We start from the raw sequence: 138442 nt of genomic DNA, 5'->3' as shown, positions 1-138442 counted from the left end.
GATGTGATTAAAAAGCCTAAAAGAAAAGTTGATAGATTCGATGGACTTACTGTGGAAGAAGTTCAAAAGTATACTCTACCTGATTATCTCAAGGAAAATCTTGATATGGTCTTTATCGGTATAAATCCAAGTTTGATGGCAGCCCATCGTGGCAAATATTATGCAGGTCCTGGTAATCATTTTTACAAGCTTTTATATGGATCAGCCTTAATTCCAAAATGTATCAGTTTTGAGGAAGATCACAAGTTATTACAATATGGAATTGGATTAACAAATATAGTCACAAGACCTACTAGATCTTCTGCGGATCTAAAACGAACAGAAATCAAAGAAGGCGCTAAGATTGTTGAAGAAAAATTGAGGCTATTTAAACCAAAGATTGCTATTTTTAATGGAAAGTGTATTTATGAAGTATATTCTAATAAAAATAGTAAATCACCATTTCATTTTGGATTGCAATCAGAACTCATAGGAGATACTGCTGTTTGGGTTGTACCTTCTAGCAGTGCTCGTTGTGCTAATTTTCCTCGAATGATAGACAAATTACATTTTTATTCTGCATTAAAGAAATATTTGAAATTTTTAAAGGGTGAAATCAAAGAGATTGATATAAGTGAATTTTTCTTTGAAAGAAAATGCAAACAATTTATACCAAGTACCTCTAAAATGTGGAGACGTAAAAATATATCAGCTTTCTTGCATGGTGGTAGAATAGCCAATAAAAATACTATTTATTTGGATAATTCAGATGAAAATATAGCAATTGCCTGCAGCACGGAATTTATTGTTAAAGAATTAGAGCAGAAGAAATATAATGATGACAAAAATGAAGAGGAAGAGCAATTGAAAATACATGACTGCCCTTTGAGAGAAAATTTCAAATCAACAATTAATGAAACATTTGATGAAAGTGTTGAAGACAGATTACAGAAGAATATTGAACCTAAATCTGCAAATGTAAAAACTGAAATTAAATGTAACAAAAAACATAAAAAAAATAAAAGACCTTCTCCTAAAAACGTTCATGTAAAAAGATTATCTAAAACAAATGATTCGTTGGATTTTGTCAAATTAATAAAACAGAGACTTTTAGAAAAAGCAAATGATGTTGAAGCTATACAAAAAAAATAGAGATTCTCAAAAATTAAAACTGTAAACTAATAAATATTCGTACGCTTTATATTTATAAACTGCATTTATAATTCTAATCTATTCTTTCCTTCCAATATTTATATGTATACAACGTGTAACACTTAATTCAAGCACTTAAAATATTTATTTTATTTTTGATAATACGAAAAAAAAGAATTTCCAATGCAGAGATATTTTCAGTGCTCAAATTAGGTAATATTTTCTAATTATTCATTTATCTTCTTTATTTTAGATATTAGTTTATTCAGACGCATAAACGTAAATAAATAAATAAATAAATGTTATGGCATGTTATTTTATATTTTTTTTTATTTTTATAAACATGCTAAAATACATTTTGATGTATGAATTTTCCCTAAAAAATAATCTTTTAAATCAATATTTAGTTTTCCCTTGAATCCTTTAAACAATATATAAACTATATAGAAAATAAACAAGTTATTAGCAATTTGGTATAAAAAGCCCTCTTACGCACGACCTTATGTTTTCCTTATATAATGGAAAATGTAACGAACAATTCATATCTTCGAAACTACTATAAGATATCCAACAATTTTTTTTACATAGATTTTTATTTTTCATATAAAAATCTAAACATATTTACTTTACCGTCTCTACTAACGACAATGAATTTACTTAAAATTTATACAAATACTGAAATGAATTGCAACGAAAGAAATGGTAGACATTATTACCATTAGATATGCAACGAAATTTAGAAAATAAAATTTGAAAAAAAAATAAATAACAAACAGATCATGCAAAAATATTGAAAAAATGAGTAGCCATTAACAAACGCTACATCGATCATACGTATTCTAGGTTCTTAGAAATATTGGTTTAATAATGGAATTATAATCATTCGTTCATTCAAATAAAATTGAGATTATAGTTTTGCTTTGTTCATTTCCATAAGTGTTTTGAGCTTTTGGGTTAACATAATATTACCAGTAATTTTTAGTTTTCCTCGCATAAATGCAACTTGTGGATTTACTTTTCCTGTTGCCTGTGAAAAATTATTATCATAAATATAAATATATTTTAATATAGTAAAAAAAAATAAACTTACGATATCCATCATATCCTTGTCTTCTATAGTTAAAGTGGTATCAGCTTTTCCTGATGTAGGTTGTCCTTTATACACATCACCTTTCTTTAAGTCCAAAGCTGTTGAAATATAACATAAAAAATTGTATGAATTTGGTGTATAATGTTAACACTATATAAAAATAATATAGTTAACATAAGATAAGTATTTAAAAAAGTCTAATGGCTTCTTTCTGACATACTCCATTGGGCTTTCGGATTTCCATCCACAGTAATATTGTAAAGAAAGATTGCATTCACTTTCTTCGTTTGGTCAGGATTAGCTTTGACATAGTCCCTCATAGCATTAAAAACTGCGTTACTTTGTAGATCATTATTATTAGCAATTAGATTTGAAGTTGGACTTGCAGTTGGAGTTGCAGTTGGAGTTGTTGGTGTTACTTTGGATTTTACATTGAATAAATCAATATAAGCACCTATAAAAAGGATATTAAGAAATGGATATTACATTTCAATAATAATTATCATAAGTATTTGGTAAGTAAGTAAGAAATATTTTTCTTTGATAACCCAATAACAAGAATGGTTATCTAAGCCTTTTGTCTAATGAATTATGCACGTTTAAAGGAGTTGGTTGAGAAACGAAACAAAAGAAAATATCCTGTCTGAAAATACGCAAAAATTTTAGGAAGTCTGATTCAAACATAGCGGAAGGACTTAAATTGTTATCAACAATCTTTGATGAAAAATAAAGGTGAGCTGTTCTATATGAAAGTGACAAAAAGGATGAATCACCGGCAATCGAAAAAATAATATGAAATACCTTGAGTTTTCCAATAATAGTATTCGAAGGTTTTATTGATGATAATAAACTATATGGATATGGTAAAATAAAACTTTGAAATTGAGGAAATTGATTAACGTTTAAAACCCGAACCTAAAAAAAAAAATGCAGGAGGGCCTGTTTAGGTGATCGATATACAATTCTAATAAATAATCCTATATAAGTATTAAATTGCACGACATGATATTTTCCCAAACCGCTATTGGGTATAATAAAAGTCTCTCTTCAATTTTACTATAACCTTTCTAAACTTACCTACAATAATAGGAGTATTGGTTTCTACAATGGATGTTTGGAAATGTATTCTGTTGCCATTTTGCCACATATCAGTGCGCAATGTTTCCCCTGGAAATACTGGTTTTGCAAATCTGACCTAAAAAAATAATTATATTTTTGATTGTTATAATATACCTTATTACAAAAAAAAAAGTCTAAGTAATTATAAATTAAAAGTTAAGAAGTTTAGAACTGACCTTTATTCTTTTAAACAAACTTGGATCACCATTTGCATAAGTATTTAGAACATGTCTTGTAGAAAATCCAAGAGAGCATAATCCATGTAAAATCGGTCTTTTATATCCAGCCATTGTAGCAAGATTTGAATCAATATGTAAAGGATTCGGATCGCCATTGAGTCTGTACAATGCTGCCTAAAAAATATATTTATATTATTCAATTAAACATACTAAAACAATAATTAATAGCCTCAAAAATGTACGATTTACATCATTTTTATACCTGATCAATAGTAGTCTTTTGAGTAACAGATGCATCTGGATTGCGATTGGGTGGATCAATAATTGGAATAATATGAGGAGATGTAGTCTTGGCTTGCAAATCATTAACACCTACAACATACACTGACATCTGTCCCGTAGATAATTTTTCTTCACTGATAGCATCAAAAGTATCATCTGTAAAAAGTATTTATTACATTAAACAGTTATTAAATTATTTATTATTAAATTAATATTGGAATTTTCAACATTTTTAAATTGAAATAAAATCTATATTCGTCTTTAATTGCATTTCATTAGGAACATACGTTGAACTAGGATCACTATTCCCTTTTTTTTGTCAAGAACATCTAAAACTTTGTAGACTGTCTTTACTTTAGCTTCTCCAGATAGTACTTTATAAATTTCAAAATATTGTTCTCCATGTAACATCTGAAAATAAAAGTAATAAAAATAATTATATACGAGCATTATAAATTTATTGTTATTTATGTTCTCATACATTCATAGGATTTATCTGTAAATCAGGTAGAGAATTAGATATAATTGAACTTCTCATGCACCCCATTACACCGAAAACTATGTAGTAAGTAGGTAAAATTGCAAAATTCTCATGGTTTTCATATAAGTAACGTAAATCGGATGGATTTTCAATAGTTGCTCCAACTGAAATCAAAATTACCATTTATATATATATATACATATGTTTATAAATTACATAAGTTTTTGTTTTTATATATATTTATGTATACAATACCTCCAAGAGCATACAGGATACTATCTCGATTATCGTAATTATTGTATATAACATTATCATCCTAATGAAAAAATTATCAAAAGTATTAATCAAATAAGTAACAATAAATCATTAATAAATAATATGTAAATTGTTCCTTACAATCTTTTTGTTAGAAACGCCATTCTTTAAATTGTCAATAATATTCATCTGATCTTCTACTATTTGCTACAAATTATCAACAAAAAAAAATAATAATTGATGATATAATACTATATTAATTTTCATACATTAATTATCCTATAATTTATATATACCTCTACATTAGCTGCATATTTAGCAGATGTCATATCAACGATATCTGACCAATTTTTTTGTACACTTTCAGGTGTAACAATATCATTTAAATTTGTTCGTAAAACACATCCTGGTGAGCGAACAATATCACCTACAAAATTTTTATAGATACATAATATATAAATGCGAACAATGTTACATTTTTCATGGTATAATTTCTGTAAAATTTATACGCTTACATTTTCTTACCCAACCTATAGCTGATTCAATAACTGACCCAGTTTCATTGCATTTTTCATGACACAACCAAAAAACTATTGGAGCTATTAATTCTGGTTTTAATTCTTTAAATAGATCTAAAAAAAAAAGAATTTAAATATTGCTAATTACATTGTACAAATATTATATAAAATGAAAATTGTATAAAGTAAAAGTTGTAACATAACAAAGTTATTATATTATATTACAAATGAAAATGATTATAATAAATATATAAATCCTTACCAGGAGGAATAATATCTTCTGTAAGTCTGGATGCTGCAGTTGGTACAATGACATTAATACATATATTTTTTTTAGCACCCTCAATTGCCAAAGTTTTTGCAAAACCAACTAAACCCATTTTTGCAGTACTATAATTACTTTGACCAAAATTTCCGCATAATCCACTATTACTCGTGGTAAAAATGACTTTGCCATAATTCTGTTTACAAAAGTATGGCCATGCTGCTTGAGTTGTTTTAAATGCTCCCTTAATATGAACATCTTGTATCAAATCTGTACAAAGTTGATAAAAATAGAGCATATACTTAATATCAAATTTACACTTATAAAATAATTATATACTAACCCCAATCTTTTTCTGACATTTTTGCAAAAGATTTATCCCTCAAAATACCAGCATTATTAACAACTACATCAACACGTCCAAATGTATTAATAGCAGTTTTAATAATCTTAGCGCCATCCACAACTGAATTATAATCAGCCACTGCTTTTCCACCTATGAAAAAAGAAAAAAAGAAAAAAAAAAGAAATAATTATAACTTATATATGATTATATAATTGAAATTAATAAAAATTTGCATATTGTAGAAATTCTAAAAAAGTATATACTTTATTTATAAAGAAACATTTTATATTTTACATAAGATAAAATAAGAAACGTTTAAATATAACATTTGTTATATAAAATGTAATATTTAATTAAAATATTTATCATAAAAATATAATATTTAAATCTTTTTATATGTAATTTATAATATATTATAAGGTATTATTATTTTAGTATTTAATTTAAATTATACGAACTAAAATATAAAAAATGCTAATTATTAAACAGCAAAGGAAATCCTTACCATTTTTTTGTATTTCAGCTACAACATTATCTGCAGCTTGACTACTTTTACCATCACCATGCCGTCCACCTCCTAAATCATTTACTACAATACTAGCACCTCTGGAAGCAAATAATAATGCATATGCACGGCCTAAACCTGTGTACACACAATAATAAATAAAATTTTTATTAGAATAAATTATTTTATACAATAATAAAATATATGATCAATATAATAATCATATTAAAAATAATTATTAAATAACTATTACAAATTTGAATTACCTGCACCAGCTCCTGTCACTACAACTACACGATTATCAAATCGTAGTTCTGTCATTTTTATCTTCTTTTTAATGATTTAAAATAAATGGTTATAGAATTTCAATATTAAAATCGAATCGAGGTTAATAACCGACTTTCTTTATTAATAAAGAATATCGTTAATGATGCAGCAATAAAAAAATTGTTAAATATTTATGTTCTGATTAAAGTCCATCTAGTTCTTTAATTCCCTATATAAAAATTTTACATCATCGATTAATTGTTTATTTAATTCAGAATTTTAATACAACTCAAGAGATAGCAATATTAATAATTACACTTACGATACCATATAACAACATATAATTGATTAGAGTTTAGAAGAGAGAATTTTACATTAATAAATATTAAAAGAATATTCTTTTATTCATTTATGTTCCATTATTGATATTAAATGTGGAACAATATATAGTACTTATTTTATTTTCAGATATAAAAAAAAAGAAACTTTTCCAAGTATAGCCAATAAGAAAAAAGAAATGATTATGGACAAATTGTAAACCAGAACTCTAATAGATGTTGTTTACATATAAATTAATAAAAAGAAACGGTTATAGCTTTTATAACTTTATTACCAAACATTATTATTTATTCGTGATTTCTAATACGTTATCTATTAATGAGTTCTAATACGTTACATTCTTATATTAAGAGTACATCAATTCTGTTAAATGATTGGTTGATACGATATATTCCTATCTAGTCTCATAACCTATCAATCTCATCTATCGTATGCATTTTAACTTTCAACCAATCAGTGTTAAACGTTTAACCAATCACATTCTTGCAACAATGCAGTCAAAATGTTACGTATCATTCGCTATGTGTTGTATATTGGAAACATCACAAGCTACGTATAAAAGAAACGTGGTGTGATATTAAATCGTTTCGAAGAAGCATAAATAACAAAAAGTTCCTTTTCTCTCGAGACGAAGAATTGCATTAATTGGAATATAGTGGCATATCTATTAGACAAACTAATCATGAGCAAATTATTTCTTCGAATAAATAGGCATATTTTGAGCAAAAACCAACGATTCATTCTGTTACATTTTGTATGAAATAAATAAATGCACAGAAATAAATAATAATAAAAATATTTTATATTTTCTTAATGAATGTTCATTACTTTTCTATTGATAGTTATGTTTATTGCCTGCTGTTATCTCGAACGCAATTCCATTTTGTCATGGATTATACGCCCTATATAGAGTAATTTAAAAAAATTTTAATATAAAATAAAAAATCGATCGTAGGTCTCTTATGATAAAAAACAATAATGTAATATATATTTTAGGAACATATGTATAAAATGTTCCTTCCCTTTTTTCCTTTATTAAACGACACTGTTTCGATATTCAACAATATATATAAAAACAATATAAAAATAAGAATTATGAGACTATATTCGAGGATCATACATTGCACAAAGTACCGTTGACCATATTTAATCCGTTTGTTTAAGAACAAAGGTACCTGAAGAAATATGAATGAAAAAATGATGTGTTCAGCAAAAACACATATTTTCACGTAATTTGTTGTTGCACATATATTTCGAAAGAACACAAAAAGAAATATAACGGCTTAATATCGTAACGAAACTATGATAAAAAAAGACAGGATTATGCTTTGTAGATCGATTGAATTATTACATCACAATAAAATCGGGAAGCATCGAGAATAATGGAGGAGCTGAACGAAAGTCATCAAATGATCGGATGCAACTCGATAATACGTTCGGCGTGTATTGAGTTTCAAAGATAAAATATAAGTAAACGTAGCCGAACGGATAAACGCCGAGAAGCAGGGAGAAAACTGAGATAGCTTGGTGGAAGCTTCTCTACAAGGTGAATAAGAAAGCAGCGACAAGGAAGAACGGCGGCGATGGATGTCGCGGTGTGCATTCACAAAGCATGAAGAAGGTAGAAGCAAGAAGAGGGGAGAGGAGAATGAAAGAGAGTGAGAGAGGGAGGGGAATAAGGAGAAAGAGAAAGAAAGAGAAAGAAAGACAGATAGATGGATAGATAGATAGATAGATAGACGGATAGAAAGAGAGAGAGACAGAGAGAGAGAGTGGGAAAGAAAGAAAGACTGAGAGGGGACGGTAGATGCGTGTAGATGGTAAAAGACATCGATAGAGAGCGCGACGAGCGTCCTCGTCGTTTGGGGGCATCGTCGGTAGGGATGGATGAGGGAGGCGGAGGGAGGTCGGTGAACAGAGCTCGTCCAACCGCGAGAAGGAGCTAGTAGCGCTCCTCCGGCGGTATGAGGCGGCGTGGGGCTAGGGACGATGCTTGGGCCGCGACTAGGAGGCACTCGGGAGGCAGGGAGGGCATGCGAAGGAGCACAGTTCAGTAGTCGCCATTGCAAGTCCCCCTGTGCTCTCGTATTCGCGACACTCGTACGCGTGGAGCCGATTTTCCGCTAACCTAAACTCCCCGCGAGGGCCCAAAGTGTGCCCCCCCGATGCAGAGATATTGCACGGAGCTCACCGAAAGATTATTAAAATCCCTTGACAAGGAATACAATGTAAGTAGCGGAGTGAATCCGCGATGCGCCGTCCGTCCGCTCGCGCAAACGGCTATCGGGCCACTCTCGATCCCCCGTGCGCCGTGTGCCTGTACCAGTGGCGTGCGCGAGAGCCGTCGAGAATGTAGTGTAGCGACGGCTCTGCGTGTGAGTGATCCATCTTACGTGCTATCACGTACGTGTGGATATCGCTCCACGAAACATACCCTTTCCCTCCTACCATTACGAGACTGTGTGTGCTCGCTTGCATATCCATCCGTGAGCGCGTTCTCGACAACCTGGAGGCTTAACCTCTCTCTCTCTCTCTCTGTATATCTCTATCCTCTCTCTGTCTCTCTCTCTCTCTCTTCTCACTCTCACTCTCACTCTCTCTCTTTCTCTCTCTCTCTCTCTCTCTCTTTTTCATGCTAAATCATCTACGCATACAATTTTTCTTCTTCTTTCCCTGATATTACGGAAACACGTCTCCAGGATACGCATGACATTCGTTTGACCAGTAGTTCTTGATTTCTGTCAACGAACTTCCCTCTTTTCTTTTCGTCGTTTTGTCTTTTATCTTAATTATAACATCGTGTCGGTTGACGAATATCGTACGTTATATGTACGTAGTTGTGCACAATTGCACATGATTCTAATATATATATATATATATATATATTCACGTATATGTATGTGTGTGTGTATGTATATATATATATATATATATATATATATATGTCTTTCTCTCAGTCGCCTTTTTCTCTTATGGTGTATCTATTCTGTTAGTCGAAACACTAAACAACATAACTTTTGGCTTGTTTCGAAAGTAGAATCGCGTTCGTATGTTATGCGTTCTTAAAAAAAAACAGTTATTTGTTTCATGCGATTGGTTTCTTTTGTCGTTTCACGTTGACATATTGATACGCCAGCTCGTAATGATTCGATCTGATTACGTTTCGTTATTGCTTTGTAAGCCTTACCTGATCGATCTAATAAACATATTTCTACGTACACGTGTCGAACCTTTATATTTAATGTGTTCATTGATTTATCTTTACAGATAGTTCTCTATTTATTGTAATTCTCACTTTCAAATTTAGCCTTTGCATCTAGAATCATATGCTTGCCTCAAGAAAATTTATTTAGTATAACTTTCATTATATTGATATTTGAAATATAATACTGTTATTTAATAATTTTAACAGTGTTGAATATACCCATTCCATTTGTGTTAATTAATTTTACAAAGAAAAAAAAAGGTGATGTAAATTAACTGATAATTATAACATGCAAAGACAAAAATGTTTAATAGGTTGGAATATTTAAAATTAGTATGAACTTGTAAATATATTTAATTACTTTTTATATCACTTTATTGTTGATTCTATTATAACAATTTAATTTTATTTCAGTATATATAACAAATGTCTTCTTCAATAAGAAAGAAAATAATTAAACTATTACATATAATTATGTATTTACATTTAAAGGATGCAAAATATAAACAAAAAGATATATATTTTGTAGGTCGTTGACATGGGAGCTGTTGTTGATGTCATTACGGCCCTGGAAAAGACGACGATCACCAAAGAAGTTCTGGAGGTATATATTTTTAATGTGTATTATATGTAAGGTAAAGAGAAAGAAAAGAAATTTAATCTTTATATAAAAACATCTGTAAACACTGAATTAATTTTAAATAATATAGATTACAAGGCTTGGTAAATATATTAACGAACTACGAAGGAAGACAAATAATGATGCCCTGGCCAAGCGTGCAAAAGATTTGGTACGTCGTTGGAGAGATATGGTTTTACCATCAGCTCATTCAACCCCACAACCGACACCTGCTGATACAGCACCACCTGCCCTTAATGGAGCAAAGCCTCATAGTCCAGCCTTAAGATGTTTCAAACCACAAAGTCCTGCTGTAAGATGCTTGAAGCCTCAAAGTCCTCTATTAAGGGATGCTACTCCTTTAAGAGTGAGTTTTTACATTTAATTACCTATTATCATATTTCTCAAATGAATTTAATTTATAAAAAATTATTTTACATAAATTCATTACTTCCTTTTAATTTTATTTGTTATTTGACATGATGTAAATTAATTTTGATAGGTTATCAGCCCAGCTCTATCTGTGCATAGTGACCATTCACGGTCTCCTAATGCAGCTTCAAATAAGCAGTCAATTACACTTACTAGCAACCACCGGATAAGTTCGGATGTACCTCCCACACATAGCTCTTCGAGTCAGAATCACTTGATAGAAGCAGTGCCACGGACCCACAGTTCCAATAAACGACTTCGAAAAGATGTTTGTAAGGACCAACATAATTACCAGGAACATGAATCAGACTCGATTACAGAATGTGAGCCATTCGTTAAAAGACAGCGTTTGAATGGCGAAAACATAAGTGGTAATTTAAATTCGCAAGTGCCTAGCCCTACATTGAAAGAACGAATTTCCCATCATTTTGTGGAGTCTTCCACTAATCCTGATGATTCAGGTCCAAAAAAACGTGGTAGGAAAAAAGGCAGTAAGTCTATAAAGAAGCAACCATACATAGAGGACCGTGTTAAAGAAAAACTAGCCAGTATTTCAAGAAATCCTAAGTTAAAGACAACACAAGAATTGCTGGCTGATTTACAAGCACGTGGCTCAAATTCTAGCATTAATTCAAATGCTCTACCTAGTCAAAGTGTAGAACCACCAAGTATGGAAGATGTTTTGAGGAGTAATAATGAACAAGTATCCAAGTTCCTGCGTTGTACTCCAAACAATACATCTCACAAAAGTACAGTTTCTGAAACTTCTTTACAAAATCGGTTAAAATCTACAGAAAACTGTTGTGAAATATCATCCAAGTGTCAAGAAACAAGTGCAGTGTACGAAGAAAGTCCAAGTACGCAAAACCAACCACAATCACATCAAGATTTATCGGTTGAGGAGATACTGGCAAAGTTACCACCATTAGATCCAAGTTCGATAGACTGGAGTGATTGTGAAACTGAACCCAATGAAGATCAAAATGGTACAGTGTATCCACCTCAAGAAGTTACTACAGAGGACCTTGAAAGATTACATACGCAGTGCATAGAAGGTCTCAATGGGAATTATCAACCAAAATTATTGTCTCTCGCTAGTAACAATGAAACGTCAGAAAAAGAGGAAGGAGTGTCAGAATTGAATGTAATGAACTGTGAGCATAGCCAAACTGGTGAAGAATTTCGAGAATGGCACCAGATGCTGGCAAGGCCCAGTTGTGATGGCCAAATCCTCCACATATTGCCTTATGTTATTATTGATTAGTAATTTTATTATTCTATTCTATTATTACTCTCTGCAATTTGTGAGAAGAACCCTGCAAAAATTAAATCGATTGATTTATGATCAATCTATTAAAACAATTTCTATTGCAATTTACAATTGCTGTTTATTTCTATTAATGCTGATGTTACTGCCATCCTCATTATCATTATTACTCCTATCATGATCAAAATTTTATCTACCAATTTCACAGAAAAATAACTACTGACTATTGCCCTCGTTATTGTCATAATCATATTTAGCATTTCCAAATATTTCACTATTATTGTTATTAACTTCATTTCATGATCGGTATCATTATTGTTGTAATTATCACCACTGTTGTCATTGTCATTGTCATTATCATTGTCATCATCATTTTGATTATTATTATTATTATTATTATTATTATTTTATTATTATTATTATTATTATTATTATTATTATTATTATTATTATTATATTATTAATATTATTACTTTTTGTCTTTATTATTACCATTACTATTACTACTACTACTACTACTACTACTACCACTACTACTACTACTACTACTACTACTACTACTACTATTACTACTACTACAACTACCACCACACTACTACTACTACAATTATTACTACTATTACTATTGTTGTCACTAGCATTATCATTATATTATTGCTACAGTACAGCTACAAAAAGGTCGATAAATGAATATAAAATGAGCCACACACAAAACGGGGGCATTGTCAAATTGCTGTAAATGGAAATATTTAATTTCATGTATGCTTGTAAATGTCTTTCGTAATATTGCCTTAATTAACGTGGTATAAGTTGCTAGGTATGAAATACATATTAATTCTAAAGAATTTTATTATTTATGTTTGAAATGTGTAAGGGGGGATTCAGTTTTTCCAGTAGAGATAATAATAATTCTTAAAATTTGGATTTAAGTTTGTGTCAGACAATACAAAGTTGATCGCTTTTATAAATTATAAAAATAATTTTATTTCAATAATAAACGTGAGGCATACTAATTACATAGTATACCTTGGCTTATCTATAAGAAGAAATATTATTTTGGTAATTATATCCATAAGAACAGTATTTTATGAATAATTTCATTAACGTTTTAAAACATTACATTGAAGTAAAGCCAAAATACGTGAGAGTTCATAATCATGAGAGTAAATAAACAGAAACAACATAAGCTTTACAATTATCAAATGAGAAATTTCAAAGCTTTGAGTAATTCGAATAAACAGAGAAAAAAACAATAAGAATACAGTCTCATCTTATGTTCTCTTAACTTTGCTAAGGTATACTGCAAAATAATATAAAGTTATAGCAAGAAAATAATTATATAGAATCAATGGTGCAAAGTAACAATTACAAAAAAGCAAATAAAATTAATGTATTTGAAATTGATTTATCTTAATTTTACAAATAAAAGATGTTTCCGTTAGTATAGGACAGTTGGATATAATAAGCAAAATAATTTTCTTTATTTTATACGTGGAAAGGATAGCCGAGCTGAATACACTGGGGCCTTAATTAAAATTAAAAAATGAAAAAATATTTGTCTAATATAGTATTATGTTGCACATACTTATAGCAATCATATGAATTGAAGTACTTTGTAAATTTTTTACTTTGAAAGAGTATAAGCTATCAAAAACAAAACAAAAAAATATATATATACAGGATTGTGTATAATCATTGTAAAATTAAGTTTATCAGAAAATTTTGACATTTTTCTTCTATTATAAATTATAGGTGCAATATATAAAGAAATTCCAATGAATGGGCACGTTAATTTTTGGAAAGATCATAAAATCAGGGAAAATGACATTTCTGTTTTAAAATGTAAATATTCGTTATAGTTGTGTAGATCAGCACCAGAAATATATCAAAAATGTGTGTAACATCCAAGTGAGATCACACTTTCTTGTTATTTTGAAAGGAATGAAACTTTACCTATTATATTATTATATTATGTGTATTGAAAACCTTTGTCAAACCTTATAAATTAGAAAAAAAATCTCTTGTTTTTAATACGTTTATAATTTTTAAAAATCATACTGACCTTATTGTGTATTTCTTTTTAAAGTTTCCATTCAACGATTCCTAAGATAAAAAATTTCATTTTTAATGAAACTAAAGCAAAAATAATTTTAATATTATATTAGTATTACAAATGGAAGCATATTGTAAACCGATGTCAAATTTTGGACTGAATATTGATTAAAATATCTATTACTTTTTATTCATTAAATAGAAAATGAACATGTCATACAAGTTGTAGTTTTCTGTAACACTCAAATGAGAAACATAATACAAATAATTATATTTAAAAATATAAAACGATATAATTTGATTATATTCGTTGTTACATTTAATTTGAATAGATTATCATTTCTTAGTATCGAATTTTCGTTTGTGATGTATAAAAGTTGTTCTGTTCGTAAAAATATATATTCTTATATAATTTAGACTATGATTTTTAATCTCAAATTCATACTGCGAATATACTTGTACCAACAATTTTCTAATGTTCTAATGGGGAAGAAAAAAAAGAAAAAAAAAAAAAGAAAAAAAAAAAGAAAAAAAAATGAAAATGAAAATTATCAAAATCATACCAACTTCGAACTTTATTTTTATGTGAATTATTACAAGACTGACAGGTGCCCCTATACTATAAATTATAATATACAAATTACTATATCAGTTTTAAGGGAATAAAATGATTCATTTCACCGGCAGTAGCAAAACTCTTCGCAATCGTTTTAAAATAAATAATGCATGTATATAAGTCCTAGAAAAAAAAAAGAAGAAGAAAAGAAAAAACACAATAGTAACAACAACAATAGCAACAACAGCATTGCGAGTGCGCCTACATTATAATTTTGAAAATATAAAAGCAAAGGCAACTCGGTCTGGCTCATTAATTATTTAAGTTCGAAAATAATTTCTTTTACTAAAAAAGAATTTCAAAATCACTAGCGCTTTGGCGCCAAAACTTACTGTCTTATCGTTGGTGAATAGACGTACATATTATATAAAATTATTTTCTATTTGAAGTACTTGTATGTGCATATAATATTTCCTTAGAAAAAAAGAGAGAGAAAGAGAGAAAAAGAGAGAGAGAGAGAGAGAGAGAGAGAGAACAAAAGAAATAAAGAAGGAGATGTTTAAGAAGAGATTAAGAACGTTTATGGATGTAACAGATTTTTGGTACATGCTTTGGTACGACTAAAGCAGGATACATACATACATCCTTTAAACATGAATCCCGTGCCTTCTGTGCCTCTGCATTATATCACGATTTCACATTACATTGAAAAAAAGAATGATGTGAAAAGTGAAATAAATAAGACATAAAGATACGATAATGGATGATGGAATAAGAAATATAAAAGAAGTATCGAAATTTATTTAATCAACGATCGTTCCAATGATCGTCGTTCAATGAAGCACGGAATGACAATCGGTTAAAAGAAAAAAGAAAAAAAAAAAAGAAAAAAGAAAAAAAAAAGAAAATAACAGATCGTGCTATCGAAGACGTTCAATAAAAAAATAAATTACAAGACACCTCCTCCCTTCCCTCATTAAAATTATTTATAATTCAAACGCACTCTTTTGCGTTTATTATAGTTATGTGAATGGAAAGAAGAAAAAAAAAGACAAAAACACATACAAAAAATAAATAAATAAATAAGCAGTGTTTTAATAATTTTTAATTTCTTAAGTGCGCCTTTCAATTATTTTATTAATCGGCTATCGTAATTATGAATACGAATACGAGTTTGTGTATTGTAAAAAATTTGTGAATTTAGTTATCTATATGCGTTTAACATAATATGTTCTAATGTTCTCACTGCGATGTCATTGTGCTTGTTATATAAATGCTTGTTACATAATTGTTCACAGAAAACATTATACGGCCATTAAGATGAGAATATGATATTACTTATGCGGTTTAACAATGTATTTACATGTGCACTGATACAAATTACTCTTTTTATTTTGTTTCGAAACTACAGCTAAATATCGATACATGTTAACCAGCATATGTGATATATGTCTCTATGTGCATATTTATAGTAAGTATGTGTATAATATAGTTAAGTACATGTGAAATATTTTCTTTCCTCTCTTGGAATCAATCGAAGATAATATATTGTTTTTTCCTTGCGTTTTTAGAAAACCACGAATTTTGCTTTTGACAAAAAAGCAGCTCTGCGATGTACAAAAATGCCAATATCAATATAACATATATACATAATGCAACACAAAACTATATTACTAATAATAAATATTCAAATATGTTTGCTCTCCTGTAATATTGATCCATTTTTAACTTTCGATAGTTTTTTTTTTATTTTTTTATTTTTAAAGTATATAATTTCGAAAACAAAGAACGCACATATAGCTATATATATATATATATATATATATATATATATATATATATATATAAAAAGAAGAACTGTTAACTGTAACATTGTGCATCCAATTAATTAATTTCCTTTCGATAATGCCGAAGATTTTTTATACGTTTATATCGACTCTCGTAATTCAATCTTTTCAAATTAAATATCGCGCCAATTTACTATGTACATCGCATTACGTACTTATTATTTTACAAATTTCATTTATTTGACAGAAAAATCGATATTCAGTATTTACTCATAAAATATGTATTAGAATAATTTTTATATTAGACATTGCAAACTATAAAATCATTATAAAATACGATTTATTTATTTATAAATTAACCAACAAAATATCGTCGAATGTAAGTAAATACATCTTCTTAAAATTCAGTTTATGACTTATAATAATGATTAATAATACGTTGATATTGAAACACTTCAATGACTCTACGTAGAAATTTATCAACGACGTTTTGTAGATTTTAACGTTGCTAAAGGAGCCATTTGATTGGTCGGTCGGTTTGCGAACAAACTGTTTTCTGATTCGTCAGACGCTTCACACACATTTGTAATTGGATAATACAAAATCGATTGTTTTTTCTGTTAAGAGAATTATAACGTTAAGTAAAAAGATATAATCAGTATTATTATGATTTTTTTTATTGTGAGATAAGCTATATAATATCGTTTCAAAAATATAAAAAAAAAGAGAACAAAAATGGCGACATATGTATGACTGTATTTTCGTTTAAATTTTTTTAAGATTATTTATCGATGATGATTTAAAGGATATACGATATGATAGTGCTGTATATTTTATCGATGGGAAAAATATTTTTTATTATCGAAAATTATTACGAAATACAAAGATTATTTGATTTTAATGGTAACGTAATCGCGACTGCGCAATCAACCAAAATAGCATAATCCTCTGTGCGTAGGATGTTATACTCCTACTGCCCTTTGTATTAACCTCACAACAACACACACGTATATATACACATATTCTCATCCAGAAAAAGTGGTTGAGCTCCAGAGGCGGCCTTAACGAGGTTGCTTTAAAGAATCTTAGCTAAGGAGATTCGCAGTAAACGTTGTGCTTGGTTTTCAGTCAAACGACGCCTTTGGTGTGCCTTCTAACGAAAAAAATACTCTTTTTACGCGTTTTGTTTTTATCTCTTTCTCTCTCTTTCTCTCTGTCTCTTTCTCTCTCTCTCTCTCTCTCTCTCTCTCCGTTCAATTTTATACTCATCCCCTCTCAGTCATTCTTTGTCAATTTTCTCTCTCTCTCTCTCTCTCTTGTGGTCTCACACTTCCTCGTATCTAAGCTCGTACCACTGACATTTCATTGTCATACATGTGACAAATTAAACTGCCGTTAAAAATAAATAAAAGAATGTCGAAACCTGGTGACAGACAAAGTTACGCACAGACCTACAAACTCGTTGTTGTGGGTGGTGGTGGTGTTGGAAAATCAGCAATTACAATACAATTCATTCAAGTAAGTACTTTTTATGGTCACTAGCTACGTTACTACAGATCGAGCGTATGAGTGTACGTAGTTGAGTACCAATCAGCTTCGTTCTCCAGGCTACACCATTCATAGATCGTCCAAAATGAAAAGAATTAATGATAACTCGTAAAGAGTGATCTCATGTTGAGTTATTTAGATTTTATTTTTTATTTTATATAGATGATACTTATTTAGAATTTGATGACGTCAAATTTCGTCATAGGTTCTTTTGATAGACGATATCAAATGATACGAACATTCTTTCATTAACGATTATGTCATACGAACGCATGTTATTGTCATATATGGTCATACAAACTTTATCTCAGTAATTGATAAGATTATCAAAATTACAAACTATATTGCTTTCCTCTATATTGCTTTCCTCTATATTGCTTGTTTAATCAATTTAACTATCTTCAATAACAAATATTTCTTATACTTTTCTATTAAGGATTCATTTCTTATAGAGTTATTTTGTGACTGATTATGATCCAACAATTGAAGATTCATATACAAAACAATGTGTCATCGATGATGTTCCAGCAAAACTTGATAGTATGTATAAATCAATATCTAATTTATGATTTATATTAATGATTCTCTTTTTTTTTTATTAAATTAATTTTATATGCTTTAATTTTTAGTATTGGATACTGCGGGACAAGAAGAATTTAGTGCAATGCGTGAACAGTACATGAGAAGTGGGGAAGGTTTCCTACTTGTATTTTCAGTTACAGACCACTCATCATTTGATGAAATTTTAAAATTTCATAGACAAATTCTCAGAGTAAAGGATCGCGATGAGTTTCCTATGCTTATGGTTGGAAATAAAGCTGACTTAGATCACCAAAGAATTGTAAGATATACCACGTAAATTCATAAACGAATGAGCACGAATGCTGATACATAGAAAATCAATTTCTGTAATAAATATCTTTTCATTACAGATATCCGTCGAAGAAGCACAAAATATGGCACGTCAATTAAAAATTCCATATATCGAATGTAGCGCTAAGTTAAGGATGAATGTGGATCAAGCTTTCCACGAATTAGTTAGAATTGTTCGAAAATTTCAATTATCTGAAAGACCACCGCTTAAACCAAACTATAAGAAAAATAAGAAGAAATGTTGCATGCTATAAATATGTTTGGAAGCATTTAAACATTCTTCCGATGCCAAATACCATTGGTGAAACTTTATGGAAAATTATAAAACATCGATTAGTAACAAGGAATATTGTGATTATTTTGATATTACAATTATATCACATGGGGAAAGAAAAAAAAAGAAAAGTATAAGAATACATTTTAATGTACATGAAAATCTCATTAGTTATTAACAAAATTGTTGGAATCATTGATAGATAAAGTTGAATTTAAATTATTTTATTTTAAATTGTTTATATTACGCGAGACTTCTTATAAGAAATAATCAAAAGTTCGAATGTGGTTTTTTTGACCATATATCTTTTTCAACTATTAAAACATTTATAAGTCTGTTTTTCAAAAATAATTGTTTATAACAAAAGTAATTAAAAGTAACAGAATAACACGGATGCTATTTTATAAACAGATTTATATAAAATAATATAATTGCTTGATAAAATTTACTCATAATTTATATATCAGAATTTATATCGTATGTGTGTATATTAACCGATTTTATGACAAATTTTCCATATCGATTCGAATGGAGAATAGTCTTAGAAAATCCAAGGATGCAAAAGCATTGTGTACGATAAAAACAATTTATATACATTTCATTTGTACCTCTTCTCACAGAAATAGTACAATAATCTAATGTTTAAGTAGTATTTTTTAACCAAGTATTCTCTTGTAGATCAAGAGTAATTATTATAAAATTAGATTAAAATTAATCTCATCGTATAAATGCACAAGATTTATTATTAAATTTTTCACAATCTATGTTTGCGTAGGATTTTCTTGGTTTGTTATTTACTAATGAATTAACTTAGCAATAATAATAAACAACGCTATAATTTAAGTTTCAGTGCAAATACAAGAAAAACTGCAATTTGACATATAGTTTAAGGATATTTTCAATATAAAACAAAAATATTAATTAGGTACATAAATTAGTTGAATATATTCAGAGTTAAATAAGTTCGCTAATTTAAATTTTATCTGAAATCTCTAAAAGAAATTAAATATTTGAGAGATATTTCATTTATATTTTCAGTTTAAATAATATAAACAAGAAACAAGTTAACAATATGTGCCTATAATAATATGCGATATTTGATGTGCATGTATTATTATTATTAATATATCTCGATGTTTATGAAGAATTATTTATTTATTGATCTATACTCGTTTTGTCATTAGGATAAGAAAATAATGAATAATACAGAAGTGAAAACATTAACATAATATGGGGCCAATAACAAATGTAACGCACAATTCATTCTTCTAACTACCAGTTCTCCCAATCTATGTAACGAAATAGATACTAACAATCAATGTATTACACATGGTATTTTTTATAACAATATAATGTATTTGATATAATCTTACAAATATTTAAACAGCAGTAAGAAACCTGTAATTTGTCACGTTTTGTCAAAAGTATATTTTGTACTTAACTTAAATCATCGCCTACCAATACCACGTCAAATGTGCTCTATAATACATTATAAACATTATTGTCACACTTTTATGTGTCGTATGATCTATGCAATTTAAGACGAAACCATAGATTATATCCTTTTATCCCGTCATTTATTTTAAACGTTCTCCGTAAACTTGCATTTGTAATAAAGAATTCTTTTTTTTTTTGTAATAATCAACGATTATGACAACATTGTTCGTTATAAATATATTTCGTTAAAATATATATATATATATATATATATATATATATATATATAATTGATATAATATATATAATTAATTAAATATATATAATTGAAATGGATACCAGTAAGATAATTCCAATTGAAAAATTGAATTGATAAAACATCTTATTTATGTTTTTTCTTTCGGTCTCGTACCAGCAGATAAGTGAGTTTCTTATTCTCTGTTTTTCAACGCATATTGAATATGTTAATTTTATAGCGATAATTAAAAATAAAAAAAAAACAACTATTAAAAATATAATCCGTCCTTTGTAGACGTCGATTATATTTCGTTTAAAATGAATGCGAATTTTTAAAAATGTCAAAATCTCTTTTCTTTTTTGAAAGAAAAACAAAAGAGAGAAAAATCGTCATTTTAGCATTTTTAAAAATATCTCTTTTAATAATAACGTATAAACGATAATAATTGTAAATATTATTTTCTTTATCATCACGTTTAATGCTTATTATTTCTTTTTTTTTCGTTGTGAAGGACATAAACACGTTGATTGATTAGTTGCAAACGTGTTTGTTTTTTTTTCTTTTTCTTTCCTTGCCAGCTACAACTCTCAAATACTTAAGAGAGAGAGAGAAAAAATTATTTTATTTTATTTTTCCCATGTACAAAATTACTGATTGAAAATGTTATTGAAAAATCTGCTCGTGTTAAAATTACGACAGATTAATATCTTTAGCGTGACATAACATTTAAAGTTGTCTTGCGCGAGATCCATTATCAGTCCAGTCTTGAATCGAGTAACGATTATTCCACCCGGTACGACGGAACATTCACCCTAATTTAGCTGGCGAACGATCGAAGAAGAGCAGCAAGGTGGTCAGACGGGATTCCCATCGTAGCTATTCTTGACCAGACCAGGCTAATATTGAATCCACTCAATTACTTCCAGCTACGTTAGTATATTGAGCACATCGCTATAAGTATAAATATCATCATCGATTTCTCTCTTCCTCTTTTTCTTACTTTTTCTTACATTATCTCGAAAGTAGTCGTAGAGAGGCTGTAGAGAGGCCGATGATCATTTTTATCTCCCCCTCTCTCACTACTTCCCTCCCCATCTATCTCTCTTTCTATAAGAGCGCGCGTATGCATATACATGCATACACATATGCATATATACATACGTATATATTTTTCTCTATCACACTTGCCTAGAATTTTCAGTAAGGACCAAGATTCTATCGTTCGCTCGATTACATCTCCCGCCCCCCGGATATATTATCGTTACGCGATGCGGCCTTCGCCAAGGCCCAAGCTACTAATCCTTTGTTTGCAAAGATATTCTGAGCCAAGAAAACCAGTTCTTCTTTTACTACTGCACTTCAACCATGAAGGCAGCAGTGCAGTGTGCGTGTACACATACGTTATTACTCTTTTTACCAAGAAGACGCACCGTTGTGTGTTGTAAATTGCAAGCGAAAACCGGGAAACGATAAAATCCTCGTAATCACGATTATTACGAGGACTTGGGTAGGCCGTGGATGAGGGTGGAAAGGAAGGAAGGAAGGAAGGAAGGAAGAAAGGAAAAAAAGAAAAGGAGTAAGAGGTGAGAAAAATGCAAAAGAGAAAAAAAGATTAGGTAGGAAGGAGAGGAGAAAAAAAAGGAAGAGGACGGTAGGCGCCGTGTCTCGAAGATGTTAAAAGGGTGGAAGACTTGCTTGCAACGATGTTGCTGCGAGTGCAGATTTATGAACGAGAATATATCCGATTATTTGAACTTGAGAGAATTAGAAAAAGGATAAAAATTATTAGCATGGACCGATTTCACAGCGTTTATTCTCCATGATAGCGAAGTTACAAAAATACGGGAGTGAGAAAAGTCGATAAAAGTTTTCATTAAAAAGAATTTAGAGAGAAGAGAGAGAAAGAGAGAGAGAGAGAGAGAGAGAGAGAGAGAGAGAGAGAGAGAGAGAGAGAAAGAATTAAATAAGACATGTTTATTTATCATTATTTTTCACGTTCATTATTTTATTTACACGCGTGCATAAGTACGTTTATTGTTTAGATGCGATACGTACCGCAACGATCAAGGTCATGTTGCTTTTTATTCGCCCGGAGAAGGAGAGGAACACGAAGAAGACGAAAAGGACGAAGGAGAGAAAGAAGATACGGGGTTAAAAATAGCCTCTCTCGGTGCAAAATAAAAACTAACTGAGATGACCACCGAGCGATGGACGTATAAGAAGAAAAAGAAAAGGAGAAGGAAGAAGGAAAAGAAGAAGAAGAAGAAGAAGAAGAAGACGAAGAGAAGAACGAAGGAGGTGCATGAGTCGGGATAAAAAGAAGAGAATATCAAAAACAAGGACCGTAAGGGGTCCGAGATGGAGGATGGTAAAGAAAAAGAAGTAGAGTGAGAAAGAAAGGGGAGAGAAAATAAGTTTCTCTTGCTATTTTAACTCACTAGGATAATATATCCCTCCTCCCTCCCTATAAATATGGTTATTTTTTTGTTGAACTCGCCATAATAAAAAAGAAGAAAAAAAAGAAAAAAAGAAAAGAGCATATACGAGTTTAGTGGTTGTGTAAAAGTATACCCGAAGGAATCATTTCTCAGCACCCTTCGTTTCTTCTTACTCGTGCTTGTTTCATCAACGATCGCACGAAACGCAAGTAGCCAGTCCTCTTCATCCTCATCGCGTCTATCTACGTTCTTCTCTTCGCGGGATTCCAGAAGCTCTTTAGAATAGATCGTAGGCGCCAGTCGATGAGGACGTTCGTGCACGCGAACACCACGACGAAGAGCACCAACGACGGAGACGGCGATGGTGTTTCTCCGTAAATGAAGAAGAAGAGGAGTATTTTCCTTCTCTCTTCTCTCTTCTTCTTCTTCTTTCCTTCCTTCTATTCTTTTCCTTCTCCTCTTGTTCTTTTTTTTTTCCCCCTTTCTTCGTCTCTGGAGTCAACGTAATGCCTGGACGGCTATGCGACGCTGCTGTTGGCCGAGGTAACGCGGCCGAGGGCAACCTTCGGCCGTTCTCAGACAGGGCCGAGGATTGAAGGAAAAAGAAGAGGGAGCCGCCGGGAGAGTTGGAACGGGTTCTCTCCTCCGGGCCGGGTGCGCAGTCCAGTCGAAGACTCACGATGATAGTGAACGCCCGATGAAGAATCTTCCCCCCGTCCAACAGAACGAAGAGACAGTCCGCGACTGCCCCGTCGAACTCGAGCGCCCCAGGTCAGTGCACGTTCCTCTCTCTTTCTTTCTTTCTCTCTTTCTCTTTCTCTCTCTTTCTCTCTCTCTCTATCTCTCTCTCTTTCTCTTTATCTTTCTCTTATATAAATGATTTTTCTTTAACCCAATCCATCGATCGTGGGACCACCCATTTTTCTCATTTTCTATTTCCTCAAGTATTTTCTTTCTTTCTTTTTTCTTTTTTTTTCCTTTTAGTTTCTTTTCCTTTCTTTATTATCAGTTTAATTTCATTATTTCATTATATGTGATCTCCAACGATTTATTTATTTTTCATACACATTCATTCACTAATCATTTGATAGATCTTTTCTTCGAGCAGAAAAACGTTCTAGCGAAAGAGACCAATTGGCGGGAGCTGCTACCAATCTTCCGGCTTTTCAATCCGCGAAAGTGATCTCCCAAGCTCATTTCGTAACTATGTAATATACTATGATGTTCTCCACTAAAAGCTGCTTGCGTGCAACATTGTCGACTCTTGATCATCCTAGATGAGATTAATACGTCAACGTAGTATATCTTTAAGTTTTTCTTACGGATCGACACTCATTTCTTCTTCTTTTTAACATATTAGTTATTCGTAGTATAGCGTTGGCGACGTGTTTACCGTGTAATTATAGACGTCCGCGGCTACGGTGCCGCCCGGCACGAAGTCCTGTCAAGGGAAAACTTTCATTTTCTACCGAACGATCGGCAAGAGTCATTTGCAAATTAACGTTGTATTTGTTTCATTTATGCATGCTTGAGAGACCGCTTACTACATACATAACATGTTTGCATTGCATACGTGTGTGTATAAACGAAGAATATAGGATCTATATCGTATAGAATGCAATAAAGAGCTCGATTCGTTTGTAGTATCTTTATGTATGATTCGCATCGCAATTAATTCATCGTCGGTTCGTAATTGTATGTTGTAATTACACGATCGATTAAAATGGAACGATCATACGTAGTCCCTTCATTTCCGTTCATTTTATTGTTTCACTCATCTTTCCCATAATTTTTGCTGTTTTTCTTTTTTCAAAATTTAACGTATTAAATCCATCGATTTTAATAAATTTCATCGACGAAAAACGATCGACGATTCATATCGATAAGTATCCCTTTTTCTTTAGCCGATATAATCGATCGATTGACGGATGTAAACTTATTTTCTTTCAAAATAGACTTTATCACGAAACATTTGTTAAAGTTTCATAATTTTTTTTTTTGCACGGAATTTCATTCGTAGAGTCATCATCTTTCGAGTCAAGCCGAGAAGTGCAAAGGCCGTCCTCGAGGCATAATTTAATAACGGACGAACGATAGAAGTGCTTTCGCCGTAACTGTAAACGAAGTTCGCAAGCGAAATAACCGTGTATGCATGTAGGTATATTTATAGACGCAAATATACGTGCGGTCAACTTTGAAATTATTTTCAAACCTGATAATCATAATCGGGCATATGTGTCCTCGAAATAAACAGGAAAAACGTTTAACAGTCCCGTTGCTTTCGCACGAGAGACACGGCCCATTAAAAATGGATTAAATCAGTGGCTTTTTGTTTTATTCATTCATGTTCTTCACGTCCATGCAAATTATCATTATCGAAGATTTTAATATGCCAATATTTATACTGACGCATCGTGTTTAATATATGATACGTAAATTTGTTTTTTACGTGTCGAATGGAGACCTCTCTAATAATAAAAAATGATTATATTTTTAATATCCAACTGGTTGCGAAAAATGAGTCCAGACAAAGTTTCATAGAGATCGACATTGATTTAGTTCCCGTTATAATATATATTACTTCGTTATAATTAAAATTACATTTGCACTTGTAATTCCCAGTCAATACTGACAATTACGGATTCTTATAAGTCGAGTACCGGTTACCCCCATAGTAGTTAAAGCGTTAACGGATTTATCCTTACGCGGCAAAGATTTCTTTTCACTTCGACGAAGGAAAGAAAGAAATAGCAGGCGAACGCGAGTCCCCTCAGGTTCATTGACCCAAGAGTTAAAGATTTTCCAAATGAAAAAGTTGGTCTGTTCGCATAAAAAAAAAAAAGAAGAAAAAGAAAGAAAGAAAAAAAAAGATTGAAAAACTTTCTTTTCTAAAAAAAAACGAGGCTCCGTTTAAACGATATAAACCCCCAATGAAGATCGCGATCGGTGTACATGAGCAGCAGTATATATTCTAAAGAAAATCCTCCGGGGAGAACCAGTTTCATTCTCTCGCGAATAGGAATGGTACTTAAAGGGCTCGCGACAAGTTTAAGGTTTTACCTTATGGCAGACGATAAGAAAAATATACGCGGTTTATAAATATAAATCCGAGAAAATGCACAGTAATTAGCGGGAACATGTTTTTACAAAGAGTCACCATAAATGGTGTCAACGACGTGATATTTAAGTTCCTGGCGCGTCCTTAGAAGGTCCCTATATCCCGCTCAGGTTCTTCTTTTATCCCGTATCCCGTGCGATTACAGGCGTTTCTTTTTTTTTCTTTTTTCTTTTGTATGAAATTTCTTTTCTTCTCTTAATTTATACTATTTTCTCTTAATAATAACAATCTTTACATTTATGAATCTTATTATTATCAGTCACCTTGTATATATATATATATATATATATATATATATATATATATATATATATATATATACATTCACTTGCGCATACGTGATGAAATCATCAAAACAAGTCAATTGACGAGCGGAAAATACGCTGGAAGATTTGCAATATTGTCGGAGAATATTTTTCTTCTTATAGATCTTAAGAGTAGATACGGACCGTTAGAGGCTAAACGTGTCTGCACACAATTCGGTATATTCTACTTGGTTGCTTACTCTCTCGGAGCATTTTTGTTGACTACTCCTCTCTTTGAGATAGGGAAGCCAATAGAGTGAATGTATATGACTGAATGTGAGAGAAAGATAGAGAATAACGCATATAAGAAACGTAGAGCCATTAAAACCGGTGTAGTATATATTACGTTTCTCCCTTTCTGTTCAGTTTACACGAGATGTTAGCGTACTTAAGTATATTCCCACTTGACCGATCGGGGTCCGTGCGTCAATTGCTCTCAGATAATTAAAAGCTCGTGTTCAACGAATTTGCTCATGCACGACTTTAAAATAGCTCATTCGTGCGATTTCGTCGTTCGAACAAAATACGTTGACGATTATGATTATATTTGGTTCGCTTCTTCCGTTCCTTCTCCTTCTCCCTCTTCCTCCCTCTTCCACCTTTCTCATCCTTCTCTTCCTCATTCTTCGATTCACGTCGACCTTACTTGTTAGATCTTCCGTGACCATGTAAGTCATTACGTAAATCGAACATTACCAAATCGGCGTTCTTGGAGGAATCGAATCAGGTCTGCGTATTTGCAGATAGTAGAAAATTATGGAAGATTATAGAAAACGAACGTCATTTTTATTTTGATAGAGATGATCCCTGACATTTTTTTTTGTATCTCTTTTTTTATTCACTTATTTTTTTTTTTTTATTTTTTGTTTTATCTTTACGTTAATACATATTCATTTTTATGAAAGAAGGAAAAAGAAGAAAAAACGAAAAAATATAAAATGGCTCAGTCTTTCTTTCTTTATTTCTTTTCCTCTCTCTCTTTCTCTCTTTCTCTCTTTGCAGAGTATCTTGCATCGAGTTAGCTCCGTTGAGCTAAACAGCTCGATCGAAAGTTTCGTAAGGCTACTAGCGCCTTTTTTCATCGATTTACTCTCACTCTAACCAGAACGCGTATTCCTCTCTCTTTCTTTCTTTCTTCCTTTTTTTCTCGAGCATTCTCCGATCAAGAGAGATCTACTATATCGAGGAGAGATCGAATCGTAGAAAGCAAACAGTTGTAGTATACTTCCCAAACCTTCTTAGTTTATATTTTTTTCATTAAGGGAAAAAGAGAAAGGGAGAGAGAGAGAAAGAGAGAGAGAGAGAGAGAGAGAGAGAGAGAAAGAAAAAGAGAGAGAGAGAGAAAGAAAGAGAAAGAACTCTCGTTTAGTGACATTATCAGGACATAAGAGAATGGATCACTCTTACCAATTTATATTTTATTTTTCTTAAATATATTAAATAGCAATAGCTCGAATCGTAAGGATACAATTTCGTTGAGAAATATGAGATACGCGTTGCATAACTTTTACGTATCCTTCTTCTTTCAATTTTTCCTTCTTTATTTTTTTATTTTATCATCTCAACGTTGTATTTGATTTAATTTCAATCGTTAATAACGTTCGGAATGTTCAGGGGAAGAAAAAAAAAAAAGAAGAAGAATAAAATTCCAACTCATGAAAATTCGAATGAGACACATAAATATGTCATAAAATCATTATTCTACAATAATATTGTATATTCGAAACTATAGTTACAGATAATAAATGTGTGAGAAAAAAAAAGAAAGAAAAAAAATAAAGAAGAGAAAAAGAAAAAGAAATGCAGGAATACGAAGAAAAGTTAATTAATTCACGAGAGTGCATTTTCTGTCTCTCACTATTCCACGTCGTGAATCTACTTTCTTCACGAGCCCTATTCCTCTCCGTGAATCCTTTTCGTATTTGATTCACGCTTCTCGCTTTATATATCGCGAGTCAATATTTTACGGATCACGTGTTTCTCTACGCGTTCATTCCCGTTTAACTTCCTAGCACGTAAATACACAAATAGCGATTTTCTTCTTTCCTCTTTCCTTTGGTAATCGTCGATTATGGTAAACGGAGCACGTTTACGTTACGGTTTCAATGAACGGCGTCTTCTAATGAAAATTACATTTATTCTACACGAACAAACGCGCAAGCCTGATTTCGCATGCGAGAAAAAAAGGATGATCTTCTCGACTAACATCGGAAAGCACGTAATCGTTTGAAACCCTTTATCGAACGATCTTATTATTATTATTATTATTATTATTATTATTATTATTATTATTATTATATTTTTTTATTTCTGTTTTTTTATTATTATTCTTTTTTTAATTTCATCTGTTTTTCTCTGAAAGGGATTGCGCCAAGTTTCAAGGAGTAATTATTTCCTTTAAATAATAATACTCTTATTTTCATTTTTATTTCTCTTGTTCATCTGTATTTCATTTGGAAAACCTTGTCGTGACGGTATACAAGCGATATCCTGATCTACTCGAGTGATCTAATTAGCAGGGACGAATGACGTAATGTCGTTCGATCTTATGATCACTAGGATGTAACTCGAAGATATCTACTTTTTCAATCGATTTTAATTTTAGGTAGGAACGTTGAAATATATAATTGTTAATATCTAAGAAGAATTTTAATATATTTTTATTTTATTTTTTTATTTTTATGAGAAAAATCATATAAAAGAAATAATGATAGACTTTTATGTTATATACACTATTCTCGATCATTCGATTTTCCGTTGATCGAGGACGTCGTTAGGTAATCCGTCACGTTAATATCGATAATAATCTTTCTTTTCTCTCTCTCTCTCTCTCTCTCTCTCTCTCTCTCTCTCTCTATGTATATATATATATATATATATCCTTTCATACATAAATACACCCATAAATTTCTATTATTCTTAGCTGGATTCTGTATGCATAGCATTGATTATTATAATACGTACGTAACGTTTAATCTCTGATTTTCCCTCCCTTTTTCTGTTATTTTCCTACACCCTCTAGTTGGGCGATTTCATTAACGAAACACAGAGTTAGAATCGATCCGATCGATTTCCCGTTATTACGACAACAACAGCAGCAGCAGCAGCAGTAGCAACAACAATGACAACGACTAAGACAACGAGGAATGTTAGCGGCAAAACGAAGATGATACCACCGGACGGGGGGTGGGGTTGGGTCGTATTGACCTCAGCCCTTATTGTCAACTTCCTTATCCCTGGAACCGTCAAATCCTTCGGCGTTCTCTTCGTCGAATTCCTTCACGTTTTCAAGGCATCGCCAACAGCAGCCTCTTGGATGCCGGCTCTCTGTTATTTTCTCTACAACTCTTTGGGTAAGGAGATCGGCTTCTTACTATATTATCGTTATGCTAAACATATCCGTGTAACTCTGAGCGATCCATTTACATGAATTAAAATTCTCTTAGTTTATCTAACATGCCATTCGAATAGAAGTTATACAAATGTGTGTTTATTTATCGTGTACCATCTTTGTAATAGGTCCCTTGTCGAGTGTTCTCTCTACCAAGTATTCTTATAAAACCGTGACATTAATTGGCGGCACCTTTGCCGCTACTGGAATGATGCTCAGCTATTTTGCTAATTCCGTTTCTTATCTCTACGTTAGGTAAGTAATGAAAAAGAAACAATTTTAATATTACCTATAGATGTATATGTATGCATGTATGAATAATAATTAGTAAAATTTCTTTACATATTTTTTTTTCTTCATCTAGTTATGGTCTGATGGTCGGAATCGGCGCTGGTTTATCCTTTCCACCAACGATTTACATCGTCACAGCGTATTTCCAGAGGCTACGTGGTTTTGCCAACGGTCTCTGCATTTCCGGAAGCGCGATTGGAACTATAGTGTTACCACCGCTTCTCCAATATCTTCTTGACTGTTTTGGATATAGGTAACTTGTGAAAGGAGAGGGGAAGAGGATGGCGTTAGAAAGTCGAACGATGCACTTTGAACATCAGAAATAGCACCGATGTAATTGCCCAGTTGCTCGTTTACCATTCACATAAATACGAATATAATTGCCAGTTAGTCATTTAACATTTGTTATTTCTTAGACATCCTAATGGTATAAGTGATGTCATTAAATGTGCGAAAGAGCACATTTGCCGCGTAGATTTGGGGCAAACATTGTGTAAAAGAAATACACTTTTATTTTATTTCTCTTCGTTCTTTCTTTTTCTTTTTTTTTTTTTTAATCACAAAAAAGAAACGTAACATTAACAATCTTTCTTTCGTTATTTCAGAGGTGCGGTACTTATTATGGGTGCTTTAACATTGAACACGCTAGTTTGTGCGTTGCTCTATCATCCGGTCGAACAACATATGATAGCCGTTCCCATAGAGGAAGGAATCGATAACGAAGCTTTAAGCTTGGACGAACCGATCGATGAAAAACGTCAATCGATCGATCCGGCGAAATTGAATTCGATTGTTCAGGACGAGAAGAATGAAAAAATCGAAAGTACGACGAAGCAGGTACAAAATTTAACGGAACTATTGAATTATTCGAAGCTGACTACATCCAAAGAAGAAGGATTTGAAAAATTGACAAAGCCGAATGAAGAAGAGGAGCAAGATCAATGGATCGTCAAGGATCAAGTTATAGAGGATATTGCTAGCGTAGACGATAAGGAAAAAGGGGAGGATCTTCAAGATAAATATGACGAAGAAAACGTTAAAGAGACTTCGAGTACGAGCGATAGAAAGCTAGTTGATAAAAAACAATTCGTCACTAATGAACCGTTCAATTCCCGTCAGATTAGCACAATGTCAGATAACGGATCAAACGTATTAGGAATATCGATAAAAATGCATCTTCAAGAGGACAACGAATCCGTAAAATTGGACAAGCCCGTGCAAGTAGAAATCTCAACGCCAAAGCCATCGAAGTCCGAGACTTCATCGACTAAGGATGAAAGCACGAAGAAAGTATATCTATCTTTTGATTTCAGCATGCTGAAGGATCCGATCTATCTGGTCATTTTGATATCAAACTCGACGTCAGCGATCAGCAATACAAACTTTATGATTCATTTGCCGTCCTACGCAAACTCCCAAGGCTTCGATCAAAATTCATCGGCTCTTTTATTGTCCACTGTTTCAGCTCTTGATCTTATCGGTAGAATAAGTGGTGCTTCTTTATCCGATATAGACTTCGTACCGAAATATTATTATTTCGTCGGTGGCCTTGGAACTAGTGGAATAGCTCTGGCGCTACTACCGATGGCCAATAGTTATGGGATGCTTTCCTTTTTCTGTGCATTATTTGGCCTCTCTTCTGGCATGTACATCGGCATCACGACCGTTATCCTGGCTGACATGCTTGGTACTGATAAACTCAGTTCCTCTTATGGAATCTCGCTCTTTGTTAACGGTGTCCTCCAACTCGTCGGACCGCCGGTTTGCGGTGTCATCTATGAACACGTTGGATCTTATAAACCCATTTTCTTGGCATTCGGTATAATACTTATACTGGGTACCGCTCTCTGGGCCATTGTGCCTCTAATCAAAAGGAACAGTAAAAAAAAGATCGAAGAGGTATAACGGTATAGAAGTGTAATTACAAATTAATCCTCACGAATGAGAAGTATTTTTACTCGTTCGTGTAATTTTTGTGATGACGTCATTCCAAGGAAAGTATACAAAATATTCGTAGATATAAATGCAGGGACTACATAAGCGTATTATTACAATACTTATAGATAACTCATGAGTATCTGAAGTATTTCACTCTCGATTGTAAGAGAAGTGAAAATACTTGTGATCAGTATTTAGCGATTAGGATCACATCACGAATCGTTTTTCGTTAATAATACGATCGATTTTTTTTTTTAACAATCGTTAGAGTCATTGATCATTAAGTGGTAGATTGCCTTCTAAAGTGACAAAAACACTTTTGTAAGACCAATGTTAGTGTATATGTTTTTCCAAATACAAGATTTTATCAGGCGGATCGTCGATGTACTATCGTTTATCGTTCATAATATTATTATGAGATTTTATCATTGAAAATGCGTCGTGTCGATCTCTTGTTCTATACTCTGGCATTAATAGTATCTATATCCGTAGTATATTTACTCTAATTAATTAGTCATATTGTTTTCTTGTATTTTTTTTGTTTTTTTTTTTTTTTGTTTTTTAACAGACACCACTCAAACGTTTCATTAGAAATGAATTTCTTAGCTATAACATAGGTGGCATGAATTTTCATAGCTCATAAAGAATAAATTTCGATCATTGAAACGAGATCGAGAATTTTAATTAAATCAAGCCGATAAGACGTTACTTAAATGAATATTTGATAAAAGGCCGTTAGAAGAAAGAAAAGAAAAAGAAGGGTGTTAAATCTCCAGATTTTAAACGAACCTAGTTCGCGTTAAACGATTTTTGCATTAGCGATTCACACCGATGCTCCGGGTTCTCTGGGTATTCGTATATATCTAGTCACGCCTGTGCGAATGTACAAAATGCACGCGCGAGCCACTAAAAATATTTTTCTTATTATTACAAAATGGGGAAAATAAGAAGAAGAAGAAGAAAAAAGAATTATCGTGATGCGTGAAAACATGTGGGAGAAGCGTTTGTTTAAAGAAGACGTAACGTTCGTAGGCTCGACTCTATGAGTGCTGAAGTTACAAGGGGCGTGTTGTCATAAATAGTTCTTCGCACTTGGATTGCTCGCTTATCCGATAAAAGAGCATCCAAGAAGACATTGTATGTTTATAATAGCGGTGTATGACGAAAGACGAGAGAAAGAGAGAGAGAGAGAGAGAGAGAGAGATTCTGCGTTCGAATAATCTAGTAATTCATTAATTATTCCTTTCTTCACGAAGCGCTTATCTATCTTGCTTTAATTATTATTAGACACGCGGTTGCCATCTCAATTATTAGAAATAGAATAATTTTTCTTTTGTAAGAAAAGAAAGGAAGTGTGTCGAGCTTTAAGAGAAAGAAAGAAAAAGGGAGAAAGTAAGAGAGAAAGTAAGATAGAAAAAGAGAGATAGAGAGAGAGAGAGAGAGAGAGAGAGGAGGAGGATTAAAAAAAGAATGAAAAAACGTTGGTACACATCTGTGAGTCTTATATATGCTGTCTACCTCAAACATTAACTCTTTTCACTTTTCCATTTTTAAGTCCATTTACACGACGCAGAAAAACTGTACGTATTATACATATATAATAATTATAGAACGTTAGTTGACATTTCAAACAGTTTTATCAACGACGATTTGTCAACAAAAGTACATACTACTGTAAGTAGAAAACCATAATTCGGCACATCTGATTATTGCCACCTGTTTTTATTGAGCCTAGTAAATGCCAGTCTGATCACTGTCGGTATTTACTACTTCATAGCATTGGATCCTTTTGATTACATTTCTGACGTCGCTAAAATCAAATTTCTTGAATGAAGATTTACTATAAAATGGAAAAAACACGTATATTATTGGTATTCTTACACAGCTTTACAAAGCTGCATAATCATAATATAAAGATACTTTTTCTTTTATTTTCTGTTTTTTAATGATAGACTTTTTAAATGAAAATTATCTGTTGTATTACGCAAGATCATTCAAGACAACGAAGTTTAATATAATATCATCCTAAGAAGCATATAACTGTACATTTGATACTTGTTGTATTACTTTATGACTCACTTCATTATACTATGTCTACCAGTATTTCTTATGGTATATCTCATTGCTTTCTATAAGCTTAAAAACAATCTATATCTTTTGTATTTTACATACATTATCTACAGATACATTGTGAAACTATATATCCAATTAATAAATAGAGTGATATGAAAATAATTGTATGACGAATAATTTAAAACAAATAGTTTTGTTTCTCTGTGTAAAGTCTTTTTATAAGGGCATAATTATTACAATACGTAATTTAAACGATTATGCTTCTTTAATCGTCAGATTGATTTTTTTATAGATATATTCCGATGTTATCAAACGTTTATCGAGGAACATATCGCGTTATATACATACGCGTATAATTCGAAAGTTCCTGTATGGATTAAATTAAATGATGATATTATCTAAAAGATTTAAAATTTGTTTAACTTACGTGATTACTGATTAGAAATGATATCCGCACTTTCCCAATTTTTTACATGATATTTTCAAATATCACGACAGATTACGAAGTTGCCGTATCTCTGCGCCCAGTGAAAGATACGATTGATCGGATACCCTTTACCGATGTCTGTAAACAATAAATTTAACAAGTATATATTGTTAAATTAAAATGTATACATTAGTGTAGAAGTGGATGGTTTGAAATTTTCAAATCTTCCCTCACCTTCTTCTTCGAACCATTAAGAAAGTCTTTGTACATCTCAGAACGAAGATATCTCGAATAACTATCACTTTTCATGAGATGATAAACATGAGCCTGAGAGGAGAAATTTTTTTTTCTTCTTTTTTTTTTTATATAAAAAATAGAAACAGATAATAAATATTATACAAAAATTATACCGCAGCGACATCGAAACACCAACGATCAGGTTTTTCCAAATTTTTTTTCGTTATTTCGAAGGACCTAGAATCGACGTTAATTGGACAGCTCGCATCTGGACCCAAAAATTCATTCCAAATTTCTTCAACCTTAACGTTAACATCTTTCTGCGAGAAGGTTTTCAATTCCTGTACGGTCTCCCAAAATCTGTACACAGCAGAAAAATCTCGTTTATCTGACATACATTCATTTTTGTAACGAAATACATGTATATAACATTTAGCATTGAAAATATAAGAGACGAATAACACCATGTTAGATCCTTACTTGAGATTTTCACTGCTAAATTCTTTTTCCAAAAATCGTATAAATTGTTCTCTACCGACCGGATCCTGTAACAATTCCTGAAGGCCAAACGCCCATCTCTTCACTCTTCTCGTAGATACTTCTTTCCTATTCGAAAAAAAAAATATGCTTCAGCTTTTTATTCTATTTTATAATTATTTACAAAATAATAACAAAATCTATTTACGCTATTTTCTCTTGCTCCCACATTTCCGGATTATCCGATATCCACGGATTTGTAAATTCAGGTTGAGTAAAAAATGGATCATACTCGGAATACTGTTCAAAGTATCCGATAAGACTGAAATTTGAAATTTAGATAAATTGACAATGTTTTATGAACATTTTATGAACTTTATAATTAAAGAAATGAGATGTTACGCGGACATCGAACTTACGCTTCCGCAACTTTAGAAACTTTGATATTTCTCCTATCCAATCTATCCTTCAACATGTCAATTTCCTTTTGCAACGATTCTATCGTAAACGTTATGTAAGATTCCGAATGGGGAGAAATTCTTCCACCAGCGATCCCAAGTTTCAGATGTTTACTAGATCTCAAGTTTGGTTTTTGACTGCGACATGCTTTCTTGATATCGAGTTCTGTCGTATTTACACAGCCAGGCTGTAATCAGTGTCGTTGTGATAGGGTTTGTAAGATAAATCGAAAAAACATCGTTTAGTCGATGTTACAAGTTTTTTCTTTTATTTTTTTTTTTTTGTATTCCCCGAAAGAAAGAATAAAGCACACATTTTGAGTGAAAAAAAATTCTTATGAAATCTTTTACCATCGGCCGATGCACGTCCCAAAAGGCTCTCTCTTGACTGTCCAATACTTTCCTTTCCAGTTTATCTCGCTTTTTATCGACTTTACTCTGTGCTTCCGCTTGCATAAAAATGAACTCCCACTTTCGAGAGAACATTTTCTGCAATCTAGCTAGATTCTCGGCTTCATAATCAGCCAATTCGAGACGCGTTTTATTTTGCATCGTTCTTTTGCACAGATAAACGGCTACGATTCGAAATATCCGAACGTTATTTTATTTATTGTTTTATATAAATCTAAATAAAACAAAACATGTACAAATATAATTTAAGATTATATTTTATTACCGTAATCGGTATTCTCTGGTTCCCAAGAATTCGATGGCCAAAAATAAGGCGTTTGAAATCTATAGAATGTGTTATCGTTTTTAACGGTAAGACAATGATCATCAATGGGAAAGAAATAACCATGAGATGACATGAGATGTGCCACGTGAAGAGCCTCTATATATTAAAAAGTTATGAGATAATAATTAAAAATTTATTCGGCAATTAATTTGAAAAAGAAACATTGACTCTATATATACATATAGGTATGTTTATATATATATATATATATATATATATATATATATATATATATATATATAGATATCTATATATATATATATATATACCTTGATCATCAATATCCATAGTTTTCATCATCCACGATATCAAATCGGAACCTAAAAATTCGCGTAAATATAAAAAATCATGCGAGTTAGAAATACAAATCTTCGTTCGATCATTTGACATCGACACTACCTGTGAAAACTGATGGAGTTTTTGTCATGAAACTTTTTACTGTTCTTACGGGGACACCTGTAGCTTCCTCCAACATTTTTTCCATTAGAGATTCCATCTGAAAGAACGTAGGTATACTTTTGCCCGTAGATGTTTGATAATTTTCGGATTTAAATTTTCGGCTGTTAAATATTTTTCTCGTACAACGACGTTTCGTATTTAACGTGACAAATAAATTTCATTCATACGTGAACTCTCTTACAAATCGATCAGTTAGAATGATAAAGATATCATGCGAGATACCTTTTTGTAGACGAGATAATTTGGCGTATCTTCAGCGCAACAGGCAGTGACACGGTGCGTGGGTGTATTCTGTTTCTCAACATTCTCCTCGGTTCGATCATTCTCTTCCCTGTCGCCAGTTTGATCCGATGATTCTCTCGTATCATTATTCTCTATTGGCTTTCGGCGGGAGGCCGACTTTTCGGAGCTCATAGTTACCATATTATACGCTTTAAGATCGTAGCAGTATTTCACAATCTATATTACATTGAAAACTTTTAACACGATGAAAACGCAAAGAACATTTATTCTCAAATTATAAGGATAAACAAAAGAAAAATTATTGAAAATCTTTCTCTTTTTTTTTTTTTTTACTTTTTTAATTTCTAACGATTCTCTATTATCGATACTAACGATTCGGGATGTAGAACAACAGAGTGTCCGTCGTCGATTCACCGCGCGCGCATTGCGGTCGTCGAAGGGCTCTTCTCGAGAAAGAGAAGAGAGAGGTTCGACTTTTCTTTTTTTCTTTTTTTATTCCCTTCTCCTTCCTATTCGACGTTAACCGTAGTTTGATAAAACGATATCGATCTTCTAATATGACGAATATTAAAACAACGTATCATCGTTTCTCTTGTAATCCTTGATTTCAACGATCTCATTTTCTCCATTCTTTCTCTCTCTCTGTCTCTCTCTCTCTCTCTCTCTCTCTCTCAGTTTTTTTGTTTTTTTAGCACTTTAATAATAAGATCCTGTTGGTTACGAGGTCACACATTATCGCGAATAATTATCGTAATTTTGTTATATAGAACAAGTAGATTTTTAGATACATCGCACGCGTTCTAAACACGCACATACATACACACGCTCACACACAAGAAACGTAAATCTCGAGTACCTACCAATAAATAACTTTAATAAAACGACCTCTCGATATTTATTTTCCGAAGGACATTGGATCGCATAGGACGTGAATAAACAACGTGCGAGCGCAAACGCGTAGAAAAGAAATAAACACGAGGATGCACAAAATAGACAATTGGCTAACTATGTGTGTGTGGATTGAAAGAGGAGGGAAAATTAAAATAAGAGTATATAACGAGAGCACGGAGTAGTCGATTCTACGAACGTCAAAATCGAACTCCTACATACGTTGGCCTGGTGATCACGAGCACGGTGCTGCGCGTTCACTTTGCGACTGCGTGCTCTCCCTACAAACGACGACGACGAAGCAAAGCTGCTAACATGTAAATGTATAGAAAAAGAAACAGGGGATCCAAGTGGCACAAATATCGGCCCTTTACACTGTCCTCGGGCAACCATGTATCGATCACTTTTAAAAGGCCAAATCATTTTCGAAATCCTTCGAATTATTTCCGTTCTTTTTTTAGATCATCCTCTGTCTTATTATCTTCGCTGTCTAATATAAAATTTTTTATATCAAACTCGACTAACTCTAATCAAATTATTTTTAACTTGACAAAATGAAAAGTCGCATATATATTTCAAAGGTCGCTAACAATGAATAGATAATGTTAGATAATGAAAATAAAATATAAAACGGGCTTGTGCCATTAAGTCGCCTTTATTTTTTTGCATCTTTGAATTCAATAAAATTCTTAAACTCAAATTTTCTTTCATTCCCTCTCTCTCTCTCTCTCTCTCGCTTTCATACATTATTTTATATATAATTCTGTTCTTTCATTTATTACTCCGTGCGGTACGATTTCCATTCTAACATTGTTAAATCTTTTATTTGTTATTTTTTTTTATTTCTTTAGCATATATCTCTCGCTCGCTCACGCTCTCTTTCTCTCTTTCTTTCTCTCTCTCTCTCTCTCTCTCTCTCTCTCTCTCTCTCTCTCTCTCTCTCTCTTTCTCTCTTAGTACATACATGTTATTAAATATAAACTTATTCTACATTCATACATACACGCGCACACACGCACACACATACGATAAAAGTAAATACAGAAACCAATGATTAACAATATTGTTCCCAATCGTTTCTTCGAAACGTATTTGTTAAAGCGTTATTTGGAACATTTGCGAACGGACAATAGACATTCCACGAAATTTTTTCTTTCAAAAATATATATACACATATTGTATTCTGAATAATAAATTGTGATCAAAAAGGGACAGATCATTCCACTATTGTATTGTTTCCACTAATCTTTGTATCTGCCTGGTGCGAGATTCATCACAGACATCATAACAAGAGATAGAACTTAAATCTTAGAAATATCGATGCCAACGGATCATTCTATTGTAAACTCATTTTCATTTGTACAATCTCAATCACCTGCTGAATAATATTTGACATTTGCATATATTTATATGTATATATATACATACATATATATATATATATATATGCACATATATATACATATATACACATGCATCCACTATTTCGATAAATACATAACAATGAATACAAGATATATAATTTTAAAGCAAATGTTTTTATATAGTGATGTTATGCAATATTGCATGGATTTCGATATCGTCAGCAAAGTAAAAGAATGTAAAGAAAAATAAAATTGTCGAATATATTCAATAAAATCGTAATAAAAATCTTCGCTTTAAAAAAAATTGTTTAAATATTTTTTTTTTTAAAACATCCATTGATATCGCGACAATCATATTATTGTTGTAAAATCATCGATCGAATCATCAAAATTCCATTTTAGTATAGAATGCACTATTAATATTAAAAAGTAAGAAAGTGTTTATGAATGTGAAACTATAATCTAATCTTACGGAAAGGCCAAGTTTATATTTCTTGATCTAAATCTTGATCCATACATACACTTATCCAATAGATACAGGAGCGTGTTATTTTTCATTAGATCTTTACTTATATACAATAAAACGTATTATGTCAAAGTTAAGATCTTTTTAAAGATAATAAATAAAAATTTTAAGATTTTTAAGCACAATAATATAATAAATTTTTTTTTAACAATATCCTTCATTAACCTTCGTTCCCCTTATAAAAAATTTGACTCGAGTTTTTTTTGTCGATACATTTTCTCCGTTGCACGGAATATATATATATATATGTGTGTGTGTGTCCATAATATGTTTATATATACACACACATATACATACATGACACATGCAAACGTTCATTCATGCATATTCACTTACTTACATACATACATACGTACATACATACATACATACATATTGCGTACATGTTTTTCGTGTAATTCCGGATGACTTTCAGTCAGTTACTTTCCGAATTGCACTTTTCGTCGTTATCACCTATAAATGATCTTTTTTTTTTTACTTTTATTTTTCTTTTCCTTTTTTTTTTCTTTTAAGAGTTTAATTTAAACAACAATACACATTTAGTACATTTATTTAAGTAGTAATTAAAGTCGTCCGCACTGTCTTTTTAACGGTTCGTGAACATCGTAAAATATGTTTAAATACGACGTGAACACAGCGATCGGACATTTAAGTTTAAGTTGCGATTTAGAATGGACCGACTTGTCTTTAAGACTAGATATGATCGTCCATTATCATATACATACTCTGTTGCTCTACGTTGAAAATACGCAGGCGGAAATACGAACAAAATGTGCACTGCACCCTATTTGTTCGTTCATCTATTAAATCTTTCTTTCTTTTTCCTTTTCTTTCTTATAAACGTTCCAACTAAAGATTAGTAAAAATAAGTGTTGCGTGAACATCATTGAGCAACAAAACGTACAGTCCATTCTCCATTTTTTTTTCAACCAACATTTACAATTTCTTCACTATTATAAATTCTTTTAGATGAATATCGCTACCGCAATGTTGTGACCTGCACTTCCTTTTTATCTGGTTAATCCTTTAACCGTTTTTTATTTTGGTCGCGTATGGACATTAAATACATATATATATATTTTTTATCTTTTTTCTTTTTTTTTCCCCTTAAATTCGCCAGTTGACATAACGACGATACTTTGGCTCGAGCTGTTTCTTCGTTTCCTCGAGTTCATTTATCTCATCGTCGTCATCGTCGTCGTCATAAATTGTCTCTTTGTCCTCGTTCTCTTCCTCGTCCTCGTCCTCTTCATCTTCATCCTCCTCTTTGTCCTCTGTGTGGTCCACTTTACTTGGGACTACAATTAATAACGAATTAACATTAACTTTACAAAATACTTTACAAATCAATCACAAGATATCTATGTATACTACTCGCATTGAATCTTCTTTTTTTTTTTGACTTAATTAATTTAAATTTCTTCTCTAACGAGGTCCGGATTATCTGATACAGTAAAGTAAATAAATATTTCACATGATTAATATACAACGACATATTAACATTAAATTCAGTTGATTTTTTATTAAAGCTTAATTTTTTCTATTCACCAGATAAACAAAGAACATAGAAATTAATAAAATATTTATTGTTAATTGTAGAAACCAAAAAGAAAAATCATCGTGATGTAATTATAATTGCATGTGAGTTGAAAGTATAGAATGTAGTTTTAAGGAGTAAAAACACTCGATCATTATTCACTATTATGAAAAAGAAATGCATAAGTTTTATTTTTACTTTACTGTACCAACGATATGATTTTTCTATTAGCTTCGTATAATTTAGTAAATGAAATAAAGTTTTGCTAGGTTTTCATTAATGAAGGATATGTCTGATAAATGATATAAATGATATGAATGATAATGAGGGCCATATTTCCCTTTGTGAAAATAATATATGCGCTCTCGATTAGTTAGGCAAAGACATTACTGTATAAGCATGGCATAATAAAGGATTAATTTGAAATTACAAAAAAATAAGCAAGTATAGTAGTCTTGAAAACGAACGTAGAAAATGATGGAACGCCAGCCAACCCAATTTTCCTTTGGCACAACAGCATATATATCGAGGCACTATTAAAAGAGCAATTGATTCCATAATATGTTCCATCAAAATGTATTTAAATGCAGCAATGAATTGGTCCATCGACGACACACACATTTTGCAGAAATAAAAACATGACTTGCGTATATGATGAATTGCGGCCTAATCAATCGTTGAGTTGCAAAGAAATAAGTATGATGAAGGCATGTTATGCACCGAGTTATTAAATTTTTCATATATATGTGTATATATATATATATATATATATATATTGCAGAGCGCTACATGTATGCATTAGATGTATCGAATCTTTTTTTTATCTGCCTTCATGAATGCAAATAATAACACCGCTTTATATATGATTTATGCATAATTAAAGATTTATGAAAAATCATAAAAATATATTGTAAATAATGTCAAAGCTGCAGACAATAATTGATTTGTTATCAACGATATCAAAACTTGCAAAATATTTGTTTCATTTTCATTTGTGCGATGCATTAACGTTAGTATCCACAAGTTAAAGAATAATTCATACAAATGAAAATGCATTGAAAAGCGATTTTACCCCTTAAAACTTTGATATGAATACAAAATTAATCAACTGCATTTATCTTATCTTTATCTTCGATTTTATTCGAATAGAATTATTCCGAAATAAAAAAATGCGCCGAAAAAAATATCGTTAAGATAGACGTGTATATCTCGTTTCCAATTTTCTTTTTTTTTTATTTAATATTTATTTTCAAAGAAAATATTCAAATTGCTTGTTTGAAAATATTATTCCGCCAACATGTATAACTTACCTTGTAACATGAAAAACTACAGGCGGTTCAGCAACTATCCTATCATCTTCTTCAGAATTTGTTCCAACCGCCGCATTATTCGTGATTTCTATTCCACCTATCGAGCACGTAGACGTAACCACTGCGCATTTTACCATTTCAAGATACGAATAATTTACTTCTTTTACAGTATCATTATTTCTCGTTTGTATATGTTCAATGATATCAGATTTGAAATCTGTGAGATCATTAATGCGCTTACGGGGGCATTCAGCGTTGTCATCAACATTGCACGATGTTTTCTTCGGTATTTCGCTTTTAACAGTATCGTCTGTGTTAGGATTAATTTTAACACATACCAATGAACATTCAGATTCAATTCCGGAATCAACGCTTTCCTGGAAACTCTCTTTATGTTGCGGCTGAACGACCTCTGGAATGTTATCTTCTGAAGTTGACAAATTGGATTCCTCGATTCCTGAATCTTGGCTATTCCTATGAATATTTTCTGGCTTTTTAATAAGTAAAGTTGTAGACGAATGAGATGTCTGAGGTAGATCGAAAAATGAAGTTTCTGTTTCTACTGCATTTTGTTGCCATGCATCAGAAACTATATTAGGTAAATGTGTTTCTTCTTTAACAGAGTTTCCATCGTTAGATATATCAGTAATACAAAATATAAGATCTTCAGAGTCTGATTTTTCAAAATCTTGAAGAGTTTTTTTAACAGAGGCAGAAACATTTTCTCTTATCTGTGGTAATATTACAGTTGGAAGTATAGTAAAGTCAGATTCCTTACCAGAAGGCTTCTTTATATTATTTTCTATATAATTGTTAACTTTAACATCTTTAGATACAATTGGACATGCATCAATATTATTTGGTTTGGATAACAATGTCTCTTCTGTAATAAGATCATTTAATGTATCCTCTTTCCATAAAGCAACTGCAGCCTCGTCCGTGCATATATTAGCAGTTGGATGTATCTGTGCATTAACATTATTAAAATCATCAACATTATCTTTAGAAGTAAGACTTAACTCTGATATACATGATTTTATTTTACTATTTACAGTTGTACTCTTTGAATGTGGATCTATATCCACATGGCAAGTATTTGCTCCTACATCCTGACTTAAAGCATCGTTTAAGTCGACCCATCTTTCATTTTCTTTGTTAATATTAACACTACATATTTTGGTAACTTCATTATTAAAATTTTTCTTCTTTTCTACATTAATTTCTAACATATCATGATTTATCATTGAAATATCATTTATACCATGGTTATAATCATCCACATGCATATTTGATGCTACTTCGTCATTCTTACAACAAGTATTAAGAAGCAAAGAATCTGCAACATCTTTTTCAGAAGTAGTCTGCAAATTTACTGGATCATCGAGCATACTTACAATATTTACATTATCTATGACTCTTATATCACATGTCACGTTACAAGATGAAGATATTTCATCACTAGTCAAATTAATACTGTCAGTCGAACTTCTATCACATACTTTTTCTATCTTTACAGAATCTATGTTCCCCAATTCATATCCTATGGTTTCTTTCTCAATAATATTTTCACTTACTTCTAAAACAGAGTATTCAGGTATATCCTTTAACTTAGGTATACATACAGTCATCTTGCTCTCTGGAACATTTATCGATGAAGCACTATTTACAGTTTTAGAGCAAGCTTTTACTACCACGGTTGAGGTAACACTATTTTCTTCTGCTATTAAATCTCTGCTAGCATGCCCGTCATCTTTTAATTGGACAATATCAGGTAACGTTTGAATATTTAAACTAGATACACTAGTTTCCTTTTCTTTATCGCTACTAAAGTTTCTACTATCGTAATGGGATGATTCTACATTATAATGTAATGATTTTTCTTTAAAATCTTTTTCTTTCATTTTTCCTTCGTTATATCCCTGATCTGCATGTTTTATTTGATTGGAGCACTTTTTGGATGACTGTTGTTCTGAGGCATTCGTATTGGTATCCGTTTTAAATGAAGCAAACATACTTGTTAATGTTTGTATACTTGGTAATTGTGTGACATTTAATGACTTTAATGATTTACTTTTAGAAGATAAAGATACAATGTCTGCAAATGTTCCAGAAGTATTAGTTTTACAGTTTGCTTTCCCGTCTTTGAAATACTGATGAAATTTATCACCAAATGCTAACACGCTATTTACACTACCTTGCAATAAATTTCTAAAATCTGTTTGACTAATATTGGGTGATTCTGAAAAAAAATTTCCTTTATGTTGAAATAAACTGGGAAGCTTTTCTAAACCGGAAGTGTGCTTCTGAACTGGAGTACCTTTATTTCCTGATAGCGGAATTTGTGATTTTGCAGACAGTATATCTTCTACCGATTGCTGTATATTTGGTTCTTCTTTATTTAAATTTATAAGATCACCTGTTTCAATATTATCTTTCAAATCAATCTGTGCATCTTTTATAATTTCACTTTTACAATTATCAGTTTTCTTAAATATTAATGCAGAAGTATCTATCGTTTCTTCTTTTAGAGCTTCACTTTGATTGTCTTTAGAATCTTCCTTATGTTCGACAGTATAAACATTTAAGTTATCTTGAGTATTAACTTCGCTAGTATTCTTACTAGCAGTGAAACATTCATTTGTACTCTGTTCATTTGTATTATCAGATATATTCAATGGTTGTATACTATCATGTTTATTAACATTAATTGGAGTCGTGCTAATTTCACTATTTATTGCAATTTGTGCACCTTGTTTCTTTTCGTTATTTGTTTCTGTCTCTGATTTAAATATATTATCTGAATCATCCGAATCCACAGACTCTACTGAATCGACTTTGAAGTTAAAGCCGATGGTAACATTGGATTTAGATGAAGCGAAAACAGACTTAGGTGTAGATGTACAATTTGATGATTCAACGAGTGACACACGAAACCTAGATGTTCCACTTGTGGAAGGAAAGAAACACGTGGACATTGGTCCTAGCGATGTTGGAGTTACAGGAGATGAAGATGCTGAGGAATCTGTGGAACGTAACGATGCTTCTGAAACTCGAGACACAACAAATCGACTTCTAGAAGGACTCGGTATTGGACTTGCGACAGGCGAGGGGATAGGACTAGGAGCCGGGGAACGGAGGCGACCCCCACTAGTACGTTTCGGTTCAAGCGTCGATCGCCCGGTATCCTCGGTGGTTACTGAAGTCATGGGTGATGAAGGACATGGCAGTGTCTGACAAGTAAGCGAGATCTTACGGTTACTCGCGTTAAAGGATCTGCTATGATGTCTTGGACTTTCTGAATCCCCTATATTCTCATTCATTTGTTGATTTTCTTTATTTCGTGCACAATAACTTCTAATTTCTGCCACAACGTCCATATATTGATGTAAAATTCCATCCTAGAATTATTGTGAAAAAATATTTATATAAATTATTAAAACAAAAAAAAAATGCCTTCGAACGTAAAAATACATACTATTTTAATCCGAGGCTTGTCATCTAGATCCAATTGTATAACACTCCTGTTTTTCTGCATAGCTGCACTAAGAGCTTTCATTCCTGTCATCTGTATACTATTATCTCGCAAATCTATCCTCTGTGGAAGTATATATATATATACTTATATTACACATATAAAACTGAATAATATTCAACTGAACATAACATAAAAATATAGTATCGAAAAAATTATTATCAAATATTATTTCCAATTAATTACATGTTACATACCTGTAAAACTTGATTATTTTCAATTACATCAGATAAAGCAATTATTCCATTACATGTCAGATCTGTGGATTGCATTCCCAATTGTAAAAGAATACGATTTTGTTTAAGGGAATCCTTCACAGTGATTAACATTTCACTGGTTAACATATTCTGTCCAATGTTTAATGTTTCCAGTGTCCTTGATAATGACTGAGTAGAAAGAAAACATTTTTTTATGCAAAACAATACATGGAGATATGACTCAAATTAGTTTTAAAAAACAATACAAGTTACTGTTAATACTTTTGATCACACACGCACAGATAGAGGGTGAGACAGCAGACAGACAGACACATACACAGACAGGCGCGCGCGCACACACGCACCATACACGATGTATATGTAATAATATTCTTCAAACGTATATTTAAAAATAATTAAATATATTAAATTACTCACAATAATGCGAGAGAAGTACGGAGATGATTTTTTAGTAAGGCGATTATTCCATAATATGAGTATACTCAATCCTTTGCCATCTTTATCTTCATGAACTTGATTAATAAGTCCTTCTAATAGATCCTGCACACCATTATCTTGAATGTTATTATTACTAAAAGGAAAAACATACATGTTATATTTTTACAATATTTGAGTAATTCATTTTATACAATTTTGCATAATTTTTCAATTTTATCTACCTAATATCAAGTAATTGTAAGTGATTATTGAGCCTTAATAAAGATCCAAGCTGTATAGCATCGTATAAATCGAGTCCATTATCAGCTAAATAAAGTTCTCTTATCCCTGTATTCATTTTCAGAGCTGTAACTGTTATGATAAAAAAATAATTATCTCCATTAATTAAAAGTTTTATATTTTTTATTGCAAAAACTTTATTTTTATCGTTTTCTATTACATATGGATGATTAAATGTTTACTATGAATAAAAAGACTGTTAAGCATGAGAAAAAGCAATTGTACTGAACAATGTTAGAACAGCAAATATAATTAATTAGTAATTAGATTTATAAATATAAAATGAACAATTTTCTATGTGATTGCACTTATAAAAATGAAAGTGCATTCAACATCAATACATGAAATACCACCTTGCAGAAAGAGGTTTTATAATCAGAGTTTTGTATTGAATTAATATAAAATAATATAAAATAAATATTTTATATTTTGCATAAATTTCATTTACTTTTTTAATATGAAAATAAAAATAATATAGAAGATTTTTATACATTTTTTGTATATTGGAATGATATGTGGACCATACAAAAGGCACAAAGAAAAAATGTACCTTATAAAAATCTATCTTATATAATAACAATATGTGATGTATGTTTGTTAGGATTAGAACCCAATCACCTTATAATTTTTATCTGCAAAATAACAGAAATAATAAATTGTGCAATATAATAAATACCTAGTATGACGATAGGTCTTCCTGATAGTCCACAATTTTCTAATTTAAGGACATGTAGATGGTAGACTAATCGTATTGCGCGGCTCAAAATATTCATGTACTGTTCATTAAGCATTACATCCTTAGCTTCAAGCTGTTCTAAACATTGGGTCTAGACAAATAATGATTTCATTAATTAAACACGGAATAATGTATGAAAAAAAAATTAATCATATAATTTCGTAATAATATTTGTAGGTGAAAATTTTTTTTGCTATTTATCTATTACTAAATTTATGGTAATAACAAAACTACATGTATATGCAATTAGAAACTACAAAAAAAATGTTGAAATATACATAATCATATCAACCTTTTTAATCATATGTGAACATGCTTGCCAACCACGAGCACCAATATCTGAATTAGATGAAATGTTCAAATGTTTTGCAGACTCATAATATTCTAGCATATCAAATAATATTACAGAACTCTGTAATGAAAATTTAGAATTAATAATATACAGTATGTCTTTATAAAATACTTGGTAATAAAACTTAGAGAGAGAGAGAGAACTTGTGAATACCTCATCGTTTAAAGATGTAGCTTCCAAGTCAATTTTATTAAATTGAATTCTTTTAAGAATTTCTTCTAGTGTTTCTGAATGATTCAGATCCAAGTTTACTCCTTTTAAATTAAATTCATTATTATATTCTTCAGACAAATCCCAACTCTATTTTAAAAAGTTCAAAATTAATTGTAATTATAAACAAAGACTACTTAAAGGACATAAATATATCGTCATTAAATGTCTTTATTTTTTAATATGATAAAAAAATAATAATTAATATTTATAAATATAGATATTGTTATATATCTAGTATATATCAAATAATTACATTATATAATAGAATATTTTTAAATATGAAGAAATATTTATATTTAATTAATTTTTATTAGATATTGTTTCTTCGTTGTTGATAATATAACAAAGCTGTTGACACTATAAACTAGCTATACCTCTAATTGAGCTAAAACTTTTTCCAATGGCTCAGTGTTGTGCCGTTTGCAGGATTCCTTATACGCTGTGATCAAGTCCTCACGATTCACATTTTCAGCTGTGAACAAGTATTGATATTATGTTGAAACTAAAAAAAGTATTAAATAAGAACATGAGTATTTGACTTAAAAACACTTTTTATCATTAAACATAAAGAAAAAATAAACAAATACAATATGTGGTTGCGTTTTCTTCATATATAAAAATTAATAATATTTTTTTATATTAAGAATCGTATTTCAAATTCAATTATATAAACTCCATCATATAATTAACTTACCATACTTATGATAGTATCTATGAATAGTCATATATAGATCTATATATTTACATCATTAAAAATTATTTTTATTAAATGAAGTTAACTAATAAAATGATCATACAATCGTACTTCTTATAATAGTATTATGTCATCTGAATTAGATATATAAATTATAAATATAATCTTAAGTACTACGAAAATACTTATTGAATTTGATACTGCAATATATGGCAACTTTCTATAACTTGAACTCCTTCTAGATCAAATTTAAATGTACTTAACTAAGTATAATAGACATACTTTAACTCTGCATCAAACTTATAATTAGTACATCGTTCAGATTGTGAAATCCTAAACATCCTTCTCTTGGCACAGTCTATAAAAAAAGTCTGATAGCTTAGTGACAAAGCATAAATATATAACCAAAGAGGTAATTAAGAACTACATAAAAAAAAAAAATTAATAAATATACATAATTAATAATAATAAGTATTTTTTTTATTATGTAATATAGGAATTTTATCTTTTTAAAAAATTTAAATATTATAGTTCATTACGCATAAAATATAATCTTTAATTGTAAATAAAACTTCAATTCAACGATCAACAATAAATAATTAATTAAACAATATTTATTAAACTTATTTCTTTTTTTTCATTTTATGTAAGTATTAGTACAACACATAGTAACTTGCACGATTTTTGGGAAAGATACATAGTTTTTAATATATGGATTTTACAAGATACAATCACAATTCAATCTTAATTACTTCATTATTTCAATATATAAAATTAATTTTGTTTTCTAATACTACAATTAGTAATCATTATATATTATATATAATTTATTTTGATATATTTAAATTATTATTGTTTATAGTCAGTAGTTCTTACAACTTTTTTGTAACAATAATAGATGGATGGATGGATGAACGGACAGAAAAGAAATTATTGCATTAAATATATAATTTCTAAGAATCATAATATTAAATAATAACATATAATAAAATGATTGATGATTTAATTTTATAGTACAATATTAAATTGTAGTAATATTTAATAATTAAGTTAAAAATTGTAATTAGAAAAGAGATGAAACAAATTGTATTATAATTTCACATAAATTTTATCAGTTATATCATACAAAATGATTGTCATCTTCAACTATATTAATTAACAAGACAAATAAGAGATAAGACAATTGTCTCAATTTTGTATATGAAAATTGGATCAATACAATAACATACTCATTGAAGAAATCATTATGAAGACAATTTCACATAACGAAACATAAATAAAAAAAAGAAATTAATACTTACTGACTCTTTAATTCAAGATAAATATCATTCTGCTAAGGAATAATAAAAAAAAATGAATATAAATAAGAGAGAATAAATGATTGTCCTCACCGTGTCTCCAAGGATTAGGCGGCTCCAAATATCCCGTAACCAAATTGATGTCATTTGTTGGGAAACTCACTCGTCGGGGAGGCCATTTCTTCGTATATGCTAAAGCGCTCCGTATTTGTCTACCATCAATCCATATGTATGGGGATTTTGGAACATCGCCTGTACCAAATCGTGGCCTTCTACCAGTGTATGTTGTCGTGGTAGTCGTTGCCTTCGTCTCCGCCGTCGTCTCCGTCGTCCTCTTTGTCGTTCCCGTAGTCGTCGTTGATAGAGGCACATTAGGTTTGTCCTCAGTGTTCAAGGTCGTAAGCGAATTCTCGCAAATACGCGTACTCGAATCCGCTCCTTCGCTCATACTTCAAAAAGTCTCTAACATATTTTTTCGATCGAAATTACACTTTATGCACAAAACACACACCGTTAGCGATCCTTTACTCACTTACGAATGCCCGAGGACTTGTCAACTTACGTTACAGAAGACGAATACTAACTGCTCGCATTGAAATCGCCATCTTTGTTGCCATTTAGCAAGTCGACAACCATAGAAATTTTACTTACCCCGAGTACATGCGAACGAACTATCTATTCCGAAGTTCGCGCGCCATCGAACTATCGAATTTCTCTCTTTTCTTTATAATCACTTTAAACTGACCAATAGTATTGTTAATGATAGAAAAACGACAAATACTGATTGGAGGAAATACAATCAATATTTTGACGATTCAAAGTTTATAAAAAAAACGAAATTCATATTTTTTACGTATATATATATATATATATATATATATAATTAAAGATTATATAAATGTATAATAAATGTATGTATTACTTTGAATTGATGAACACACTATATTTTTAAAGAGGTCACCTCATTGATGCTTCCTTTCTATTAGAAACAGTGATTGGTTAAATACATTGATTTATCTATACTATAGATATCGATCAAACTATACTTAAAAAAAAACAAAAATTTAGTCAATGACATCATACGAATATTCTTTACGTCATTTCATTTCTTGTATTGAAGTGTGAAGTGATTCTTAATGACAGCGTCTATTTGAAATATGTCTATATAAGGTATAGCAAACTATACTTAATAAAATTTGTTAAAAATTGACTTATTTTAAATTTATTATGAAAATATTCTTAATAGAGTATATCCTTTGTTATATGTTTTGTAAATATTTCCTTTGTTTCTATGGATAAAAATTTTAAATTTGTATAATCTTATAATTTATAGATTCTCTGTGGTGCACATTACGAATATAACTTCAACATTTAATTATATAAAAAAAAATGGAGACTATTATACAACAAAAAGTAATTGAAGTTGCAAATACTGTTGAAAAACAATTGGATGCAGAATTAGAGAGACTGGATAATTTAGATATTAATGATATCGAGAAATTAAGAGAAAATCGTTTGCAAGAACTTAAGAAATTACAGAAACAGAAACAAGACTGGCTTTCTTTGGTACTTGTAACATTAACAAGAACTATTTTGTTTTTTCTTCATTATATTAATAATATATTTCTAATTTGTATATATTTTAGGGTCATGGAGAATATACAGAAATACCAGATGAAAAAGAATTCTTTGAAATTTCCAAGAAATCTCAGAATATTGTTTGCTTATTCTATAAAGATGATTCGCCAAGATGTAAAATCGTAGACTATCATTTCAAAATATTAGCTAATAAGCATTTGGAAGCAAAATTTTGTAAATTGAATGTTGAACGTTGTCCATTTCTTACCGGTAAATTAAAACATTTTGAAAATTATAAATATTCCTATTATTTTATTTCAGAGGCAAAGTTAATAACTATATATACTTTCAGAACGTTTGCGCATAAAAATAATTCCTACAATAGCGCTTATAGTAAATGGGAAAACAAAAGACTACATTGTTGGTTTTACTCAATTGGGTAATTGTGATGATTTTTCTACTGAAACATTAGAAATTCGAATTGCTCAATCTAATGCTATTAGTTGTAATGATGATTTTATACATTCTTCTAACAATACTAAAAAGCCATGGTTGTCTCATATAGTAAAACCTAAAACTATTAAAGGACATGATTCTGATGATTCTGATGATGATTAAACATATGATCACTATTAATACATATATTTTTATTTACATTAATAGTTTTAAAGTTTATATTTTTTAAATGCTTATTGTATGCTATAATAAAAATTGTTTGATTATTTTCAATCGAAATCTTAAATAAAAATATTTGATACATTGTGTCATCTATATTTCATATATCTTATGGTATAAAAAATGTATCTTCATTTATGATATATTTTATACTTTATTAATATTACTTTTTGGTAATAACTATATATATTAATCTGCAATTAAAATTTTAATATGCCACATTAACATAGCATATTATTTCTAAGATTATATAACGTATACATATATGTATATATATATGTATATACATATATATCTTAATTAATTATGTAGAACGATCAAAAGTTATAGATATTAGAATTTATATAAAATATTTCTTTTTTATAATGATAGTTAAGGAAATGACTGGAATTTTTAATCAAATGTAATTACTTTTATGAAATATTTCATGGCACACATTTAATGGTGTATGCATTTCCGTGTTGCACTTAATACAATAAGCACATAAGCATTCTAAGTACATATTTAAATTTAATTTAATAATTTATATATATTTTTACTTCATTATATAAATAAAGCAAGAATGTAGGATAATGCATGAAATATATTATGCAAACTATGATATACAGAGAACTACTGAAGAGGAAAAGAAGACATTATTTAAACAAAGTGCACAATTTTATAAAAAATAAGATTATAATGAATTTAAATGTCTTTTAACTATCTATATATGAAATCTTTTTTATAATAAATTTAATAAAAAATATTTTTGTTCAATCAAAAATTAATTTTACTCAGATATTTATAAGTAATTTTGATATTACAAAATTTATGATTATATATATAGATATATATGTGTGTGTGTGTATGTGTATACATATAATTAGAGATAATTATGTGTTATAATAATAATATATATATATATATATATATATATATATATATATATATATATATATTTATATTTATATTTATATATAAACACACATACCACACATATATGCATATGTAACAACTGCACATATAACACGAATGAAAAAAAAGAACTAAACCAAAAGCAATAAGGTATATTTTATAGAATAGAGACTTAACAATTACACTTATCTATATCTTATGCAATATTGATCACAATTATGATACTTATAGATATTTTGTACAGTCACACTGTTAGTAATTTATCTGTTTTATCATTATAAATATAATAGTATTAACTTCTTAAGAAACATAAACAGTATTTAGTTTTGAAAAATTTTAATAATCTACTAACATAGATTGAAATACATCTGCTCAAAATTTCAAAGTATACATCAGATGTATGTAACATACTATTACATTAGATTTTTTTTCAATTAATATGAATCAGTGATATACATGGATAAGAACGTCAGTGTCTTTTAGCGTAAATAATTATTTATTCATGATGTACTGCAAAATTTTTATATATAATTGTATCATACAATTTGCACAATTATCATATTAATTGATTCACAAAAATCTTAAATATCACTTTGGGAACTATTAATCATTGTAATATAACATGTTCAATATAAAAGTATCACTTTTAATAATTGGATGAATATAAATTGAAATTCAATAAATGATGAATTTAGTATTTATATAGTATGTCATTATATGAATACTTGAAAATATATATATTTTTGTAATATATATATGTATACTATAAAGCTTTAAAATTTTTTGATATTATATATCTAGTATTTTAAATTATATAGGCATACACAAGTTAATATAACAACAAAAATATGAAGAAACACGTTCCTCTATAATAATAGAATAAAAATGAATTTTCGTATATCTGAATAACGAAAATATAAACTAACAAATTCTGTAAAATATTTCATATTTTAAATTAAATAATCATTTTTTAAATTGAGCAAGAATGCATGGTTAATATTGTGTTAAACTACCAATTTGTATTACAAAAGATACATAATTGAGAGTTGCTATATATACATAGCCACTGACTGATATACATTTTTTTTACTAAACTGTAAAATAATATAAAATATTTTATAATTAACTGACAAAATAACATTTTTCTATATTTATTATTTATCTACATGTTTAGTGTTGTATCAATTGATTGGTTCTCATTGTAATGAGATGACAGTGGATTAATTAATAAAAATGCCTACATTATAATCAATTAATACAAATGTGCTTTTCTCCAAATAAAAATACTTCTTTTTTCAAAGTAAATTATAAAATTGTTTTCTACTTAATTTAACCCTAAAAATAATGATAAAAGATAATATTTAGACATAATATTATATTCATTCATATATTCACATTATTTTAACAACTTATATATTAATGTTTTCATTTATGAAAACAAATTTGACCAGCCACTTCAAATGCAGTTTACCTCACTGTATATAGTTTGATATCCGAGAGAGTCATAGTATTATATGTCTTCTACCTTTAATACGATTTACCAAATTACAGATCTTAAGAGCAGGTCCAAGCTTTAGTCCCATATATTTCATCATCATATCAGAATTTAAAAGAAGTAAAGCCTTTCCATCGATTTCCTGAAAATAATATTAAATAGTCACTGTTAATGTTTTCTTCTTTATGATATTTTTAATTACAAGTAAAAAAAAGTGGGGAAAAAAAGAAGAAAAAAAAAAGAAAAATTACATGTTTCCTAAACAAATCTGCATGCTGTCCCAATGCAGGATCTGTTAGGGCGATATAATGTATAACATCTTCTATGGTCCATTCAGCAGGTTCTGTGGATAGTGTACGATTTGCTGTATTTTCTGACTGTGTTGTTGATGTTGCAGCTTCCAATTCTAAGCATAATTATAAATTTGAAAACTGTACTTAATTTTATATTAAATATTATTAAATAATTATTTTATGAAATGAATTCTTTATCATTAATTTTAAATAATACTTTTTTCATAACAATATTCTAATAAAATTTTCTTACCAGGAACTGATTTGCGTGGTTGTTTCGCTGGTGTTGGAGATGAAAGTGTTGTATTATTTATACTTTGCACAGGTTGCTGTGCTTGCTGTTGCATACTAGATGAAAGAGTTTGTTGACTTTGAGACGACCATCTTCGTTTTTCAGCACTGTTATTACTTGTTTCTTCACAATTCGTTGATTGTGGCTGTTGAGTATTTGGACATTTATTACAAGGTTCTTTTCTCCTGGATAGCATATGTTCACAAGCACAAAGATCTTCAAGTTGCCGCCTGATATACACATAAAAATCCTCTTCTTCCATAAATAAAGGTAATCTAACAGAAGTAGGTTTACTTTCTAAAATTAAATTGATATTTTCTCCTTCGCCACGTTTTAACAAACTTAACATTTGTCTTGGACTCATTGCTGCCATGAGAAAAGCTTGGAAAATATCTCTTGTGACATTTAATATAGGACCTGTACCAAATTGTGCTGGCATAGCTTTTACTTTACGAGGATCGAAATAAGGACCACATGTACAATTGTGATTCACATAAATAGTAACTGTAACATTATAAAATGTTATTTACATATTATTCTATTAAGAAAATCATTTCTAAATTTATTATTCCTTTAAAATTGTATAAATACCATTGTCAAGAGGATGTGGTTTAGTATTAGCTGTACTAGTATCTGGTTCTGTAGCTGGTTGTGGAGGTGGACTTGAACCAGCTGGACTTACCAAAGCAACTGCTGGTTCTCCACTAGCACCACCACCAGACACTGCCATTACTGGCAAAACATTACTAGTCCTTGACTTAAATCTGTTAGGACCTGTTGCTGTATAAATGAAATGCTTATGTAAATATTATAAAAAGAGAATAGGAAACATTATTAATTTTATTAATCAATTATTATACAATAAATAAAAACATAACTTACATTTTTGTCTTGGCGGTTGTAGTGGATGTCCACTTTTAAAGCACCATCCTGCAGGAAAGATATCTCTAGAATCAAAGCGACACCAATAATCAAATGCTCCACGCCAACCATCAAAGGTTATATGAATCATATCATCTTTCACAGCACCAACAGTAGCAGTACATATAAGTTGTGGATTTTTTTTATCTATAGCTTCCAATTTATGCCCAACTTCAAACATATTAGAACGAGGTGTCTTTGGTTCACGTTTAAATACTTTAGCAGGTGCCATTTCAGCTCCATTTAATGTTTTCAATAGAAACATTGGCCAACTGGAAGCATTCATACGAAAGCCCAAGGGAGGTTGAAGCATACCACCTGATTTTTCGCAGTGTCCAATTGGATGAATTTCATTACTGTCAACTAAACGCCAAAAGTCATTTTTATTATCAGATCCATCAAGTCGTAGTCTTAATCGAGGACCAAGGACACCAACTACTGTTGCAATACAAGTTGATGTTAAATTACGAGGATCTAAAGCCTCCAATTTCATGCCCATTTTAAATTCATTTGTTGGTGGCACTTCGTGCTATGAAATATTTTAAATAATATGTATTATTCATTGACAAAAATAATCTAATTTTTGTTTATATATTACAGCATACCTGTTTAAAGCATTCAACAGGTGCTGCAGAACTATTTGTTTCTTTTAAATAAAGATCCCAATCAAAAGTTTGATATGTCTCATATTGAAATGGACCAGTTGAAGTAGATGGTGGATGAGATACATTTGTATGATTATTTGTATGAGAATAAACTTGTGTTGCAGAAGCTACACTGTTATTATTTGATAAGTTGGATGGAATTGGAGAAGATGCAGGTGATGATTGATCTTTATTACCTGAAAAAACATAATATGTTGCATAATCTTATAATATAAATTATAAAATATTTTCTCTCAATAGTAAATCTCTAAGTAACCAAATTTTATGTTTTCAATATTATTCTATTTGTAGGTAACTAATATTTCAGGTAACTAACTTTTTTTCATTTCAACTTGACTTTCCTTCTTTTGATGTTTATTAAGGCAAAATGATGAACAGAAATCTTTTGTAGGACCATCTTTCTGTTCCAATTTAACTGGTGTACCTCTGATTACATTATCACATTGTACGCAAGCACCACGTACATAGGCTTTACGAAATTCTGACAAACATGTTTCAGAACAAAATTCTTTTTTTCCATGCTGAGTGGGAAGAACATATTTTAATGGCTGTTTAGTTTCTCCACACCAAGTACAAGAATTTTTTGATTTAGGTGGTCTTCCAGGACCTGTAATATTTAATAATATTAAATATTTATAAATATAATATCTCCATTATATTAAAAAGTTAAAAAATAATTTTATATATATAATATTATATATATATAATAGAATTTTCTGATGCATTAATACTACAAAGATATTATATTACAATATATATAATCGTACACCATATAATAAATGTAAACTAATAATTAAATAAATTCTCTCTGAAGTAATGAAAGGTTACTTTTGATAGTTTAACATACCTCGCATTTTACTCTGAGTTGACGACATATTTTCACATAAAAAATTATGATCAACAGTACAGTCAGTACACGACAATGCTAATATATCCTAGTAATTAAGGTCATCTTCATGTCCATTAACGAAATAAATTTTGAAGCACATACACCCAGATTCGATATTTCAAATTCTCTCACTTTTGTATGTAATAAAAAATACACGCTATTGTTATATATGCATATAAGATACTATTTGCTTATAAATATCAATGTTAAGAATAACTTTATATGCACTATTCACAATCTTTTCATTCGAACCAAAATAATACTCTCCGAAATACAAGTTATTGTGCCAATCCGCCATATTGCTTTGATTTGACCGCGCAATCCACGGGCAAGATATTACGTAGATTTGAAATACTAAACATATTTCTTTAATAAGTTTGAAAGTATTAACACTTGTATATTTACCCCATTAGATTAATTTAAAAAATGATTTAAACATTTTTTTCCCCTTAAATTCTAATATTTATTTTACATTATATTTCCGTAATAGATAAGGCATCAATTATTAAAGATAATAGATACCAATTCAGTTCTCGTCATAAAATTTAGATGGCATTAATGTTTCGTTCTATATAGAAATTTATTCATTAAACAGATGAGTCACGATATAAGAAACTCATGTATTCGTAACATAGAATAAATAATAATGTTTTTAACGAATATATTATTAAAGAAAGCAAAAAGCAAGTAAGCATTTCTTATAAATATACTAAAGCTATATAAATAATATTCATAAATTGTTATTATTTTATATTAAAATATATATCGTGCGTGAATAAATCATTTGAAATGAACTATTTCTGATATTAATGCATTTGAGATCATTTATTTTTAATTAATTTATTTTTTGTTTATTTAGATTACTCTTAGTTTTAACAGAAAGTGTAGTAAGTGGCCATACTAAGCATATGATCAGAGAAAGAACTGCTGATAAAATAGAAGTGATAAAATTTGATCCATATAGTAAGTTATAAGTAAAGATCTTTTATAGAATTATTCAATTCTAATAAAGAAATTAAGTAAAATACACATCGGTCTTAATTTGTCAATTATATATATATTTTTTTTTAGTTCAAACAATGGCAATCTATAAAGAAAAGAAAAAAATACGAGGTGTAGGTTGATAAACAAAATATAGAATATTAATATAGATATATTAATCATAATAAATATATAAAATGTAACATATCTCATGTATTTTATTGTATTAATGCTAATATGAAAATAAAGTATATGATATCTGAACACAAATTATAAATATTTATTACATTCTTTTTTACATTGTTCTTTTTTCTTAAGATCAATATAACCAAAAATTAAAAAAAAAATCTTAATTGAAATATTAAATATTATTGTAATTTTTTTTTATTTATTAACTAAACATCTATAATAATATTTTGCAATGTCGTAATTGTAAATACTACATATTAATAATTCGTTAACGTGATAAATGATTCGTTGGAATGATAGGTAATTTTAAAACAAATAAAATCGTTCCTTAAATATGAATTGAATTAAATGAATAAAGAGAAAAAAAAATAATAATAAAAATACATAATATTACACGCAACTAGATTAACATAAAATTATGATTAGATTCGAGTAAATATGATTATAATTGATGAGCTTTCAAACGACATCTACAACGAATTTCGGAACACAGTTTAGATTGTTTTATGAAGGCGACAATCGAAGACTACGAAAGCAAATCTGAAAAAAGAGTTTTGTCAGATAATTAAAAAAAAGAAATTGTCATTTTTAAAGAAAATAATTGTAATATATTAAAAAATATGTCTTTGGCAAAGGTTAGTTGTATCGCTAAAGATAATAACGAAGTATTTATTAAAAATGAATTGTCTTACAATAGATTGAGTTTGCAGTCAACATGACTTGTCAAAAATGTGTTAATACTGTTCGAGAGAGTTTATTAGATTTGAACGGTATTGAGAATTTAGATGTCTCGTTAGAACGTGGTACAGTCGTTGTTGAAACTAATCTTCCATTTACTTTGATACAAGAAAAGATAGAGAAATCTGGAAAGAAAGCTGTTCTTAAAGGATATGGAGGTAAACAAATATATTTATATAAACGTAATCAAAATGCAAAACAATAACAAATAATTAAATTAATTAAATTTTTTCTTTTATAAAATATATTTAATATTACAAATTTTTTGATAAATATTTTGAGATACTATTAAATAATTTTATAGAAAACAATTATAGTGCAGTTTCGTTGTTAGGAGGTAACTCAGGATATAGTGTAAGTAATAATATAAAAGGTGTTATAAGATTTGTGCAAACTGTAGAAGGATGTATAGTAGATGGAACAGTTGATGGACTTGAACCTGGACAACATGGAATACATATACATGAATGTGGAGATATCTCTAAAGGATGTGAAAGGTACTACAGAGTACTTTACAAATATTAAATAATTTCTAAATATATATTTTTTATATAATTTATTTGTCAATAGTGTAGGAGAGCATTTTAACCCATATAATAGCATACATGGTGGACCTGAAGATGATATATCTAAAAAGGTAAAATTATTAAGAAATAATATGTATATTGAAAAATTATTTATTTTATACTTTATAGTATTTCTTATTTTAAATTAATTTTAGTTTCTTTCTTTAAAATTTTTCTTTCTTTATAACAGCACATTGGTGATCTTGGGAATATAGAAGCAGACAATAATGGAAGAGCTTTATTTAGAAAAGTCAATCAATTCCTTACAGTGTCAGATATTATTGGAAGATCGCTTGTTATTACTGATAAACCAGACGATCTTGGCAAAGGCAATGATCAACAATCACAAATAGATGGAAATAGTGGAAAAAGGTAAGAGATATGATATTGTAAATATTTTATCTTTTATCTTATCTTTTATATCTTTATCTTTTTTTTATAGATTGGCATGTGGAATTATTGCTCGTTCATCTAGTTTGTTTCAAAATACAAAACAGATATGTGCATGTGATGGTCTTACTATCTGGGATGAAAGAGAAGGCACACGTTCAAATCAAAAAGAATTAACAAAATACACTGAAACAAGTAATAAAATATGTATAGTATGTTAAAATGAATCATAAACAATAGATAAAGAAATAGAAACTTTATAACAATTTAGTTGCTAGTAAAATGAATTAGAATTATATATAAGTAAATTAAGCTTTGTTTGTTTTTAATAACTAATAATAAAATTTTAAAATTAAATAATTGCTATTTATTTTTCAGCAAGTCTCTAAATACATCTGTGGATCATTCCAATTATTAAAAATGATTATACATTCCATTCGATATAATGATATTGCAAAGTTTTACATGTAAATACGTTTTTAAAGATATGCATTTCTTCATTTTTTGCAATAAAGGAAAATTAGCAATATTTTGCAATTTCAACTGTATTTAAGTTTAAGACAAAACAATAAGAATAGAATAAAAATACTAAGGAAAAAACATTTGGCATTATGTAAATTTCATTTTATGACATAATTTGGCGTGAAATATAAAAGACTCTAAAGAAGAGTAGAGGAAAACAAAAACAAAGGGAGTCAAATATTTTATTATAATCTAAAATAATATAGATTATATCTAAAATAATATAGATTAAATTCAAAAAGGATTCAAAAAGCACTTAAGAAAAGTACTTAAGTGAGTCATATATTACTTGCTATTGATAACATTGCGATAACGCAATTTTTAAGACAGTACTTAAAAATGTACTAAGTAGGATGCAATTAAGTTGGCAACATTGCAGTCATGTTTGTTTTTTTGAACAAAGCTCATACTTAACCGTTTGCGTAACAGAGGATTTTGACAAATATGATCGAAAACGTCAAGGAGCGCGATCGAGCGTCTTCGATTATATATCGAAAAAAGTCGAAGAGCGCGATAGTGCTTGTCATGTTCAATTCGGTAAATAACTGTACATATATATGCAAACATAAAATAAAAAGTTATAAATGAAAAAAAAAATATATATATATATATATTCTATTAATTTAGAATAGGTAACAACAAAATACAAATTGGATTACTGATAGCGATGCGACGTACATGCGTCTGAAAGGCTGAACGCGTTTCGACAAGTTTTGGATGGGCCGTTATTTGTTTGTTTTGGCTAAATCCCCTAGCTTTTTTCGACACAAAATCTGAAGAGCCCGAAAATGGCTCGTGGTACGCACGGTTAAGAATGTATAAAGTGGGATGCAATTAAGTATTTCTCACGTAAGTGATTGGGCCGATAATTTTATATAATAATAAATCAAAAATAATTACTGATAATGTATATAAATACGTCATTAGATCACAGTGACACTTTTCATTAGATGAATACATCCGCTCACAGTAATCTAAAGAGAGGTAGAGTTTATAAATTATTTACACTTTTTAATAATTCGGAAAATACATTTAATGGCAATTAATAAAAAGTCGGAATAATTCGAAATGGGTATACCAGGTTTGACAACTTATATTCTAAATCGTTCTGAACAATTTCTTCAATCATTTGATTTGCATGATACATACTTGGTTATTGATGGCTCTAGTATTGGATGTCAATTGTATACTCACTATACAAAAAGTAATTCTGCATTTGGAGGTGATTATGATAAATATGCTGAATGTGTGCGACATTTCTTCTGGGAACTCAAAAAATGCAATATAATACCATTAGTTCTAATAGATGGTGGTTATGAAAGTAGAAAATCAAAGACTATAATGAAACGTACACGTGACAAAAATCAAGCGGCTGAATCTTTTACTCTATCAAACCAAAATAATGTACATTACTTTCCTATTTTGATGTTTTATGTCTTTAAAAATATTTTGAAAGAAATGAACATTAGACATATTCAATGTTTATTTGAAGCTGATAATGCTATAGCTAGTGTAGCTAAACTTTTAAACTGTCCTTTACTTAGTTCTGATTCTGATTTTTACATTTATGGAGCATTGTATATACCATTTGTAACACTGGAAAATCATGTAAGAAAGTGGAGAAAATATGTAAAGCCCTGTAAAATTTATAAAGTTGAAACTTTATTAAATACTTTTAGTGGATTGACCGAATCACTATTACCCTTAGTTGCTACTTTATTAGGGAATGATTACATACAACATTATGAATTCAAAAATTTTTATGACAATATAAAATTGCCAAAAATTGGACGGGTTAATTGGAATTTACAGCAATGTCGTATAGAAGCTATTTTAAAGTGGTTGAGTAAGCACACATTAAATGAGGCTATATTATTAATAATAAAAACATTGCCACAGGAAAATAAAATACGAACACTCAGAGCAATTGAGATGATCATAAATGAATATACCAGTATATCAATAAATATCTTGGAACTATTGGGTTTTTCCAAAGAAAATGTTGATAAAATTATTTTACAAAATATAAAAAATAATTGCAAGTTTCAAACAGATATAAGTGATCTAATAAAAGATCTATCAAAAGAATTTCAAGATATGAATGAATTTGATTTGGAGACTATAAATGATGCTTTTATTAATAGTTTACCCTCTTGGTTCATTAATGAATATTGTAAAGTTTTGTTACCAAATTATTTTATGAATATATTAATGCATAAATTATATATATGTCCTATACAAATTGAAGATTATCGTCAACCTTCGAGTATATTTATAAGTGAAAAGATTATTAATGTTATACATACATTACTTGAATTAGAATTTGAACAAACAAGTAAATGTTCAGAATACATAACTAGAGGACAAAATAATCAGTTATCTCATTATCCATTAAAATATATTGATAATATTGGTTCTTATAAAATTCCGTCTTTGCACAATCTCAGAAAAACCCCAATGAATATAAGGAAAGAAATTTATGATAATACCTTAGATATACAACATGATCTTATAGTTAAATTTCCTGAAAATTGGAGATTGTATATTGCAACAGCAAAATATTGGATAGATAATTTACCAACATTCAAATCAGATGCTCATATATATGCATTGCTCTTTGCAATGCTGCATCATATTATTGATTCGAAAATTGGTTATTGTAGATCTATACATACATTTAAAAATAAATATAAACAGAAATTGGAAACAATAGAATCTTCGAAAAAACTAGTACACAATAAATATTCTTTATTAGATTGTTTTGCAGAAAAAAGTATTATGGAAGCTCTTAATGAAATTATGGAATTTGATTGCCTAATGTTAGCGCCATTCTTTATATCTAATAGTGATATGAACATTAAACTTCAACAAAATCCAAAAAGCTACAAACGAGGAGTTGTTCATATATTTGCACAATTTCAAAATTGTTTAAAACATAGTACAGATCTAAATGTATTACTAGGTTGTCCATATCAACTTACGAAAGTCTCTGATATGTTTAATGGAACCTTATTATATAATCTATATAATAATTTTATAAAGCGTAAGAAAATAGAAGATTATATATATTGCATACTTCAGTGTTCTCCAAATTTTTGTCGACTATTTCATGTAATTTTAATGGAAGCAAGGTTAATGTTTAAGTTATCTGTTTAAACATTTTTAGTTTTATGAAGAAAAAAGAATAAAATTTATATTTGATACACATGATATAATGTATAGCAAAATATTAATTCATAGTTCCATTATTATTCTAGTTAATAATATTTTACTAATACAAATATATATTTTATCTATACAAATAATTTTTTTAATTTTTGGAAATAAAAAGTTGATTAAAATTATAAAAATTTAATGAATTTTTTAATGTATTATTTTCCATTGTGTTCTTATTAGTTTGGAATCATACACAATAATCATATATATATATATATATAATATATCATATATATATATATCATATATATATATATGTGTGTGTGTGTGTGTGTGTGTTTTCCATTATGTTTTATAAATATTTGTAATAAATTAATTGAATGTATAATCTCCAATGTGTACATTACTGTATATATACTCAAAAAATAATGCTCTTGTAAGTTGTCTATTGTTAACCACAATTGACATTCTATTTGCTCTAAATAATATTAATTACGTATTAATAAAATATAGATTTACTTTCACAATTGTGATTGACATGATTTTTTTTAAATAATCAATGCTCCAATTTATTTATTTAGTATTTTTAAAATAGTAAAATAAAATACTTTTACAAAGAAATAAAAGAAAAATTCTCTTACAGTGTAACAAAAATCTCAAAATGTATTGAATGCCGTCTCCATTGTGTTAGCCTCTTGTAGCAATGTTGGAATACAAAATTGGTCATGTCCACATTTTACTATTAATCCAACGCGTACAGCATATTTCAACTTCGGAATAATTTCTGTTGTAAGTGTTTTATTATCTACTGGATAATGTTTTATTAAATAATCTATTATTAGTTCAGTATTAACAAAAAGCTTTTTCATTTGTATAACTTCTACAGCTTCGCGTATCATTTGTGGTGTTACTGGTATCAACTTTTGATTTACTTTAAAATGATCTAGAAAAAAATAATATTTTTGTTTATATAATATATACATAATCTAAATCCTATGTATTTTTTCATGTGCAATTAAATTCAACCTTGTGTTTTATACATCATTATCGAATTTTTTTTTAGTTATATTGAAAATTTTTGTTATCAACAACCTATGAATTTGACAATACGACATATACTAACACAAATGACACTTATGTTATATAAATATTAGAATCGAAAAAAAAAATATATATATATATACAATATAATTACGATAAAAGTCAATATTTATAAACAGAAATAAACTAATATCTATTTATATGTAATAGTTATTTATTTATAATTATAAGATATATAAATCTCAAATGAATTTGTTTATTTGCATAATAAAGTGATCATATACAACAATAATTCTCTTATACAGATGCAAAAGACAAAATTGAGGAAATACAATATTGAAAACGATAATTCTTGTATTTATATATTAAAACTACTCACAATATTTATAATTATATAATATTTATAGTACTATTATTAATGTATACGATACAAGCATAAATAATTCAGTAATATATAGATAATTTTACGTTATAATTATGATATTCATATTTCCATTTTAATAATAAATCATAATTGAAATTGAAAATAAAAATGTAAATAAATATTTCAGGTACATACACAATATTAATTTTTTTTTAGTAAAGAATCAAAATATATTTATTATATCATATTGATATTTTAACCATTTAAAAAGCGTATTTCATAGGAATGGGGTAAATTCATTTTTTAAATTTAAAACCTATTGCACATGTCCCTTTTTGTTCCATTCATGTACCTTAATTGAACTATAACTATTAAAATTTAATAAAAGTATCTATTAAAAAGAATCTATAGATAAAAAAAGATTTTCAAATATTACGAATATTATACGACCATATATATTTTCGTTGAATTTTAATTAAATAAAACATTCAGTAACATATATTAAGTTTAAAATAGTACGTGTGTTCTTAACAAAAAACGCATGATGTGAATGTTTGTGCAAAAAAAGAATGTAACTTTATCGCTGTAATTTTGAATAAGTAGTGATTCAAGTCAAGAATGTATAAGGAACGTTTTATTATAGAAACTATATTATAAAAAAGATACTATTTCTTTCAATAAACTATTCTTGTCAAATATTATATTTTTATACTTGGATTATTAAATATTGAATTTTGGCATATGATCCAAAATAGTATTAATAAAATATGTTTATAATCCAAGTGTCATATATAAGGAAATATTATGTTAACATTGATTCTGATATATTAGGACCAACTTTCAATTTTCTATAATAATGCTTTTGTTGGAATATCGCTGAACCTTCTATCATCAAGAATCATGTTGATTATATCTTTACAGCTTTTATATTAAATAACAAACACCAAGTAGATTATTAGGCACTGTACTATAAATTATAGAATAGATCAAGTCATTTTTTTATATTTTCAGTCGCAAATAAATTGTAAGAAAACTCTATGGATAATTTACAAAAATGCGATGTTCGTAAAAGCATGTGCATAGATATAAATTTTGTTATAAAAAATATTTTGCTCAAAATATACTTTGTAAATATTGCAAATCAATTGAAGTCAACTTATTGAAATCAATTTATTGAAATGCGAAGATAATGTTTACGTGCATCTTATGTACAAGTTTAAACATGCATTTACTCTTAAAACACTGTTAAATTCATTGATACGAAGTTCTACAATTTAAAGGATGGATATATAATATTATTATACTTCAATAAAGATCAATGAATCAAGTTAGATAGTAGTATAATTTACAATTAACTTTTATAATTTTTAGAGTTTTATATAATATATAGACATCAAGTATGTAATCTGCAAATTTTTTAGAACTGTACTGCAATAATTTCATTATTATGTATGCGTTTTATTTTCGAGTAGTTGCAGTAAAAACTATAGTAACTCAAAAGATTTTTATAACATCTTATATAATATAGTCATTATATACAAGATATTAAGCTCATATTGATTGATAATTCAACAGGCATAAATTATACACCTTTGATGCTATAAGAAAATAATTTTAGGTAAATATGGTACACATTTTTTTTTAACTCATAATTTCATGTAGTTAATGTTATAAAATATTACTGTTGCTGCATTATTACGATTAATTAAGAATATATATATATATATATATATATATATATATATATATATATACACATCTGAAAAATAAAAAGCTGATTTTTTTATTTTACTATATGTAAATAGTTACGTAATATACAGAACACTGTAAAAATTATTTCAACTTGTATTAGGTCCTGTATTCCATATTTTCATGAAGTACTGCACAAGGAAAACAACTACAATAACAAGAATAGTATCCAAAAAACTTTTTAGTACATTTATATGATGTTGTTGTTCTATTTGCGCTCTTTGCCTTACAGCAAGTTGTTCAATTAAGTGTTGAATACGATTAAGTTTTTCACCATATTCTGATAATTGATTATCTATATCTTTTGTAATATCCAATAATCTGTAAATTTATTATTGTATAAAAGTATAATAAAATCTTAAATCCTACATAATAATAATTATTTTAATAGTTAATTAGATAGGTATTTTATAAGATAATAATTATTTTACCTTGTTGTTGCTCGTCTTCTTTTGCCAACAGATTGACTAGAGTCTGAATGTAATTCAGCAGATGAACTACCTGAATCATGTGCAGTTTCTGTAAGAGGTAAATTATTGGACAATTGCCGTTTTGAAGATTTTAATACAGATAGCGATGAACGAGACTCAGCTTGAAGTAATGGCATCTATAAAACAAAATTTACTTTTGTATCGAATTTTATTTATACTTATTGTTTATATTATATATTGTAGCTGTCTCTATTAATTGCTTATATTTATATTAATGATATTTTTGACGAAGTCACTGGAAAATGGTAATGGAGGAATAATCTAATTATAAACATTAATTAAATTAACTTAAAATGATATATAAGTGTCTTTAGAACATATTACTTCGAAGTAAGTGCGCAATATAATATTTGATTAGAACAATTGTACTAAAGAAATTATCGTATCATAAAAATCAATAAATTGAGAACTTGCATTACCATATGGTAAACAAAGAATGTAACAAAGGATATTAATAATACTATACATACTATAAATTGTATTTAACATATCTGTACCTGTGTTTGAGGATCTGTAGAAACAATACTACCAGTACGCATTATCGGTGTTTTATGTCTTGTTTTTGTGCGTATGATAAAATCATGCTCATATTGTATTACATCATTTCTAGGATCCCATGGCCGAGCATCTGCATGTCTATAAACCCAATTACCTGTTATAATATCCTGTTGACAAAAAATATATATTTTGTTGAGAACAGTTCACGAACGGCTTATTAATTATTTTAATTTTTGTGTAAGAATATATAAATATGACCATATGATTACCTGTACAAAATACTTAGGAACCCATTCTTGACCAGTACTTTTGCGTTCTTTCGCTCGTTCTCTTTGAGCTTCCTCTAGTTGAGTTTTTGCTTCGGTAGCAGCAAATTGATCATCTCGATTGATTGCTTGTGTAACAGCAAGCCATAATTTTTCACTTTCCCATGGACCTTGATATTCAAGAGGCACAGTATATTTCTTCAATCTTCTTTTACGTACCTCTGAAGTTGGATTAAAAAATACACTTTCTTGCTGTGAAATAAGATACCATTTAATATTAACAAAATTTGCTGTATTTACTTTTCTAATAATAATAAATTTGGAACTTACTCCAGTTCGTTTATCAGTAATCATAATTTGTCCATCCCAATATCCTGAAATAGTAGCAAGGGTCTCTTTTCCTAAACGTATTCTTCCTACTACTTGATTCATCTGTTCTGCTCCTCCAAGAAACGGCTAATGATACAATACAAAGAAATTTATTCCACGCGTATGAAAATATTTATAATAATTGCATATAAACAAAACATTGAATTATAATATATAATATTAAAGCACAAGAAATTTAATTTATTTAATGCTTTTAACATGGAGTTAAAAGCTCATATATATATATATTTATATATATTATATAATATTATATATACTATATATATATTATATAGTATATATTTATCTACAGTATAAATTTTACCTTAAGTTTAAATTCTAATTCAGTATGGTAACGAGTTTTCTCACATTCAATATCTATTTTTCCACCAAGTTCCATAGATAATGTTCCTACAAGAATACCTTTACAATGTGCATAAGGAATTGTCATTGTATAATCTTCACCTCTGGGTAACATCGTTAATATTGCAACACCATCTAAAATTGCTGATGTTGAATTACCTAAAATATTACAGTGTATGATATTAATAATAATTATATTTTGTTTATAATTTTAAACTTTCTATTAAAAAAATAATTACCATAAAATTTAGATTTAGCAATAATTGTAGCACTAATCGTATATCCATCTTGACGATTTGTTACATAAAATCCTGATATAGGCGGATGATGAGACAACTACAAAAAGATATTGAAAAATTTTAATAAATTGTATATAAATATTGAACCTACGTTACGTTGAAATTGCAATAGATTGCATTACTTAAAACAATAATAGACTGCATTAATAGAATAGTAAAAAGTTACAAAAAATAATGCTTATTACTTGTTCTGCTAAGTAGAATGTTCTTGAACCATTAGGATGTTGCCAATAACAACGAAATGTTTCACCTAAAAGTGGATTGTATGGTTTCTTCAGTCCTTGAGGTTTTTTATAAAAACCAGATAAATACCATTTTACAACTGCTTTCATACGTGTAAATGCATCATCTTCTATTACTGCTCTATAAAAATAAATATATATTATGTAACAAATATAATAAATAATAATATATAGTTGTTTTGTTGAAGTTTTGCTTACTCTGATAAAAGATCAGCATGATAATAAGAGTCAGCTAATTTTTCTAAGAAAGATCGAGGTTCTAATATAAAAGTAGGTAATACTACTTTAGATAGATCCATTCCAGGTCGTGCTTGTTTCATTAAAAACCATATTAATGATTTTTGTTCTTCCTGCAATACTGTTACTACTTCTCCAGCCTGAGATAATTTAAATAAAAATTGAGACAAATCGATTATTTTAATATTAAAGTATCAAAAATAAATACTTAAATACTTACTGATCCAAGAACTTCACTTTCATTAGATACATATGGAGTTTCATTAATTGTGTCCAATGGATCTTCTTTTGCAGAACCCTCAGATTCACTATCCGAAGCACTGATTTCGGCATCGGCTGCGACTCCATTTTCTGGCTGGCTGATATCATCCAGGTCTGTATGTGAGGCGTATACAGGTTCTAGCGTTACTACCTCATGGGTCTTGTATTCTAGGACATGTACAGAAGGAACAGTCATGCGACGAGCAGAGGAAATTGATGGAGCAGGTGCAGAAGCAGAAGATGAAAAACCAGACATGCTAGGATGAGTACCCCCACCATCTGGTTCATCGATAGAAACTGAAGACACAATAATCTCTGGATCTGTAGTAGGTGTAGGAGAGTTATCGCGAAACTGTTTTTCCCAGTATGCAACTGCATGGTAAAGTTGTTGAAACATTGGAGTTGGTGAAGGACAAACACTTTTAGGATGACACGCTATAGCAGGTGAGATTGGCTGTGGACATGACAATAAGCGCCTTTGAGGTGTTGTGGGTGATTTAGGTGCATATTGGCTTAAAGATACTACTGGATTACAAAGCAAGTGTTTTCAATTTGTTTTAAGGTAATGAAAAATAGGAAAGGATAATAATTTAACTGTATTAGTAAAGTTGAATTCTGATCATTAAAAGCTTGTTATTATTAAATTAAGCTTGTAATTTGTGTCTTGTTATAACTTTGAGTACAAATAGAAAAATCAATGTTCTATTAATGAAATAAAATTTAATTTATAAAATAATAATACTTTGACTTATGTTGCATATTTCACAATTTTTAACATTTTTGCATTTATATTTCGTTTAATAATATCGAGTAAAATGTTATACGAATTGTATAATTAAAATTAATAATATTCATGATATTAAGAATAAAAAATAAATTATCTAGATAGAATATTCTGTAAGAATTATTTATAAGAGAATAAATAATTATTTACAGCAATTATTAAAAGCATTTTATTTAACTTCCCAAAGAGTATCTATTATGATTATTTGCATGTTATTAAATACAATATTCAAAACGTAAATTTTTTTTATTTACACACATAAAATACGCATATCATTCATAATAATTCACTTTTTATAATCACGATAGATATATAAACATGCGTAGAATTAATCAATAACAATACTCACCATGTTCATCAAAATGTTTTTCATAATCTGCTTCACTCCATTGAGTTTCATGAGTAGTTGTTGCATCATGATGTAAAGAACGCGGCAATGCACTAGTTGAACGTACAATTAGTGAAGAGCATCTTAAAGAAAGTTCAAGTGCATCCAACCAGCATTTACCAGCAGCTTGTGATGGTGCTCTAAAGATTAAGTAAGAAGTTGGTAAAGGTTGTACCACAGCTCCTACAAAAGAAATAATTTCAGTCTTGATTATCATTATTAAATTAGAAATAATATTAATTTAAAAGTAATAATATACTCATTTACCTATTGCTTCATTTTCTGGTCCTCGAGGAGCCCAAATAGATTGCTCTAAAGGATGAAAAAGTTTAAAACAGAATCCATCCTTTTTACTAGGTCTCTCTATCACTTGACATGTATTCAACAAAACAGTTCCAACCCAATGATTACTCTGCAATATTTATAGTTTTATAATCCCATGTGATTCTGCAGTGTTCTTAATTTATATTTCAACATTTATACTATAAAGATGCAAAATGAAAAGAAATACTGTTTACTTTTATTTTTGGACTTTTATATAATAATAATAAGCCAGGTTTAAGAATACACCATAATTTTGTCCAGCTTTTTAATGTTCCTCTAACTTTAAGCCAGTCACTCATTACAATAACAGTTGGATCTTTAAATGAACTAAGAAGTTCATTTGCAACTCGTTTCTTTTCCATTCGATAATTTTTTCTTTGTGCTTTATAAGATTCTTTCCGGGTCAATTTGCAGGAATCCATTGACTAAAAGCAATACATATAAATGAAATTAACATATTTGTTTATTCATTATTGTAATAAATATCTCAAACATGAAAATAAATATATACCTTATCTGATGTATTATCTGTTTTTTGACTGCTCTCTCCCGTCATAGATAAACCTAAAACAGATTACATATCATATATTATAATCTATTCTGATTTTAATTTCAATAACATTATTAAAACAAAAATAAACTAGTGATTCACACAATATAATCTATTAATTCTGTAGTGTAAGTATTAATACTAATTTTTGAAAATTTACTTAAATGAGATATGTATCAATTATTTTCATTGATATATTAACACAATGTTTGTGTGTTATAAAATGTAGAAGAGGTAAATATTTTCATATTATATAAAAATCTACACTTTCTATTGATATAAACGTATATTTCACACACACGCGCGCACATACACGCACATATATATTATATATATAAATTTATAGTCTCTAGTCTCTATATACACAAAATAAGCAAGTTTTAATTGATAAATAAAGTAGTTGTGATGAAATCACTTATAGACACACTTTTTACATCAAATTGATTACATATGATTTAAGGTACATTGATTATATTTTTGTTATCTAACTTAATATAATATATAATATATAAATAATATTCATAAAGTGCAAAAGTTTTTGTACATCTTGTAATATTAAGTATGATAGAAGACATTAACATATGAGAGTAAAAACATTAATATTGCAGTAAAAAGATGATTGAATTCTACAATATTCATAATTTGATTTACATTTCAAATTTATTACAAAACTTGCTGTATAAATTCTTTTACTGTAATAATTATGTTGTTAATATTCTATAAAATGTCTTCTTAATAATTATGATACATAATTTTATATAATACTGATTATTTATTTTTTTATATGAATATATAAATTTAAAATTTTACACACACACACACACACACTATATGTTATTTTAAGATATTTTTAAATGTAACATTTCAATTGTAAGGCACGTTTATTATCATAAAAATAATATTGTATATCGCATATACTTAAAGTAATATTATGTCCATGAAATAAGAATTTAGTATAAGATATTAATTATCTTTAATACTCTATTAGTTACCTATTAATTACTCATATAGGTAGAAAAAAAATATTTTGTAATAAGCATAAAAAATCCAGCATTTCAATACATGCTTGATATTTTTAATTTATATTTTTAATCAAGCAAAACAAAAGTGTGAACATAAAAACAAACATGTAAATATTTCTTTAAGTATTGCAATGCATTTTTCATACATAAATATAAGTAAATATATATAATAAAAAATATATATATTTATATATGTAAGCACATATCTTGATTAATTAAAATGTTACATAAGACATGCTTATTTTTATAAGCCATATGTTAACTAAAATATCTAATTAGAATATGTTAACTAAAAGAACTAAATAGGTTAATATTAAATAAGAGATTAAAAAGCATTTTATAAATGCTGAATTATTGAAGTATATGATATTATAATATCTACAAAATATCTGTATAGTTATACCTGGAGATACAGGAACTGGGCCAGTTGTAATAGTTACACTTGTTGTAAGTGATTCAGTTGATGGAAGTTTTGTTAAGGGCATTGGTTGTACATGGACACTGCTTGGTCGAAGTTGTTGATCCACTGGTTCTATATATTTAGGTTCTTTCATTTGTAATCAATATACATTAGTAATTTTATACCATTTTACAAATACAAATTTTATATTATACATATAAGTTATTAATTTATGTAAATTTTACAAAACTTTATAATTGATTTGATAAAAATGGTATAGTTTACTTCTAATCTTTTGTAACTACATAAATATAATTATGTTAGTGTTCTAGAAATACAAAACTAATACTAATTACATTACTTATTTCATCCATAAGCAATATATGTAACAACACATAGTTATTTATTATATACTTTTTAAGTCTAACATTAATAAATATTATACATGTTGACAAGCTATCAAATATCGAAATGCACATGCACAAAATACCATGCAAATTATTTTAAAAGCCAAATACCCCAGCATTTCTATTTCTGATATAAAAAGATCACTGCCATTCTTATATAAGGAAGATGAAATAGTAAAAAGTATGCAAGATAGAATAGAAGTCTATAAAAATGTAACAATACTTTCTATAATTACAATTTTATATAATATAATAGATTACAATCAATGTATATAAATTATATATACACAAATAACAATATACATGTAATTCTTACTTTACGAATTTCTACTTTACGAAAGCGGAATCGAAATGAATTAATTCGTAAAGACTTGAACTACACTTATAATGTTCATAGTGAAATAAAATACTTTGTGTTAAATTTTTAATTTTTTCATGGTTACATAAAACTTAAATTACAATAATAATAAATATTTGAGCAATTAGTATGTATTATAACAATTATATATAATACAAAATAGTATAGTGTGTTTTTTGATCAGCAAAAATACAGTATTAATATTTAGTTCTATATTATTAGATATGGTTAATTTTGGTGAAGATAATAATATTTAAGCTAATATGATAGTAATAATATGATATCTAGTAAATATTTTTATTAATTTCGATCTTGCAATGTTCTGATTAACTACAATAAATATTTCATTTGTACTCATGAAGAGATAGATAGACACTACTATATTTGTAATGTCAAGGGTATCTTACAACAAAAGTTTTGCCAATAACTACTACTATGCCCATTCTATAATCCTAACATTGATGTCCATGTAATAAATAATTGATAGACATTTTTAATGTAGTAGAACATAAAAAAAATCCAAGGAAGATATAAAATAAAAGTGTGCCTATATTTGTAAAGTATAGTCTTCAAAAATGATATCAGAAAAAAAATTATTAATTTACTAATGAAATTAATTTTATATAATACATTAGGTAAACTAAATAATTTGGATTGTTTATAAATAATCAAAATCTAGATTCTTTAGATGACTAATAAAAAACATTACATAATCTAGCTTATAGAACAGACTGATGATGCCTAGGATCTCTTGTCATGAACATGCATAATTCAAATGTATGTTATTACTTAGAGAGGGATCAAATGTCAATGAAAGATGAGAAACATCATAGTTAAGAAATATTACATACAGAACGTGCAACTGGTTTGTACTTTCGATTACATAAATATTACAATAACAGATATATTCAAAACTATTCAGAATTTAATACAATATTTACAATAATATTAATACAATATTATTGTTAACATGATCTTAAGCCTAAGAGATCATCTTAAATATATCTATTGTTTAGTAGTATATTTTATATATTTTGATTTAATGATTACTTTCTACCTTGAAATAAATTTTACTAATATTAAAAATTAACACTTACGGTTGCTCAGAGACCGACTAACATTAGGCGGTGTCATAGTCTTAAATGTATCCGAAGTACATCCAGCAGGTACAGAATGAGCATCTGATTGTATTCGATGATCTCCACCAGGTACCACTATTGGTTGCGAACTCATGATTAATCTATAATATAAACTACAAATATTACCTAATAAATATATATACACATGTATTATATATATTGTTATATTTTATATAAAATGTTAAAGTAATAAATATTAAATCAAAGATAATTGTTTCTTTAGAAATATTTTAAATCCAGTTGTGTGAATATCCAAAAGTAAAACTATAATAAAGTAATCACGCACACGAAACCATATTTATAGAGGTGTAAAATATTTTTCAATAATTTATTACAAACACGATCTTTAATATTTTATAAGGTCACAATCTATAACAATTCCGATTGCTAGAAGTATAAAAAGTTAATTAATTAAAATTAAGATGCAAAGGGAAAATACAATTGTAAATATTGATTGATTAAATATTTGTTATATACATCATTCGTATTACATTATATTACAACAACATGCATTAAAAGTGACGATCTTGTATTTATTACGTAAATTGTTAAAGCTTACCTCTCGTTTAAATGATTGTGTCTACATGACAGGCTGGTCCATTAGACAAATTAATTATACCATAAAATCGATATTAAAACACAAGAATAGACGAAAAGAAAATGAAGCTCGTCATTTTCTAGTTATTCTTGTACTATACTTCATTAATTATACAATTTTTTCATTAACATATTAATAAACATTCGAAAAAATAACGAAGTAATATTTATCGAGCACAGAACGTACAACAGCGCGAGCGCGATGTGCGATGTTCCATTGATCACTTGACGTTATAGCTTAGCTACAAACATACGATTGGACTTAGTTATGCGAAAACGCATTGCATATTACCCCTACTAATGCAAAACCTCCTTTACGTGCGATTATGATTGCATAACTATAACTTTAATATAACTATAAATCTTTCATATTACTAACTCTCATTATTATTTACTGATCATTATATATGCCATATGAAACATTTAATTTTTTACTATAAATAGAGAATATAAGATCTTAGTGTTATAAAATATATATATATATATATATATATATATATATATATATATAAATGATAATAGACATATATTATCGTTCAACCTATTCTAACTTCTTTTAGTGAAAGTTCACTTATATAACTAGAACTGCCAGATGACTTAATATTTTCTTCAAATATGTTAATTTTTTCTCCAATCTATTTGTATGTGTGATAAAAGTCACATATATAGATAAAAGTATTTTATAAATGATAAAAATAAACTAAAATGATTATGGGATAAACATAAAAATATACATAATTGTTTAAAATAATGCAAATCAACCATCGGAGCGTTAGAGACGCCGGGTTACAGCGACGCATAGTGACGAGAATTTCTACTATGCTCACCGAATTTCGCCGAGTTACGACGAAGAGCATTGGGCGGTAAATTTGGCGACGTTCGGGTAATCTCGGGTTCGGTCGGAGAGCGCGCCGAGCCGAACGCGAGTCAACGAAACGTGAATCAGTCGGCGTTCCGCAGCGTTCCGCGTTTGTTCTATAGAAGATCTTTTAGTTGATTTTTTGTCGATATTGTCCGAGGAATAATTTACGGGTGGTCTTGAAATCCTGGAATCTTTCGGCGCTTAGTCGCCGGGTGAATGAATAGTTCGTGGATTGTAAGAAGCGCGCGGTATGGCGGCCGCGTGCGTTGGCGATCAGCTTATGTCGAGCGAGTCGTCTTCGGCGTCATTGGACTTAGCAAAAAAGTCAATTAATAACGGCCGGCCAATATGTTGGCAACATAGATTATTCGGCAAGCAACTGACCCGTTGCAATCAGATTAATTCGCAGGACACGAAACCATGTGATGCAAGCGGTTCCCTCATCGATGAAGACGGCGGTACCGCATGCGATGTTATCGGTGTGTACTTCAGTTTTATCAATCCCGGTGCAACCTGCGACGATTTCACGCGTCAGCTGGTCGAACTTTATGCGAGTGTCAACGCGGTGCACGCGGGAACGGATGCTACCTCTGCTGCCGGTGTGTCGACCGAGAATATGAGTAAGGGAAGGGAAAGGAGGAAAAAGTTCGAGGTCGTACACGTGGTGCTTTGGAGTAACGTGGCTGACGTTTTCGACTTCGAGGAGAGCTTTCGTAATCATGTTACGGATTTACCGTGGTTGGCCGTACCTAATCGGGATTACGAGAGGAAAGTGAGTAGAGTTTTTTGTTTAGTATTTCCTCACTTCCACCTTAAATAATTTTTAACATCTTGAGATCTAATAGATAGGAAGAAATGTAAGAGGAGAATAAAAATATGATATGTTCCTTTTAAATAAAATCTTATATTTCATTAAAATTTTTCCTTATATCGTCGAAATCTTTCAAGATTGTCGTCGATTTTTCATCTTTTTAGATTGCTCAAAATATGTTCCACCGAAAAAGAACGTTACGTTCACGCATGACAACGTTTGTGTGTGGGGCACGCCAAAGTATATACGAGTAGTTATATTTTTTTTTATTTTTTATTTTTTTTCTTTCACTTTCCTCGCACTCTTGCCGCGAAACCGCCTACAGGATACGGATATTTTCGGAGCGGTTTTATTAAGTCTCCCCAACGAACGCCACACGCAAAATCATCGTCGAAGGGTTGCTAAAAAGGCCGACCTTCCTCTCTTTCCCTGTCTCTCCTCTTTCTCTCTCTCTCTTTCTCTTTCTCTCTCTCTCTCTCTCTCTCTCTCTCTCTCTCTCTCTCTCTCTCTTTATTCCTACCTTTCACGAAACTCAAGAACGAAGTGCTAGAATCCTTCCACTTTTTTTTGTGAAAAAACATATTCCTTCTAAGAAGAGGCAAAAACGATTTATCCGTTTCCCTTTTTATTCCTTTCTTTTCTTTGTCTTCATCATTCCAGACAGTTTTTCCTTTGGGAAAAATCGTTTGATGAAGCAGCACTCGAGGCCTGGCTATTGGTTCACCTCGATGCATATGTATGCTGCTTCTTCGATCGAAAACGCGAAGAAAGTTAACGGTAATGGTTCGCGCGCAATTAATGTCAAGTAGTCTCCTCCACTCCGCTACTTTTTCCTCCATTTCAAATTATTAGACCGAGAAATAAAGCCAACAGCGATATCTTGTCGTCATCGTCGTCGTCGTCGTCGTCGTCGTCGTCGTCGTTGTCTTCGTCTTCGTCAACGTCCAGTGATATCAGTCGAAGCGATGCGATTCGACAATTGAAATGAAAAGAGGACGAGAGAGAGAGAAAGAGAGAGAGAGAGAGAGAGAGAGAGAGAGAGAGATTACATCTTTCTTTTTTTCTTTCTCATTATAGAAATGAGTGTTCATCTTTATGCACTCCTTTTATCTAGACAATGAAAAAAAGAGAAAGAAAAATAATAATCAAAATATAGAGGATTCGAGAGCAAAAATATCTTCACGACCAATCTCACGAATTTTGTCTTTATTTCGTTGATTTGTTTATTCATCGAAATTTATGTTTATATTTTATTAGGATTTACAATTGCGATCTTCCGAGAATAAGTAAGGAGTTTTCTGATAGTTTATAAATAAAATCGATCAAATTCTATACCATTCACCAATAAACCATCTCGACATATGATCGACTTCGATAGCTTTCGAATTTGAAGAAAACTTTGGGAATTTTTTTGTTAATAAATCTAATTGCATTCACCATCGCCAATTTACTTTTTTTTTTATTTTTTTTTTTTTTTTACGGACGACATAATCAAAAATGAAAACGAAAAACGGAAAACATAAGGCGAGATACGGTTTAATTTATCTCATATGGGCGTCCTCGTCGATTAGTATTCTCCCTCGTTTCCTCTTCTGCTTATCCAAGTCTCCCTATCAAACTAGCTTGCAATGTCGTAGGGCCACCTAGCACGACGTTCGCTTCTTCAACGACGTAATAAGCCCACGCGTTGCTTAGGCTCGTAGTCTTCTTGGCCCTGTAAAACGTTCCGGGAGAATATGTATATGCATATATACATACATTGATACATATGTATGTACATATATACGTTTGCTTTGCATCAACGTTGAGAAAAAGAGTCAGCCAGCGCCAGCAGCAGCAGCAACAGCAGCAACAGCAGCAGTCAGCAACAGCCAACGGCAGTCTTTCCCATTCGGGGTAGCCGACCCATATCTTCCGCAAATAGCTTTCTCATTCGCCCGCCGAGATAAAGAAAGAAATCGAGATGTAGAGAAATAGAGAGAGAGAGAGAGAGAGAGAGAGAGAGAGAGAGAGAGAGAGAGAGAGAGAAATGGCGGTATGTGCAGGTTCTTTACCACGTAAACGACTGAAGCCTTGAGGGGGAAAAAAAGAAAAGATAAAGGACCGTTTGGATTTAGATAGACTTTGAGGTAGTGCCCACACACAAGTTCTGTGTTTTTACCAGCGAAGCATTTTCTCTCTTTCTCTGTTTCTCACTCACTCTTTGCAACCCCTTTTGCCACCATCATTCCCATCCCCTTCTTTCAGACCAACGTTTCCGTCTAGATTACACGCGACCTACTCGGCTTTGGTGGCCAAAGGAAAAGTGGAGTACGCGCGAGATCGCTAGATCGCAAAGAGAGAGACCCCCCCGTAAGCCACGAAGCGCAAGAACTTCTAAAGGAGGAGTACACCGTTTTCGGGCCCGACGCGCGTATATATCAATAATATTACTTTGTGGCAATGTCTTATCAAAGTCATTCCCCCTTTTTTTTTTTTTTTTTTTTAATTTCTTACTTCTCCTTCCTTTGGTTTTCCTTTTTCTTTTTCTTTTTCTACGTTATAACGTCTATTACTCATAGGAAAGAGAATCAAAATCTAATATAACAAAATTATTTTGATAATGTGTAATACACGAAAAATAAAATTTTATTAGAAGATACATTAGATATAATTAGTAAATGAAAATATATAATATAACAAAGTATATTTGGAAGCCAATAGACACCATTATAGTATCGACTATACTACGTACACAAACATTATACTAAACATTATTGGGGAATACGTTCATTGAGAATGCCTTTTCACGTCGGTTCCTTTATCCTGTTCTCTCATCGGCTAAACGCGACTTTCATAATCGCTATCGATCGAAATAGAAAAAGAGGATAAGAAAGACAGGCAAAGAAAGAAAGAGAAAGAGGGAGAGTCGATTGTGGCTGGAATTACGTCGAATGTCCGTCTGAGGAAAGATGGTAGGATGAAAGAGAAGAAAGCGAAGAAGAGCTCGATCAAAGGAGCATCGTTCAGTCGTTTAAATCTTTCTCCGCCCACGTCGTCCATCGGAGACGTCGTCGTCATTGCCATCGTCGCTGTCGTCGTTGTCGTTGTCACTGCCATTGTCATCGTCTTTGTCGTTGCCGTTGTCGTCGCCATCGCTGTCGCCGTCATCGTCGTCGTCGTCGTCCTTATCGTCGTCATCGTTGGTCGACCACGATTCTTGTATACACGAAGGAGACATTTGAACGAGCGTGAACGAGTCAACAGTGATCCGTTTCCCACCCTTCTACCTATACTTCTTTCTTTCTCTCCCTCTCTCTCTCTCTCTCTCTCTCTCTCTCTCTCTCTCTCTCTCTCTCTCTCTCTCTCTTGCTCTATCGTGTCTTGCTGATGTCGCGATGTGACAAATGGCACGAGCAAAAGAGAGAGAAAGAGAAGGAGAGAGGGGAAAAGAGAAGTTATTTGGCGCGTGAGTGTTGGAGTGAAAGAGAGAGAGAGAGAGAGAGAGAGAGAGAGAATTGGAGGGGTAGAAAGGGTGAGAAGAAGAGAAGGGGTGAGCGAGGAGAGAACGTGGTAGGGGACATCCACACTGTCGGGGGAAATAACGATAGCACCGTCGAGCTCGCGGCAGCAACAGCAAGGGAGGACGTACACGTTATCGACCGGCCGAGACGGAGGCGGCAAACCAACTCGTACACGTATATACTCCGGTACGGACAAACGGAGTAGAGCAGCAGCAGTAGCAGTAGCAGTAGCAGCTATGGAAATATACGCGGAGAGAGAAAAGTAATGCCTTCATGGTGTGAGTGTGTTGGAGGGACAGAGAGAGAGAGAGAGAGAGAGAGAGAGAGAGAGAGAGAGAGAGAGAGAGAGAGAGAGAACGAGAGGGTCGCGATAACGTACGCCGTCGCACGTTTGGTGCCTCGAGTTCACCCTCTTGCCGCCTTATATCGGTTCTCTATCTCTCTGTCTCTATTTCTCTCTCTCTCTCTCTCTCTCTCTCTCTCTCTCTCTCTCGCACACACCCTTCTTCTCCTTGCACCCATATCGCCCTAGGAAATTTCGCATATCCTTCCAAGTACGCGAAAGAGCGTAAAGGGAAGAAGAGATCCCAGAGGACGATAGTTGTAAGAGTGATCCCTGAGACTCTGATGATTCTCCCTCGTGACTCTCTCTTTCGCTTTCCCTCTATCTCTCTTTTTCTCCCTGTTATATTTAGTGTTTCTATCATACAGATCAGTAACAGTGAAGCACTAATCTTTTGTGTAATTAAATTAGGAAAATACTCTGATTACATTCTCTTTTTTTTTCTTTTTTTTTTTTTTTTTTGACGCTTTTTCAAAGCATAATGTGCTTAAAAATTAGATTTAAATCGTTTAATTAAACAAATTTTGATGCTCTTTTCAATGAAGTTTTATCCGAAACTTCGGATCAATTCGAAGGAAGTCTGCTAGTTAATATTAAATGCGACTTTCGATCGATTTGCCTGTACTTTAACTTGTTAATATTGCAGATTGAATCGCGTTTACGAAGCTTTATTCCGTCACTACTGCTGCTGCTGCTGTTACTACTGTACTGTTATCTTCTCGAAGCGTACGTAGACCCTTTGGCGTTTTATCCGTCGCTAGCATCGTAGAAGAGCCCTTTCCTTTTTCTTCTCATCCTGGTTATAATCATACGAACTGACAGAAGAGACAGTACTCATTGTCGGCAGACACCGCACCCTCTTTTCTACACTCGTTGCCATCCTTTACTCTACGTACATTCGGGGTTGTTACGTTTTTTTAAGACAACGGATGAGACAAAGTCGAATATTTCCTCTAACTTTCTCTGTCTTTCTTTCTTTTTTTTTTCTTTTATGATTTGTGCATTGTTTGATGCTTATTCGTAATAAGCCTTGCACAGTCGATGAATCTCAACGTATCTCTATGTGTTCTTCAACTCTTCCTGCTTTTTATGTAAGCAGTACAATATAAAACAGATAGATAGATATTGTAGATAAAGAGAGAGGGAGAGAGAGAATTAGGACAAGTTGAACACAATAATGCATTCTTTTTTTCGCGTTTCGTCGAATGCATCTGTCGTATCATCTTCGAGATTTCTTTAAGACATCCATACGATCATTATTTTTCTTCAGATAATTTTCTAGATTTAGAAACTCGCTCTTATTACTCTTCGGAATAAAATACGTCGTAATGAATAGACTGATTTTAAAGAATTTTTGATGTTTGAGTATGCTATTCTATAAAATGTGTCTATTTCGTTAATCTTTGCAATTTGATCGTTTTATCGATAATCGATAATGATGATAGACATCAAATATAAAAATAGAAGGAGACGTTGATTGTATCATTTAATCGAAAAGCATTGAGAATATAACGAAGAAGAAAGAGACTCGTGCGAGATGAATGATCAGCAATGTTTCTTCTAGACCAGGCTGACAAGAAGGTATCGGATAAAGGCAGGAGTGCCCACGTTGATTCTACTCGAGGGTTCAAATGGTTCGGTTGTAACAAGGGGTGGCGTCGAACGAACCATTGCCGATCCTACTGGCGCCGAATTCCCTTGGAAACCACCGCATCCAAAAGCTGCCCTGGAAGATGGACCTTTGCGGTCTTGTGGTGCTCGCGACAGCAACGAACCAATGTTACACGAGGAACTGCGACATTGTTTTAAAGGTGTTTATTTCAGTGCACATTGGGTGAGTAACAAAAAAGAAATACAGTTATTTTAAGACAAATATTATGAATTCAAATTGAAATTATTTATCCCGTGTATTTTTATTCCTGTGTAGAAATATGAACTGAGTCTAATTACTACACAAAGTTAATTATTATAAAACGTATATTCATATGTGAAAGTTTTTAATGATCACTAAGATCATCGAATGATCGGTGATTATTTTTAGGAAAAAAAAAAAAAAACCAATGATACATACGTAAATTTTTTTATTTCTATTTCAGTGTCCTCCTTGTAAAGCATTTACACCACAGCTCGTGGATACTTACCAGCGAATCCGAGAAAGAGGACATGATTTCGAAGTAATTTTCGTGAGTTCCGATAGGTAAAATCATCTTTCTGAGATCCCTTCTTTCCTGCGATTATTTCTTCGTGGATTTGAAATGATTACTTATCTTGTTTCATTCCAGGAGCGAGGAGTCCTACAATGCTTATACAGAAACAATGCCCTGGCTTAGGATACCATTTAGTCAAGAAGAAAGACGTCGAAAATTGGCTAGAGCTTTAGATGTCCAAGCAATACCCACCTTGGTTATTCTTGATCCACGGGATAATATCATCACTCTCGATGGTAGAGCCGAATTATTAGAAGATCCTGAAGGATTGGTAAAAATCTAATAAATCTTGATTTTTTTTGGATAACTCATTTTTTTTAATATGATTCTATCAATCTTTTTTTTTTTTCACTTACTTTTACATCGCAGAACTTTCCATGGACCAGTCGATTGGTCAATATTCTAACGGAGAAATATGCGACGTCGTTGCACGATGCACCAGCGATCATACTCTTCGTTGGTAAGTAAACATGAAATTAAATATAAAATAATGATGTATCTAAATGAAAAAGAATATAAGACAAATTAAATTATACATTCATTTGCAGAGGGCGATGATTGCGAAATACAATTTGCAGAAAGTGTTTTATTACCTGCCGCTGAGACCTATAGAAGAGATCGTCCAGATTATGATCCCAATTATGACGATCCCGATGGCATATTACAATTTTATATAGCCTTAGACGTAAGAATCAAGTGATCGAGTTTTACATATAATTAATACATCTAATTCTTCTTATTTGATTTATTCTACAGTGCGAAACGTCGGATATTCTTCGTGAATTTGTTGGTTTGGACGATGCAGTACCTCTTCTGACGGCTATCGATATACCACGAGGAGTTTATGTGGTAATGGAGGACGGTGCCGAAATTACAGTAGATTCTGTACAACAATTCGTCGATGGATTTCGTAGTGATAAACTACCAAAAAATAAGATAGTGGCGGTACACAAGGCTCCCAAAAATGAAAATGTTTCAGCTTGAAAAACGATCTTCAAACTGATTCCAAAATGTGAATGGTGTCAAAGTGTCTAATTAATGATGTGGTTACCAATCAAGCAATAAGCTCGTAGCTTAATAATATCGAGTTTGGATTCGAAGCTGGCACAAGTTCTAGTCACTCGTTTATCGCATCAATTTCAAAAACTGCGCGGAAACAAACGCATATACACTTTGTGAAATTATAAATCTAAAAGTATTCCCATTTAACAGACTCTTCTACCTATTTGTGCCTAAAAAATGTAAAGAACTTCATTTATATACTTGAACCGGAGAAAATTATTGTCTTGTATCAAAATTGTACACGATGATTTATGAAAAACAAAATAACGAATATTATTCGATTCGTGTATATCACACAACACTTACACCAGTATCATTTTTCTAATACCTTACATGTAAAGATTCTTACAAAAATATGCATGCTTATCCAAGATATATTACATATATGTCTTGTTATATGTTCTTCATATTTACTTGTGCCAGCTATATATAATAATTACAATATTTCAATGATTAAAGTCACAATAAGTTGTAGAATTCTTTTTTTTTTTTTTACTTTTTTTTTTCAAGATAAAACTTTCAGTGTGTTCATTATAATTGATTTTTGATATAGGTAAAATTTTTAATTTGATAAAATTTGTTTATATATGAACGAGCATGCGAGTCTACGAACGTTCAATTATCATATAACCACAATGGAAATTTTTCTCTTCCCTTTTTCACTGTTTATATCCATCTCTGTGATACTGTAGCAGTAGCTCGTTTCATAAGAAAGACCTTGCGTGAAAATTGTGTTTGTAATCACACACTTATAATTATATGGAAATAACCAAAAGACTATGTATTGTATAATAGCCAAAAATAAAACAGGCGGATTGTATTTTTAAGTGCACACGCGCACATGGGATACGTTAATATATAACTATATGTATTACTTAATAAACGCCAAATAGGCATACATTTGTAGACTTTCAAAACATTCTATAATAATTCAGTTTTGATACTTATGAAGAGAACATAAGCATTATTTTATATGTTCAAGCTTTTATTATCTATTGTTTTTTGTTAATAATAAATTGATGTTAGACACAGAAGTATTTTAATTACTCACCTTATTCTTTTTTCTATATAAATATAAATATCTACGGTGCTATTTTCTTTTTTAATTTTTACTTTTACAATAATATTAAAAAAAATAATGTTGTATAAACATACAAAATCTGATTCCAACCTCAATAATATTGTGTTTTTATATGTTAAGTCAATAAAAATTTTTGATCTACAAATTTCGTTCGCATTCATACTAATCACACTAAACACATGTGCCCTCATCATGATTAACAACTGTACAAATGTACATATATATTACAATATCTTAAAGTTATTTATGTTCTTAATGTTAAAATAATATTATGCCGTAGTATTACATAAAGTAGATAAATTATACTAAATGCATCTTATAGTCATATTTTTTAAAATTCGCATGATTTATAACACATTAACAATTACTTTTATCTTATTTTCAAGTAAGAAGTGCTGCCAGAGCATCAAAAAATTTTGGTCTCTCTTCGACCTTCAGTCTTACTACTGCAAAAAAAATTAAAATAATATAAAACATTATGAAACAATAATGCATATATATTAATCAAATAGATCTTACTTGTTGTATCAAAATAATCTGCATTGATATATGAACTTGTATTTTTAGCTGCTTGTTCAAACGCTTTCCCAAATAGACTACAATAAATAAAATATTGCGTTTATATTCTAATCAATAATAATAAAATTATGAAAAATATATTTAGTACCTGCGTGGCTGATCTTCGCATATTGGTGGAATGCCAATGATTAGACATGTACCTTCTTCAGAACTGAATGAAGCTGTTGCAACTAAAGGCCATTCACGTGCACGTCTACTTTTAGATGAATGTACATATGCTTTCAAAATGAATTGAGCTAGCATGATTAATGGATGAGGATGAGCAAATAATCGACTATCTAAAGTACCATCCGGAATAACAATATAAAGAAATGAACCAGTATTTATAATTTGCTTCATTTCTAGTATAATTTGTGCAGTCTTAAAAATGTTGCTAAGCATAAGTTTTGCTTTCTCTATACCGTTTTCTAAAAGTTCCTTTTTTGTACGTGATAAACAATCCAATGCATCCAAGAAACAATGCTGTGGTAATCTTTCTCTTGTCTATAAAATATGAATATAGATAAATACTTAAATTTGCAATTTAATTTAAACAAAAAAAAAACAATAATTACTCACAGTAGATTCCATTAAAGCTAGCATTGCATAAACTATATCAGACGCACAATATTTAAATCGATAACCATATTGTAATGTGAAACTAGTACCAATAATTCTATCAACATTGTATTTTCCAGCTAATTTTTCTACCATTTGCCTAAATTCCTGTCTAAGTGTAAGATCCATAGCAGTGAAACGTTGTCGTGATTGCGCTAAGGGTAATCCCATTTCTGCCAAAAGTTCTTTCAAACGTTGTTCCCCTCTAATAGACCAAAGTCGTAGCGATACTGCAGTTGGTATTGAATGTCTAAGACTTGCTTCAACAGTCCAGTGACGATAAAGTACAAGTCGAAGACTACAGATTCCATAAGAAAAATACTTACTGCACTTTATTTTATTGAACTTAAAATAATAAGCACAAAAGGATACTCTTTATCATAAGTTATTCTAACTACACTCTGTTCTTGTTGTTTATCAGTATTTATACCCTGTTTATGAGTTAATCTTGAAACATGTGCTTGAAGTGTACCTTCTTCGAGTATGCTTGTTTGTGATTCTACTTTGCTAAGAATGGCCTGTTCTGTTGAACCAATAATAGCCCACCATAGCATGTCCAAATTATCTTTAGACATATGCCAAGCCATTTCAAAAATAAGTACTGCACTCTATAAATTGGCAAAAATAAATATTATATCTATATTATATATTTTCTCAATATAATACATACAGATTTTCCATAATAGCTATATTGTGAATAATTAAAAAGAATTGTCGCTCTATTTTCAGCCCATAATCTTTTTTCTTGTCTCTTTATTAAATCTTCTTCATTTAATCTACGTCTTTTTGTCTCTCTGGGTTCACTATTACCATCATCAGAATTATCATTTGAAGCATCTTCATCTTCTGACTAAAAATAATGGATATGATTATATTATTATATCAAATTAAAAAAAATAAATTAATTAATAAATTATATTATTTATAAATTATATTTACCGAATCATCCCTGAACACATCATTATATTCTGGAATGTCATCCTCAGCATCTGGTTTTCCAAGAATACGTATTTGATATTCTGAATATATGTTACACAAATCATATGGTCTATGACTGTCAATTATAAAAAATGAAATAGATTCTGGAGGTTGTAAGAGTTCTACTAGGTCTATTGTACCACCACAATTTATCATAATAATATTTTTTACCTGTAAGAAACATTGTATTATTTTGTTTGTCAAAGGTCAATAAATTACATAAAAATATTATGTTTACCTCTTCACAATTTTCTTCTATTGCCTGAACCATATCTTGTATACCTTGTACAGGTACAAGCGTATATAATATATTATCATTTTTAAATAATTGTTGTAAAATTCTACAGGCACAAATTGCATCTATGTCAAAGTTTACTAATAATAAACATCTCTGCATTAAAAGAAGAATACATAAGTAATTTATTTTAATGTATTAACATTTTATTTTATAAAATTATTTAGACCTTAATATTATATAATATCAAGGAAATTAAGCAAAATTTTTTGTCTTCCATTCTACTTAAACATTACTAGTGACATATTTTCTTATATATGTATACATATATTCTTTTAAATATTCGAAAATATAAACTGAACAATAATATCATAATTTAACCTAAAAGGAAAAGCTAATTCATTATTTTTTACATATTTACTAAAGTAACATTATAACTTACATCTCTTTGTATTACATTGTAAAATTCTTTTTCTAAGTTCGGTACGAACATGTTGCATTGATATCCGGCATCTGTGATATTTTATTTATTTCAACTTACTTTAACTCTTAACAGTTTACCGCGGAAATGGAACAACATCGACGGTGGCGTGCTCTGTGATAAATAAAACAGAAATACATATATTGATTATTCAAATTTCTAGTAAATATTGTGATAAATGACAAAAATTCGATATTTTGTTCTTCTATTATTTACAAATAAACATATTATGTATTTATAAAAATTTTTTTAGTTAATAATTGTACAAATTTGCTCGATATTTTCAAATTTTTTATTAATGATAGCGTATCGATATAAATCGAATTCGATCGATATATATCAATATATCGACCTTATATGTCGATATCAATCGCTTACTTTCCGGACATGTGCGTATGGCGTCCATCGATGTGATTGCGTGCATGCGGCGAGTGATTTGCAGTTTGTCTTTAATCCACTAATTTACTTTATTATCCATATAAAAATGGCAGAAAACGGTAATTTCCATACTTAAATTGGAACTCGAATTGTATTTAATCTAGCTCTATTGTTTGTTTACATTATTCGTGTCATTCTTTAAACATTATATTGTTCAATAAATAACAGCTTCTCGCGCCTTTTATATACCCACGTTTCAGTAAACACGTGTTCTCCGGATGTTCAATTGATTCAATTTATGTTTTTGTTTTAAAAAGATTAATAAATATGTTATCAAATCGTAACTATTATATATATTTCTTTCGTCTATCATTTATCATAACATTAATATGCAAAATTATAAGTTGTAGAAAACGTAGGTTGAAATTGTATAAGAGGTTAAAATCGGCATTTCTATTACAGAGAAAATTAAGAAAAAAGATAAAAAAAAATCTCTTGGAGAGATTCAAACTACTATGGAATGTGAAATTAAACCGTCCACTGAAGAAGTAAAATTAAATTGTGAAGATTGGCCTCTTTTATTTAAGGTTTGTGTTCAACTTCTTGGCTAATTGTTTTATGATGTTTTTATTTTATATTATTGCTGGATATATTCACTTTCTTGTTTGACCTGTAAATAATATTTTCTTTATTACAGAATTTTGACAAAATGCTTACTCGAACAAAACATTTTACTCCTTTAACTAGTGGTTCTACTCCACTTCATCGCTCATTATCTGAATATATAAAATCAGGTTGTATTAATCTCGATAAGCCTTGCAATCCATCGTCACATGAGGTTGTAGCTTGGATAAAAAGAATTTTAAAAGTAGAAAAGACTGGACATTCTGGTACCTTGGATCCTAAAGTATCAGGTTGTTTGATTGTATGTATTGATAGAGCAACAAGATTAGCAAAGTCTCAACAGTCAGCAGGAAAAGAATATGTGGGAGTATTTAAACTCCATTCAGCACCTGAAAGTGTTCAAAAAGTAAATTTACTATTTATTTATAAAAATTCATATACCTATATAACCTTTATAAATATATTAATTACAATATATACGTATCATTATAGGTACATCAAGCATTAGAAAAATTACGTGGTGCATTGTTCCAAAGGCCTCCTCTTATATCTGCAGTTAAACGACAATTGCGTGTTAGAACTGTCTATGATAGCAAATTTTTAGATTATGATGAAGAACGCAATATGGGAGTATTTCATATGAGTTGTGAAGCTGGTACATATATCAGGACTATATGTGTTCATCTTGGGCTTTTCTTGGGTACTGGTTGCCAAATGCAGGATTTACGAAGAAGTCGTTCTGGTATTCAATCTGAAAAAGATAATATGGTGACCATGCATGATATTCTTGATGCCCAATGGTTATATGATAATCATGGAGATGAATCCTATTTAAGAAGAGTAATAAAACCATTGGAAGCACTTCTTGTAAATCATAAAAGGATAATTGTCAAGGACAGTGCTGTATGTATTCATTACTTCTAAAAAAAAAAAAAAAAAAAAAAAAAAAAAAAAATAAAAAACAAATATTTTAATGTTATTATACAAAATACATTAATAGGTAAATGCAATTTGTTATGGAGCCAAAATAATGTTACCAGGCATTCTGATGTATGATGATGGTATTGAACTAAATCAAGAAATTGTAATTGTAACAACGAAAGGCGAAGCTATAGCACTTGGTAAATTTAGTTTCAAAGTAATATAGCAATGCCGTACAGAATATAATATCTTTGTGTTATAAGTAAATCGATCATTATTAGCAATTGTTTCAGCATAATTAATATTTAATTTGTTACTGATATATAGGTATAGCATTAATGACATCGCCCACAATGACTGCTTGTGATCATGGTGTAGCAGCTAAAATTAAACGTGTTATCATGGAAAGAGATGCATATCCAAGGAGATGGGGTTTGGGACCTAAAGCATCGATAAAAAAACGAATGATAATTGAAGGAAAATTAGATAAACATGGTAAACCAAATGAAAATACACCTGCTGATTGGTTACAGAATTATGCTGATTATTCTACTACAGTTGATGTTAAGGTAATTTGCTCTACTTCTAATATACTATATTACCATGGTGATTTGAAAAATAATATAAATATAACGAATATTTAATAACTTACATAATTTTGCAGTCTGAAAATAATGGAGTAACAGAAATTGCTGGTAAAAAAAGAAAATATGAAAGTACAGTAACTGAAGATATAGTTAAAGAGGAAACCGAAGACCACGAAATAACTTCACCAAAAGAAAAAAAGAAGGAAAAAAAAGATAAAAAGAAAAAGAAAAAGGAAAAGGAAAAGGAAAAACAAAGTATAGAAGATGAAGATTCTATAAAAATTGAAGAGAAAGAAGGTGAAACTATGGTAAGGAAGAATTCATTATTAAAATAGTTTCTTAATTGATTAGTGAAATTATTAATAAATAAATCAAATTTGTATTTTAGGATGTATCTGTAAAAGAAGAAAAGAAAAAAAAGAAAAAGAAAAAGGCTAAAGAACAAGAAACTGCACTTTCAAGCTAGTTTAATTTAATTTTTTTTTTTTTTTTTTTTAAATTCCAAGAAATCTTTTGTAATAATATTCATAAAATCCCACAAACAGTATAGAAATACCATTAAGATATCTTTATAACATTTTAGTCTTTTTCAATTTTATTTAAAAGATGTCATCATTTAACACTAATGAGAATAATTTGATATTCAGATTATGATGACATTGAATTTTAAATAAGAGTATAATTATAAAAACAAATATTATCGTGTAAGATAAATTTTTTCACGAAACGAACAACTGTATACAATGCAAAGTTCAATAATACGGAATCAGATTCTCTATGTTTTAATGTATTTGAAGATATGTATATTCTGTGATGTAATATACAAATAGTTTGATTGAGTAACTATAACAGTCCTTTAAAAAGGATTATAAAAAATTAGTATTTTACTGCAATTGTTCCATGTATATACATACAAAATACAATTACTACAAACATTTGTAGGTATCATATTTTTTCAATTTTCATAATTAACCTAATTATTACATTGAAGGTTAATATAATTCAGTAACTATAGTAAATTGAATATTTTTTACACTGAGTAGAACTTTCTAATTATCAATTTGATTTTATTATTTTAGTTTCGTTTTAGTTCAGAGATGTATAAAATTAACTTACAAAGCCAATAGTTCCTTATCTGTACTTTTTTGTTTTTCTTTAGCAAATTTTTACTCCTACCATATTCTTCAATTTTATTGTATTACACTATCCATGCCATGATATTGTTTTGTCTAGAACTGAAGAATTTATATGCATATTGCTGATTTGAATTATAACATCTGGAAAAAATAGAGAAGTAAGTATACTCAAATAGAGACAATAAAATAGCAATAGTGTGAGAATCATTTTTGCTCCAATCAAAAGTTTGTGCAAGTTTCAATATATATGTATTTGTTATGCCTTATTTTCGAAAAATAAGGACTTTGTATGTTTAGCGGGGAATTGTATTATGTTTTTAAAAATAATATTTTGATTATAGTTTATAAAAACAATATTATATAAGAAGTATGGATTAATTGTAAAAATATCTTTACATTAAAATTGTATTATAAATCATAGGAATACAAAATATACTTGTATCTCCATTTAAAAAATTTATTTTAAAGATCATATTTCAATATGTATTTTAAGAAATAGTTATTTGAATACAACTGTATCAAGCATAGCTCCCAAACATTGTACAATATTTGTAGCCATAAGTGTATCAACTTTTTCCTCTAAATGACGTTTTGGATCTTGTTTACCGACATTTTTTATAGCCAATTGCTCGGGTGTCATTTTTTCTTCATCTTCCAATGCCTACAAGTTTAGAAATAATACATTACAATAGTATTTTATATCCTAAATAGAATTGTGTATTAAGAAAACAACAATAGAATATACCTTATTATAATTTTTAGCAAGTTCAAGCATTTCAGAAACAATATTTTCGTTAAGTCTACTATGTTCAGAGTATTCAGCAAGAGTGAGACCATCCATCCAAGTCTTCTTATGTAAATTTAATAACATCTTTTGCTCTAATTCATTTTTACGATAGTTGATACTAATGCTATAATAATGACGGTTTAACCCATGTATTAAGGCTTGGACAGAAGGTTTCTGTAGATGACCTAAATTTGATGTAGTTTGACGAGGTTCTTGTCCTAGAACCTATAAAGATATAAAAATTTTGTAAAATTTATATAAAAATTTTATTATTCTTGAGATAGTTACCATCATATTAGGATTGATTAATCTAAATGCATCAATAACAACTTTTCCTTTCACTGATTGAATAGGATCAATGACAACAGCAACAGCTCTTTCGCTAAGTGCTTCAAATGACTGTTGTGTATTGATATCTACTCCAGATAACCAGCAACCAAATCCTGGGTGAGAATGGTACCAACCTACGACCATTTCTGGTCTACCAGTTTGTTTAAGCATATCCAACATTTTAGCTTGAAACACTGGATCAACCGCTTCTACACTGACTCCCTAAATATTGAAAAAATATATTTAATACTTAACTAAACCTACTGTTAAAAATAAATATACATTAATTATTACCGTTCCCGTTTGTGGCATGGCAAAAACATCGATTACACGCACAGTATAATCGTCTACAAATTCGCCTAACATCAAACCCATAACTTCCATAGGTACTCCAGCTCGGCCATGTTTTAGCATTTTTAAAAGAGCCAGTGATGAAATGTACACCTTGAAATATATAATAAATTATAGGATAATAATGAATTACAAATTACAAAGTGAATTACAATAAAATGTAAATAGAATACTTGTTCTGCAGTATCAACGACAGGTGCATCTGATGGTGGAGGTCCTTGATTCAACGGAGCTGGTAAACCACCACCCAGTCGTAGAAGTCTATCCATTTTTTCTTTATCTTAAACATTTAAATAAAATAAAAAAAAAGCTTGTATAAGTACATAAGAAAAATTTCTTAAATTGTAAGCTAGATTGATACAGTATAATAGAGGTTAACTAATAGTTTGGTTGTATAAATTTTTCTTTTTATATATATATTATATTTTAGCATATTACATACCAAATAATTCAAATTCACGTTAATAAATAATTGATGTATAGTTCTATATTCAACTGCACAAAAGAAAGTATAATCCAATCATTTCTTATAAACTGACAACTCTCAAATGTGCACACTCACCAGCGCGGCGTATTGAATACTTAGAATGGCGGAACTGGAAGGAACTATCTTAAAACTTTACTCATATTTAGCGAATCTGAGAACATTTAAATAATCGAAACAAGAAAGATGTCAGGAATCCTTCCACGGAAGTATGGAACAGGACCGTATGGAATAGGTAGATGTGATAATAGAAATTGTCACATATATTATTCTATTTTAATATATATTTTATAATAAAAATATGAGGTTATCTCTGTATCATATATAATAATTCTTCTTTGTAATAGGTTAATTCTTAATAAAATTTACAAATAAACGGCAAGAAGAAAATTATGTTTTCTATCTTGTAAAAATCTAAACAAATTTACATTTTTTTTTCATTGTATTTTTTTTAATAAGTTTTATTTTTTAAGCTATTAAACATAATAATAATACATTTATATAGGTGATCCTGATGATAATACTTTAAGAAAGGTTGAAATAGATGTACTCATACCACAAGTAATACGAGATAGAACAAGAAAAGAGAAATGTTTGGCACAAGTTGAAGGTAAAATCTGAGTTCAATAAATTTTTTAGTATTCTTAATTATATAATATATGTATTTTACAGAATTCACAAAATGTTGTAAAGAAAATAATTTTATGATGATATTCAAATGTAGACAAGAAAATAATAAATTAAAAGAATGCTTAGAAAAATGGTTTTATGATAAAGATTTTCAGAAGGAATGTAAGGAAATATACCTTCAAGAAAGAACTGAATTTAGAAAAACAAATATACCAAAAAAATCAGAAAATATAACTTAATATAACTAAAGCAAATATTTTTTTAGTAATTCTTCGAGACTAAATAATATTGAATAATATTGTTTAGTCTCAATAATGTAATATAAATAATATTGAATTATTTGTAATTATATAGAAATAAAATTTTAAATAAAAAATATTTCTGTGTAATTATAAACTGGTACTTATTACATTCAATACATTAACATACTTAAAGACTTTTTATAACTTAATAAAGAGTATTAAACGAGTTTATTCATAAGTATAAACATATACAAATTGCATTTTGCTATAAAGTAAAATTTAATTTATAAAAAACAAATGATAGAAATACAGATTTTTATTTTTGTAATCAGATATTTTTAAATAAATTATATATTGACTGCTTTTAACACGAATCTTCATCATCTTCTTCTTCTTCTACAATTATTACATCTTGATTTTGTTTTGGGTTCCATCGCCTCCATAATAATTCTCTCACTGTGAATTCAGATAGCATATGTGGACTGGGAGGGCCAGAATTCAAAGATATTGATGAAGGCCACAAAACTTGTGCAAATAATATTTCCTATTAACAAAATTAGTATTTCTCAATAGAGAAATCAATTATGAATGTTATTAATAACATAATAATCTAAAGTTCATAGTAATAATTTTATAGGTATTCAAACTTTTTTACTCATTACTTATATATATTACCTTAGCAGCACTTTCAGCTAGGCGATCTAATCCAAATAAGTTACTCCAGGTCATCTTTCGAATACATTTACTGGGAATTATAGTCAATAAATCTGCATCCACAACATCTATTATTACTATATAAGAGGCATGATAAAATGGTGGTCCTTGTTTGTACAATACTAAAATGATTAAAATTTTTAGATAATGATTTAAAATATCGAATATATAAAGTTATTTGCCTAAATCATATAAAAAAAAGTAATACTGACAAAAGTCTCCTCCATATTTAAGGCCTGGTTTAACTACCCAACCCTTACTTCGAAAATAATGGTATACAACATATTTTTGTATAAAATTTTTATCCTCCTTGCAAAAATATAACCAAGCACTATTAATATCCATTAAAGTACTATCAAAATGAATTAGTCGCAGACAACCTAAACCAAACATAAGGAAAAAAGTTTCTTCAAAAGTCATATGTAGAGATTCCCTGACTGGAAAGCTTTCAGATTCAATTCTTGGTTTAATATTTTCTAGATAATTTTCTGTTTCGGAATCACTGTCTGGAAGAATTAATAACTTTCCTTGTATATCATTTTTCCCTCTTTCAATATGCATACTTGCTATTACTGAATTACGATTGCCTGGATTATTCAAATCTATATGTTGATCTTCTAAATTTTTTTCATCACTTTCTTTAACAACCGATTTGTCAATGTCTTTTTTAGATTGTTTAATAATTACACATACATCTTCTTCAGAAGAACAAGGAACTATTTCACAGAACTCATTATCATTGATTATTTGTTTGCTGTCTTTATTTTTTGGCATATTAGGTATATTCATATCAATTTCCATGATATCTGGTTCTTCATGTTTTTTTTCATTATTGAATGGTTCTATTATTGAATCAAAGGAATTAATATAAAGTAAAATAATATAGTAGTTATCTTTTCTTTAATGGCTTCTTAATTTAAAAATTTGTATACCTTCTCTTTTCTTTGTATCTGTAGATTGATTTGATACATCACCAACACAATTATCATTTGTCATAGATTTTATAGAGTTTTCATTATGACTATTATCTCTATAGAATTCATTGTCAAGTAATTTAACTTCTTGTAACCACTCTTGTCGACGAACCCATTGCCTATTTCTAATAAGAGGTGGGGCTCCATATCGAGCTTTTCCAAATGATGGATAGCTTCGTGATAGAGAACCCTTACCAAAAAATCCCTAAGTAAAGAAAAGAAAATTAAAAATTGTCTTTATATTTCACAATATATTATTGATCGAATAATATATCATGAAGCATATATATATATATATATATATATTTTATAAGCTTAAAAATAAATTTTCTTTTTTAGAGATAATGACTAACCATGGAATGTACTGCTGTAATTTCATCTGAATCAGTAATGCAAGATCCAATGTCTGTAAGATAAGCTGTATAAACAACCCATTCTGCTTCATTTAATGCAATTGGTAGAGGAGATTTATTTTGTACTCTTGCCTTTTGTTTCTTTTTTGGTTCTCGTAAATTCATATTGTAAGTATATTACTTTCTAACTTTTATGCTAAAAAATACAATCGATGATCAACACATTTAAAAATTGCTCCATTATAAATTAATGAGAAAGTTAATATAATGTATATTTTATGTATGTTTTGTTATTCACGCATTGCACAATGAAATTACAATGGCAATAAGAAAAAATGTGTAATTCTTTCGTTTTGACACGCTCGTATAATAATGTACTTTCCGTGGATAAAAATCATTGCTAATAAATCGAAGCTGATGTATGGAACATTTATGATGCACGATAAGCTCTTCATATCTGAGCGCCCATTTTTCATGAACATATATATATATACATTGTTCAGAGTAAAACATTCAATGTCTAACTGCATATGAGCAATTTTTATGTCACACTAACATTCTAAGTCATATAATATAGATGTATGCCTTCAACAATTGAAATATCTAACATTATGCGAATACCTAACTTGTACTTTCTAAAATATGCCTTTTTTAAATGAGTTAAAGCATAACCATGTTGAATTTTTTGAATATACTTATAATTTTCTAAAATTAGAATATAGTAGATTCCTGTTTTATTGACCGAGAAGAGTTCGATAATAACAGAATCCTGTTTTTTAATTATCTCTTTTCTTTCGTTTCCATGTAATAATATATTTATTGGTAGTTAAAATTATCAATATAAACATTGCAGTTTATCATTATATTAATTATTATTAACTTTCGATTATAACTCAAGAATATAACCTTAAACATTTCTAAGAAATTTTTAAAAATTATTTTGTTAAATCCATTCTCAATCATTTTTAATTAAATCTGTCTTCACCATTTTTTGTTCGTATCATATGTGACTTTAGCGACAAGTATGGACAAAATATGAATTACAAATGTAATATAAGAACACTGCCCTTACCATGTGCCAAAAGACCCCACTTGAGAATTTCACATAATAAATACCTATAAATAAAAATTATCTCGACTACAAGCTTATCCGTTCATACACGCTACTTCTGTATTATATTATATATCCATAATTATTATTATATAACATTTTTTATTTTCTATGTTTTATTGAATTTAGATAATATTAAGAAGCATAACGAGCAATAAAAAATATGCATTGAATTAAAGTAGAATAAATAAACCCGTTACTTTAAATATAAAATAAAATCGTTAATTAGAGTTAATGTTTTTTATATGTTCTTTTAAGAAATTATTTTAGAATTCTATTTCATCTATTTACTTACTGAAGTATGATTAATAATATATAATATAAGTATTTTAAAATTCAGTTGAGATAAAAAAGAAATGATTTTGAAATACACAGCCATTCGCTCGGTAGTACTTGTATTACATGATTTACAATTAGACTTTGCAAGTAATACCGACCTAGGTCTTATCAAATAAAGGTTGCTGCATTTGGAGACCCACGGGATAACGATGCCATATATTCTAGAATCCACTTTCGCGAGATAATCTAATCGAATTTTCAAGCAAATAAAATTAAGTTCCCGATAAGATTTTTAACGCTTGTGCCCACCGACACACGCGTGAGTGTTCTCCCTATTCATCCCATATTTTTACATAAAAAATCAATGATAAATCTATCACTCGATGATTCCTCGATGATCCATGGAAAAAAAGAAGAGAAGAAGAGAAAGGAAAGGAATATGAAATAAAAAAAGAAGTTGGAGAAAGAAAAGAAGTTAATTAAAAAACAGAATATGTTTATATTGCACAAGATCAATCAACCCGAGATAAAAATTTTTTAAGTATTGGAATCTTATATTAAAATTATTTTAAGTTCCTCGCACGTAAAAATTCTTGTGACATTTAATCTTATATTAATCTTCGTGATATAGAAATCAGTAGTGGGTGTACAAACTTCTTCCCTAGTATTGCAAATTTCGAAAGACGCCACAGTACAAAATTTTTTTTACATGAAAAACGTCGAAAACAGTATTTACGCCAACAATGTGAACAGGCGTAATTTTTGACGAATTTTAATGAACAAGGTCTCATTTTAAAGACGAATATTTCGTCTAGGACATATCTTTTTCGAATTTTTGAAAGTTTTTTATTCGTGCAACATTAAACCATTCTGGAAAAATAATATTTTTAACACGATTTTTTTTGAAGAAAATAAAGTTTTTTCAAAAAGTCAAGAAATGTATGTCCTAGATTAAACCTTCGTATTTAAAATGAGATCTTGTTCATCAAAATCGGTTTAGATTTACACTTCTTATTGATAGCGTAAATTTATAAAGCCAAGTAAAATTATAAATCCAGGGATAGTAAATAGCCTTAATAACGGTATTTATTTATCAAATATTTAATATATTATATATTTATATCTTTTATAATAAGAATATATGTGTAATTATAATAAAAAGATATACAGTGCAGAGATATAGTTAGATGTACATTTCTATTTTATTTTTCAATATATTTTAATAAGAAATAATCATGTTAATTCAAAGCGATATTCAACATTTCTGATATATTAATTATTTTTTCTCTTGGCTTTCCCATTTCTTTACCTCTCTGTCTTTCTATTTGATCTATTTTCTCCCAGCCACTATATGATACCGTAGGAATATTCTTTAAATTAAGAACTTTATGAAGACCTTCAGAACCTGGCTTATTTTCTTTAATTGAAAGTTCTTTACTTATGAGTGAAGCAATCTGAAATGCATTAGTCATTGTAGATAATATTACTCCAACAGGTCCAGTAGCAACCCAACCAGCAGCATAAAGATTTTCTTTTACTTTTCCAACACTTTTCACGCAACCTTTTTTATCATCAAATGGTATTGATTTATCTATTTGTACAGATCTGTAACCAATGCTTCGAAAAGCAATACCACATGATATTTGTTCCATTTCATCTGTAGGTCTTGCCTTTTGTGAATTTATGTTATCTCCTTCAAGTTTATTAACTGAAAACTTTATCTTTTCAACATTTTTAAAACCAAGAAATTCTATAGGACTTCTTAGAAATATTGGATGTAGTTCTTTTTTAAATGTGGTACAATTTATAGATTGTTCATTTAGGGATTTCAACATAAGTTCCGTTAATCGTTTTCTTGGTCTTGTTAACATAGGAACAATTTCATTTATGCCATTAAAATCTTCTGCTCGCCAAAATGTTTTACAATTTTCAAGTTTTAAAATTTCTCGTAATTCTGCAATTGTAAATGCAGCTTGCAATGGACCTCTTCTTCCTATTAATCGAACTTTACGCACTTTACTTGTTGAAAGATGTTCCAGTGCATGTGTCGTTATATCTGTACACTTTAAAGAAATCATAAGATAAGAAATGATATAAAATAATTTGTTGAACACACATATATATATAGTTTATAAAAAAGTCCATACCTTAAGATGATCAATAGAAGTCAAAAGAATTCTTGCAATATCTATTGCCACATTACCTTGACCTAATATAACAGCTTCTTCTACATCTAAATTTATATTTAAATTTTTATCTTTTGGTACACCATTATACCATCCTACAAATCGCCGTCCTGATATTACATTACTTAAATCCTCTCCAGGAATATTAAGTAATTTATCCTCTTCTGCTCCATAAGTCTGTAATATCAAATACAATAATACCAACTACATAGAAATATTAATAAAAAATATTGTACAACAATATATATATATATATATATATATATATAAACTAGCCGTATTACTTACAAGTAGCACGGCATGATATATTTCTTGTAATTGATTAACTGTAATATCTCTTCCAACATTAACATTACCAATAAATTGAACGCGTGGATTCATAGCAGTTTTATGAAATGTATTAATAACATTTTTCACTTCTGGATGATCTGGCGCTACACCAAAACGCACTAAACCAAATGGGACTGGTAGTCTTTCTAATATATCAACTCTAATATCTTTTGATGTCTAAAATAAAACTTTAGATATTATAAATCTAGTCTATGTTTTAACAATGTATGGTTATCTATTTTTACCTTCAATAATTGTTGAGCAGCATAAAAACCTGCTGGTCCTGCACCAACAATGCATACTTTTGGTATAATATTTTCAGTAGAAAATGTACGTATATTATTAAATATCGCGTGACACTTCATTATGATTATTAATTCGTATCTAAAAAATATATAAATAGACAATAATGAATATTAATATATATCACTAGTTCTTACATTAAATTAAAAGACTGCCGAGGCTTACACTACTATATATATATTAAAACTATTTTAAACTTATATCTTATGTTTTTCTTCTTATGATAAAAAACTGTTCTTTTTCATGTTTCTCAAGTTTGTTCTAAATGTCCACCTTTCCAAGTATAGAAATGTAGGTCAATGCTTAATACATTAAACATGAAGACGTTCATATATTGTATACATTTTATTTTATTGATGTTAATTAAATCAAACAATTATATTGTTAATATCATATTAATACTTTTATTAATACTGTTTAACATATATTTTTTTATAAAAGCATGTATATAAAACAAGATGATAGGTTCTAAATAGTCTTTATACATAATAAAATAAAAATATACATTTTTAATAAGTACACATTATTATATTTATAATATAAGTGTTTTTTTTTTTTATAAAAATTTATCTAACATTTATTAATCTTTTCCATTGCATTATTTACAAGATAATTAAGATATGTCTTAATAATCCAGTGATTGCATTCCACAATTTTAGGATATGCAGCCCAATCTAAACAAAGAAGAAGATATATTGTCTAATCTATTTTTTTGAAAACGCACAATACATTCATTATAATAATATATCTTACCACATAAACATGATACAGGAATTAAAGACAAAATAGTTTTTCCTTTTGTCCGTAATGCATTTTCGGTAATATTAATTTTCTTCCAAATTTTAAGTATGTTCGCATCATTTTTATAGTTTTTCAAAATTATTAAACATCCTACTTTATCATGACGTTGTAATTCTACTGAATAAAATGTGCAATTCAAAAGATATAGAAGACTAACGTTTAAACGCGTCAATAAAGAATAACCAATCAACACAAGATTGTCTTCATATACAAGCATTTGTAATAGTTGACAAAGTCTTGAAATAATTTTAGAATTACAATAAATATCTGTGTATTGAAAACACAATATTTTGTAATTCGAAGTTGTATGTAATTCTTGTAATAAATTGTGTGTATCTTCATTAGAAGGGAAAAACTTTTTCAAATGCATTTTATCCAAAATATTTTCTAAATCAATTTGTATATTTAGAATTCTTGAATCACAAAATCTTGAATTAAATAATTTGTAGAATGGTTTTCCTGTGCAATACTCTAAAATTATGTGTTCATCAGAAAACTGAAACTACAAAATAAAGAAATATAGAATTTTTCTGATAATTAGAAGGGGTTTGATTCATATACACAAATATATTAATATACAATTAGAAATTATCAATATTAACTTACATTGTATGATTTACTCATTGATATTTCATTGAAGATTTCTTTTGTTACGTCCCAATATTCTATTAAACGTTGCACTGGTGATTTGTTTGCTTTTTCACGACGCTTATTATATGATTCACATAATTGTTTCCTACCTACTTTTATAAAAACTGTATTTCTTGATTCATCTTTCTCCACTATTTCACAGCCAGGTGGTAGTGGCTTCAAGTTGCAATCTTTCAAATATTTTTCTGCAACAAGTTTTTGTATAATCTTTATTTCATCTATGATTTTATCATCAACTTCTTCATTAGATGTAAAAGATATTACATTATTCATTATAACAGATGTTTGTATCTCTTTGAAAAACTGACTGCAGTTTATTATTTTTGTTATAAAATCAGGATGAATATCTTTTCTGCAAAATATTGCTGCACTAGGACCAGATTCATAGTATTTCTGTAATGTTCGTAAATAAGGTGCGATATATTCTGATCCTTTAAAATTCATGCACACAACATAAGTTTCTGAATTTCCTTCTTTACTAGTAGCTGGTTTTGTTATAAATACTTTATAAAAACAACAAGATAATAAATAAAGTAGACATATGGAACTGTGCTCAAAAGTAGTGAATATTTTTATTACAAAGCTTCCTCCTTCATTTAGTAAGTGTAATGCAGCAACTGTTTCACAATAATGCAAGTGAGATACAACTGTTTCTTGTTCACCTGGAACATCCATACAATCTATACTTCCATCAGCAGTAATCAATAATATATTATTATTTACTTTTGCCATTTTTACAAGTTTATTTAAATTCTTCAGATCCATAAGATTTCCAGTGTTGTCTTTGCCAAAACACCAATGATTCAATGTATGTATAATGAAACGGTCATCATTAATCATTTTAGATAATGAATTTCCTTCATAATATGGATTTAGTGACGTAGCTATCCAGTTCCAATTAAATCTAGTATTCGTTTTTAACCAATGGTTTAACGATGTTATGAAAGCTCCAGGAGCTTCACATAAGTGTACAGAAGTAAAACTATTATTGTTTTTTATAATTTCATTTTGTGGCACAACATCAAAAAAACTTAATATTTCATAAAATTTACACCACGCTTGTGTCACTAATTCTGGTTTGATATCTCTTCGTACACGGTATTGTACTTGTCCTGCTTTATTTCTATTACTTGTATGTGCATGCCACTCACCCAAATTAAAACTATTTAAACGATTTTTCACCTCATTTAACTGATCTTTCAAGATCTGTAATTCTTTAACATACCACGGACTTTCTTTAAACATACAATCTGGCCTAGGTAAAGAATAATTTTCTTCCATCGCTATAGGAAAAGTTTTACTAAACAAATTAGTAATACAAGGAACATTTTTATCAATTAAAGAAGTTTGTTCATACATCATTGTATTTGATTCCTTGTTTCTTACTTTTTATCAATAATTTTTATGTATTCTGTCTCTATGATATAGAGATAAAACATGAATAAATAAAATATTCATTTATTATTATTTTAACAAATAATAAATATTTATAAGTATTTTATATAGGATTATATAACATTAGTCATAAGAAATACTATTTTATAGCAGCATAATAAGCTTTACTATATAAAAGATCAAGCACAGATTATTCAATTTTGCTTATATCAACAAAATTTATAAATCGGTTTATCCGATTCTTTTATCTATAAATATACAAAAATAGACACTGTTTAAATGGCACGTTTAAATATTGGTCGTATGCAAATTTGTAATTACTTTACAGGCGAAATGCCTCCGTCATAATCGCATAGTGAGGTTAGAGTATATTGTGTTGCCTCGGCAAATGTCTTTTTTATTCATTTATTTTCATAACATTGATTCTCACCTGTTTGTACGTCATCAATGAATAAAAATTCCTTTAATACAATATCATTTGTGTAAAATAATAGTACATAGGTACAATTATCTCTTTGTCAAGATGATTGGGTTATGTAAATCGATCTTTATATACTTTACTAATTTTTTCTTCTATATCAAAAAATTGCACAACTTGAAATTACCATCGCTATTATATTTTTTAATATTAAATAAAATTTTTTGTTATTTGATTTATGAGGATTCTTAATAAACAAAGTGGAAGAAAGTTCGAACATTAATATAGCAAGTTTACAACTGAGCGTAGATTTTTATTTACAAATTTAATTACCAAAAAAAAAAAAGAAAAAAAAAAAAAGAAAAAAAATTCATTACAACGATCATACAAATCGGAAAATATCAACAAAGATATATTTCATGTTATTTAATTGCTATCATTGAAAATTCCGAGTATAATTTTCATAAATTTCATGAATTTGATTTCATAACCATTGATATATATAAATCGTTTCATTATTATTTTTGATGTTTAAAAACAAGAAATAAAGTTTTTAATATAACCGCCGATATCTCTTCGATCGTTGTTTCAAAAACATTTGTTGCATATGAGATATCAACGAACGAAAAATAGATGGAGAGAGGAGAAGAGAGAGAGGGGAAGAGAAAGAGGGATGAAAGAGCGACAGAGTGGGGCAAAGAATGAGAGAGAGAGAGTGAGAGAGAGAGAGAGGGGAAGAGAACAAAAATTACGTACGACGAACGTTCGATATAAAAGACGTGCACGTGTTCTGTACCTTCAGTGAGACTTAAGCTATTGTTCGTTGTTCGTTGAAAATTAATTTGTTTATATTTAAATTTTATCAATTGTTTTAACTAAAATATCAAAGATTTATTATAATTTTTATAAACCATCAAAGATCTTTGACATGTGAGTACATTGTGTTATTTTTTGATAATTATAGATAGGGACGAAAGGGATACTACGTTTTTTTTTTTATCAATATTGCGCGAAGTATCAAAAGTACATTATTCAACAACTGATATAAAAATGAATCTATTTTTTTTTTCCTCTAAAATAAATCATCTTTGAGAACGATCGATTATCGTATTCTCTCAAATGATTTATTAAAATGAAACACGTTTATACGTTTATATATATATATTTTTCTCTTTTCTTTTTTCCAGAATGATCGCGAATATAATGATGTACAATAAATTATAAATAAAAAGTTGTAAAACAAAAATAGGAAGATAATATATTTTATAATAAATGTATTTACGAAATGCATAACAACGTTATCTCTTTATCGTGTAAATTTCAAATTGTGTCTTGATCGCAAAAATTCAAATTGTGTCGCACGAGAGAGGGGATAATTTATTAGCAATATTCTTTTTGCCGTTGTTATTTTTCTTTATCATTGTCCATGATATTTTTCTTTATTATTTTTTTTTTTTTTTTTTTTTTTGAAAGAAAAAGGAACAAAAAAGAACAGAAAAAAGAAAAACCTGAATATTCTCGAAAACAAGTTTGCCAAGATAAGCACTCATGTTTTATTTTCATTTTATTATTATTTTCGATAATAATAAAGTAACGAGCAAGAAGAATACTTACACGAAAATATTAAATATTAAAAGAAAAACTTCTGCATTTAAAATTATATTACGTTTATAAGACTTGAGAATTCTTAATAGCTTATAATAATATAAAATTAGATCGATAAAATTGAACTTACCTGTCAATATTTTTCAATATATTTTTGACATTAAGTTAGAATGTAATCAAATCTTTTATCGTTCAAAAAAATCAAATTTTTTTTATCTTTCTTCTGCTTTTTTTCTCTCTGTTTCTTTCGTTACATAATGTTGTTTGACGTCTAAGACAACGATATATATATTATATATATGACATATTAGTTAATTTTTCGATTTTTTTGGAAATCTTCCGAATATTTAATTGCATCTGACGATTTCTTTCAATTTTTGTTCTTTTCATTAATAATTTAAAGATTAAATTTTTCCTTAAGATATTTAAAATTTTAAATGGTAGTCCTTGTTGCGCATATTATACGTTGTATATATATATATATATATATATATATATATATATATATATATAATATATAATATATATAAAATATATATAAATATAAAATATATATATATATATTTTTTATATTTTATTGGAGGATATTTACAATCCGTATATCTTCGTCTAATATAAAATGGAATGCAATTAAAAATTTACATAATAAATTATTTAATATTGTTTAATGAAAATTATGTCATGATTTTTTTTTGATAAAGTACTATTTATAAGTAAATAATTTTTTTTATTTGTTATATACTTAATTAATAATTATATATTGTATAAACAAATAAAAAATTAGAGACTTTGACTTAATGAAAATTTTATGTAATTTTTTATTTATAATTTTTAAATTTACTAAGTATAATGTGATAAATTATTAATGGATGTAAAACAATGTCAAGAGTCAACAGTATTCAATAAATATTTATAAAAAGACGATTATTTACATAATCCTCTTTGAATTTTTTTTTTTTCTACTATTTTTTCTATCAAAATAAAAAAAAAAAAGATATAGCTTTTTATATGATTTACATATAAATAAAAACTAAAAAAAAAAAGAAACAAGAAATTAATTAAATGTTGAATGTTGACTTCAAAATATGTAATTTGAATATCAAAATAGCTTTTTCCGGTGCGTTCTATATAATGTTAAATAAAATTGTATAATTAATGAATTAATTATAAAATAAAAAAAGAGTCATATAAGAGGAAATATACTTCTATATGTCATTATGATAATTTGCTAAATTGTCTATATTGAATTTAAATATTTATCATTTCATTTTGAGGTTTTTACTTTGTTTAATAAAACAAAAAGAATGAGAAAAGAAATCCTTGTGGGTTAATTAATTTTTCAATTAACAATATATCAGTTAAAAATTATATCGTATATAATATATTGTGTTTGTGTTTAAACGCATAAATCATTTTAATTAATGAATTATTTTCTTGTTTTTCTTTTTTTCTCTCTCTCTCTTTCTCTCTATCATCAATGTCTCCTTTTCAGGATGTTAGGTGTTTCTTGTACTAGCATTGGAGTAGCACTAGTTCTACTATTGGTAATGATATGCACCCTAAATGAGAGCTTTAGATACAGAGCGAAATTTTTAATTTTTGGATTAGAATCTCTATTCTTCACAATCATTTGTTTACCATTTATGTTCTTCAATATCGGATCTTGGAAAAATGCGTTGTAAGTAATAAAAATAAGATCGATATAAATATATATATTATTGTTTATATTTGTAAAAAAAAAAAAAACAAAAAGAAAAAAAGAAAAAAACGAAAGAACGATATTTCGAAAGAGTCTTTTATATATATATATATTTTTTTAGAATACCTGCTTGGCTTTTGAGTAAATCAACTAATAAAGTATTAGGAATTAAGTTCGAGGTACGTGGGAAAGAAAATATTATTCATGATTCTGGTTGTATTGTTTTGATAAATCATCAGAGTATGTTGGATTTGGGAGGTAAGGTATTAAAAAAAAAAAAAAAAAAAAAAAAAAAAATCTTTTCTCAGAATCGTATTAATTATTCTTATTATTAATTGTATTACAATTGTTCACTAGTATTGGCACAATTGTGGCTAGTTATGGAGAGATGCACCGTTATATCTAAGAAGGAGATTTTATATTTTGGACCATTCGGTCTTGCTGCTTGGCTATGGGGTACAATTTTTATCGATAGACGAAATGTTGAAGAATCTCGTAAGGTTGTAAATTCAACGTGTGAATATATACAAAAATCTAAAGTAATTTTTTCTTTATGATATATACTTATATTTATTCTTAATAATCTATATATCGACTTGATATATTTGTTAATATTTCTTTTTAGATGAAAGTTTTATTCTTCCCAGAAGGAAAACGACATAGCGATAATACATTGTTACCTTTCAAAAAAGGACCTTTTCATTTAGCTATAACATCGCAAGTGCCGATTCTACCGGTTATCGTATCGAAATATTTCTTCTTAAATAGTAAATCAAAGAGATTTGGTTCTGGTACGATGATCTTTCTTTTATTTTCTCTTTCTCTCTCTCTCTCTCTCTCTCTCTCTCTCTCTCTCTCTCTCTCTCTCTCAATATTTCATGTTGTATCAAATATCGTTCATTTGTTTCTATTATTTTTAATCATACGATTTAATAATTTAATGTATCTTATTTTTTTTATATTTTTATACCAGGTACTAGCTATATTACAATTTTACCTCCAATTCCTACGAAAGGCTTGACCAAAGACAATATGCAGGAGTTGATGGATAAATCGTACGAAGCTATGAATACGGTATTTGTACAAACGTCACAAGAAACTCTTACAAAACACATGGAAAGTTTAAAAAATGATTAACATCTATTTCTAATTTTTTATACGTTATATGTACATATCCAGTCGATTGCATAACGGGAACACATCTAAAGGTTCTTCGATATATTAATTCTTAAGTTAATAATCTCTTCTAATTGCGTAAAAGAAATAATAGAATTAATTATAAACAAATCTATTATCGAATAATGTACCTGTACAAGAGACCGTTTGTTCCTTCATTTTTTCTGTTATACAAATTAATTGTTAATAAATTCTTTATTTAGAAAAAAAAAATTTCTATACTATAGGAAACGTGTATTAGAGGTAATTACGATATTAATTTCCATATCTATTGGCAAATTTATAAAATTGTTGAATGAAAAAAATTTGCAGAATATGTTCAAGCTTTTCTGTTTGCAAAGATCGAAACGTTGCTTATCTAAATAATTTTCTCATTGCTTAAGAAATATTAAATAATTTAATTTTGAATTTCATATGTAAAGTTATACGCTTAAAAACGGTTAGCACATTAAAGGGGGAATTTATCTATCGATCCGTCTTCTTTAAATAGACTTATCATATTATGGTGTTATTATTACAATCTATCGGTTAAAGTAGTGAGAGCGTTAATAATATGCCTTGAATATGAATTTTGATATTTATAAAAGATTCTATTATTCGTTTGAAGAATATTTAATATTAGAAGGTATATCGAGTAAGTCTTGAAATATCAATGATGTTTAAAGTAGACAAAAATTAAAAAAAGCGGCTATTTTATACGTCCGTATTAAATATCATTTATTTCGTATATTATACAATTGTCGTCAGTCAGTGTCGCATATTCCTAATGGATTAGCTTTCCAAAATTTCATAATACAACATTTTTTCCTTAGCACGTGTAACGTACATACGTACGTACATGTAATACTATTAATTCAATTGACTATGTACACAATCATACCACTTCGACGCTTTTTTACTTATTTAATGAATCTTATTCGGTAACGCACGACAATTTATTTGGCGTTTTTACTTGTCCTTATATATGTGCTATATATACATACATACATATATATATATATATATATATATATATATATATATATATATATATATGCACGTACAACATACGTACAAACATTCGTCCCCTCCAATACAAAAAAAAAAAACACACATACAGATACAACAGCCGCCACGAATTAATATCAAGATATAACAATAACAAATAAAAAATACATACAAACTGTCAACGTTGTGCGTACTGTAAAAAAAAAAAAAAAAAAAAAAAAAATTAATAAGACTAAAGTTCAAGTATATCTAAAATTAATCTATTATGTATCACACCGCCGTTGAATTTGTTCTAAATTCGTTGTTTCTATACAAATTATCTAAATTATTTTATCTTAATCGAAGCTTAAAAGAATTACTAAAATGGCATCGATACGAAGTTTCAAATTAAATAAATTAGTACGGGATGGAAAAAACGGAAAGAGAGTAGTATTTTCATGGTTGAAGTTCTATTTCGACAATAAATGTGTTTTGGAATGCTGCTGGTGCTCACTTTTCTTCTTTATTTATTATTCTTCGTAGCACCAAAGGAAGAAAATCTTCCTAAAAACACGATTCTAATATCGAGGTAATCGAGGTATAATCGAGTTACTCCTTTCTCTATCTCTATTTCTCTTTTCTCTCTCTCTCTCTCTCTCTTCTCTGTTTCTGTCTCTGTCTCTCTGCATATAGTACTCCTCTTTTTTTTTTGTATATAGGAAGAGAAAGAAGGAAAAAAAAAAGAAGTAAAAAGAAAAAAACCACACATTTTTCTGGACCTATATACATATATATATATATATATATATATATATATATATATATATATATATATATCTCAGGGAAAAGAGAAACATCTGCTGCGAATAAAGAAACACGTTATTGTGATCTTATAGATAAGATACAATATTATTTATAATACCAATATAGTAAGGGGAAAGAAAAAAAAAAACAAAAAGGAAGAAAGAAAAAAAAATCAAACAAACAAAATAGAAATGAAAAAGAAAGTACATATGATTGTCATTTAGGATTATATCATGATATTAAAGAAAGAAATGAGTTACGTTCGATTTATCTTCGATTATTCAACGCTATTAATAATACTGATCGTTCTCCAACGACTCCTGACATTTTCTCCTATCCTTTGGAAATACGTAATAACGAAATCTGTGTTTACAAAAATTCGATGATCTGGAGGAGAGAATAGTAAATACATATTATATAACCTTGATAATAATTTCGTTCACGTATCCATTGGAAGGTGTTAGTTTCATCGTATCTTCTTCATATTTGTCCGTCCACATTTCCTCATCTAACACAGTTCTATCCATTCTTGTTTCGCGATCCATGGGAGAGGATTTGTCCTTCTCTCCTTGAACGCAATTACAACGATGTCCTTTGTTGATGTTGCATTATCTCAGTTTAGTCGGCCGGAATACGGTCTATCAGGAATACGGGGAGGAATATTAGGTACGGGACGCCTACAACATACATATATCATGAATACTTATTCGTTTTCTAATCACTTATAAGCATGATAGAGAGAGAGAAAAGAAAGAAAAAACGATAGATAAAGAGGTAGAATTTATAGTAAATGGTTAAAAGATATCAACAATTTATAAAAGGAAGAAGAATAAAAAAAAAAAAAAATAAAGAAAAAAAAGAAACAAAAAGACTGGTTTGATACAATTTATCAGTGGCGGATTTACGCACAGACGATCGCCTTGAGTCTCATAAAACATGAGTTTTCAGACGGTAATATAAACATTTATATTATATAATAAATTTAACTTAATTAACTTTAATTAATTAAAATTTAACTTTAATTAACTGATAGCCAGTATATATATATATAGAATTTTTATTTTTATATTTTAATGATTATTATCGAATTTAGACAGTGTATTTCTCATTTCATCATTTGCATTAACAGTTGAAATGAAAAATAAATAAATAAATAAATAAATAAATAAATAAATATATATATATATATAAATATTTATTTATTTTAATAAGATCCTAAAAATTTCTAATTTTTTGAGTCTCTTGAAAGCTAAATCCGCCATTGCAATTAAAGCTATAATTCAAGATATCTTTCATACGGACGAATAGAAATTATCGGATTTTGTTCTCTGAATATATCAAATTATTAAGCTTTGAGATAATCGTAAAAGCAGAGATAGCAACATACATTAGTACTATGAGAAGATAAAGAGAAAAATTATATAAGAATAAAAGATTATAATTATATATAATAATAATAATAATAATAATAATAATAATAATAATAATAATAATAATAATAATAATAATAATAATAATAATATAATATATATAAAATAAAAGATTATAAATGATAATGCGTACTAAAGATGATTTAACATAAGGCCATGAATTATTATTGATTTGAAAAGATAGCGCACTTGGTTCAGCTATATGAAATTGAATAGGACTATATTGAATAGGATATATATGAAATTAATGTAAAATTAAATACTTTTAAAACGTAACCATGCGATATTTAAAAACAAACACACAAGCAAGATGAATGCTATTGAAAGGACTTTCGTTTTTTTTTTTGTTAATACAACATCGTTATCAATATAAAAATATGATTTAACGATTAATGAATATGTTAACAAGAGAGTCCTTTCAAATCGACGAAGTTACTACATTCATTGTTAATATTACTTCGCGAACATTATATCCTGGAAGCTTGGAAAGAAATATTCGATAGTTTTAAGTATGAGGTTTTATGACGAAAAAATACACACAGAACGCGAATACGCATCCCTGCATAAGGGAGTAATAAATAATATAGTTAATGTTAAAATAATTTGATTATGATACTTAATGTCGAGTGAAGTTTTAGTTTTATGAGTTTTTGTTTGTTTTTTTTTTTTCTTTTAGTTCCCCAGCAGAAATGCGTGCCTCAACGCTCGCATAAGAATCTTATTTTTTTCTTTCTTAATTCTTATTAATTTTTACAATATATATATATATATATATATATATATATATATATATATATATATATATTTTATAACATCATTTCCTATATACACATTTATATTTCAAAAAAATTGTGTATGTGTTTTTCTTTTATCGCGTGTGTCATAACACGTATACGTACATACATCATTACAGTAGAGTATTTTTATAATGTCTTTTTTCGTTTTTCTTTTTTTTTTATTTTTTTTTTTTTTTTGAGAAATATTAACAAAGTAACCTTTTAACATTCGGTATAATTTATTCGCGAGCAATGTTCCATCTTCTTCTTTTGTCTTTATGTAAGAAAATGTACTTAAGTAAATTATGTTTTATAAGAATCCAAAAAAAAAAAAAAAAAGAAAAGAAAGAAAAAAGAAAGAAAAACAAAACAAATGTCGTTCTTTTTTTCCTCTTTGTTCTTCCATATCCTTTGAAGGTTACTTCGCCGTTTTGTTAATAGAACAATAATAATAATTATCATACAAATCGTATGCAATTGATTTATTGACCTATTTCCATTTTAATTTTTCTCAATTTCAAGATATTATTTCTAATATTATTGCACACGCTTAGCCTACATTCTCTAAAGTATGAGATAACGCGTAGATAAATAATATATGATTAATGATCTATTTTAGTGTATCATTAATTACGTGCCTATCACATTTTTGAATTTAAGCATTTCTATGTAATAGAGGATGTGTAGCAAAGAATTCCTCGCGTCTTTGCAAACGACAACGGTCTTTCTAATTTTTCTTTTATTTTCATATTTTCTAAATATATATGTATATATATACACACACACATATATATATATGTATTTTTTTGTTTTAACGAATGTCTTAATTCGTAATATTATTAATTTTTCTTTATTCGTAAATAATATTTGTAAATCGCAACTATACGATAAAAAAGATAAAATTATATGTAGAAAAAGTAAGATTATCAAAATGTATGAATAATATTTGGATAACATAAGTAAATCGTAAAAATTCATTTATCCCTCTTGTTAGAACAGACTGTCCTCCTGTCCTTAATAAAAAAATAACATATGATTAATTAGCTCAAAGGTATAATATTTAAGTTCCTCGAGGTACTTTCTCTCACGAACTCTTTATTTATTTCAATTGAAAATATTTAAGCTATTAATGTGATATAGAACATTCGTAGATTAATTTTTTCTTACAAGGCAATGAGGCTAAATGTTTTGCTATCGCGTTATCCGTCTAATGATCTTACAAAATGTTTTAATCCGTGCATTAATTTCTCTTTCTCCTTCTCTCTCTCTCTCTCTCTCTCTCTCTCTCTCTCTCTCTCTTTCTTTCTTTCTTAACGATTTTTTATTAATTTGTTTATTAATAATAATGTCCTAACACGAAGATGTAACGTTTAATTAACATTTCCTTTTTTGATTACTAATTATAAGCCAATATATTTCGGCACGATTTGGTATAATGCACAAGAGATATTATAAATCAAGCTTCGTATTAGTATTCTAAAAAAATGGTTTGGTTATTAAATTGCAATGTTAAATGAATTGATTAAATGTAAATATTGAATATTCGAAGGACGTTTCTCGAATCGAGATATCTCTTGTAGATAGAGATTTTTTTTGTTTGTTTTATAATATAAACTATAAATAAGATATACATATATAATATTCGAAGGAAGACAAGTATTGGATTCATATTTTTTAAGAACGTTCCTTTTTCTCGTTCTATAAGATAACTTTTGAATAATTAATTACTAGTTTCACTTATGCATTATTATTAATAATAATAATAATAATAATAATAATAATAATAAACTTTTTGGCCAAAAGTAAAATGTAGAAAATTTTGGCAATTGGACGATGTGTACGAAGTTTAATACATTTTTTTAATTGATGCGAGAATTCTTGCTTTCTTTCTTTCTTTCTTTGTTTTTTTTTTTTTACTTAATTAAAATATAAGTAATTATTGTATAAATCTATTTATTGAAAATTATATTAATAAGCCTTAGCTTATAATTCGTTGATTAAAAAATAAATTAATTGATTCACCGAAATAACATTCTAAAAATGTCTATATAAAATGGATTCTTTTTCTACTTCTCAAGAAATTCTCTTATGTATGATAATTCAACTTAATGGAAGAAAGAGATTTTCGCTGGAACAGAGAATTCCATCAAGCATATATATATATATATATATATATATATATGTGTAATAATAATAAATTAGATAAGAAACTAAATCCAACACGTAAACTAATGATGAACTAATAATGAACTAATGATGAACACGTATTACGTTTAATATTTGATATGTCCAATCGAAATACTATAGTCCATAAAAGACTGATAACTTTATTTCAACGCTTTTTACTTTTTGATCTGTTATACTCTCGTAATGAGGAAAATAGCATAAAAGGAACTTGTTATTTAATTAAAATCATAAAGAAATCTTAAAATATGATTTAAGCGAGCAAATGACTTAGAAAATAGATACTTAAAACGAAATTGATAGCAATAATAATAATAATAATAATAATAATAATAATAATAATAATAATAATAATAATAATAATAATAATAATAATAATAATAATAATAATAATAATAATAATAATAATAATAATAATAATAATAATAATAATAATAACAACAACAGTAAATGACCATATAAATAATGGAGAGTTATTTATCTTAATTAGATCACGAACTATTCACTCTGATGTTTTTTTAATCCTTGGAATGATTAAACCAGTTATTACGTTACACTGTACAAGAGCATTATAATAATAATATTAGTCGTGGTTGCTTTCAAAACAAATATATCAATCTTTGTTTTTTAACGTTCTTCTTTTTCTTTTCTTTGACTCTCTTAAAGATTAATATATACTATATTCACTCAGGTATTAATATTTTGTGTGTGTATGTGTTCGTGTATTGCTCGTAAGGAAGCATTTATATACGAGCAGTTTCAAGCATTAATACATAGAAGCTTATATAATTCCGATGTGCTTCGGCTTATTCATATAATTTTAGGACGCGTGTGTTCAATCAATGCTACGCTATATGTCAAATATCATCTATATATACGTAGATAGACATCATTTATATATTTTTGATATTGAAAAGCGATAAATTTCTTGGTGATCATATACATTATCATTAGGCCTATTAACATTGACACTTGATATATTATTTGCTGCTATTTATTTTTAGCATGGTGATTTGTAAATTGTATCATTATATAAAGTCCAAAAATACTCATAAGAGATAAGATATAACAACGGCCGAAGCACATCACTCTTATGAAAAAGCGAGTGCATGTCCATTATAGAAATATGTGTGATCTTTTTTTTTTCCTTTTTTTTTTTTTATATATATACATATTTCATCAAATCAAAAAATTTCATCATAAAAAAAAAAAAAAACATCGGGGAGCATAAGAAACAACAAATATTTCCAAATACAACATATACAATATTTCCACATACAGCTCCTGAATGCTTGCTATGTGATGCGTGTGCGCATGTGTTTATATATATATATATATATATATATATATATATATATATATATATATATATATATATGTATACATAATATATATACACATACATACGCAAAAAAAAAAAAATATATATATATATCATTAATTACATTATAACGAATATGCTTATTGTATTCTCAATCGAAAATGCGAGCTACTTTATTTATTTATTTACGACTATTCTCAAAGAAAAAAATCCGCGAATCAGGAATTTCATGCAAATTTCTCAAAGCGTTCTACACTATATCACATCCTATGTCTGAGCGACATGTTTTTTTATTTTATTTTATTTTTATTTTTTTTTTTTAATTTTTATCATTTATTATTTGCGATAATAATTTCATATGGATTGATAATTAATCATCGTGTCGTATGTTTACTATACCCAACCATGTATTACATAAAATCAACCGTCCACCCATTAATAAATTTATAACGAATAAAGTGCGGTCAATGTAATAGGAGAAAGAGAGAAAAAAAAAGAGAGATAAAGAGAAAGAAAAAGAGAAGAGAGAGTAAAGAAATTTCATGTATCATAAAGATGATGATTTAGACATTCTATAATATACGATGATTAATCGTAATTCATGGTTTTTTCTTTTTTCCGAAAAATCGATCTTTATAACATATTTAAAAGATATTCAACTCTTTCCAACAGCATGACATTTTCATGAGTACTCTTATAATGAGTTAAACGTGCCTCCTAATTATATATATATATATATATATATATATATATATATATATATATATATATAATTATATATAAAATATATATATATATTTTATATTTCTTTTTCTGTTAAATATTCTAAGATACATTTAACGAGCAATTTATTAGGAGTGCTTTGTATAAGTATTCCATTTTCTTCGGATTAATCGATATTATTATAATATACCATATCGTAATCTGTTTTTGATAAATTTTAGAAGATCTCTCAATAAACAGAATAAATATATATATATATATATATATATATATATATATATACATATTCTAGAATTAGATATGTTTTAAAATGTATTGGAACTATTATTATATCAGAATAAATGAATTTATCATATTGGAAGTATTTCTTGCTTTTCTTTTTTTTTGTGTTTTGTTTTGTTTTGTTTCAATTACATACATGCCTCGGACAAGCAGTTTCATGTACATAATTGTACAATAAATGTTATTGCTCTATAATGCGTGAAGGTATATATATATAATTATTTGCTTCTAGCAATGAGTGAATAATAATCTTCCTTAGGCTTAGATATATAAGTATTGTGAAGAATTGTGTTTAAAAATTAAATGCTTATATACTTAATGCCTTACAAATATACAGACATTACTTTATACAATTATTTTCTACATTATTTGTATGTGTGATAATAAATGAATAAATATGTGGACACGCGTACGTATATAACAATACAATTTAAAAAGGCATCAATTATTAATTTAGTTTATAGTTCCATCACATATCGCGCATGTGTGTGAGTGCGTGCACGTTAAGAGCTTGTTACACGCATATCCATCAAAATTTCCTTTTCTTAAAGCAAACAAAATATGTACGTTTGGATGAATTTCTTCGATTTCATTCTCGTTAAATTTATCGTCTAACAATGCGCAATGTATTAGTAATACAGAATATACCCATGAGGGGGGAGACGTTGTAAATAAGGATAAGTATACTATAAGAAAGCTACAACACAGCGTTTATTTACTTGATCCTGAACGCGTCCATCAGCTCGTTCACAGCGGCATTAGCAGCGGCCTGAGTCGCAGCCTGTGTCACTCTCTGTTGAAGGCCACCCCCTCGACTAAACATACCATGGACATTCAGCTTTTACTATAGATCTTACTTTATCAGTTTCTTAATTATTAAATTAGAAATTTATCTGATACAATATAGCTCTTTAATTCCATTATACATTAACACACATATATATATATATATATATATATGTATATATATATACACATATATATATACATATTTTTTATTTGTTGAATGTCCTGAGAAGTATGTGTAATCTTTCAGTATGCATAGCTTCAATAATTATTAAATTAATTTACTCTTTCTTCTTTTTTCTGTGCTTATTTCAATGTTTTATGCTTGGTATCATTTATCTCTTCAGTTTTATTTATTAAGAAATTTCAATGCAGGCACCGACATATATTTGTCCTTTACATCGTAATTGACAGATTTCACGTCGGCATCATGCTTTACATAACACTGACGTCATAGCGTGAGAAGGAGCTTTAAGCTTCTTTAAAATGAATATTTAGTTTATATTTAGATATAGATATTATGATTTAGTTTTTGATAGACGAGACATTTATGTAGTAGTGTTCGTAGAGATACATGTGATGATACTAAAATATTATAGACATAAGTTTTTCTATTCTATTATCGCCCATAGCCCCAAAATGTCATGCTGTTAGCAAGTGAATGAATGTTTATCTAATTTCATCAGCACAAAACCATTTATTATAAGATGTTTTTAATCATATATACACATATCATGTACAATTCTCCAAACTAATTTACAATGAAACAAGAACAATCCTGCCTGACATTCCTCTTTTCTAGGAATGTGTAATTTGTACTAATGCTAGAACAAAGTTATAAGTGGAGGTATGCCCATCTCTATATATACATTATATAAACTATATTTTTGGGAAGCAACAATGAGTTACGAGTTTAAAATTATATTCTTTTCTTTTTCAATATCAGAAAGATAAATGAAATAAAAAAGTATATAATTTATTGCATACACCTCATGTACAGTCATTTTGAATAGAGAGTAAAATATATGAAAAATTAACACTATGCAATAAGAACTATAACAATCTTGGAAATTTATTTTAACTTAGTTTTTATTAATTTAATAAAATATGAATCCTTTAATAATGTTTATTGTATATTCATATGAGCAAACACTCCACTTTTTATTGACTGTATTATTATCTAATATATTCCGATACACGAATACATCGTACAGGAAATAGAGTTATTTTAACAAATAATGTCTTGTGTAAAATGTACACTGATAGATGCAACAAATATATGTTATATATATATATATTACATATATATACATATGTATACATATATATATGTATATATACATATATATATATATATATATATATATATATATATATATAGATTAGTAGCGAATAGGCGTGTTAGTGCGAAGACTTATTGTCGGCGCCTGCAATAGAAAGTGAAGTTAGCACCAAAGCCCCAATCGTATAAAATGCTATTTAATACAAATAGACGCGAATATTATTTAATAAAGCCACAATTTAAAATTTTATATGTATTTTAAAAGGAAAAATGGCTAATTTTTTTTTTTTTTTTTTTATAATAATATATCAATATATCAACTTTTGTGCAATATTTTTTTTAGTAATCAAATGAATCACAGCATACTGCAAATAAAAGGTGATTCCACTTTGCATTTCAAATCTTATCACTTATACGAATTTCTATATATTTTTTTTTGTTTTTATATATATATACATACACACGCATATATATCACAATTTACTTACGATGGAATAAGTGGTGGTGGTAGGCCTGGATTAGCTCGAGCTGGTGGTGGTCCACCAGGTCCAGGTCGATTAGGAATTGCTGGTGCTGGCCGCCCACTGGCAGGAACAGGCGGTGGTACTCGTGAACTAGAAAGAGGTGGTGGCTGTGTCACTCCACGTCTTGGCCCACCAGGAGATGGTGGCGATAACCTAAAGTGGATTCTTTTGCTAAAGATCATCTAATATCTATCGAATTGTTCTAGCTTTACTGACTTCCGTTGTTTTTAAATTATAATGAATTTAAAAAAATTTATAACTAAAAAAAATATATATATACATCATATAACACAATCTGTTTGAAAATTAAATAAATTAAAAATATTATACTCAACTAAATATTTTTAATAAGCGAGAAATAAAAACGAACGTAAAATAAATCAAAAATGTAATGAAATACCATTATTTTTTAGAATAAAATTAAATGATAAAAACATGATAAATCTTACCCAAGACTGTTGCAATGATGTTCAAGTATACAAGGCAAAAGTGCATAGTGTAAAATTCGATATAAACAAATTAGTTGATTTCTAATTTGGACAAAGAATAATAACATAATGATTACCTCGGATTTTCTCCAGAAGCTAACCAATCATTCTTCACTGGTGGTGGTACTGGTGTTGATACTGTAGCCATTGAAACATCTCCAATAATACGAAGAGCTTCTTTACATGCATGATACATGCGTAACATTTCTTCTCTTTTCTGTGCTTCTTCAGGAGATTCTTCCATCATAGATGCCTGTAATCAAGTAAAAGTATAATAATAATGGTGTTAATGGATATAAAGGAAGTTAAAGTAATTTCAAAATGTGCATGCATGTGACTTGTATAAGGAAATTATTATGGATATAGGATTTGTTGGAGAGATAGGACTTACAATTACAGGATCAATGAAATTCTTGAATATATCTATTTTATCTTCTCTCAACTAGTAAAAAATATAGGAATATTTAATGGTTTTACAGGTATACATAGATTATATTAATATGTAATTCTCTTACTTGATCACCACTCGCATAAAGATGTGCCAATAATTCTCCATTAATAAAGTCTTTTGCATTATTAATAATAAGATGCATAATTGTTTTTGGAACAAGATCACGGGTAGTTTTTGTAACAATTTTCATGTAAGAATCTACTAGATTCCTAATTGTTTCTACTTGACGTTCTAATTGAGGATCCATCGAAGATTGACCTTCTGTACCACCCTAAACATACAAATGAAACTGTGAAAAATTTGATATTTTTTTGTATAAAAGAAATAATCAAATTTATTTAATAAGGGAGAAAAAAAAAGAACAAAAACTATACTATCAACATTGTAATTATATTGTAATCATTGCATTGTAATCAATACAAACTAAATATATTAAATTCTACTACTATATACATAACGTGTCAATTCCTAATAAATTATATAGTAAATATATATACATATATATAATTATTTCTTAGCAGCACTTAAATGATCATTTACATTATAAATAGTATTTCACAACGTTTTCAACATTATTATACTTCAATTAATTGGAGAGTTTATATACTTTTGATCAATTAAGTATTACTTAAATAATGTAATATGCTGAGTGGAGGTGTATGTATGTAATCATAAATGCGTGTTTTGTAAACAATGCAGTACAAATTCTATGCAATTTTACAAACCTCATATCCTTCCTTTAGTTGTTTAAAATTTTAAACAAAAAGATTTTATTACAGTTATGCAGACATTAGATATAATATATTGATTAAATTTTATCAAAAATGACAACATGCAGAATTTATGATTAAATTTTTTTAGACAAATCTTTAATTATTTTTATAAGCTAAACTAAATCACACCACCACACAGTTAAATAAAACACAATTCGAAATAAAACAAGAATTCAGATCACTCTTTTTTTTTTTTCATTCAACTCACCCTCTGCTTATCCTAAAATAAATCATAAAATACTGCTCTAATAAATTTAATACGATATTAATATTTCTACTAATATTTTTGATAGATATAACCTTATTTGAGGAACTTTTATGATCAGCTGAATGTAAAGTAATAAATAACTATTCTTTCAAATAAAAGAAATAAAAACTTTCTTTTTATGATAAACATTGATATTAATATATCTAGTCACATATACATTGATATAATTGGAAATAATAATCTATAAAAAGTTATAGATTTTATACACATAACATTTATTTATTTTTAAATGAAAGATAAATGACACATGATCTTAAATACAAAAAGAAAAAAGAAGTACGTGTGCAAATTGAAATATGTATAAATATGTTACCTCTCCTTCTCCATTTGCTTGCTCTGTTGATTTTTCAGGATATACTCCAGCTCTGAGTAATGAAGCCTTCCAAGAATCAACATCATCCTGAGTTTCACAACTTAATTCAAGTTGTTTAAAATCTTTATAAACGTTCCTTCCTTCTGGATTGAATAATGCAAAAAGATATCGCCGAGACATGAAGCCTTGTTCTAAATCGCGCAGTTTCAAACCATCAAGAGGTAGCATATATTTCTTTTCACGTTCCTTTAAGATGAATAAAAAAATAAATATATGCATATAAAGATATATAGAAATGATGAATTCAAAATTTCAATTAATTTATTTCATCTGCATTTAAAAGTTTTAATTTTGTTTTTGAAAGGTATTTACCTCTTCATCTTTAAACCAAGAAATACTTTCAGAGGTCAGAACAAACCAATAGTCTCTGGATCCTCCTTTCATAATACCAAGATTATGAATACACATATAACCTTTACGTATTACTTGGTTGCCTAAAATATGTCGTCCAGCTTTAACTGCATTTTCTGATGATTGCTGAGCACTGTAACATAAAAAAGGATATATAATGAAATGTATAAAAAGAGAAAATTTTATATATTCTTGTGCAAGGCCCACCATAATAGTGTACCATGAAAATTGCACTAGTCACACTTTTATCGAACAAACTAGCAGGGTAAAAATCCTAGCATTAGGTTTAAAAAATTATGCAAACATGTTATATCATAATATTAGAGCAAAAGTTTTTAAATATATATCTTAATGACTATAGAAGAAAAATTGCAAAATAAATGTAATATAAATAAAAAAGTTATAAAAAGAAATGTAGAACATATGTGTATTTTAAATGAAGAAGTAACTTTCTTAGCATTCTTGAAAAAGCAAAATTTTGTGTAACATTTTTTTTTTCACTGACTGTGAGAAACTTTATAACATTCTACTGTGCCACATCTTGAAAATATAAAATGCTGTAAAAAAATTTTAAACATGCAAACATGTATATATCATATTCCTGTAATTTTTAAAATAAGCTTGTAAATATACCTTGTAACAATCATTCAAAAAATAGTATTTACACACTGCAAAGAGAACTATTTACACCTGCAATCGAAGCAACTTCTTATTAACATAATGTATTGCTTAAGCACATTTTAAATGTATGAAATGGTTTGGAATATGAAACAAAAACGTAGAATTGATGTTGCTGTGTTTAGTACATTATTTTTGTCTAAATATTCATGAATGACTTACATTATTTCGTATACCAATTTCTTGTTTTATTTAAAAAAAATTTATTAATATATAACACATTATGTAACATGTAATGAAGATACAAATAAAAAAGAAATAATTCAAATTGGAATAGAGTTCTAAAAAGTATCAGTTTATATTTATGATCATATTATAATCAATATATATTGAAAAAATTTTAAAGAAAAACTATCTTCCATAATTATGCTCCTCAAAGTACTAATATCACATCCATCATAAATAATAAATCATATAAGAAATGTATAGTTAAAAATCTATAGTATTATTAAACAATAAATGAAAATAAATGATTAGAGAGCACGTGTAGGAAAATATTAAATTTTAATTAAAAAATAATATACCATAGTGCAGTTTTTGTTATAATAAACTTTATCACAATGGTATATATAATAATATGAAAATATTTTTTTGGATGTTTTTTATACATTCATCATAAGGAATAATATTAAATCAAGCCAGAGATTGCTGTCGGTTGCGATTTATATATATATATATATATATGTATATATGTAATATATATACATATATACATACATATATATATGTATATATATAATATATATATATATATATATATATATATATAATATATATATTATAATAAAACATCATTGTAAGGTAAAAGCCAAAAACATTATCGGAAGGATAAGCATAAGAGAAAGCGTGAAAATGGAAGGAACAAAAAATGTAGTGGAAATTTTTTTGTCAATGTATTTTAACATTTCTTACCTTGAATTATGGCTACTGGCCGCCGCGCTGCCGATACAATTAAATCATTTTTTTAATTGTAAAATATAAAGAAGTCGATCATGAATAGAGACATTTGTGGGGGAAAGTATATATGTTATGTTGATCAGAGCAAGGCATATATGATATATAATTCATGCATAAAAATTTTTCTTTATAGGAAATATTCGTTCAATTAATATCAGTAATATAGAGAAGTATATTTATAGTATATGTTTAAATATGCCTTACCCAGTATGGTACTAGAAGTTAAATCAAGAAGTTTATGGCATTATTTTTCAGCAACATCATTATTGTTATTTTAAAATTTATTTGTCTTCATCATTTAGACTGTTTGCTTGTACAATGAATATGAAATAAATACTTAAAATGAATAATTATCTAACTAGTACTGATAATATATGCCAGAGATATTTTTTGCTTTTTTTTTTTGGTAATAAGCAGGATTGCGTTATGTATTTTAGATATATTCTTATAAATGAATCCCAATTTTCTCACAAAAAAATTGTTATATAACAGATACAAGAATAAATTTCATTGCAAAGATTGTTAACAAGTACACACATATTAATTAGGCATTTAGGTATAAAATCATGCAAAAGGAAGTTAAATAAGTACTTATTGTTAGAATTTCATGTATCTTTCCTAAAAAATATCATTTAATATTTATATACATATAAGTGAGAATATCTCTGGTATTACATATGATATCATTCTATGTTTTATATGTGTAAAATGATTTAAACCAAAAAGATGCATATATGTAATATTAAAAATAAATGATACTAAAAGAAAAATATTTGCATTATAAAAAAAAAAAAAAAAAAAAAAAAAACAAAAAAAAGAAAAAGAAAAAAAAGCATAAAAAACTTTCACAGATATATATCACACCTGAGCAGCAGCGTATGAGTACAATAAATGCGCGAAAAAGCATTTGAAGCAATGAAGTAGTTATTACTAAAGAGCTAAAATTACATAATTTTTTATGAAGCAAAATGTATTGAATATATTCGCATAAATTAACTAGATTGAACCAAATGGATAATATACTGCATGCACTGATCGTGAAAGAAGCATTTTCTAAGAAGACAATTAAAAATAAATAATAAAAAATAAAACAATTTTACAGCTAAATCAACAAATTAAATTATTCATATATTGCACCTAATAAAACTCATACTTGTGAAATATTGTTTCTATGAGCACTCTTAAATGTGAATTCAATAATGTATTATTGCTCACTTTAACATTAGAATGTGTTATCATGCATTGTATTACTTTAATATCAGTAGTAATAGGTTTTATAAGAGTAAAATAATTTTGTTCAAATATAACGTATATAAGTTAATCAAAATAATATCTATTATGTAAGTCTATTATTTATATAAAAAATAAAGTTTTTGTTTAAAACGAAATAAAATCTTTAAATATTATTCATTAATTATTTCCATGATTTGACACAAACTTGAGGATTGTTTGATTGTTTGTAATGGTGTGTGTGTGTTTTCTTATATACTACAATTTCTAACTTTAGCGATGATATAGACTAAAACATAAGATTTATTCTACAAAATTAGCTACTTGATTTTTTAAATAATGAAATATTTTGATTGATATTTTGTTTTTTATGTGAAAATCTAATGTTCTTTTTTCCCTCTTTCATATTGTAAAGTAAGCATCAACTCTATGTGAAATGTTATTAATATAACATTAAAAATGTTTGGCATACATCATTGAATATTATATATTATATCAACTATATATTGTAACTCATATATTAAAATAAAATTAAAGAAAATATAATAGCAGGCACATATGTAACAAAAGCCACACACAAAAGTGATTATACCAAACTTGCAAAAATTTAATTTCTTGTATCATATTATTTACTTTCATGAATACTAATTACATCTAAAATAATTTACAGACAAAGAGTATTCAAATGATACTTACTTGGCAAAACCGATAAAATCTTCATGGTTTGTATTCATATAGGCAAGCTCACAATCCACTAAAAGTACTAGTTGCTCTTTACACATTTGTTCACGTTGTCGAACATGAGTAGCTATAATACGTTCCGTTTCTTCTCTTAATCTAGGATAACGTGACATCTACAATATAAAATTATATATTAGTAAATTTCATGTGACAATTATGGCAAGTTAAAAAATAAAAAATAAAAAAAAAAAACCAATGAAGAGGAAGGAAAATATAACGTACCCTATCTGTACAAATACGAACAACATTACCAAGCTCTTGTATGACTAGGTCCACACATTTTAGGCTAGGCTCTTTAAGCCTATTAATTTGCTTCTTGACTATTGCCTCAAAGGCCATATCTGGGGTGAATAATCCTACCCTAATACCTGCATCATTAAGAAATAGTATTTAAAATTTTGTTATTTAATATAAAAGAATAGGAAAGAATGTTAAGCACATAATTAAAAATTTAACTAACCGTGAATATTTCTGATAGCAAAAGCAATTTCTCTTCTGAGTTCTTTTTCATCAAATTCCATTTTAACAATTTCAAATGGAAAACGTTCGTGAAATAGTCTGTTTATTTTTGCTCCCCCACTAAGTTCATTCGTGTTAATTTGCGCTGAACCAGAACCTTCTATAGTCCGTTCAAAATCTGACTGAAGTTGTTGTATCATCCTTAAAAATATTTAAGATGAAATATAAAAGCTTATGTATCAAATGTTAATATTATGGGTAGAGAGCCTTGATATTATGCAAAATCAAAAGCAATTACATAATCCTATGTAACAAAATTACTTCTTTATTTATATATTGTATTATATATTATATAACTATATTTATATATTATATAACATAAAATTATTTTCATTTAAAAAAGTATTTCATTAAATGAATTAAATTATAGAGTTTGCGCAAAAGCTTTCTATTCTTCAACAAAATATCATGCATATTGTCCAATGTATCAAATCGTTAGTATGTTATTCAGTTTCATTTTTCTTTCTGCATTCAAAATCAATAATTATATCATGTCTTTAAATAATAAATAAAATGTAATAGTGAAACTATTTCATTGAAATATATAAAATGATACTTTTAATAGATCTGTTTATTTAATTTTTAAGCAAACAACACACAATCTATCAAAAAATCTTCGAATACATAAAAGATACCTACATATACATATGAATTGATCTGAAAAATAAAAGAATAAAAATAACAAATAATTGTCTAAAATGTCAGGACCCTCCACCCATAAGGAATTTTTTTTAAAGAATGAACTAGATTGTATATCTTTTGCAATGTGTAGTTTAAATATTATACAATTCATAGAAAAATTAAGGAACATATCTATGTAATAAAAATTTACTCTCACTTACTGTAACATAGCCTTTGTTTTAATAGCAGGATCATCTGGTCTAAAATGTTTATACTGTTCAACATCTTTTTCCAGTGTAAGAAGCTGTTTTTGTAATCTATCTCGTAAGGCAGGAAGGGTATCCCTTATGTGATTTGTAAGTTGTTGATTTAAAACTCGTTGCAGATACGGTGTACCCAATCTGTCTGCTAAGTGTCGATAAGACGGGTGGCTAGTGTAAAAAGATAAATATTTTTTACATTTGAGATTATATTTACCAAGATAACATAAATAATTATATTAGTTATTTACCTAAGAAAAAATTTTCTTTCAGCTGCTAAAGCATTTTTGATATCCTTACGCCCTTCAATATCTTTTTGACTTCTATTAACAACACCTATATAGCCTCTTCGCAAAGGTAACAGCTTATTCTCCAAGATATCTCTTGCATCAGTACCATCATCCATAAGATCCAATTTAGTAATAACTCCGATAGTACGTACACCTTATCAATTATTTCATATCGTTTTTATATATATTTATGAAATTATTTGATATATATTATCATATAGAAAAAATTACCTTGTGGATCAACCTCTTTAGCAAGTTTAAGAGCATCACTGTTTGCCAAGTCAGTATTAGCTGGTGTAACTGCCAATATAAGACAATTTTCTCTTCTAATGAATTGAAAAATCATTGCTTTAATTTGAGCTTCTATATCAACTGGTTGATCTCCAATTGGCACTTTTGTAAGACCAGGTAAATCAATCAATGTAAGATTGAGAACTAAGAAAGTAGTAATTTCTCCATTAATTTCAGTCATTTGATTATCATATGAATATAGTAATAAAATTATAATTACCATTGGGAGAGTATACTCTCAAATTTATAGGTATATTAGAAATACCCTTATTACTGCCAGTTACTCTATCTGTTTCAGATTCTATTTCTTTTCTTACTTCATCAAAGTCCACGAACTTCTTGCCTTTACAGTGCAAAAATTCTGCAAATTCTGTAATCACAAAAAAAAATATTCATTAATATTATCCTCGTTGTAACTAAAATATTTGTACGTAAATCTTTTATAAAAAAAAGATTCAGATAGAATATCTGCATAGAAAGAGAAATGGCAATGTACTGAATATCCTGTTTGTTATAAACTCAAATATATACAGGAAGCTGTGATAACTGAGAACAATTATGTATACAGTTTGCATATTAATTTTATCTGATACAAATATAATTTTTCTCTTTGTATATTTTTCAAATATACTTTGGTAATGAGATTATGCCTGTGATGACTCACCCGTAGTGCTATTAATCAATTGTAAGATGAGTGGTCTTCTAGTTACAATACCAGAACCTCTTGGTAAGAAATCCCTGTAAAAAAAAAAAAAAAGAAAAAAAAAGAGAGAAAAAAAAAACAAGAAAAAAACCATTAATTTTTTTAACAATTATTACTGAAAAGATTATTTCAAAGAAGGAACGAAATAATTAAGAAAAAATAACATAACAATTAGAAAAAAAAATATATCAAATTATACCATAATAATAATTTACCCACTAAGAGACTATATATTAATTCTTTCACAAGTTAAAATTAAATGTCATTAGCGAGTTTCATAAATTGGTCAACAAATAATTATGACATGCCTAATATTTTTTTTGTTAATTCTTCTTTCAGGTATATATACACACACACACACACATAATATATATATATATATATATATATATATATATATATGTATGTATGTATATATATATCATACGTGCGTACAGTTTGTCTTCTTAATCATAACAAAACTTTCTATAGTACTTGAACAGAAATAATGAATATTTTTCCGACGACATAAAGAGACGGAAGTTTGTTGTTGAATGTAAGATAAAATATTTCCGTTAAGAAATGAACTCGGTAATTGATACCACCAGCTGATTTCATATTTAAGTGGTACGATTGGAACAATGATACGTTTGAATTTCTGAAAGCGGCGATGACTGTCTTCATTTATTAAAAAACACAGAAGAGGAGAAGAAGAAGAAGAAGAAGAAGAAGAAGAAGAAGAAGAAGAAGAAAATGAAGGAAAAAAACCATTGACGTTACCTTACGATGATATCATGAAATAATAAGAAAAGAAACATAATTAAGAGAGAAATTACGCGAGAGAAGAGAAAGACGTTCGATATGTCACCGTGATGGCGGTCTCCTACGATTTTAGTGATACTATTGATCGACGAGAACAATTAATGGATAAGAGAAGGATAGAATAAGATCGTTAGAAATGATAATAATAATAACAATAATAATATTAATGATAATAATAACGATAATAATAACATTACTATTATTATTTGATAATTAATATTGATAATAATAATAATAATAATAATAATAATAATAATAATAATAATAATAATAATAATAATAGAGAAGAATTTAAGAATTGAAACGAAAGTAAAATGTAGTACTGCCCGCCTCCAAGGCGTGGCGTTTAATAAAGATAGAAAAATTGAGATATGTACGTTAGATCGATTCTTTGATGACGATTAACGATTGAATTCTAAAGACGCAATGAGATGCTCACGCGGTTCATATATCACGATTGTTTTTAAGAAAAGAAATAAGAAAAGAAAAGAAAAGAAAAGAAATGAGTTTGCGATACTTACTTGCCAACAAAGTTTTCGAGTACGGAACTTTTTCCCGCACTCTGACCGCCCACTACCGCGATTTGTGGTAAATCAAGTTGCATGTGGACCCCAAGTTGCGTGAATGCATCTTGCAGCTTGTTCACGATCGGGATCAGTTGTTCCATACCCGTATTTCCAGCCATTTTTTTCTTTCTTTAGATCCTATCACGAATTCACTCCACGTTAAGGAATGATGATCTCTCTACCTTGATTCTGATCTTATTATGTTTAACTTCTCTACGACAATAATGACACAGAATCGACACACTACCTTCGATAACAGTATTAATACTAGAAGTTGAAACAGCAATAATAGCAGCAGTAGCAGCAGCACCAGCACGCACACCAATACCACTACCACCGCCGCCCCCTCACACGCGCAATCCTCGAGGGTAACTGCCACAGAAATGAGATCTTAGAGTCGTTTTTCCTGCAGGTATCTCTCAACGCTGTCAAAATGGCCGATTTCGCGAGGGAGTATATTTCTTTCTTTCTCTCTCTCTCTCTCTCTCTCTCTCTCTCTTTCTCACTCTCTCTCTCTCTCTCTCTCTTTCTCTCTTTCGTTGACGCGCCAAATTTCACCGCATCTTTTCTGAAAAGAAAGAAAATCCCTTTTCTTGTTCTATTTTTTATTTTTATTTTTTTTTTATCCCCAACAATACAATATAAATATATATATATATATATATACATATATGTTATATGTATATATATATATAGTTTTATTTAACGCGTATTGTGCGAGATATAACGTAACCGACGCTCAATGTAACAACTCACCGTGGCCACTACCTTCGTATAAATGAGATCTAGCGTACAGACTCGAACGAATGTAACGTCGCTTCAATCGATAATCGAAGCGTGCGCACTATCGCACCGCCTCCCTTGTGACCCACTTTTTCTCCTTCCGAGATAAAATCCATATCGTCTTCCCGTTAGTGACCTTTTTACTTTATTATTCCGATCGATTTCAACGTTCTTCCTAATTTCTTATGAAAAATACCGATATCTATCTTTCTCTCTCTCTCTCTCTTTCTTTGTCTCTTTTTCCTATTTATTTCTTTCTCTATTATATTCATAGTTCTCTTTTTATTTCTCTCTCGTTTTCGATTGGTTTTAACGATCGTCTTGAGAAATTCAAATGTACGCGGGATAAACATTTGAACAACGAAAGTGAACTCATCCGCTATTTTTTTCTTTCCTTCTTCTTTAATCTCTCTCTCTCTTTTCTTCCTCTCTCTCTCTCTCTCTCTCTCTTTTCGATAATCGAAGAATACAATTTGTTGGAAACGCCAAATATACCGAATATACTCGAATAATCGCATTAATCGAATTCTTATAAATTTATCGATTCTTTTTAATTATTCTTATAAATTCATTGTTATGAAATTATCCTTTAAATTTCGTATATCTCTAATGTAAACGATGAAATGAGAATATGGACAAAGGAATTATTACTATCGTATTTCATACTAAAGTATAAAGTATAAATTTAATTTGTATTTAATATATTGATTCCTTGAATCCATCTCTCCGACATTTTCATCCGACATTTTATTTCGGGTCAAGCAATTTAGCTATATATTCATAAGGCGCATACGCAAGATAAAAGGTTTCATTAAAATGCTCTGCATATTGAAACGCGTCCAAAAAGATCGTATATATGCTCACTGAGCATTCTAGACATCAATAGAATTTATTTAACCAATATTCATAGATTTAATTTGCCTATTAATGAATTGTATATGTATATATGAATTGTATATCGTATATATGTATATGTATATATATATATATATGTGTATCTGTATATTTATGTAGGTAAAATTATGTTGTTCGTCAATATACCTTAAGATTGTCTTTCGTAAATCTTATTTTAATGAATAGAAATACAGTACTCTCGTGTAATGTAGTTACGTATCATTTTTATATACATACATCGCTGGTTGAATGAGGGCGCGACCGGTATTTTCCAGTAGTACAAATCCAAAATGTCAGACATCGATAAATGGATAGATATTGCAAAAGAATGCAAATATCTTCCGGAAAATGATCTTAAGGTAATTAATATCTATGAGATTATGTTTATTATGACATTGTGAACAGGTTATTTGATTTATATAAAAGATAACCTTATTGGTTGATAATCATAGGATTACTTTAAAACAGTGTATTCACTTCAATAACCGTAATAATTTTGTTATTATATAGAAACTCTGTGACATGGTATGTGATTTATTATTGGAAGAATCCAATATTCAACCTGTATCTACTCCGGTAACGGTTTGTGGCGATATCCACGGACAGGTAAGTGGAAAATTTTAAATCTAACCTCATAAATTTAACTATGTAATTACATATATTGTTTATATTACGTTTTTGTATTGTTGTTTCTCTTTTAATATTTCTTATGACTGCAAAATTAAATAATGTTTTTTTTTTCTTTTTATCAATGCTATCTCAGTTTTATGATCTGGAGGAATTATTCCGTAATGGAGGACCTGTGCCTGATACAAATTATATATTCATGGGTGATTTTGTGGATAGGGGCTATTATAGTTTAGAAACATTTACACGCCTACTCACGCTTAAAGCAAAATGGTCTGATAGAATAACATTACTCAGAGGGAATCATGAATCCAGACAAATCACACACGTCTATGGATTTTATGGTTGGTAGGAGATTATATAATTCTTTTAATTATTAAACCAATATATAAGATTAAATACATAATTTTATTTATATATTAATTAATACTTATAATACTCATGTAATTGAATATAATTTGGAAATAGATGAGTGTCAGAACAAATATGGCAATGCAAACGCATGGAAGTATTGCTGCAGAGTCTTTGATTTGCTCACAGTTGCTGCCGTAAGTCGACATATTTTTGATTCTGCATTATAAGATAGAATTATAAGAACTATTGATCATTATAATTTACAAAATTTTTCAGTTAATCGACGAACAAGTACTTTGCGTACATGGTGGATTATCTCCAGCTATTTCAACATTAGATCAAATTAGGACGATTGAAAGAAATCAAGAAATACCACATAAAGGTTTCAGAGAATAATTTATAATTTTAATATAATATATTCATTCTTTTTATTCGTATTCGTTTTTCTTTAGGTGCTTTCTGTGATTTGGTATGGTCCGATCCAGAAGATGTGGATGGCTGGACAGTTAGCCCACGAGGTGCTGGTTGGCTGTTTGGAAGCAGAGTTACTTATAAATTTATGGAAATAAATGACCTTAAGCTTATTTGCAGAGCTCATCAACTGGTGCATGAAGGTGAGTACTCGTTAAAACATCAGAATTTTGTTGTATGTTCTTTTTTATATCATGTATAATTTGTAGCAAGTTATTATATTAATTATTTTGTTTATAGGCTATAGATACATGTTTAATGACAAATTAGTGACAGTCTGGTCAGCTCCAAACTACTGTTACAGATGTGGCAACATAGCTAGTATTTTACAGTTTACAACAGTAGATCATAGATGTCCAGTGCTGTTCCAGGCAGTACCTGATTCAGAAAGAGTGATTCCACCCTTAACCACAACTCCATACTTCTTGTGATTTAACTTAGTAATTCATTTGTTTGGATGCAGAGGAGAGATATCTGTGTCTAGACTCAATGGAATTACATGATTTTTGGATAATGAATCCAGGCTGGTACTATGACGGAGCATAAAATTCCCTAAAATATATTACAGAGTATTACATTGCTTAGAATTTTGATATCCTTTTGTTTTTTTTTTGTTTTTTTTTTTTTTTTTTTTTTTTTCTTATTTTCATTTAAGTTTTTAATGCTTTTCTAATCGAACTGTATAACCTGGCACAGACAATTTACAATGTAATTATTATGAAAAAAAAATTTGAAGATTTTTAAAGGATTTTATCAACTTTTGTATATTAAAAAGTTTTATACTTAGCATCTGCCATTGCATCAGCCTGATTTCTTTAATTTAAAGATATTTTCCATTGGAATAAATGTGAACACTCTATGGTCTAGACGCTTCGCTGTCTACTGTGTACATTCTATAGAGCATTCGTATCTCAGAGCAATGTTGTGGACATATTGACACGAAGGCTGAGGCTTTTTAAATAATTTATGAACATAATTAATTAATGGTCCAACTATGTGTGGATGGATAAATAAAAAATGTCATTTAAACATTCCGGCATATAAGACAGGCGCTCTGAGTACAATCGATGCTTCATTGATATTATGATCGTTGTGCGTAGAATTCAGGTTTATTCAAGCGTAAGCGTATATACTATCGTTAAGGTCTTCCTGAGTAAATGATACATTTCTGATTTAGTAAATATACTGGTATGCTGCGTGCAATTTTTTTATTCTAGATGCGCAATCAGTGTTCTTAGCAGCATAAATTTGGCGTTTATGCCATGGTACAAATAGTGTATAGCAGTAGCCAAAGTTTTTCTGCCTAGGTAAGGGTATCTATGAGAGGATTGTATTATCTGTAATTGTTTTTCTGTCTCTCTTCTTTTTTCTTTTTCCTTTTTTATATTCTTTTTTCCTTTCTTTTTTCTCTTTTTCATTTTTTTAATCGTTTTTACGCACATGACATTTCTTTTTATATCGTCCTTTAAATTCTGGGCTCATTATTAATCATCTGCAAAGTACTCTAATCTATCGGTATTCATTCAGAAAGCTCGGCCTTTTTAGCCATTTCTCTCTTCTATAAGTACAAAGCAATAGTTTTGAATATTATTATATTCTCCGCGTCTTTGTACAGTTTCCACGTTGTATGCCAAATTGCTGTTGTACTGAATAATCGTATTAGCTAGTTTCTCATAAGTTCATTACTATAGGGAGCAACTTGTAAAAATCGAGACCCTTAGCAATGTGCCTCTCTAAATTGATAAGCGTTTGTGTAATATAATGATACGGTATCGATACATAATTAATGGGAACGCACTGGCCATTGCGTATTATAAGCCTGAATTCTGACCATCGATTGATTAGCTCACGGTATTCCTAATTGATCACAGACCCGATAAATATCGCATTGGCATTTGGCACTGGCTGTCAAGTTGGAAATTATTCTATTTTGAATTTTGTGATATAGATCGAACGAGGCATGTGAACGTTATGTCGACGTTTATAACGATTCTCCTTGTCGAAATCGTTCGAAGATGTTTTAATAACTTGTTACTTCAAGGAATATAATAAACATTTGAACAGTGCCTTCAGAACTATAATACGACACGGTCTACTAGAAATAAATACTTTCTACCGACAGATAGTAATAGAAGTAAGACGAATTATATGAATGCCAGAGAGTTCAACAAGGATCGTATACATACGTATATAAAAGATCTCTTTATCCGTTTCCGTTAAAGAACGTCTAACGAACATCTAACTCTTCTAATGAAATTAATTGCACATATCACGTATTTTTTATATTATATCACTTATGTGCTTTAGTCGACAGTTTTACATTTTAACTAATTGAACTTTCGTGGCGGTCGATATGAGTCGCAACCCGTCCGATTCTTCATTTTATTTACATATCTCTTATATATCATTTTTATTATCTTTATTCGAAAAGTGCAAGAGCAAAAAGATAGAAAGAGAGAGAGAGGGGGGAGCGGGGAGAGAAAGGATGAAAGAAAGAAAGAAAAAAAGAAAAAGGGGAGTAAGATGGCCCAGAGATAGATAGAGGAAGAGAGATGAAATGAAAGAAGAACATAAAATAAAATAAAAAAAAAAAAAAAAAAAAAAGAATAAGTAAATAAATAAATAAATAAATAAATAAATAAATAAATAAAAGAGGAACCCGTCTTTGAAATAAATAAGTAGATTTAAAATAAAAATTCCGACCATTCGATGTATTCGGTTTTCGTAATCAGAATTGAAGAGGAAAAGAAAAAAAAAAATGAAAAAAGAAAAAAAAGAAAAGGAAAGAAAAGAAAAGAAAAGAAAAAAAATTTAAATAATGCGCGTTTTCATGATGATTAAACGATTCGTTCGACATATTGCATCGCATGTTAATAGATCATTATTACGAATGTCTAGACACGGAGTTTACGTTATAAACTCGTCTTATACAGTATTTACAGCCTCCACATTGTGTAAGCTAGAGGTGACGAGAAGGAGGATTGATGATGTCCTAGGGTGCGCGCGCGCGCGATTATTCTACAAATCTTTAAGTAAATTCAAGTTTTATGTGCGTGCCTATATCGAAAGGTACAAGCAGCACCTAGGTTCACCTCTGCAATACATCTGTCTGTGATCGCTTTAAATCTTATCGAAGTGTCCAAGCGCTTGCGTTGCAAGTAGCGAGGGAAAAAAAACAAAAAAAAAAAAAAAATACCAAAAAACAAAAAAAAAAAAGAAAAAAAAATAAAAAAAAA

At 28.9% G+C, this 138442-nt stretch overlaps 24 protein-coding genes and 1 long non-coding RNA gene across 71 annotated transcripts in view; 13 read left to right on the top strand and 12 right to left on the bottom strand.

The window, feature by feature from the left end:
• LOC124426590 (G/T mismatch-specific thymine DNA glycosylase-like) overlaps window positions 1–1897 on the top strand; it is a 3408-nt gene extending 1511 nt beyond the window's left edge. The window contains exon 1 of the mRNA XM_046968441.1: window positions 1–1897. This exon is cut by the window's left edge and continues 1511 nt beyond it. Coding sequence (XP_046824397.1) covers window positions 1–1131 — 1131 coding nt within the window. The 3' untranslated portion in view covers window positions 1132–1897.
• LOC124426588 (peroxisomal multifunctional enzyme type 2) lies at window positions 1444–6889 on the bottom strand. Its single transcript, XM_046968435.1, has 17 exons — window positions 6761–6889; window positions 6438–6667; window positions 6172–6309; window positions 5664–5816; window positions 5318–5590; window positions 5053–5169; window positions 4834–4964; window positions 4679–4744; window positions 4538–4598; window positions 4283–4446; window positions 4089–4212; window positions 3782–3957; window positions 3517–3693; window positions 3299–3416; window positions 2442–2675; window positions 2222–2319; window positions 1444–2158 (listed from the first exon to the last, which is right to left on the bottom strand). The coding sequence occupies exons 2-17, from the start codon at window positions 6490–6492 to the stop codon at window positions 2039–2041; spliced, it is 2205 nt and encodes a 734-aa protein (XP_046824391.1). The 5' UTR covers window positions 6493–6667; window positions 6761–6889; the 3' UTR covers window positions 1444–2038.
• Window positions 6890–7649: 760 nt separating this feature from the next.
• Window positions 7650–12407, top strand: LOC124426589 (mediator of RNA polymerase II transcription subunit 26). 5 transcript variants are annotated; one of them, XM_046968436.1, is made up of 4 exons: window positions 7650–9005; window positions 10512–10586; window positions 10693–10968; window positions 11104–12407. In XM_046968436.1, the coding sequence occupies exons 1-4, from the start codon at window positions 8943–8945 to the stop codon at window positions 12295–12297; spliced, it is 1608 nt and encodes a 535-aa protein (XP_046824392.1). In that variant the 5' UTR covers window positions 7650–8942; the 3' UTR covers window positions 12298–12407. The 5 variants fall into 5 exon arrangements, with proteins under 5 accessions (XP_046824392.1, XP_046824393.1, XP_046824394.1 ...); XM_046968437.1 differs by lacking the exon at window positions 7650–9005 and adding an exon at window positions 9071–9180; XM_046968438.1 differs by lacking the exon at window positions 7650–9005 and adding an exon at window positions 9187–9606.
• Window positions 12408–17427: 5020 nt separating this feature from the next.
• On the top strand, window positions 17428–20905 carry LOC124426950 (ras-like protein 2). Its single transcript, XM_046969294.1, has 4 exons — window positions 17428–18213; window positions 18696–18783; window positions 18873–19084; window positions 19176–20905. Exons 1-4 carry the CDS (start codon window positions 18109–18111, stop codon window positions 19368–19370), a joined length of 600 nt encoding a protein of 199 aa, XP_046825250.1. The 5' UTR covers window positions 17428–18108; the 3' UTR covers window positions 19371–20905.
• A 241-nt stretch (window positions 20906–21146) lies between these two features.
• Window positions 21147–33748, top strand: LOC124426937 (monocarboxylate transporter 1-like). Its single transcript, XM_046969267.1, has 6 exons — window positions 21147–22648; window positions 23108–24274; window positions 29949–30279; window positions 30446–30572; window positions 30682–30861; window positions 31214–33748. Exons 3-6 carry the CDS (start codon window positions 30048–30050, stop codon window positions 32511–32513), a joined length of 1839 nt encoding a protein of 612 aa, XP_046825223.1. The 5' UTR covers window positions 21147–22648; window positions 23108–24274; window positions 29949–30047; the 3' UTR covers window positions 32514–33748.
• Window positions 33749–34027: 279 nt separating this feature from the next.
• On the bottom strand, window positions 34028–41546 carry LOC124426941 (regulator of G-protein signaling 7). 5 transcript variants are annotated; one of them, XR_006942838.1, is made up of 13 exons: window positions 38029–41546; window positions 37636–37872; window positions 37354–37450; window positions 37224–37274; window positions 36895–37050; window positions 36570–36793; window positions 36180–36406; window positions 35969–36082; window positions 35764–35889; window positions 35457–35643; window positions 35281–35373; window positions 35047–35184; window positions 34028–34986 (listed from the first exon to the last, which is right to left on the bottom strand). XR_006942838.1 is itself a non-coding variant. In XM_046969271.1 (12 exons), exons 2-12 carry the CDS (start codon window positions 37834–37836, stop codon window positions 35119–35121), a joined length of 1542 nt encoding a protein of 513 aa, XP_046825227.1. In that variant the 5' UTR covers window positions 37837–37872; window positions 38029–41546; the 3' UTR covers window positions 34028–35118. The 5 variants fall into 5 exon arrangements, 2 of the variants coding, with proteins under 2 accessions (XP_046825227.1, XP_046825228.1); XR_006942839.1 differs by having other exon boundaries at window positions 34028–34386; XR_006942837.1 differs by having other exon boundaries at window positions 34028–34356.
• Window positions 41547–41589: 43 nt separating this feature from the next.
• Window positions 41590–51812, bottom strand: LOC124426929. Of its 2 annotated transcripts, none has more exons than XM_046969213.1 (12): window positions 51135–51812; window positions 49424–49521; window positions 48990–49136; window positions 48777–48896; window positions 48425–48575; window positions 47691–47820; window positions 47449–47602; window positions 47011–47199; window positions 46757–46876; window positions 46535–46679; window positions 43282–46303; window positions 41590–41732 (listed from the first exon to the last, which is right to left on the bottom strand). In XM_046969213.1, the coding sequence occupies exons 1-12, from the start codon at window positions 51487–51489 to the stop codon at window positions 41723–41725; spliced, it is 4641 nt and encodes a 1546-aa protein (XP_046825169.1). In that variant the 5' UTR covers window positions 51490–51812; the 3' UTR covers window positions 41590–41722. The 2 variants fall into 2 exon arrangements, with proteins under 2 accessions (XP_046825169.1, XP_046825168.1); XM_046969212.1 differs by having other exon boundaries at window positions 43282–46679; window positions 51135–51503; window positions 51604–51812.
• A 183-nt stretch (window positions 51813–51995) lies between these two features.
• Window positions 51996–53255, top strand: LOC124426949 (thioredoxin domain-containing protein 9). Its single transcript, XM_046969293.1, has 4 exons — window positions 51996–52211; window positions 52375–52607; window positions 52688–52889; window positions 52972–53255. Exons 2-4 carry the CDS (start codon window positions 52431–52433, stop codon window positions 53235–53237), a joined length of 645 nt encoding a protein of 214 aa, XP_046825249.1. The 5' UTR covers window positions 51996–52211; window positions 52375–52430; the 3' UTR covers window positions 53238–53255.
• A 1932-nt stretch (window positions 53256–55187) lies between these two features.
• LOC124426934 (polycomb protein Scm) lies at window positions 55188–59177 on the bottom strand. Its single transcript, XM_046969255.1, has 8 exons — window positions 58702–59177; window positions 58171–58461; window positions 57795–58030; window positions 57151–57718; window positions 56860–57048; window positions 56230–56772; window positions 55935–56089; window positions 55188–55825 (listed from the first exon to the last, which is right to left on the bottom strand). The coding sequence occupies exons 1-8, from the start codon at window positions 58727–58729 to the stop codon at window positions 55691–55693; spliced, it is 2145 nt and encodes a 714-aa protein (XP_046825211.1). The 5' UTR covers window positions 58730–59177; the 3' UTR covers window positions 55188–55690.
• A 97-nt stretch (window positions 59178–59274) lies between these two features.
• Window positions 59275–59874, top strand: LOC124426952 (39S ribosomal protein L33, mitochondrial). The gene is made up of 3 exons (XM_046969297.1): window positions 59275–59430; window positions 59603–59706; window positions 59815–59874. The coding sequence occupies exons 1-3, from the start codon at window positions 59390–59392 to the stop codon at window positions 59865–59867; spliced, it is 198 nt and encodes a 65-aa protein (XP_046825253.1). The 5' UTR covers window positions 59275–59389; the 3' UTR covers window positions 59868–59874.
• A 484-nt stretch (window positions 59875–60358) lies between these two features.
• LOC124426947 (copper chaperone for superoxide dismutase) lies at window positions 60359–62209 on the top strand. 3 transcript variants are annotated; one of them, XM_046969287.1, is made up of 7 exons: window positions 60359–60548; window positions 60611–60809; window positions 60986–61148; window positions 61222–61288; window positions 61408–61589; window positions 61660–61819; window positions 61986–62209. In XM_046969287.1, exons 1-7 carry the CDS (start codon window positions 60534–60536, stop codon window positions 62076–62078), a joined length of 879 nt encoding a protein of 292 aa, XP_046825243.1. In that variant the 5' UTR covers window positions 60359–60533; the 3' UTR covers window positions 62079–62209. The 3 variants fall into 3 exon arrangements, with proteins under 3 accessions (XP_046825243.1, XP_046825241.1, XP_046825244.1); XM_046969285.1 differs by having other exon boundaries at window positions 60379–60548; window positions 60956–61148; XM_046969288.1 differs by having other exon boundaries at window positions 60393–60548; window positions 60956–61148; window positions 61660–61802.
• A 135-nt stretch (window positions 62210–62344) lies between these two features.
• On the top strand, window positions 62345–65339 carry LOC124426935 (protein asteroid). Of its 8 annotated transcripts, none has more exons than XM_046969260.1 (4): window positions 62345–62666; window positions 62757–62962; window positions 63047–63113; window positions 63211–65339. In XM_046969260.1, exons 3-4 carry the CDS (start codon window positions 63080–63082, stop codon window positions 65283–65285), a joined length of 2109 nt encoding a protein of 702 aa, XP_046825216.1. In that variant the 5' UTR covers window positions 62345–62666; window positions 62757–62962; window positions 63047–63079; the 3' UTR covers window positions 65286–65339. The 8 variants fall into 8 exon arrangements, with proteins under 8 accessions (XP_046825216.1, XP_046825220.1, XP_046825215.1 ...); XM_046969264.1 differs by having other exon boundaries at window positions 62757–62978; window positions 63057–63113; window positions 63299–65339; XM_046969259.1 differs by having other exon boundaries at window positions 62757–62978; window positions 63057–63113.
• Window positions 65340–67846: 2507 nt separating this feature from the next.
• Window positions 67847–77763, bottom strand: LOC124426932 (oxysterol-binding protein-related protein 8). Of its 6 annotated transcripts, none has more exons than XM_046969234.1 (17): window positions 77397–77763; window positions 76796–76950; window positions 74937–75080; window positions 73473–73525; window positions 73156–73386; window positions 72905–73049; window positions 72599–72820; window positions 71425–71633; window positions 71166–71344; window positions 70911–71088; window positions 70666–70762; window positions 70389–70585; window positions 70025–70150; window positions 69698–69946; window positions 69428–69595; window positions 68871–69046; window positions 67847–68760 (listed from the first exon to the last, which is right to left on the bottom strand). In XM_046969234.1, exons 2-17 carry the CDS (start codon window positions 76929–76931, stop codon window positions 68529–68531), a joined length of 2742 nt encoding a protein of 913 aa, XP_046825190.1. In that variant the 5' UTR covers window positions 76932–76950; window positions 77397–77763; the 3' UTR covers window positions 67847–68528. The 6 variants fall into 6 exon arrangements, with proteins under 6 accessions (XP_046825190.1, XP_046825192.1, XP_046825193.1 ...); XM_046969236.1 differs by having other exon boundaries at window positions 76796–76938; XM_046969237.1 differs by having other exon boundaries at window positions 74937–75065; window positions 77397–77762.
• A 599-nt stretch (window positions 77764–78362) lies between these two features.
• On the top strand, window positions 78363–87250 carry LOC124426940 (nucleoredoxin-like). The gene is made up of 7 exons (XM_046969270.1): window positions 78363–79068; window positions 84518–84787; window positions 85050–85150; window positions 85236–85431; window positions 85530–85620; window positions 85709–85845; window positions 85917–87250. The coding sequence occupies exons 1-7, from the start codon at window positions 78547–78549 to the stop codon at window positions 86142–86144; spliced, it is 1545 nt and encodes a 514-aa protein (XP_046825226.1). The 5' UTR covers window positions 78363–78546; the 3' UTR covers window positions 86145–87250.
• On the bottom strand, window positions 79365–82100 carry LOC124426953. Of its 2 annotated transcripts, none has more exons than XR_006942841.1 (2): window positions 80886–82100; window positions 79365–80821 (listed from the first exon to the last, which is right to left on the bottom strand). It is a non-coding gene; the product is annotated as an uncharacterized LOC124426953 (long non-coding RNA). The 2 variants fall into 2 exon arrangements; XR_006942840.1 differs by having other exon boundaries at window positions 80894–82100.
• Window positions 87251–87301: 51 nt separating the features above from the next.
• On the bottom strand, window positions 87302–90287 carry LOC124426938 (cell division control protein 45 homolog). The gene is made up of 9 exons (XM_046969268.1): window positions 90135–90287; window positions 89696–89848; window positions 89419–89628; window positions 89150–89329; window positions 88852–89087; window positions 88441–88777; window positions 87971–88365; window positions 87823–87899; window positions 87302–87749 (listed from the first exon to the last, which is right to left on the bottom strand). Exons 1-9 carry the CDS (start codon window positions 90183–90185, stop codon window positions 87685–87687), a joined length of 1704 nt encoding a protein of 567 aa, XP_046825224.1. The 5' UTR covers window positions 90186–90287; the 3' UTR covers window positions 87302–87684.
• Window positions 90288–90720: 433 nt separating this feature from the next.
• LOC124426939 (H/ACA ribonucleoprotein complex subunit 4) lies at window positions 90721–93618 on the top strand. Its single transcript, XM_046969269.1, has 8 exons — window positions 90721–90891; window positions 91014–91138; window positions 91249–91581; window positions 91668–92078; window positions 92176–92296; window positions 92424–92665; window positions 92761–92991; window positions 93072–93618. Exons 1-8 carry the CDS (start codon window positions 90879–90881, stop codon window positions 93147–93149), a joined length of 1554 nt encoding a protein of 517 aa, XP_046825225.1. The 5' UTR covers window positions 90721–90878; the 3' UTR covers window positions 93150–93618.
• A 644-nt stretch (window positions 93619–94262) lies between these two features.
• On the bottom strand, window positions 94263–95864 carry LOC124426945 (26S proteasome non-ATPase regulatory subunit 14). The gene is made up of 6 exons (XM_046969283.1): window positions 95730–95864; window positions 95461–95567; window positions 95231–95380; window positions 94895–95158; window positions 94565–94831; window positions 94263–94480 (listed from the first exon to the last, which is right to left on the bottom strand). The coding sequence occupies exons 2-6, from the start codon at window positions 95554–95556 to the stop codon at window positions 94319–94321; spliced, it is 939 nt and encodes a 312-aa protein (XP_046825239.1). The 5' UTR covers window positions 95557–95567; window positions 95730–95864; the 3' UTR covers window positions 94263–94318.
• A 3-nt stretch (window positions 95865–95867) lies between these two features.
• LOC124426951 (COX assembly mitochondrial protein homolog) lies at window positions 95868–96658 on the top strand. Its single transcript, XM_046969296.1, has 3 exons — window positions 95868–96006; window positions 96277–96381; window positions 96444–96658. The coding sequence occupies exons 1-3, from the start codon at window positions 95958–95960 to the stop codon at window positions 96638–96640; spliced, it is 351 nt and encodes a 116-aa protein (XP_046825252.1). The 5' UTR covers window positions 95868–95957; the 3' UTR covers window positions 96641–96658.
• A 186-nt stretch (window positions 96659–96844) lies between these two features.
• LOC124426942 (tRNA-splicing endonuclease subunit Sen2) lies at window positions 96845–101030 on the bottom strand. Of its 7 annotated transcripts, XM_046969276.1 has the most exons (7): window positions 100233–101030; window positions 99757–99800; window positions 98685–98880; window positions 98290–98536; window positions 97570–98199; window positions 97319–97479; window positions 96845–97187 (listed from the first exon to the last, which is right to left on the bottom strand). In XM_046969276.1, the coding sequence occupies exons 3-7, from the start codon at window positions 98847–98849 to the stop codon at window positions 97008–97010; spliced, it is 1383 nt and encodes a 460-aa protein (XP_046825232.1). In that variant the 5' UTR covers window positions 98850–98880; window positions 99757–99800; window positions 100233–101030; the 3' UTR covers window positions 96845–97007. The 7 variants fall into 7 exon arrangements, with proteins under 7 accessions (XP_046825232.1, XP_046825235.1, XP_046825234.1 ...); XM_046969279.1 differs by lacking the exon at window positions 99757–99800; XM_046969278.1 differs by lacking the exons at window positions 99757–99800; window positions 100233–101030 and adding an exon at window positions 99591–99624.
• A 129-nt stretch (window positions 101031–101159) lies between these two features.
• Window positions 101160–106792, bottom strand: LOC124426943 (NADPH:adrenodoxin oxidoreductase, mitochondrial). 2 transcript variants are annotated; one of them, XM_046969281.1, is made up of 5 exons: window positions 106171–106792; window positions 102836–102974; window positions 102549–102767; window positions 102222–102437; window positions 101160–102137 (listed from the first exon to the last, which is right to left on the bottom strand). In XM_046969281.1, exons 2-5 carry the CDS (start codon window positions 102953–102955, stop codon window positions 101313–101315), a joined length of 1380 nt encoding a protein of 459 aa, XP_046825237.1. In that variant the 5' UTR covers window positions 102956–102974; window positions 106171–106792; the 3' UTR covers window positions 101160–101312. The 2 variants fall into 2 exon arrangements, with proteins under 2 accessions (XP_046825237.1, XP_046825238.1); XM_046969282.1 differs by lacking the exon at window positions 106171–106792 and adding an exon at window positions 103059–103169.
• Window positions 103327–106171, bottom strand: LOC124426936 (cap-specific mRNA (nucleoside-2'-O-)-methyltransferase 2). The gene is made up of 3 exons (XM_046969265.1): window positions 104301–106171; window positions 103647–104196; window positions 103327–103567 (listed from the first exon to the last, which is right to left on the bottom strand). Exons 1-3 carry the CDS (start codon window positions 105705–105707, stop codon window positions 103464–103466), a joined length of 2061 nt encoding a protein of 686 aa, XP_046825221.1. The 5' UTR covers window positions 105708–106171; the 3' UTR covers window positions 103327–103463.
• A 147-nt stretch (window positions 106793–106939) lies between the features above and the next one.
• On the top strand, window positions 106940–111672 carry LOC124426948 (1-acyl-sn-glycerol-3-phosphate acyltransferase beta-like). Of its 4 annotated transcripts, XM_046969292.1 has the most exons (7): window positions 106948–107088; window positions 107346–107366; window positions 109256–109441; window positions 109584–109720; window positions 109820–109962; window positions 110088–110253; window positions 110436–111672. In XM_046969292.1, the coding sequence occupies exons 2-7, from the start codon at window positions 107347–107349 to the stop codon at window positions 110597–110599; spliced, it is 816 nt and encodes a 271-aa protein (XP_046825248.1). In that variant the 5' UTR covers window positions 106948–107088; window position 107346; the 3' UTR covers window positions 110600–111672. The 4 variants fall into 4 exon arrangements, with proteins under 4 accessions (XP_046825246.1, XP_046825248.1, XP_046825245.1 ...); XM_046969290.1 differs by lacking the exon at window positions 107346–107366 and having other exon boundaries at window positions 106940–107088; window positions 109820–110001; XM_046969289.1 differs by lacking the exon at window positions 106948–107088 and having other exon boundaries at window positions 109820–110001.
• A 988-nt stretch (window positions 111673–112660) lies between these two features.
• LOC124426933 (dynamin) lies at window positions 112661–132856 on the bottom strand. Of its 13 annotated transcripts, XM_046969241.1 has the most exons (21): window positions 132834–132856; window positions 132325–132645; window positions 132033–132215; window positions 130672–130745; window positions 130228–130377; window positions 129948–130151; window positions 129678–129870; window positions 129388–129597; window positions 128487–128686; window positions 128249–128394; window positions 127982–128139; window positions 126011–126037; window positions 124382–124553; window positions 124010–124255; window positions 123381–123392; window positions 122720–122926; window positions 122282–122457; window positions 122166–122171; window positions 121681–121869; window positions 119844–119939; window positions 112661–113085 (listed from the first exon to the last, which is right to left on the bottom strand). In XM_046969241.1, the coding sequence occupies exons 3-21, from the start codon at window positions 132194–132196 to the stop codon at window positions 113022–113024; spliced, it is 2694 nt and encodes an 897-aa protein (XP_046825197.1). In that variant the 5' UTR covers window positions 132197–132215; window positions 132325–132645; window positions 132834–132856; the 3' UTR covers window positions 112661–113021. The 13 variants fall into 13 exon arrangements, with proteins under 13 accessions (XP_046825197.1, XP_046825206.1, XP_046825208.1 ...); XM_046969250.1 differs by having other exon boundaries at window positions 121681–121806; window positions 132033–132645; XM_046969252.1 differs by lacking the exon at window positions 119844–119939 and having other exon boundaries at window positions 132033–132645.
• Window positions 132857–133978: 1122 nt separating this feature from the next.
• LOC124426946 (serine/threonine-protein phosphatase 6 catalytic subunit) lies at window positions 133979–137287 on the top strand. Its single transcript, XM_046969284.1, has 7 exons — window positions 133979–134113; window positions 134265–134360; window positions 134518–134725; window positions 134850–134929; window positions 135012–135117; window positions 135188–135349; window positions 135447–137287. Exons 1-7 carry the CDS (start codon window positions 134045–134047, stop codon window positions 135635–135637), a joined length of 912 nt encoding a protein of 303 aa, XP_046825240.1. The 5' UTR covers window positions 133979–134044; the 3' UTR covers window positions 135638–137287.
• The last annotated feature ends 1155 nt before the right edge of the window (window positions 137288–138442 follow it).

This window comes from Vespa crabro, chromosome 9, assembly GCF_910589235.1.
Source record: "Vespa crabro chromosome 9, iyVesCrab1.2, whole genome shotgun sequence".
Taxonomy (NCBI): domain Eukaryota; kingdom Metazoa; phylum Arthropoda; class Insecta; order Hymenoptera; family Vespidae; genus Vespa; species Vespa crabro.
Note: the sequence above shows the minus strand (reverse complement) of the source record. Positions and strands in the feature narration are given on the sequence as shown.

Excerpts from the sequence above, each read along its gene's own strand:
- LOC124426588 (XM_046968435.1), bottom strand. The coding sequence starts at position 6,492 with ATGACAGAACTACGATTTGATAATCGTGTAGTTGTAGTGACAGGAGCT. Across the intron at positions 4,599-4,678 it reads GCGTTTCTAACAAAAAGATT|GATGATAATGTTATATACAA; the intron begins GTAAGGAACAAT and ends TTTTTTCATTAG. Across the intron at positions 3,694-3,781 it reads AAAAGACTACTATTGATCAG|GCAGCATTGTACAGACTCAA; the intron begins GTATAAAAATGA and ends TATATTTTTTAG.
- LOC124426589 (XM_046968436.1), top strand. The coding sequence starts at position 8,943 with ATGCAGAGATATTGCACGGAGCTCACCGAAAGATTATTAAAATCCCTT. Across the intron at positions 10,587-10,692 it reads TCACCAAAGAAGTTCTGGAG|ATTACAAGGCTTGGTAAATA; the intron begins GTATATATTTTT and ends TAAATAATATAG. Across the intron at positions 10,969-11,103 it reads GGGATGCTACTCCTTTAAGA|GTTATCAGCCCAGCTCTATC; the intron begins GTGAGTTTTTAC and ends TAATTTTGATAG.
- LOC124426950 (XM_046969294.1), top strand. The coding sequence starts at position 18,109 with ATGTCGAAACCTGGTGACAGACAAAGTTACGCACAGACCTACAAACTC. Across the intron at positions 18,784-18,872 it reads TGTTCCAGCAAAACTTGATA|TATTGGATACTGCGGGACAA; the intron begins GTATGTATAAAT and ends TTTAATTTTTAG. Across the intron at positions 19,085-19,175 it reads ACTTAGATCACCAAAGAATT|ATATCCGTCGAAGAAGCACA; the intron begins GTAAGATATACC and ends TTTTCATTACAG.
- LOC124426937 (XM_046969267.1), top strand. The coding sequence starts at position 30,048 with ATGACAACGACTAAGACAACGAGGAATGTTAGCGGCAAAACGAAGATG. Across the intron at positions 30,573-30,681 it reads GTTTCTTATCTCTACGTTAG|TTATGGTCTGATGGTCGGAA; the intron begins GTAAGTAATGAA and ends TTCTTCATCTAG. Across the intron at positions 30,862-31,213 it reads CTTGACTGTTTTGGATATAG|AGGTGCGGTACTTATTATGG; the intron begins GTAACTTGTGAA and ends TCGTTATTTCAG.
- LOC124426941 (XM_046969271.1), bottom strand. The coding sequence starts at position 37,836 with ATGGTAACTATGAGCTCCGAAAAGTCGGCCTCCCGCCGAAAGCCAATA. Across the intron at positions 36,794-36,894 it reads ACCAGAGAATACCGATTACG|CCGTTTATCTGTGCAAAAGA; the intron begins GTAATAAAATAT and ends TTCGAATCGTAG. Across the intron at positions 35,644-35,763 it reads TTTAGCAGTGAAAATCTCAA|ATTTTGGGAGACCGTACAGG; the intron begins GTAAGGATCTAA and ends TGCTGTGTACAG.
- LOC124426929 (XM_046969212.1), bottom strand. The coding sequence starts at position 51,489 with ATGAGCGAAGGAGCGGATTCGAGTACGCGTATTTGCGAGAATTCGCTT. Across the intron at positions 48,576-48,776 it reads GTTCACATATGATTAAAAAG|ACCCAATGTTTAGAACAGCT; the intron begins GTTGATATGATT and ends TTATTTGTCTAG. Across the intron at positions 47,603-47,690 it reads TTACAATTACTTGATATTAG|TAATAATAACATTCAAGATA; the intron begins GTAGATAAAATT and ends TTTTCCTTTTAG.
- LOC124426949 (XM_046969293.1), top strand. The coding sequence starts at position 52,431 with ATGGAGACTATTATACAACAAAAAGTAATTGAAGTTGCAAATACTGTT. Across the intron at positions 52,608-52,687 it reads AACAAGACTGGCTTTCTTTG|GGTCATGGAGAATATACAGA; the intron begins GTACTTGTAACA and ends TATATATTTTAG. Across the intron at positions 52,890-52,971 it reads ACGTTGTCCATTTCTTACCG|AACGTTTGCGCATAAAAATA; the intron begins GTAAATTAAAAC and ends ATATACTTTCAG.
- LOC124426934 (XM_046969255.1), bottom strand. The coding sequence starts at position 58,729 with ATGTCGTCAACTCAGAGTAAAATGCGAG. Across the intron at positions 58,031-58,170 it reads TCAAGTTGAAATGAAAAAAA|GTAATAAAGATCAATCATCA; the intron begins GTTAGTTACCTG and ends ATGTTTTTTCAG. Across the intron at positions 55,826-55,934 it reads CAGATTTGTTTAGGAAACAT|GAAATCGATGGAAAGGCTTT; the intron begins GTAATTTTTCTT and ends TATTATTTTCAG.
- LOC124426952 (XM_046969297.1), top strand. The coding sequence starts at position 59,390 with ATGTTTTTAACGAATATATTATTAAAGAAAGCAAAAAGCAA. Across the intron at positions 59,431-59,602 it reads TTAAAGAAAGCAAAAAGCAA|ATTACTCTTAGTTTTAACAG; the intron begins GTAAGCATTTCT and ends TTGTTTATTTAG. Across the intron at positions 59,707-59,814 it reads GATAAAATTTGATCCATATA|TTCAAACAATGGCAATCTAT; the intron begins GTAAGTTATAAG and ends ATTTTTTTTTAG.
- LOC124426947 (XM_046969285.1), top strand. Across the intron at positions 60,810-60,955 it reads TGTTCTTAAAGGATATGGAG|AAAACAATTATAGTGCAGTT; the intron begins GTAAACAAATAT and ends ATAATTTTATAG. Across the intron at positions 61,590-61,659 it reads GATGGAAATAGTGGAAAAAG|ATTGGCATGTGGAATTATTG; the intron begins GTAAGAGATATG and ends TTTTTTTTATAG.
- LOC124426935 (XM_046969258.1), top strand. The coding sequence starts at position 63,080 with ATGAATACATCCGCTCACAGTAATCTAAAGAGAG. Across the intron at positions 63,114-63,210 it reads TCACAGTAATCTAAAGAGAG|GTTTGACAACTTATATTCTA; the intron begins GTAGAGTTTATA and ends TGGGTATACCAG.
- LOC124426932 (XM_046969234.1), bottom strand. The coding sequence starts at position 76,931 with ATGAGTTCGCAACCAATAGTGGTACCTGGTGGAGATCATCGAATACAA. Across the intron at positions 71,634-72,598 it reads AAAACATTTTGATGAACATG|AATACAAGACCCATGAGGTA; the intron begins GTGAGTATTGTT and ends TACATGTCCTAG. Across the intron at positions 68,761-68,870 it reads AGAAGACGAGCAACAACAAG|ATTATTGGATATTACAAAAG; the intron begins GTAAAATAATTA and ends ATAAATTTACAG.
- LOC124426940 (XM_046969270.1), top strand. The coding sequence starts at position 78,547 with ATGGCGGCCGCGTGCGTTGGCGATCAGCTTATGTCGAGCGAGTCGTCT. Across the intron at positions 85,151-85,235 it reads ATTTTCGTGAGTTCCGATAG|GAGCGAGGAGTCCTACAATG; the intron begins GTAAAATCATCT and ends GTTTCATTCCAG. Across the intron at positions 85,846-85,916 it reads AATTTTATATAGCCTTAGAC|TGCGAAACGTCGGATATTCT; the intron begins GTAAGAATCAAG and ends TTTATTCTACAG.
- LOC124426938 (XM_046969268.1), bottom strand. The coding sequence starts at position 90,185 with ATGTTCGTACCGAACTTAGAAAAAGAATTTTACAATGTAATACAAAGA. Across the intron at positions 89,849-90,134 it reads ACAATGTAATACAAAGAGAT|AGATGTTTATTATTAGTAAA; the intron begins GTAAGTTATAAT and ends CTTTTAATGCAG. Across the intron at positions 88,778-88,851 it reads AGAATAACTTATGATAAAGA|TCTTCGACTTGTACTTTATC; the intron begins GTATCCTTTTGT and ends TGGAATCTGTAG.
- LOC124426939 (XM_046969269.1), top strand. Across the intron at positions 92,666-92,760 it reads CTACTACAGTTGATGTTAAG|TCTGAAAATAATGGAGTAAC; the intron begins GTAATTTGCTCT and ends ATAATTTTGCAG. Across the intron at positions 92,992-93,071 it reads AGAAAGAAGGTGAAACTATG|GATGTATCTGTAAAAGAAGA; the intron begins GTAAGGAAGAAT and ends TTTGTATTTTAG.
- LOC124426945 (XM_046969283.1), bottom strand. The coding sequence starts at position 95,556 with ATGGATAGACTTCTACGACTGGGTGGTGGTTTACCAGCTCCGTTGAAT. Across the intron at positions 95,381-95,460 it reads TCGTTGATACTGCAGAACAA|GTGTACATTTCATCACTGGC; the intron begins GTATTCTATTTA and ends ATATATTTCAAG. Across the intron at positions 94,832-94,894 it reads TAATCAATCCTAATATGATG|GTTCTAGGACAAGAACCTCG; the intron begins GTAACTATCTCA and ends ATATCTTTATAG.
- LOC124426951 (XM_046969296.1), top strand. The coding sequence starts at position 95,958 with ATGTCAGGAATCCTTCCACGGAAGTATGGAACAGGACCGTATGGAATA. Across the intron at positions 96,007-96,276 it reads AACAGGACCGTATGGAATAG|GTGATCCTGATGATAATACT; the intron begins GTAGATGTGATA and ends ACATTTATATAG. Across the intron at positions 96,382-96,443 it reads ATGTTTGGCACAAGTTGAAG|AATTCACAAAATGTTGTAAA; the intron begins GTAAAATCTGAG and ends TGTATTTTACAG.
- LOC124426942 (XM_046969276.1), bottom strand. The coding sequence starts at position 98,849 with ATGAATTTACGAGAACCAAAAAAGAAACAAAAGGCAAGAGTACAAAAT. Across the intron at positions 98,537-98,684 it reads TTACAGCAGTACATTCCATG|GGATTTTTTGGTAAGGGTTC; the intron begins GTTAGTCATTAT and ends TTCTTTACTTAG. Across the intron at positions 98,200-98,289 it reads AGATACAAAGAAAAGAGAAG|AACCATTCAATAATGAAAAA; the intron begins GTATACAAATTT and ends ATTCAATAATAG.
- LOC124426943 (XM_046969281.1), bottom strand. The coding sequence starts at position 102,955 with ATGAAGTGTCACGCGATATTTAATAATATACGTACATTTTCTACTGAA. Across the intron at positions 102,768-102,835 it reads CTGCTCAACAATTATTGAAG|ACATCAAAAGATATTAGAGT; the intron begins GTAAAAATAGAT and ends GTTTTATTTTAG. Across the intron at positions 102,138-102,221 it reads CTTCTATTGATCATCTTAAG|TGTACAGATATAACGACACA; the intron begins GTATGGACTTTT and ends ATTTCTTTAAAG.
- LOC124426936 (XM_046969265.1), bottom strand. The coding sequence starts at position 105,707 with ATGATGTATGAACAAACTTCTTTAATTGATAAAAATGTTCCTTGTATT. Across the intron at positions 104,197-104,300 it reads CAATGAGTAAATCATACAAT|TTTCAGTTTTCTGATGAACA; the intron begins GTAAGTTAATAT and ends TTTATTTTGTAG. Across the intron at positions 103,568-103,646 it reads TCCTGTATCATGTTTATGTG|ATTGGGCTGCATATCCTAAA; the intron begins GTAAGATATATT and ends TTCTTTGTTTAG.
- LOC124426948 (XM_046969289.1), top strand. The coding sequence starts at position 107,347 with ATGATCGCGAATATAATGAT. Across the intron at positions 109,442-109,583 it reads GGATCTTGGAAAAATGCGTT|AATACCTGCTTGGCTTTTGA; the intron begins GTAAGTAATAAA and ends ATATTTTTTTAG. Across the intron at positions 110,254-110,435 it reads ATCAAAGAGATTTGGTTCTG|GTACTAGCTATATTACAATT; the intron begins GTACGATGATCT and ends TTTTTATACCAG.
- LOC124426933 (XM_046969241.1), bottom strand. The coding sequence starts at position 132,196 with ATGGCTGGAAATACGGGTATGGAACAACTGATCCCGATCGTGAACAAG. Across the intron at positions 124,256-124,381 it reads CTTGGTTTAAAGATGAAGAG|GAACGTGAAAAGAAATATAT; the intron begins GTAAATACCTTT and ends TTCATCTTAAAG. Across the intron at positions 113,086-119,843 it reads ATGGACGCGTTCAGGATCAA|GCGTCCCGTACCTAATATTC; the intron begins GTAAATAAACGC and ends TGTATGTTGTAG.
- LOC124426946 (XM_046969284.1), top strand. The coding sequence starts at position 134,045 with ATGTCAGACATCGATAAATGGATAGATATTGCAAAAGAATGCAAATAT. Across the intron at positions 134,114-134,264 it reads TTCCGGAAAATGATCTTAAG|AAACTCTGTGACATGGTATG; the intron begins GTAATTAATATC and ends GTTATTATATAG. Across the intron at positions 135,118-135,187 it reads TCAAGAAATACCACATAAAG|GTGCTTTCTGTGATTTGGTA; the intron begins GTTTCAGAGAAT and ends GTTTTTCTTTAG.